Here is a 121,896-nt window from a genome sequence, read left to right as displayed (position 1 = left end):
AGTATCTTTTCTTATCACCTCTGGTGAAAAAGTGAAGGAGCCATTTAGTTTACAGGTGAGGTCAAAAGAGGGCAGGCCAAACCCAGAAGACCTGTGGCTTCTCCGCCATTTGGCATCTCTTATGCTCCAGCCCAGCAGAGAACACACACACTTTGAGCTGGTGAAAATCTTATTCAGATGGTCTGACAGTCATACACCTCACACAAAATTTAGAGGAATGTACATGCATCACAGACAGAAAATAAGGGATATTTCAAAGCATTCTTCATTATCACTTAATATAAATGCTGACAGAAAAGCAGGTAAGACCTTGTAGACACTTCCATCTATCTACAAACCAAAGAGTGAATCACTTTTCCACTCTTTTTTTTGTTCAATCTGCTACTTAAAGGACTCTCAGACATTCTGTGAGAGCGACGTGATGTTGAGTCAGCTTTAAGAGGGAGAAAAGCACAGTGAAGAGGGAAGAAATAGCATTTCATCATATGGCTTTTTCTATATAACTGCTATGTATGTACAGTAGGTCTCCACTCCCTTGTTCTTTCACACAGAGTAACACTGTTGGCTCCATAGGTCTGAGAATTAAATAAAGGAGACCAATACTGATTTTCAAATCTCTGGATTCTCTTGCCTTTTGCCTCCTTCAATGCATTCTGTCCCACTTCAGCAGAGTATCTAGAATGTTTTTCTTTCAAGTCTAAAAAGTATATTGTAGGAGTTGGATATAGAGAACTTTCTTCTACTCCTTTTGTTATCTTTTTGTTTTGTTTCCCCAGAAGGTAGCAAAGCATCCAACCTTTCCTGGAAAAGATAGCAATTCCCCATGTACCACTGAACATCTTCCCCATGACCAGGCTTGTATGTACAAAACTTCGTAATTCCCCTAAACTTCCAAAGAATTCAATTTATGGAATTCTTCTCATACATTCTACTTCATCTCTGCTCCAATTGCGAATATTTTGGTAGTTACAAACAATAAATATCCACAAAATCAACCCAGAGTCAACCACTCCCGTGAAGGATTGAAATTTTGTTTATGGAAAAGAGAAACAGGAAAGGAAGAAAAAAATAAAGGAGAAGAAAAGCAAGGAAAAACACAAGGAGAATGAATGATATTTTGTTTAGCACTGATTCATAAAACAGCAGATGGAATTTCGCTTATCTAGGATCCTAAAAAATTTAAGAAATAGTTCATAATCTGACTCAACAAATCTCATGGTCTCCTTTATTACCTAGACTATCCTTTATTTTATTTTTTGTTAAATATACCTCTGCAGGGCACAATCACATACAATCAATACGATTGGATAATTACATGAGCTCTATCCCAAGCATATATGTATCAATGTTAAAAAGTTATTTAAAAAAACCAAACAAAACAAACAACCCAAAAAATAAAATAAACTCCACCCAAAAAGGTGATAATGACTGCAGAATGTCTCGGGGAGACTTGTAAGGAGCTAACAAGATCAAAGAAAATTAGACTTACAAAAACCACCAAAAAAAATCATATATCGAGAAATCCCACAACTGGAAGTAGATGATTTCAAAGAAGTGGGAGCTGTCATATAGATCCCACAATTCTTCCTCCCTCCTCTCACACATGTCTTGCTTCACCTCTTCCTCCCCATAGCAACAAATACAGGGATGGAGGGTGAAGAGCTTAATACAATACTACCAGCTAGAAAAAATAAGGAACAACAGCCAAGCTACACAACGGTTGCTAAGCTGACTTAAGGAAAGATCCTTTTAGCATGGAATGGAAGCTGCTTACACAGCAAGCAGAGGCTAAAAGGGGAATAGGAATTCCTTAAAATTAAGAAAAACTCTAAAACTGATTAGTTTTGACCATGTTGATCTTCACTTACAAGAGGCTGCAGATGAACGGCACCAGTTGTGAGCTGTGCAGCAGCTGTGATGTGAACGAGACTGCTTCTTCCTCTCAGGTTGCTCCATGCATTTATTAAAGGCTGCTGCCAAATTTCTTTTTAAAAAGCTACGTATAAAGAGGTCAGTGCACACATCCAGTTGTGGGATCCATCTGATATACAATCTAGTTTGGATGCCAAAGACTTGTGAGTACTGTCTGCCACATAACTATTAAGAAAATCTTTTTAACATTATGAAGAAGCAAATAATTTCTTGAGCATCAAATACTCCACAATATTTTCTTTTTTTTTCCGCTTACAGATACATTTACTCCATATACATTCCACATGTAATCCCATCATGTCTAATGCTTAGACTGCACTATGTGTTGCTTCTGTCTCTCCCAATACTGTATTTTTCAAATTGAAGTGGACAATTGTGTTTTCCTAAAACTTGCAGATCTTCAAAACAGTTTTTTCCTGGCATATGAAAACATCCAACCAGTATATCCAAGGAAAGCTGCCCTGCTGGATGAAGTTAGGCACCTAAACCTTCCCAATTGCTGAACACCTTGCAATTAGGACTAAAAATCATACACAAACTCACTGGAATTGCAAAGATTGCCTGGGAAAGATCATTTAATTATTCATGTTACTAATCTACAGGCATCCAATTTTGATTAAAATGACCACACATTTTAAGCATTAAATGACTCTGATGTTCCTGATGCAGACAAATTCACATTGCCATGCACTCTATATTAGGAAATTTCAGAAAAAGCTGCAGCCTCTTTGCTTGCCACACTTCCTATGGCACAATATTACACCTGCCAATAGGAAATAAATTATAAATGTTAAGTTTGTACTCCTCTCTCTGCTAACAAAGGCTCTACCTGCATCACATGAAGTGCTTCGAAGACTGTGACAATACTAAGCAGTTACATTCTTCTTCCTACAGAAGAATAAAGGCCACATGTTAACTGTAGGACACTGTGTTGGGATAACCTCTCCCCAAATCCCTTTCTTATGTTGTAACTGTAATTAACTCTAGTCTCTGTCATCCCCTGACATTCCAACAGAAAATAATGGAGTTGGTAACTGATAACTACAGAAATGAAAATTCCCTATGAATTTTTTGACATTTTAAGTCTATTTGAATTGAGAGCAAATCAATTTGTACTACATAATAATCTGTATGTTGATTTACTACAAGTAACAACCATTCATCTCTTGGCACCATAGCTACACACAAAAGGTGGCTTAGAAGTGCTGCTTCATTTTCCTCAGAAATTCAGTTCACACTTAAGCAAGATGGATGTTTTTCTAGTTCATAACTCCATTACCATGTAGGCAACTCAAGAACTCTTGCTCCATTTTTTCCCCACCCAGGGGAATTAATTTATTGTGATACAAGAAATTAAGTTGCTGACATGCTAACTTTTTTCGCATTGTTTTTAAATCAGCAACATTAGGAGGCAGGATTGGAAGGCTGTGTTTTGGAAAGTGAATGATGACAAAATTTTAGTATGAAGGTAACACCATGCCCCAGCAGCATTGTTCTGTGTTCCTTCTATCTATCCTATGACCAAAACCAGTTCTCCATACATACACAGACAAGCATTAGAACTTGCACATTGCATATGTTTGGGTCTTTTCTCCCATTTTTGAGCAGAGAAGGTGGCTGGCACCCCCACTGTTGAGCCTCCTGAACACTGGCATGGCATTTCTCGTACCATAAAAGCAGGTCTGAAAGAGCCAGTCCAGGAAAGAAACTTTAAGCTGGGGGTCTTTCAGATGACTGTCCTGTAGGTCTGCTTTATTACAGTCCAAAATTATAAATGGCAATGGAAACGAAGGTTTCTGCTACTTGGACTTTTAGAGATTTCTCTTTGAACCTAAAAACTTTAGTAACAAGTCTGTAAGAGTTTGAGTAGCTCAAGAAAGGGAAATGCCAGCAGCTTTCTTGTATTATCAATAAAAGCCTCACTCCTGGCCCTTTCTAATACGAAATTTTCCCCACCTTACTCAGTCAATGCTCTCAAGAGACAATATCATCACAAGTTTGGTTCTTCCACATCTAATTTAATGCAATGCTAGCGTTTCACAATTTTTTTCGGTCCCAGTGGACATAGAAGTCAGTCACATTTGTAACACAGATTTATCTTTTACTGTAACTGAAGAAATTTCAATCAGTATTCAGTTTAGAAACACTTAAAAACAAGGCTTCTTGGATTATAACATTTCTAAGTTCCTTCTCCCTCTCTAAACGAGCCATTCAGTCAGCCAAGAGAACGCATGAGAGACTGAAAACACATCACAACACCTCAGATACATCTCAGTACACTGCAAACTGTATGACTAAATGGAATGATTTTCCACAATTCAATGTACGGGCAAGGCTTGACAATCATTAACTTCTAGAAATTGTTATTAGGATAGTACAGTCACACAATACACTACACAATGTCTGACAATCAAAATGGCTATACCAGGGGAAAAAAAGAAGTATAAAGCACAAGTCTTTGGCTCTCCTTTAAAGAAAAACAGCAGTTTACTATGTTTATACAGATCCCCTGTTTGCCTACCAGTAGGGGCAATATCATATTTGTGCATCACTGAGTAATAACACCATTAGAAAAGGCAACTTCACAGAAGTTATTGGCTAAGCGAATTCATTTGAATGCTCCGTTTTGAGGCAGCAAGCTGTCACTGTTACACAATCAGGGAGGGTGGATGGGCAAGCCACAGGAGAAAAAGACACAAAAAGGGGAGGGACAGCTCAGAAAAATTACACAGAGAACTTGAGAAGAACAGGGATAAAAGTGCTGCTAGCTTGAAAGGTGCTCTGATTTGCAGAAAAGAAGTCCTACTCTGAAATTGGACAGCATGCAAGAAAGGCAGAAGAAAAAGGTTTAAACTTCTCCTATTAAGAAAAGAGAACTAGGTCACAGGACAGACAGATGAAATGTTAACAGAAGAAGGGAAATAACACCACAGAATAAACAGATATCACCTATATACTGACTGAATCACTGACACACTGAAGCTAAACCTACCACTTGAAGCTTCCTATTCTGAAGGTTTGTCCATGCTGTCCATCTGGCTGAAACCCAGATATCAATGAGGGTTCAGAGTTCCCTGGTGCAGCAGAAAATTTAACCTACCCACTGAAGGACACAGCAGTGGCCTGACACCATGGTAATACTGCTTCTTCTTGCACAATAGAAGGAACTAAATTGCTTGATAGCCAAGACCAATTTCACTGAGGTGGCCAGAATTCCTGTATGACTGAGACAATGATAGGCTAAAGGAGTAAGTGTAGCAAGATACAGAGTCACTCCAGATATTTTCATGTTAGTTAGCTGTAAACACCAATACTACCACTACACACAGGGCTATCTGTCCCCCACAGTCTCCCAGTTTTTTCACAAAACTGGAACATTTTAAGTGCAGTTTCCAGAAAAAACTTAAGAGCATGCACTGCATTTTGCTGTTTGATTTGTTTAATCAACTAAACTTCTGCAAAAAAAAGCAGAGAAAGGGTAAGAGGAGGAGGGGGATAAAGCAAAGTAGAAAATCAATACTGTTAGTAGATATTAAACAAACTATTTAACAAGCCAAACTATAATTTTGGGCAAACAGGGCATTCACCTGGACATATTGATCACAACAAAGACACTATGCACAAAGTACAGCATGGAGAGCTCGATGAAGGAGAAAAAAACCCCCAGTAATGTCTTCCTTCTAATCCACAGATTTTGGAAGCATTCATCATATGTAGGCCAGCAATCTAAATAGTGCTTACTGAAAAATTGCAGGAAAATGTGGAGAAAATAATAAGCCCTAACCTGGTAAGGGAACTAGGAAACAAAAGGTAAAGAGGTTTTTGCCCCTCCAGATTTTCTTCCTAGTATTACAAATAAATCTGTAGTGTCCAACCTATCATAACCATCTTTGAAAATTAATTTTATATCCACAAATACTACAGTCAAAAAAAGGCACATTCTCGGCTTGTCCTCCTAGATTAGAATATTGCACTAATTATCTTGACTAAGATGAGCTCCCTGTGTTAATAAAGACACAGCAGGAAGGAGCAAACTAATTAAAATTAAGGAAAAGGCTGACCTGAGGGTCGTGCTCTGCACTGAAGGATGAGAGGGCCCAGGGCCTGCGTCAGGAAAAGACCTTCATCCTCCTCATGCCCAGATCTGAGAAGGGAGGAACAGACCTGATGGGCTTCCAACTGCATCACCCCATTTCTGCTCAGCTCCAAGGGGAGTGGCTGGAATACTTGGCATCAAGTAGGAGATACAGATGGATAGGGGCAAGGGGAGATGAAGCTGTTTCAGTGCAAAGTTGATTCTTTGCAAAAAGTTAAAAGAGGCATTAGAAAAAAAAGCAAGCTTCAAACTACTGTAGGCAACTAAGAGGCCAAAATTCAACTAAGAGTGAAATAAACCCATGTTAAGACACGTGGAAAGTAGGGGAGGGGGGTGTGATGAAAAATGCTTTTATTTTCATTCAGTGCTTCTACCTCCCAAACATTTGATCACAACAGCTGCGCTCATGCGAAAAAATTCTTAAAACATACCCAATATATATACAGATATAACTATGTATATGTGTATATATATATTTATATATAAATTTTTATTTAAATAAAAAAGAAAGCTCGAATCCCAAGCCAATATGTGTATCAAATCCTTGACCAGCCAGGTCTGTAGGGCATAATCAAATTCAATGTGAAATAGTATATAAATGCGGTGCCTTGACTGGGCAAATTAAATAATTGCTACTCAAAAGAGTCTTCTGTTTGGACTCTCCTACTGGTAGGCAATAGTGAGACTGTATCCCCTCCCACCCCTTTTGTTCTATTTAACAATATGATGAATGCAAAGCTTAAGCCCAAGGTTGCTATAACCTCAGCAGGAGTTAAGGTTAAGGAAAAAAAACTAAAATCAAAGAAAATTTATTAACTCTTGCTTTACCCAACCAAAGCAATGCAGCAATTTATTACATAACCAGTGCTTTCCCACTTAGTAGTCTAACCCAGAAAGAAAAAATGAGCACAGGCCAAGAAGGTAGAGAGGGAGCAGCACTTGAAAAATCATTCTCAAGAGGTCTTCATATCCAGGATCTTACCTTAGTGTAGGCCAAAAAAGTAAAAAAATGTGCAGCAAGAACAAAATCTTTAATTAAAAAAAAATAATCAAAAGGCATGGCTTCTCTGGGTTATGCCTACAAAGCATCTACTTACAGAAGTATCAGATCTATCAGGCAAAATTTGCTTCTCAGTACTTCTGGCAAGATCTGTGCTGCACCCTCAATGGTTACTTTGGTGCAATTCTTCCCCCATGAAACAGGAATCCAGAGTGGATTCACTGCAGCCCTGACAAACTGCAGATTTGAGATACTCAGGTGTCAGATTCTAATATACAAAGATCTTAAACAATGTCAGCCTTTAAAAAGGACCACACCTTTGCAAAGACTGTAATTTGTATTTTAAATTCAGCAATTTAATCAAGAAGCTCAGGTTAAGTTCCTGGCCACAATAGGAGGAATTGTGTTAAGCGTGAAGTTTGCTGCACATCTGTTGACACTGCAATTCACAGCTACTCTCCAACCCTCATTCCTTGCTTACCCTTAACTCATACAAGGAAGTGGCTAAATTGTTTTAGTAAGGTAATAAGGAATTATGCACTGGGTATGTAATAACACCAAAATATAAGAAAAAACCTACTTCATTAAGATCATACAATTAATCAAACAGAGTATATATATAATATCTTTTTTTTAAGCCCTGGGATTCAAGGCGTCCAAAGTTATTAAAATAAAGTTCATTCACAGAACAAAAACAAATTTAATTTGAATTGCTTGCAGATACTGCTAATTTTCATTTTTTTAATTAAAAAATGCGTTAATGTGAACTATGTGCAGGATTTGTTTCTAGTAGTTGTGTTTGTGCACATTGACTCTGGACCTGCTGCTCTGCTACTGCTGCTGCTCCTGGGTTTCCCCAACCATCCCTGGAAAAAAAATACAAGATGGAAGCTGCCGACACCCTAGCAGAAGGAACTCCAGGGTGTGCTGGCCTTGCTTCATGGAGCAGATGTGGGTGTCACTCCCACTCGCTGGGAGTCATGGCCATCTCCTCCTCCCTTAGGGTCCTCCGACAGGCTGAGAGATGCCATATTGTTTGACAGGAGGCCAATGCTGTCTTGGGTCAAAGCTGATCCATTCGTAACATCACTGCTGAAGGGAAGTTGAGAAGAAAGGGGAAGTGGGTGAAAAGAAGCAATTACTTAGATTTTTTCCTTTATTTTTAAGCAAGAGGACTTCAGTGTACACATTCCAGAATATTTAACTTACCTAATAATAATTTATCTTTTTTTCCCCTAATTCTAAAAATATAAAAAATTGTTTTGATTTCATTACTTTCACAGCACCATATAGAAAAATTAGTTCCTGCCCTGGAGGTCTCAATCTGATGGTGCAGCACAGAACTTCAGAACACGTTATAAAAAGAAGGTGCAGACTTCATCAGCAATAGTGTATTTATTCAGAAAATGCTTATTCTGAATAAATATTAATATTTCAAACTGCTCACATGAAGTTATGTAAACATCCAAGCTTCTCTGCTTAGTGCTGTCTTGAATACATGTAGATGCTTGTGGCTATTTGAAAATACTTGCTGTACAGACTTCCAGCACTCCCAGCCAACATCTTATTCCAACTGTCTATTAAATGCGAACCAAAATCAATCCCAGCATCTACACAGATAGAAGTCCACCAACAATTGAAAGTGAACTTAGTTTCAAAGTGTGTGCCTTCCTAAACAATATCCACATCATAAACCTTAGCCGGATGGACTATCTTTCACATTTGGGAGATTTTTTTATTTGAAACTAAAACAGCAGATAAGGATCTATTTTCTTTCCAAGGAGGCTGCATAACTCCTGCTTCTCCCTACTAATCATCCAATACTGACTAGACAGATTGCTCTCTGACAGACACTGCAAGTCTTCTGTTGCATTAATTTATATACAGTCTTATCCCAGTCACCTACTCCACAGCTAGAGAGACCCTTAATTCGTGCCTGCACTATAAAGACATGATTTTTATTCTCTTTTCCTAGTAGGCGCTTCCTCGTATCATAGTTGATGTGAGGCAAGGGTAATTATTCAATAGGAGTGCAGCCCTGAAGAAGTCTCCTATTACACAAAGATACGTTCAAGGCCCATGTTACCTGAATGTCAGTGTAAGGTCCTCAGCTGGAACCTTGTTCTGTGGTTCTAATTGTCCATTTTCTGTCTGTTTAGTGGTGCCCAGCTTGTTTTTCATATCCAGTGAAGACTGGCTCTCCTTTAAAGAAAGGACAGATGAAAAATTCTTTTAAGAGTGTGTTGAAAGAATTGGAGACTTCATCCCTTGAAGAACACCTGTAAATTGCAATCATAGTTCAACCCACAAAAGCCATGAGACAAAACCAGACTTTTAGATATGCTCATCCTTTCAGGACACAGTATTTTCCAAAAGGAAGGGATGATCCTTGTAACAACAACCAAAGGCCACAGACTGTAACAGCACACGGACTGCTGAACACTAGCTTGTATGTGCAGATGATGCTTCCTATGTTAAAGCAGTTTATAGAACTCATGGCATGGTGACCTTGGAGACAATTTGGTTTCCATCAAATTCAACACCACACTTATTTCAAATGGTGCCAAATTAACAGCATTTTAAAGTGGCTACATTAAACTTCATGAAGAAGACTCAAGAAACTCCTCAGGAGGTTTTGAAGAATAGAGGTTATGAGGAAGATGGATAACTCCAGCTGTGGGCATCCAGCAGGGAGCCTTTCTGCCAGGGTGAAAGAGCTGCAGCCAGGTACCTAGCTGTCCACTCCATCTCTCTGCCTCCCATACCCCCAGCACTCACCATGCTCAGCTCACGGGTTCGCTTCCCAATTTCCCTTTCCACCTGGTGCAGTTCCAAGCTCAGCTGCTCACTTGAGATCATCCCAGGCCACTTGGGAGGTGGGGGTGGGGGTTGTGGTTGGCCTGCCAGGGTAGTCACCTCTCTCTGCAACAGCAGCCTGTTACTAACAGCCTAAATGCATAAAGCCAAGCACATACACAACTGAGCATACGACACACCAAGCACAGACAGCTCTAAGGCCATAATTCCAGAGTATTGCTCATTTACAAAACCAAGGTCACTTCTCACCACACTTCACAATGTCCCAACTGAAATCACTTCCAACACAAGTTTCAACATATTTCTGTACGCATGGACAAGTATTTTAATTTTTAAACAAGTAGCATTAAATACCTCTTACTGTCATAAATTTGCATGTGTTTTCTTAACATACCACTCCCTTCTCAAAACTATGACTAAGCCCATGAACAAAAACACTACTCTCAACTGAGCTCTATGTTCAACAAAAGAGAACTGCAGATAAGCAAGTCTGCTACTTTATTTACAGCAATAGAATTACAGCAGTAGAATTTATCTAATTCTACAGCAGAGACAATTATTACATCATCTTGAGAGATGTAGTTGTCAATATGTAGGTCTCTACTGACCCACACTAGAACACAGAGGAACAGAGAGGGGCAAGTGACTATGGTCATTTACAAGTTGCAAGTTACTAAAAGCAGTAGCCATGCCAGCCATTGTAAAAATCTGCTAATACTTGCAAATCAGTTCTGCAAGTGTCTGCTCTGCATTTAGATACATCATCTTGTACTCCACACAACCCAACACCTGGCAGGTCTTTAAGTAGAAATGCTCATGCAATGCAAAAGCAACATGATCTAGTTCTTCATGCTCTGGCTGAATTGATTGCTGCAGCCTTGTAATAGGCAAACCAATGAAGACTCCTTGATTTCCAGTATCTACAGGTAGCTTTAAACGCAAGAGATAAAATGAAAGCTGTTCTTACTCAAAATAACTGACTGATTCTGCAAAATTCATATTATGGCAAAATCAAGCCTCAACATTCAGCTCTGTAGGATTCACCCACAACATTGATGAGCAGAAGGCCTCTTACAGGTTTTGCAGCTTTCCAATACTCTTGTATTATGGCAAAGGCAGACATACAAGATGTAAACATTTTCTCCTCTCATTCCCAAACAAGAGCACAAGAACACAAGCTATGTTTCAAGTAACTAACAAATGCATATTACTGCAACTACTGCTGTGATTTAATTGTGAGCTCTTAAACTAATCTGCAATAGCCCTCCTCTGTAATATGTGTTCTTAGCTAAACCATAGCTTCAGCAGAAGTTGCTATACACTACTTATAGCAATTTCTTCTCAGAAAATGTTAACACAAATAGTTGCTGAGGTACCTAGAACAGTTTTCTGGTAAATATTTACTGATTTTTCCTCAGAGGAGAAAAGTAAAGCTTTCTAAAACCATTCATTATGGCTTGACATTTCTCCTGTCTCAAAATCAGAAGATTTCACCTCATTAACTCTTTTACAAGCACACACTCATCTTTCCTTATGCTACAACTATGTTTCTTCTAAGCGAGGAGGCATAAAATATTAAGTCTTCATTTTTCAAACTAAATATATTACATATTCACTTCCTTGACTCTTGTGGTTTGTGCTGCTTAAGAAGAAACAGGTACAAACACAAAGCTGTACACAAAACAGATGAAGCTCATGGCTTTCTGTACAGAAAATGAGACATTTTCAACAGCAGTAAAGCCAAGAAGAACAGGCACCTACAAGGTGCCTCCTGCAAACCACAAGTTTGCCTCTGAGTTGAACAGAGGGGGAGTGAGAAAGAGAATGTCAGCAAACAAGATTGAGCACAGACTGCAGATTAAATATGGTGTTGATGTGCACATGGAATGTGGGGAAGTTTCTCCTGCTAAGTAGAAAGGCTGACACTTGCACCACAGCCCTAATGCCTGGCATTACAGGATTAAGTATTGTTACTGAGCATCACTATAAAGGTCAGCCAATGAAAAGCCTTACCAGCATCATCTCTCTCCATACCACCCCCCGCCCCCGTGCTGCTTGAAATGCTGGTACCAACCTCCAGTCCCCGCATTTGTGTCTGCTGGCTGATCTGATGGTCAACTTGCTGCAGTTCCATGCGTAGCTGCTGCTCTCGTTCAGCTGAGGGCAACTGCTTCCCATGACCAGCCACATCTGACATGGACAGTCTCTCCCTTTGAGATTGGAAAATAAGGAGATTTTTTTAAAAAAAAAATCTTTATTCAACTGGCACAGAAAAAAAATAGAAAAAAGAAAATTTAGAAAAAGGCAAAGAAAAATAGATCCTACCTGTCATTGAAACGACCCTGAGAAGGTATATTTTGATGAGGAGAATATGGAGAGCCTCCCCAGCCACTGTGGGTTTCGTAAGGACTGTAGTCTACCAGGGAATAGAAGAAAACCATGTTGCATTACTACAAAATCACCCCTTCAGTCATTCAGCCAACACAGAACCAGACAGAGAAGAAGAAAGGCCAGCCCTCTAATTATGAGAAGTTCAACATTTCTTCTGATTAAATGAACACAGAAATACTCTCTGTGACTGGTCTTACATGTCTAATACTGTAACAAACAATTAGACTCTTCTTGTACATCTAAAAGTTCGTGATGGCCTTCCAGAGTCTGAGATTGTGAAGGACTTCAGATACTCACGCAGATGAACAAACACAGAACAAAACTTAAAGACATGATTACTGCAGCTATTTTTACTACTGAAGTTCCTAAAAGTCTCAGGAGTTCATTGATAATTCTGACATACCTAGGTAACTACAGTTTAACGATTAAGTTTTCAGGGAAGTCAGAATTCTACCTGTAGTAAAGTCTAAAAAATTACTGCCTGAAAAAGCTAGAAGCAAGTTGGGGGGAATATAATAATCAGATATTTTCTTAAGGTTATTATTCAGTGCACCTCAAGAAAGAGACAATCTTATGAAGCAAGACAGAAAGCCATATTATACATGTGATTAGAAAACAGATGTGTTGGAAATGAACTACTCCTATTTTTTTGCTTTGCCTAACAGTACACGAGACAATGGCTGCATTAAGCTTGCAGGACCAGCTACCCATAAAGTAGGAGAGCAGCAGTACAGTACTTTATCAAGATGGTTTTGCATTATATGTATTTGGGAAAGTGCTAAGCTTCTGGATTCTGCTGCTACAGATTTAAAGTAAGTTTCATATCAGAGGGACTGGCAGAACAAAGTAATTTCTTCCAAACAGCAACAACAGATCACTAACAAATATACAACGTAAGCACAAACATGTCATGGAATCATTGAATATCCCAAGCTGTAAGGGACATGTAAGGACCATGGAGTCTAAATCCTGGCCCTCCACAGACACCCCAACAATCTCACCCTGTGCCTAAGAGTACAGGCACAAACACTTCTAGAGCTCTGGCAGTCCTGGGGCTGTGACCATTCCCTGGTCAGTGCCTCACCACCCTCTAGGGAAGAACCTTTTCCTGATATCCAACCTAACCTTCCCCTCACACAGATCCTATCACTGGTCACTAGAGAGAAATCAGGGCCTGCCCTTCTGCATCCCCTCAGGAAGAAGCTGTAGACAGCTATGGGGTCTGCCCTCAGTCTCCTCTTGTTCAGACCAAGTGATCTCAGCAAGCTGTGGCAACCTTGTTCTGAATTCAGTCTTCTCAGTATAACCTTACCTGAAGTTATTTTAAGTGGCATTAACACACTGTAGCTGTATTTCTAAGACAAGATAGAAGTTTACAGGGTTTGTCTTCAATCTGTACAACACTGTGGCAGTAAAGAAAACAGCAACAGCCAGCAAAATCCAAGAGCACAGATCCTACCTGAAATGATGGATTTGGTGGCAGCTCCCTGAACTGCCAGGGCCTGCATGGGCCCAGAGTTCTGGTACACGGCTTTGGAAGTACGAGAGATGGCCCCAAATCTTGACACGGTTGGTCGGTCTCCAAATGGAATGAGGTCATCGTCCCCTGTCTCGGCTGCTCGTCGCTGCATGTCCAGTCGCTGCTCACGCATGGCTTTACTATCCACATTCTGGACAAGACATGGAAAAGGCAGTCAAAAATTCATTCAGAAAGTAACAGGATCACATTCTTTTCACAACAATTTGGTAAGTGCAGTAAGTTCCTCTTGTATTCTCTATTCCCTTCACTTTTCAACTCGTTTTCCTATTCTCAGTTTCTAACTCCACTGTCTCCTTGATGGTCTACCTTAAGATGACCATTACTACACCACAGTGAAAAAGCTGCAAAATTAATTATGATCAAATCCAGAAGAGAGCAGTAGCAAATGGAAACTGAGACAGAGAAAGTCCAATGGGAAGAAAACAGGGAAAAAACCTCCCCCTTACAGAAACTCAAAGAAGAGACCAGTGAGCATGTCTGAGGACTACATCTTCTTTCTAGAATCCAAAAGAAATTTCTCTGAAGTCCATTGTTAAGAATTGCAGCACCTAACAGCCTACAAATGACTCAGAATAGGAATTTTTCAGTACCGCACTTACTTGGACATGTCTAGTATATTTTTTCAGGCATTTTTCATTTAGCAGCAGTACTGTTTGGAACATCCTGGTTTCTAACTGAGTTTCAGACTCCAACACCTTAATGGGTCAGCAAATGAAGAGAGAAAGTGTTCACTCTCACCTCAAAGAGCTGACTTAAATAGGAAAGCTATCTGTTGGCTACCAGAAAATGTAAAATGATAAGAATTGCCAAAATCAAGTTAAGACTTTGCTAAAGAAGTGAAACTGTACACAGTAAAATACACTGTACCCAGTAAAAAAAGAGCAAGGTAAATGGGGCCACTACACCAAGAAAATTATCTGAAGGCTACAACCTTTGGTACAGTTCAGTATTAAAATAAAACTCTGCAAGCTTTCAGCAGGGATAAGGATTGCTAGGAACAGTGGACATACCTGAGGCAGGAATAAAGGGGTGAAAATGGCAGTAACAACTAAATTGGAAGCTAAATTCAAGAAATGTAATGCTTGGAAATTAAAACCTTATGGAAAATCTACTTTGGAATCCTGGAAAAAAAAATTACTTTTTAATCTTTAGGCCATAGGATGCTCGTACCAATTTTAATATACTTCTATTTACTCAGTGAATCTGCATGTCATCTGCAGAATATTCAGCATTATGCACTCTCAGATGATACTACTCCTTCAGATGATACACAGTCCTTCAAAAAAGGAATTCAGTAAAGGTCTCCTGATAATTTTTTCCTGTGAGGGGACAAAAACTGAAAAGCAGCAGAGATCCCATTTCGCTGATCTGAAAATTAGCTCTGGGGCAGAAGAATACTTCGTTTATCCTTGAAAAAGGAGGTTACTTCTCCAGAACCTTATTACTTCTCTTAACTGAGCTGCAGGTTTTTTGCAGTTTTCTAGAAGCAGGGATGAAAGCCAAGACCTGTTTATCATTCCTGGATGCTGCCACTTGGACAGCAATGAGCTGATTCCAAGTAATCTCAGTAGATCCCCAGGTCAAACATGGCAGTGTGATAATTCCAGGCAACCACACTGTGTAGGACTGAGAGCAAGAGGACAGGTTAAAATGCCAAAGCTGCAGATGAAATGCAGTTTTTTGCTCTGCTTTTTTTCAGGAGAAAGCCTTCTTTTTGGGTCCATTTCCAGCAGTGGCTTCAAGGTTTTAAAAGGAAAGCAATTCAGCAGACAGAAAAAAGACAAATTTAATTCCAATGGGGCAGAGAGAAAAAGGGAAGCCTTTTTGAGGAGAAACTAAACAAAAAAATCCTGATTTAATTAAGTGGTTGCAACTGGTGAGCATCTGTCCACAGAAGAATAAATTCTGATTAGAAATGTTCCCCCCTACCTCTTATTTGCCAAAGAAAGGTCAACATGACTCCGACAATACAAAAATAAAAGTCAATAGATCACTTTTGCACAAGGAGGGTGAAGGAGAATAGATGAATCTCTGTAAAAGTTCCTCAGGCTAAACACTCCTTTCTCTGGAAGAACTTGAACAACTTCCTATGTGCATGGGCTACTAGCCTACTTCTCCTGTTAAGTGATGCCCAAATGTTAGGAAGAAACTGAATAGTGGTGGTATGCAAGACTCTTTATTTTCTTCTCCACCCATGATTCCCATTAGTAACACCCAAGCAGCCCCTTCATTTTGCAACACTGACCTAGTAAAAATGGAGCAACACAAAACAAGATCACAGCCCACCTCTCAAAGTTCATTGAAGGGCTGAATTAGGGCAGCACAGAGCTAGAAATTGCCTTCAAAAATAAACAGCCTAGTACAATGTTTTGACTGTGCTTTTCTCAAAAACTTCATGCAAGTTTTGGGTACTCTTGTGGCTAAAAATCACAGTCCTTCAAGTAAAAACTACTAACACCCTTAACAGCAAATAACACCCACCTTAAAAAGAATTAATTGCCTAAAGTTATGTTATAGCATCTTCCTCTGACAGAAAGAAGTACAGGCAGCAACAGATTGACATGCTTAATTAACATGCTGTCAGGACAGAATAATTTTTGCATTTCAAGTAAGTGCAAAGAATAATCCTTGTAAAATATTCTTGTTATCCATGGCTTCAGAGCAGAGTTGTTATCCCACATCAATATGCAGAATTTTGTAACAGCTACAAAAGAGTAGTACTGTCCATAACTTGGAAAGCAAAGAGCTTCACACACCTGCAAATGCTTTCTGTGATTGCAATGCACTTCTGAGCTTAAATAAAAGCATTGCCATCATGGTGAAAAGCAAATGAAAGTCCTTCCCAACCCACAGAAATATCCACTTTTCTTCTGTTTTCCCCTTATCCCTGCATACCGCCATCTCCACACTTCTTGCTGCCACAACATCTTTGGGTTTTGCATCTTTGGTTCCAATGTAGGAGCCGATGGTGTCACAAGACCAGGGAGAGTACTGGCTGTAGTCATTTCCTTTGTATTTCCCAGCTACCTTCAGGTCTTCATCCAAGTACTGTACAAAAACAAAAATCTGGTTCTGTAAGTGAAGGGAAGAAGCAGTTTCACAGCCATCCTTCTTCACTTCAACAGTAGTGAACTAGAGAAACATCACCAGGATTATTTTTAATCAGATACATCACCCTCTGGAACTGGGCATGAAGTGTGTGAAATTTTGAGCCCCTGGCTATGCTCCCAGTGTTCATTAGGCCAGTTTGAAGGTGATATTTTGACACTGGTTAAAAAAATAAATCTCTATCAAGCTGTTACTTCATTATAAATATGTCAGGAGTAAAGTCTAGTAACTGTGAAGAGGGATTACTTCAATTAGTAACAGCTCAAAATTAATTTTCTTTGTTGCACTGAAAGCAGAGAGCTTAGGACCAGTGGCAAATCAACAGCCAGCTGAAATACTGGAGACTGTACTACAAGGGCTTCCCATTTAGGCACAAAATCTACTTTCTCCAACACTTGCAGTGCTGTACTGTTCCGATTTTCTTGCTGTCTACACCTATCAGCACGTAAACACTAAACATGCCAGTATTTCATGTTTTTGTCAAAATATTCTTACCTCCTCTGGGTGAAAAGGATGAGGCAAGGTTGGTGATGGTGCAAAAGGAGGTGGAGAAATCACCTTCCTCTCCTCCAGCTGGGCCATGATCTCTTTCCTTCGTCGGTGAAGTTCATCCAGACTGGGATGAGGCTGAAATGAAGACAGGAAAATGTTTCAGAGCTCCCGAAGCATTAATGTACAAAATAAATAATTTTCTAAGTGTTGTTTATGTGAACAAAATAAGGTAGCTATATACTGCAAGGAGAGGGAAATACAGAGGATAGACAGAATCATTACAGTAACAAGTAATGATCACAGTTAAAGTCTACCTGTTAACTTTCATATAGGACATACATATTCCTACGCTGGCCAGTGTTAGTTCAAGACACCCCACAAACAGGGAATGTGTTACAACTTCGCAAAGTTCCCACTGGAACACGTTCAGCATGGCAAGTTCCCATTACAGTCATACAGGATAAATTGATAAAACTCTACAGGTCTCTAGTCATATTTATTATTCCCTTTGCAATAGAGTTAAACACAAACACGGCACACTCAAACTGCTAAATCTGTAACTTATGTTAAAAACATCTCCTGTACAACAGGATTCAGATCCTTTAATCTGAATGACCTAAGTCCAACTATTCTACAGAACTCAATTCCAGCTGGTGAGTTATCAAAACAAACTTGTAAACTTACAATAGGAAGACCCTCCAGCAGTTAGCTATCTAACTTGAAAAAATTCAGACAAGAAGATTTTTAAATTCTTTTATCAAGGCACGTGTGTTTAATATTTATTATTTAGATACAGAGTTGATCAGTATCAGAATGCACACATGATCATTTCCACACACTGAACTTGAGTCTCTCTGAGACTCTCCAGTCTAATCTTTGCTGGAGAAGTCAGAGATTTACTGAAGTGAATTACAATGCCTTTCTACTTTGAGCACCAAAGCAGCCTATTTTACATATAAACATCATTACAACTGCAGAGTTGACCAGTAAATAAATTACCTTCTAGTTTTTGATACACTTCATAAAGTTTAGACTTTTGCAAAGACCACCCCCTTAGTACAAAAATATTCAATTCCTCAAGCAGCTTATAGTTTCTCTCTCAAAACAACTACAAAAATGTAGCGTAGAACCCATACCCTGTGGCACGAAGGTCTGATCTGACCAAGATGTGGAGCCACTGCACAATAAGCCTCTGTTTGCTGGTATCTGTCTCTGGACTCAGGTACATAGAGGGGTACAGCTGCTTGTGGGATGTCGATGGGCACTGGGCTGCCCCGCACCACATCCTCCCGCTGGTAGGGCTGCACGGGGGGGTACACGCGGCGGCTGTCGTAGTGTGGTGGGTACATGGGCTGCGCCAGGGTCGGGTACCCCTGTGGCTGTGGGTACTGTGGGCTTACCACACGCTCTGGCAAATATGGCCCGTAGTGCTCCAGGTATGGTATACCTGGTTCGGTTGCTGATGGAGGAGGTCGGACAAAGCGAGACATGGACTGAGTGGGATAGTACACTCCTGAAGCAAGGCAAGGGGGAAAAGATCACAAGATACAGAAAGTGGTTACCACAATTGTCCACAAAAACTGACTGCAGAAAACCCTGAAGAAGCAAAAGTTGATCAAGCGTCATAATGTAATTATCTAATTATCAATACTGTAGCATTGACACAGCACAGTGAAGAGCTGGTGAGACTCAGCCCACCACAGGTGCCCCACAAGTCCTGCCAGCACACTAAATAGAAATAAATCACCAGAACATCTCTGCAAATTGCTACAAATGCTTTCAGCTAGGTAAGACGTAAAAAGTAAACTGAAGATTGGTCTGTACATTTTCACCCATGCAATTAAATTCAATTTATTTCAACATATCAGTGCCACTGGCTGGGTAAAGGAACTTGGATTATTAGGATTTAAAGTTATCAAGAGATTTGTTCTAAATCTTGAACAGGAGAAAGACATTTCAGAACTGTAAATCACCAAAGACTTGTAATATCAAACTGCCCAGTTATCTGAAGATTTTATCATTCTATCTGTGACTTCTGGATAATTTTAAAATAAGCATGAATATGTGCATGACATCAAATTTTGTGGACAACTCAGATGTTCACTGGCACATAATGAACAAATTTAAGTAGTTTGGTTTTTTTCAAAATGCTCTGCAGCTTTCTCAGAAATGGCTCCCCCCCATTTTGCCTTTCCTTTCTATAGCTTTTTCTGCTTTTTAACTTCCTTTGGTCTTTCATTGCTTATTTTTCTTTCGCATTAACTTCACTTCATCTCATTTCTCTCTGCAACCTCACATTGCCTAAGAATCATTCTCTTTTTCACATAGATAGACATATCTTCTCTTTTTAATCCCCTTCAATATTATCTTTCTCCATGTGCTCTCTTTATAGTTAGAGCTTTTCCTCTTAGATCCTTTTTTATGATGTTTTATTTTTTTGTGAACACCCTTCTCTAACTTCATTCATCTCTATCATCAAACGCACTTTATTTCTATTTTCCCTGAGTCAAACTGAATTAAGGTTTACTATACTGGATCCCTCATCAAGCCCAGTTAGGAAGAACTGAAGACAGAAGGACTTGCAATACTTGGACAGAAACAAGTATTATTTTCACTTGCACTGAAGTCCTCAGTCAAAGTATAAAATCCCACCAATTTCCATTTTATTATGATGTCACCCTATTAGTGTCTTTTGTCCATGTCACTTGTAAGAAAACTTCAATTAAAGGGCTTAAAAAACAGAGTGGGAAGAAAGACTAAAATCAGCATGAGGATGAAAGAGCTTGGTGTCAATCTTACCTTGTTGGTAGGGTGCTGGCTCAAACGATGGGGCGGCCCCTCTGGGGTCTTGATAAAATATATCTGCTTGTTGTGCACTGTACAACTGAGACCCTCGTGGTACCATCTGCAACTGCTTGGTGACAGACACCGAGGGCAGATCTGCTGGTGCCCGAGCAGGAACAGGATGAGGGTTCACTGGCAAGGCAGAAATAGAGCTCTTGGGAACAGATTCCAACCTAAAAAAGTGGAAAGACGGTACTGCTCATTAAGGCCTGGTATAGCACACTGTACTCTAACACACTGTTCTTTTGTCTACACTTCACTTTCTGAAGGCTTCCATCACCTTCTCCAATTAAAATATAAACAAACAGGGAATTAATGCAGCTTAGAGTTTAAGCTTCAGCTTTCTACTCTACTATATAATCACTAAAAAAAACAACCAACCAAACACAAGAACAACCACAACTCCCATTCTGTTTATTTTTTAAAGAACTGGTTTACTTTGTTTCTACTCCACATTTACACACACAACAATTTTAACAACAGGTAGGAAGACCCGTACAAGTCAGGAGGGGATCCAGGGGCACTGCTACTCAGATGGTCCATCTTCCCTGGTTTCAGGGCAGTTTCATAACTGGAGTCAGTCCCTCGAGAAATTAGTTGCGTCACTGTGCTGCCTGTTGATACAATTCCATTTGGCAGAGCAGAAGTTTTCCTATTGGGCAAGTCCACTCCCCCTTCCTCTGAGAGGATAGCTCCTGAAGGCAGGCCCACCTCATTCAGCTGGCCCAGGGAAGCACTAAGGGGTCTTCTGGGAACGAGACGCTTGTTCATTTTACGGAATCTTCAGAAAGAGAAGCCACATATCAAAAATTGAAACAAAACGACAACAAAAAAGAACTGTACTTTCAAGATTTTTCAAACATGGATAATACTGAAAGCCTCCTTTTAATTCAACCTCCCCAAGGGTCTTGTGAGAATACCTCTTAGAATAAAACTGCCCTGACAGCTCATCTATTAATAGGAATTTCAATCAAAACAAGGATGGACTTTTAATGATAAATACATCAAGAATTCACAGGTAAACTTCATACAGCAAATTTACAAATCTTACTTTCTTTATGCATATGCATCTCAAGAGAAGAAAACCAAAACTAAGCATCACATAAAGTACTATTATCACATAAAATGCAGTAACACAAGCTTCTGAATAAGAATCACAGACTGTTCAAGCCTGTTTTATTCAGAGAAGAAACTAACAGCAGAAAATTTAAGTGAAAAAATATGAAGTTATACCCTTTTACTCCATTTGTCCAACAATAAGCCAAGTGTTTACTACCATGTGATACATTTTAAAGCACAGTTTAAGATTTATGTTACTGTATCAATATGCAGCTCACACCATCTCTGTTGCTTGATAAAGTGATTGCAGAGATAAAAACTCCATGAATACACAGCAAGTCCAAAAATCTAACTGCTTCCGACTAAAGTCTGAGCAAATACAGGCATTTTAACCAAAGTGCCACAGAAACCAGGAGGCCAGCAGTACTGGAGAACAAATTCCAGTGTTGAAGGTCCTCCCCTAAATACCCTGCCATTAGTTCAGATCCCAGAATGCAAGTGTGAGAGCATATTTGCAGATCTGAGTGCTCTCACTGAACAAGAGGCTATTTCTACAGCAGGGGTGAAGCCAACACTTTCACATCATAAATAACAGCCAGAGTGAGATGGGAACCCCGACTAGGAAAGCACACAGATTACTGCAGAAAAAGTTGGCAGTTATTACTCAATCTTTAGATAAGCTTTGTAGCTTCCCACATGCATTAACAGCAACACAACAGAGGTAAAAAGGGGCTTTATTGTTGGGGTTGTTTTGTTTTTTAGATGTTGCAGTCTCCACATGAGCAGGACACAAATTAATTTTAAAAAGTTCAGTGCTTGTCTATATACACAGGCTCTTTGTCCCTTGTCAAGAAGGGAATGAGCTGCTGTTTAAGCAAGTTTACATTATATCTAAATGCTATCTAAAACATTACCACACATTTCCCTATAAACTTCCTCCAAACTTAAAGCTATATAGAGAGATACAGGAGTCACACAGGACCAGCAATGCATATGATTCACACTATGCATTTTTAAAAGGAGGAGCACTAATCCAGCAGCTACTTAAAGAAATTAAGCAAAGATAAAAGGTACAAGGAACAATAAGAGCTCACAAGTTCCCCAACAACCCACAGAAACTGTGGGAATCCGAAACTGAACAAACATTCTCTTCAGCCCAGGGTAACATTAATACCAAGGCATACAAGTCAGTCTGGCTGCAATGGGCCTCTTCCCCCCTGCAAAGCTGACAAACAGTCCTTGATACGTACAACTGGCTCAGAGGTGTAATGCTGACCCACCACTCAACAGGTTAACAAAACCATCCCAAAGCATCATCCCAAAGCAGCACTAGCTATCTCATTATATCATTAGCATGATGACAAAAGGCAAAACACTCTTTAACTGTTTCTGCAGCACACAAGTATTGAAGTTCTATTCCTTGTTCATATGAATAACTCTTTGTCATTCTAACACCATACACTTTGCTCTTTTCTTTGTGTTTTGTCTATGCACTGCATGCTGGATATACAGCCCATGAACTGACATTAATGCTATGAGTTTCAGATTAAGAAATGAAAAAGAAACACTGCATGCCAACTCCTAGCCTTTGCAGTATTCTTCTCATTAAAAAGCACCTTTTCTTTGAATTATTTTAGACCAAAAAGCAAATAACAAACTAATATACTATATAAAATACACTGTATTTATTTCTCTTAGCTCCTAAATAATCTATTTTACTAAAAAAAAAAATAGTAACAACCTGCAGAACAACAGCATCTTGCTCTTGCATAACTGGTAGCCCTCCTAAATCTGTAATGCATCTAGACTGCAGACTTGATATGACCATCATTTTTTAACACTACAACAATAGATGTAACCAACTGAAGATACCTGCATGAAAATTTCTGACAGACTGCACAAAGAATTGTTGCAGGAAAAAATCTTGGAAAGTTTATTTTTAGGTCTTTGGAGAGCTAGCAAAACATTCCTTATGGAAATTCCTTTGGAAAACTGCCCGCAACCTACCTGAATAAAATGGGAACATGAGAAGCACCCCCAAATAACAGCCATAGCTGTGTGTGCTGTCACACAGCACGTTTAGTCACACTTAAGAAGTAGGGAAAACAGCCCACCTCCAAAAACTTTGGATAATACTTGTGTAGCATCAAACTTTCAGAGCTGCATTACTGATGAACAAAGCAAATATTCTTCTGTATGGAAGAAGAAAGCTCGAAAACCTAAGAGATGACTGTTACAAGTTTATCACATTATTTCTTGCTAGTTTAACAACCAGGGAATACTTCCTTTCCCCTTATTCCTAGATATAACTCTTATAGACAAGATGAAACAAAGACTGGACTACTTTCTACTAGGAGAGGTACGCTTACTTTTCCAGCTCCTCCTGTGAGTGTGCGAAGGTGCAGCTGGCCCCCCGCGGACATCCTCCTCTCTGCTTCATGTCTCGGCACATATATGTCTTGTACTTGCTGTGCTGAGGGGGCTGACAAGGTTAAAGAAACCAGGTGAGACACCTGAACATGAAAGTGCACTTAACCAAGCTGAATGTATGATCTTATCAAAGGCCTGATGTTTGACCACTGATAATTCCTCAAATTTAAGTGTTTCTGGAATATCTGATATGAAATCAACAACTGAAGTACTTGTGTTTGGTTCTTTAACAGCCAACAATTCAAGAGTATGTGTTTTGACAACTAAGTCACTCTCAGATTTCTGCAGCATTTTTATTCAAACTCCTTACTGGAGAGCTTGACTGGAACACAGCTGTACATTTTAGAACACAATTAAGTGGACAAAACTGATACAGGATGAAAAAATTACCAATAATCAGATATACCCTTTCAATAGTTCCCATCAAGGGAAAGGTCTGTAAAAGTCAATGTGCTTTCTGAGAAGGCAAAAGGTGTGTATCTGTAAGAAGTCACCTGCAAACTTTTGGGGTTTTTTTGGTTTATTTTTTTTCTGATTTGTTTTTTGCGGATTTTTTGTGTTTGTTTTTGTTTAGTTTGTTTGGGGGTTTTTGGCCATCTACTACACAGTGAACATAAGCCACACAGCCTTTTACTGGCCACTGCCACCAGGTAGCACAACCTTACCCAGAGCTCAGCAGACATCCCCTTTCCCTACTCAGGAGGCTTCGTGCAAGCAGCACAGCATGTTCCACAGGCTCTTCACAACAAAAACTCTTTTCCCCCTCCTGGATTCCCACTTATGCATTTCTACTGTTTTTCCTTTTCCTGGTGACAGTGCTATTGTCCATCCCAAGTAATGCAAAAAAGGTGAAATGGCAGAAATAATTCACTTTAATTTGGCCTTTTTATTGGCAGAGATAATCTCTTTACCAGCTCAGCTCCCCAAACCAGCTCTCCAAGAGGATGAATGCCAAAGTGATGGATGAATGGGACTGGGACAGGCAGCTCCATATTTCAGCAGCATTTATATCAACTGTGCTACACAACAAAATGACATCAAAGGAATGTATGATAAGGTAACTATGAGATAAGCTAATATACAATTACATTGTCATTGGTGAAACAAAAAAATTTGTTTCAGGAACTTGGATTGCACCTTCATATGAACTATTCTTAAATCTTCAAGCTTGACAGACCATTAAGCACAGGTATAAGGATGATTTCATCAACAGAGAGACAGCTGAAATATGTCACATTAAAACAAATCCAAGAAAATTCCCATAAATCAGAGAAGCAGCCAACATCCCTTCCCCACCCTCTACTCAGTAAGGCTGTTATTCATTTCCCTAAGCCTGTAGCTGGATCAGACTGTTCTCCTTCCATCCTAGTGAGCTGTGAAAATAAATTCAACAGGTCTTGGAGGTAAATATGTGATGTTATGTGTTGTTTAGCATTTTTTCCTTTCATGTTTCTTTTTTGGTAAATATGACTCTGCAGTGACGTTTTCAGCAAGTTCCTTGTCAAACCAAATCTTTCCAAGTGACATTAGTAAACCTCTACTACAGGATACAGCAAATAAAACTTAGGGGTATATATTTCCAAATTATTTAGCTTTTACCTGTTGTTGATCTGTTCCTTTTTTGCTGTGATTCTGGATATAATCAACTAAGCCATGAACTACAGTCCTCACAGCAACTAGCCCATTTTCCAGTTGTTCCCATGTTGGAGGTGGAGCATCTGTTGCATGGACAGCAAATACAAAATATAAAAAGAAAAATCAGAAAGATTTTCCAAAACCAGGTACAAAACCCCGCATCAGTATCACAAAACTTGACTAGCCAAGTTTATAAGAAATGTTTCATCAGTAGAGAAAAAGCATTCAGAACCTTAATTCATTAAGCTCTTATAGACATTTAGCTCTTATAGAATAGAGGTATCTGTAAGCTTAAGACTGAACTGCACGAAATACTGAATGACCCAGTAAGACCATTTTTAGAATGTCAAATTATTTCTTTTACAAGAACCTTCACATCTCACAAGAACTCCAGAGTAAAGGCACTGTACCAACTCCTTTCATTAAGAAAAAACATCAGGTTCAAAATCCTTCTTTGCATTCAGACTCCTGGAGGTAAAATCATTCCATATGAATACAGTCATCACTGGCCTGATTATACAGGCACAGACATGGAACAGCAATAGAAATTAATGCCTCTCATGTGGAAAAACCATCACAAGGCAAATCTATGAATCAGACCACCATCTAAAACACTGTGAATTGTACAGTCTCAATTCTATAGGAGCACCTTTTCTTTTTAGCCAATTTACTTTTCTAAGTTTTTGAATCTGTTCCAGCAGCTGACACTCCCACTCTGTGCCCGCACACTCTGCTGCAAAGCACAGTATCTCAAAGAGCCTTTCAAGATCTTTAGCATATAATTACATTATATTCCACTCAGAGGGACTAAATTCTTCTAGAAGTACTTCAATGTCCTTCCCTGCTGTTCTTCAGGCAAATCAATACTATAGAAAAAACCACAAAGACCAGTCTTAGCTACCAAAATTAAGGGAGGCTGTTAGTGGTGCCACCTTACATACCAGTTTTTTGCAAACAAATTTGCAGTACACAGGTTTGTCTGCAGCTTATTCCAGTATGAAAGATTTGGGAAGAAAGCACTGCATCTCCTTTAGCTGTGAAGTACAACTAGTCCTCATTGGAAAGGAATTTTAACTTCTGTTTGTTTAAACAAATACGAAGTACATTTTTTCGTCTCGTAAAGTTGTAGTTTATATCTTTTTCCTATTCTGATATATAATATTGATTTTACAAATTTTAGGAGGTATAAAATAAAACTTCAGCCACAGGACTTTGTTCTGTCCCTTCCCTTCTCCCTCAGGTGGTCCATCCTTATAGCACTGCTGACTTTTTCAACTATTTCTATCTTTCTCTCCTCCATCAACAGCTTAGGTTTTATTTCCCAGTTAAATTCTTTCCATCTTCTACTTCCCAGACTCTTTCCTAGTTTTGCAGAACTACATGCGAACAATACTAAGAAAAATACTAAATTCTGTAGAATAACAAACCATTCTTGTCTAGACTGACTTTTGCCAAGCTTCTCTCTATTCAATCTATCAAAATTCTACTTTGAAATCCAAAACTCTTAAGTTGATGAGTAAGGAGGATGTTTCCTTACACTTGATCAGCCTTCAATCCTTGAACAGTGTTAAGTTCATCTTGCTAAACTTAATGTAAAAACATCCAGATTTACCTGGACTTGGATCAATATTTGCTAGAAGCTCTAGGTGAGGTCGAAGACGATTCAAGTTAGCTGGATCTCCGGTCCTCTGAAGAGCAATAGTTAATTCCTGAACACTCTGTGCAAATGAGGCTGGGGTCTGCAACTTAAAAAAATTATCATAATTAACTTTCTAAAGGCAAAGTAATCCTCATGGTTTCTGAAGGCTGCTTCACAAGCTCACAAGAACTCCCTTCCAAAACTGGAGATAAACATCTTTCAGAAAAGCCCATTCCAGTGAACCCTTTCTGTTAAGAACGCAAAGTTCTTTGACATTGCATTAAATTACATTTCTAAATAGACAAAATAAAGGTTGGTATTATTTCTAGCAATAAAAGCAATTTCTTTTGTATTGCGCTACCACTCAAGAAAAAAAATGGGCCATATTAGAAACCATTTACTTATGATTTCTGGAGAGTCCAGTATCCCCAATCCCCAAATCAACAGGTTTGCATCCTGCTTTAAATTGAGTACAGCAAGCACAAAATAAACAACAAGGTAGTTCAAGGAAAAGATAGCTAGCAACATTCCATTTCCTAACATCACACAATTCCAGTATTTAAAACTTAATTCTACCTAGATCCTTCGGAAGATGTTTGGCAGGAAACTTCAAAAGTTGGGCAACGGCATAAAGACACAACAGAAGCTGTCTTGAAGCTAAATCCTCTTGCACAGCAGCCAAAGCAGTTGTTTCACAGCTTTCATAACCATTGAACAAGGTTCAGCTCTTAACACTCAATTTAGGCACTTACAAAAGCACCCCCTAATCTGAAAGCCCGTTTATCCTATGTTGCTTCTGAGCACAGAGAGAGATCTGGGCATTTCCAGAGTTTAGGTATTTTATTTATGAAATGTGCTTTCACCTCTCTGTCTTATTTCAGACACAGACAGGTGGACTAACTTCCTGCCTAGAAACATGGACCATTAGCCTCTTGTCACTACATTGGCACTTATCAGCTGTTCTTAGGTCACCCCCCAATTATTCAGCTAAACTTTGTGCGTTTCCATCTGCAGAAAGAAATAAATTAGCAAAAATGTCAGGATGGCAGAGGGAGCAAGATTCATTAGATTACAAATATATATTCTAATTATTTGGGACATAACGGGTTTTGAAATAACAGGACAAATTATCAATGGGCAAGTCCACGTGGGCACAATTTCTAAGTTCAATGTTACAAACATAATCTAGTACAGTTGCAAACAAGATGGACTGGGTTGATTTTAGATGGCTTTACCTTGTCAATGATACTCTGCATGTGGGATTTGTGAGACTGGTCTCCATATAACAGCGAGGACCACTGGTCTGGTGCAATGCGCAAACCTGCTTCCATAGCTATTTGAACTATCTGGGAATCATGTTCCCTTCTCAGAGCCTCATAAGTCCGAAATTCCTCCTTCAGTTGCATCAGGGAGGAATCCTCATCTCGCTTGGTCACCTAGTAAGGAGAAGTGAGCCAAATACAGTTAAGCAGGATAAGCCCAAGATTATGTGAAGTCCGAGGCAAGTGACATCTTCAATCAGCAACTAAGTCCCTTTCCCAAGCTAAAATCAACGATGACACTACTCACTGAATGCCAGCTCCTACTAAAGTAACACACACTTCATAGAGTGGAACCACTATAAAATGGATACAAAACATAGTTTACTTGGACTCTGACTCACATATAAGTTAGTGTCACACTTCCTAAATGACTTTACAGTATCCACACCTTCATCAAGATATTGTTTGCATTGCAGAATTTTGAGGGTACAATTACCAAAACCAAAGCATTTTTCTACTCATTTAGCAAGAGTGAATGACATTCAAATTGAGCATCTAGTAATAGATATTAATTACTGTAAAGTCCATTAAGCTGATTTAAGTCTCCTATTTCTTTGATTCTAACCACACCACAACCAAATTAACAGAATTAGGGATTTTTTAGCTTTAAGCCACTTCTAAGAAGGTAAGTATGCTGCCTTACATGCAGGTTTTCTAACTGTGCCTCTATGAAACTGGACAGATGCAAAACCTAACTTTACAGCTTCAAGTCACTGTTTTAGCCTACACTGCCATCACAGCTCAATGACTAAGAACTCTCTAAAATTAATGTGGGACTTAATGAGCAATACTTTCTCTAACTACGCATATTTTTAGGCACATTTAATTTTACAGGACAATGAAAATTGAAAGTAAAAACCAGTGGTTTTCATAGCATTACAAAACCTTCGGGCAGAACCTTCTTCATACCTTGAAGCATGAGGCTCTGTAAAGGAGCTGGACAACATGCCCAATGCTAGTTTTGGAAGCCTGAGGGAATCGCGGCTCCAGTCTTTGCACCACAAAGAGAACCAAGACCTTTCGTGACAGAGCAGATCCATCTTCCAAAGCCAGCAGAACTAGTTTTAAAGCCTCCTCTTGCATTGCTGACAGTCAGGGGAAATGCAAAAACAGACAAAGGTTGAGAGAAGCCCAAGTAAAATTCCTGCAGTTCCTTGTTCTCCTACAGTTGGGATAACAGCTAAAAACTCCCACCAACAGACACACAAACCCACAGAGAAAAAAGGGAGTTGAGCATGAACGGAGGGCAAAGAGAGAAGGAACCCTTCCAGATTTCCAAACTGTGGCCTGGGAAAACAGGAGTTTTTACCTTTAATATTATTATCATTATTATGATCTATTATTTTCTATTATATTAATATTATTATTACTACTACCACTACAACAACATCTATTTTGGGTATCATCTGATAAGAACATTCCTGTCTGTACATCTCTTGATCTTAATACAAGTTTTCAAAGTGTATTGCCTACATCCCACACTTGTCCCAGAAGAAAAAGCTGACAGGCTAATGAAGAGCAAGGTTCATTTCCATGCACTTAAAAAAAAAGAGTGCGCATACAACCAGACTACAGCACCACTATTTTGCTACGTTACCAACCTCTCTCTTCCTTGAAGTGGTATGAAAGTTAGTATCTCAAAATTAGCCTTCATCTGTTTCAGTCAGGAAAAGCTGCACTATTTTTTCTTTAAGAAATTGGCTTCATATTTCAAGACTCAACAAATGAAGTCTGTATTTTCAATAATGAGACTTCATTTTTTTTTAAGCAATATTGATTTCTTTCTAGTATTTTAAGCAAAGGAATTTAATTTATAAATGCACAACTTCTTAAAAATGTGTACACATATCTGTAACAAATCTATCCCCACAATTGTTTTCTATGTTTATTGTCCTAGAGAAGAAAAAGAAGCTGTGCCAGTTACTTCCAGTAACCTTATTTTTTCTCTTCAAGGAATAGCAAGTGAGAAGCAGCAGGTCATTTATCTTATGACAAGAACAGAAGGACACCTATTCTTGAAAAAGCTTTAAAAATACAAGAAAACCCAAAAGCAGCAGCCCAACAGACACATAATTAGTTCTGAAGACTATTATTAAGAAATTAGGCCATTGTTTAATAAAATCACTTGGGCAACTGGACAGCCATTTATCAACAGCTCAATTCTAAACTGCTTCTAATACAGCAGTGATACTGCGATGCCACCTACCTGGCCCAAGGAACTGGCACCCTCTGGCTCTCACTGCAGCCCAGAGGTTGGAGGAAAGTTGCTGAGGGTTTTGATGCTGAAGAATGAGCTCTGTGACTGTTCTTTCACCTAGTGACCGTGCTGCACGCATGGCTCTGATCCGCCCTTCCTCCTCCACCAGCTGGCAATGGACTAATGTCACAAGTTTCCTCTGCATGGGACGACTCAGCACACTCTGAGTAGTACTGTTAAGACCCACACCTTCAAAACAAAATTAAACAGAATAATAAACTACCTCATATTCCTCTTCTTGTGCCAGTCTTCAGTGACTGTACTGGACAAGTGCAAACCTAGCTCTCCTGGTGTCCATTTTGTCAAAGGGAATACTAGTCAAGACATACCAGAAGTTCATTTCTGCCAGTTTGTTTCACTTGGCAATAAAAGTAATTTTCTGGCAGTCGGCTTCCCCACAAGACTTAATTTTGTGATTGAGTGATCTGGCTTTTTAAGAAGATGGGACCTCTAATGAATCCTTTCCCCATGCTGGTAGTTTGTCCCACACGCTCCCATACAGATTCCCAGTTCATCCCTTATTCATGAACTTTAGGGATCACTTGGACATTTGTTTGTTTTCACAACACATTTAGTTTCTTGCCAACATGTGGTACCTTCGCTGTTTTGGTTTAGAGCATATATGAGTCCCGAACTGATTGGGTGATGTTTAATTATGTGCCAAAACTGAATCACAAACACGCCGAAAGCCACTTAATTCAGGTTAAAGGAACAAGTGACTCACTAGACATACAGCTGCTATGCTGAGTTTGTTCTACAGCCAGAGCTTGTTCACTGGGCCACCAATTCCCAGAGTGACACTGCTGTCACACTGCACTGGTTGCAAAAGATTCAGACAGTTTCTAAAAAAAAAATCATTTTTGATAAACTAATGCCCATGATGCTCAACTCTACTACTTGGGCTGACAGCCTGCCCAAATCTAGCACATGTAATATATATAAAACACATACCCTTCAACACAGTGCAGGTTTTCTAATTTAGAATTACCCAGATTGACCAGCTCTTGTATATGAACTTGTAGGAATAAAGTATTATAATTTTCCTTATCTATCTTATATGCAGTTACTTTCTCATACCAGTTTATTCATCTTCTACAGAAGAGCTGCATCACTAGAGTTATCACAAAGCAGAAGTGAAAAAAAGGGCAAAATTATCTATTTTTACTTACTCTGCAAAGATCAAAGTTTGTCTCAACTCACTATGCCAAACACCTCAGCCTTTTCTCTAAATTATTTTTGAAACCTTTCAATTCTACATCCCCCTCCTCCATGAAAACATAACCTTAATGTTGAAGAAATCTGTTTCAATTTGTTTCTAAAGAAGATTTATAACCATTTTTCAAACATACTAACTAATAATTTGGATAGTTTGTTTTGCATCATATTTGGTTTTTTGGTTTCATTTTCCAAGGAAGCAATGCAGGAACTACCTCTTGCACTGCTGAGTGGTTTGAGGTACAATGCCAGTTCTTCCACACATTTCTTGCCTTCCTCATAATGTTTAGTATCTTCAGCTCCACTGCGTAAAGTAATTGGCTGCTGCTCAGGAACCTGAAGAGAGATGACATGTACATCTACTATGAATATATATATATATATATATATATATATAAAATATGTAAGTGGCAACCATGCTTACAAACACTTACTACTATAGCACATTTCCTGTTTTGTTCTCTTTCTGAGATTTTTCTATATTACTTAGCATTTTTTCAACTTATTTGCTGAACAAATAGCATAAAAAACCAAGCGAAAATGAAAACAAAAAGATAGAATTTATGTTTAACAGACTTCTTTTATTTAGTGGCTGAAATGAACACAGAAATAGAAGCAGAAGGCTTAACATGGTACTTTCTATAACTACAAAACTGAACACATTGAAACATCCCCAAAGCTTACTGGCCAAAAAACCTAGGGAAAAAAAAACAAAAAGAAAAAAAAAAAAAAACCAAAAAAAAACAACAAGAAAAACTACCCTGGTCTGCCAGTAAGTACAAATTTGTATCTACAGCCTCATAGCTCTAAAATCATCCAGGCATAAGAGACTGCAGCTACTTAAGATTAGTGGAAGAAAGACTTAGCAGCAAATACACTAAGACAACTTTGGAACATACTGTGACTAGACCCAGTCACAAAGCAGCACGACCAAGTTATCCTATGCAGTGGACATGAACACACCCTGTATTTATCTGATGACGGAGGCCAATTATATTCTTGGGGTTTTATGTTGTTTTTTTGTCAGGTGACATTTATTTCTTCTTCCAGATATACACCAGAAATCAGGATTTTTCCAAGGGATTTGCACCATCCCTCCCCCAAGTTATAATTTTGTTTCTACTTTCCTCTTGGCAAATTCTTAAAGCTTTCATCAAATTTGAGGGTACAGTATAGCACTGTACTAACACTTCTCAGCATCACTGCTCAGCAGAAAACCCAATATGACAGTATGGAGAACTGGAATTCCTCAGAAGACTAAACAAAAGCACTTTTTGTATATGCTGTCAAAGTGCAAATAGATGTCAGACTTCTATTTCCAAGTCAATCCCCGTCCCAGTGGCAATAACAGCATGCTAATCTCACATAGCTGCTTACAGGGACCAACCCAGGCCTTCAATCTAAAAGCAAAAGCCTTTAATGCTTCAGTTAAATACAGCAACAAACCTGCTCACTTTCACATGTAACCCAGCCATGGCAAGACCAGCATTATGATGGCAGCACCAAATAAAACCAGAAAAAAAATATAAAATATATACAGACACACGTATATGGTTGTCATCACCAATGTAAACAGCTTCTCAATTTTAAAAGAAAGCAATCCTTCAGCCTTATGATTGTATTTCTTAGACAACAGTCTCACCATGCTAAGCTTCTCATTTGACACATAGAGCAAAATAAAAAGTTACTATCTTGCTTTTCCAGCAGGTAACAAAGAAAAGACTCAGAATGCAACATATCAGCTGCAATTAACAAAGTATCATCCCAAAACTAGCACATGATAGAGTCTGTGTCTGATGGAGGCTTTCATTCCTACTAAAGAGAAAAACCTGATTTCAATTACACTTAGACAACAAGGTTAGCATCTGTACTTTTCACTGATGGAAGTTAACTTGTGATGTTCTGTGGGGTTTTGGTTTTAATCTTGGGCCAGCACTTGTTTGGGTATTTTGGGTTTTGGGTTTGAGGAGTTTTTGTGTCTGTAAGCAAGAACATTGTCAGCAAAATGAGATTCTGCAACTCTGTATGTTAGAGTGGTCAGCTGTAAACTGTCACAACAGCCTTATCTTGAGTGGTTTCTTGGGATTTGGGAAACAATTATTAAATCCTGCAGAATCTGCCTGCACCTTAACAGAATATTCCACACCTTCTTTTCAAAGGCACTGCCATTTTAGCAGTCTGCTTCTGCCAGGGAAGTTACACAGTAGAGAACTGACTTACTGAGTAAATAACACATCTCAAGCATATGTATCCAGACACTGCACCATCTCTGCCCTATTTACTGCAGTCACATATTTTGTGCAATTTCCTACTTGCTCCTGCAAACATTCCATCTAGCACTGCTGACAACACAAAATACAATGACAGTGTTGCAACCCCCAGCAGACAAAAGGGGCTCAGAACAGACATAGGAGAGGAAGCCCATGTTCAGCCCTGGATTTTGACCCTGAATTGAAGTGGGTTTAGCACACATTCAAAGCAGTGGTTTGGAATGCCAGACACAGCACAGTTCCACCAGTGAGACACAAGGACTGTCTAGAATCTAAGAGGAAGCTTCCCCTACCCCCATGGAAAAGCTGGCAGAGAAAAAATTTCAAGAGCTCATCAAGCTATTCAAACACTATCTGCATTTTGTTCCCATTCCCTCTCTTTTGAAGGGAAGCTTCAATGTAAAAATCTAAATATTTTGTACAACTGTACTGTTTGCAAAATGAGCCCAAAAGAGATTATTTTTTTATCAGAAGCTGGAGTAAGTGTAGTACTGAAAAGCAGTTTTTCTGTAGTTTTCGGGAGTGTTCAGGAGAAGAAAATTTATTTCTCATGCAGACACACTTCACTCATGCAGAAAAAAATTTATAAGTAATTTATAAGTAATTTTGCTTTTGCTGGTACTATTATATGCACTTCCAAGACTTACTAAAATATTTTAGGGTTAGAATGATTGTAAGAATAGCATATACCAAGAGAAAAATGTGCATTTTGACTTTGGCTCCATCATGGAATTGGTGAGGAATAATTTAACTTGAAAGCATTTTCACTTCCCCTTCCCAAAATATCCTTTTAATAGCATGCATGACCCTATGGTCACTGCTGTTTACAATGCCTCTCAGGAGCCTCAGAATAGATGCCCCAGAAAGTGAGCTCATTATTGTCACCCTCATTCCATATTCCGTTGTCTCAGACATCACACACTTATGATAGTCTCTACTGCAAATGTATTCACTTCATGTAATCAACACCTTCCAAAGGGGATGAGTGCAAGACAGGAAAAATTATCTCAGATGTTTAATTGCTTTAAATCTGTGATGGTTTTGCATGTATGTACTTTGGTAATGACTGCAAGTACCCTGGCAGTGGAATGTTACCCATCAGCATGGCTTGTGGCTGTGGGAAGACACAGGTTATGACAGCATAAGGAAGGGGACCAGAAAAGAATGCTAAAGCATCATCTCATACCAGGCAGTGATTTTGAAGTGGTGATTTAAGTGTAATTTGATGAAGGAAGTCAGCTTGAGTTGTCAGTAATGCTCATTAGACATCTAACTGCACAGAATAAGAACATGTTAAATAGACCAAATCCCTCTTTGTATGGTTTGCAAACTGTTTCTAGCAGTATTTCCCTCCCCTTCCCTGCAAATGAAGGATTTGCTTCCTGCCAAAAGAAACCAAACCCTACCAACTTTAGTTCCTCAAAACTTTACATAAAAGGCAACTTTTTAACAGGTAATTCCTTTTGTGGCACTTCATTCCATCAAAAGTTTAAAAATTATCAAATGTGCCTCTAATAGCTCTGCACTTGAAATCTTCCCCTTTTGAAAGGGCTGTGAGTTAAGATGACCCTGTCTCTCATCATCTACAATTCCAATGTCTAAAATCGTATTTATCATTTCCAGCAGGAGCCTATGCCAAAATTAAAGCACCACAGGCATTTCTGCCATGCTATGTCACCTGTTTGGAATGTGCATGCTGCTGTTTCACGGGTTAAAAAAACATGAGGGAAGAGCTTAAATGACAAATCCATGATCAGGTACCTTCAAAACACTGGCCAGGTGAATGCTTAAAATAGTTGCATATAGTGAGTAATATGTGGATGCTTGAATAACTAAAATTCAAAACGTTATTCCCACAGAAACAAACTTGACGGATTCCTTTACCCAGGAAGTCTAAGAAGCAAGGTAACTTATGAATACCTTGCTGATTTGTGTCCAAGGCCATCGTGTCTCCCTTCCCTTACACCTCCTGCTTAGGTGCTCAGTTGTGTTCAGCTTTCCCAGGAAAAAATTCTCATGTTCCCCTTATGATCCCTTTCCTCTCCTTATCTTATGTAGCAAAACATATGTGGACATGATCTGAACTACCTAACTAGAGGCTGTGGATATCCCATCCCTGCAAGTGTCTAAGGCCAGGCTGGATAGGGCTTGGAGCAACCTGGTCTAGCGGAAGGTGTCCCTGCCCACTGCACAGGGCTGGAATGAGATGGCTTTAAGGTCTCCCCTAACCCAAGCCATTCTGTGATTCTATAACCACAGTCTTCCAGAACAGCCCCTATAACCAGTGTTGATGTGCACCATACTACAGGGGAATAGGCAGAAATCTGAATCTGCAACAGTTAATTTTCACACCAAGAGTGGCTACAACCTGGGCAAGGGGTTTCATCAGAAAGAGGTGGGAGAGTGAAAACTGAGAAAGAGTCTAATTCAAGTAAGAAAACAACTCTTTTCACTGTTAGAGTGACAAAATCTATCCAGAGAGAGAATGTTACTTTCCTGGGTAACTGTGTGACAAATTCAGTATGTTTTCCCCAGAAGTCCAGTCCTGCTTATTTTACTCGTTGTACTCGTGCAAAAGCCAGAGTGACTTGCCCTGGAATCCTGTCACTGCTGTCAGTCACAGCAGAATAGATCTATTTCTTTAAACTGCCTGGTCTCCTCCTCCACCTCCAGCAAAAAAGCACTTAACAAGTATAAATGTGTGAATTCCCCAGGAGTAACACCAAAGGGAAAAGAACAAACTATTCTTCCCCCTCACAGATGAAAGCTTTAGTTGGGCTTCACTATATTTCCTTCAAAAATGAAACTTTTTCTTTTGGAATTTAGCATTTACAAATAAAGTATTACAGGTCTCTGTGGACTCAGGTTAAGGTGTAAAGAGGTTTGCTGGAGATTAAGGGACACTAATGACACATACATGCTCCTGAAACTAAACCCAGAAGCGGAAAAACAAATCGAATCAGTTTCAACTGAAGTTGACACTACTCCTGCTTTGAAAGCTGGATTCCTGCTCACAGACCATTTTTGCTGAAATAGCACAAGATCACACTCCCTTAGAAGGACAGTTCAAAATTACTAATTTGCCTAAAGTACCAATTTTTTAAACATTTGTCCTTAAGCAAGCCTTTTTTTGTAAAAAGATTTTTTAAAAATGGCCTTAGACGGTCTATTGGAAGATAGCAATTGTTTCCCTGTCCTTCACAGGAAAGTAGTTGTATTTATCTTCTAGTAGTCCAGTGGCTGGTAAACACTGCAACAGCTGCCAGGATGGGAAAGGGAAGAAAAAGGAGAGTGAGTTATACTGAACTGATTTCATTCACATGCTCATTTGAAATTAGGAGCTGTCAGGGAAGGTGGTTGAAACTTCTCTTAAGGGGAAAGTTCGTGAGTAACAAATACTCAGCTAGGATCCATGGTTATTGTTACAGGTAACAGAATGCTGGGAGCAGCAAACAACCAGAAATGAGTGGAAAAGAATGGGGGTGGGAATAATGCATCTTTTGGTGGCATTTGCAGCTTTAAGGTCATGCTGAAACAAGGTCCTGTAAACCTTAATCACACAAAATTTTTAGATAAAAAGGGAGCACAAAATTATGTCATTAGTGCAAAGTCAGAACCTAACGTTTAGAGTGCTCTCAAGACTATACGGTAAAACCTTTCTTCATACCTCACACATATGGATAAGATAACTCTGGCTGGCTAACTAGTAAAACCAGAAAAGAATTCTCATTTACCTAAACAGAGCATGGTGGGTTTCCATCCCAGAGAACCTTGCTTTTATGAAAATTTAAATTCTGGCAGAGGTCAAGTTTAAGCTATCTCATAAAGCTTAACAAACACACACAAAACAACCAAAAAATGCAAGGGGAAAAAAAGACATTTATCACAAATGTGGACATTCAGATGCAACTGGAAATATACAAGAAACTGCAGAGAGGGAAAATGATCATGTCATACATGAGAGAAAGAGAATGACAACTTTTTTTAATGACATCACCCACAGATTTCATACTGCTTGGAAGCTTTTCATAGATGACAGCATATCACAGGAATGGGAGTGCACATTCTCACTGCTTCCTCCTGCAGAGCAGGATGAATCACTTAGCATAGCCAGAAACACCATTTGATTTTGAGCTTCTTTAATAACATCTATGCCATACACCACAAAAGAAAAAAAAATTAGCCATATTACTTGATAAACTAAGAAGTGGCAAAAGCACACCTGGACCTGTAAGTCACAATACCTAATAAAAAGCAACATAAGACCACACCTCCTTTCCTCCACACCTTTTACAGCTCTTCCACAATTATTTCCTCTTCCACAAACTACAGATCTCACTGAAGTTTTTGCTGTGTTTAGTTTCACTTAGCCCAGACACTGAAGCAGTACAAAATAAAACAGTAACCTTTGGACATGATTTTCTGAGCCTAAGAGCCTCTTGGTGGCTGATCTGCTCCCAGGGGAAAGTTTCTTGAGAACATTTTCTCTCAAGGACTGGATTTTGGTTCCCAAAACAGTGGTGTACAGATGTCCTAAATGTGTTTCTCTTGTTCCACCAATGGACAAGAGAGGTGTTGTTCCCTTTACCAATCATGTTAAACCTGTATCAGAACACCTTATAAAAGGGGCTGAAAACCCCAAAATAAAGCCTTCTGCCTTCTTTGGATGAAAACCTCTGCCTGCTGTGATTGAATTTTGTGTCCACTAGTGACAGTAACCGCTTTACGGTAATGCATCCCATCTACATTTTCTTCACCCATAAGTTACACGATTGTCCTTCCTCTCCTAAGACCACAATCCTGTCCACAAGCCTTAAAAAGTGTGGGTCACAGGGAGCTACCTGAGACCTAATATTGATAAGCTTTTGCCAGCTTAAGTCTGTGCTGCAACTGAACAGGTGATCCTGCTTTCCCCACATCCCTGCCCTTTCTTGGGGCTGTTGTCAGTACCAGTGCCACTCATCCCCATTTCAATTGACCTCACCAGTACCTATTCCAGCAAAAAACGGGAGTCTCAAGCAGGCTTTCCCCCCTCACCAATATGGATTTAGAGTAACATGTCATCTCAGGAAGTTTTATTTCCATTGCATAGTTTCAAATAATGCTGTATAAAGGCTGCTACCAGAGAGATCTGTCCCATATCCTTTACACTCCCCTCCTGCTTTTGGGACAACCAACCACAGGTCTCACAGGGTGAATACAGTAAAGCACATAACTTACCACAGAAAATTGTCCTCCCACAAAATAAGCTCACTGATCCAGCTCATCCTTTTGTTAGAGCATGGCTAGGTAAAAGTCAAGGAAGAAGGAAGGAAACACAACAAACCCATTCTGGTGACAGCCCACAGAATTAGATGTAACAAAAGTTACAGTCACCAGCAGAAGTCACCAGCAGGAGAAAGATTTAAACTATTGTTCCAGGCACCTTTACTATTTCTTGTAGACATCTATAAAAAGGTAGATGCCTTCTCTTCACATCATTAAGACAATCTTTATTATTCCTGATTTGTCCTAAAAGTAGGAAAATACCAAAACAGATTAAAAAAAAAAAAGCACCAATACCTGAGCACCCACAAGTTGCAGCAAGGCTGAGTTCACAGGAAGGAGTTCAATGTCTGTGTTGATAGTGGTCTGGTCAAAGGGACATGCCTTACGGTGGAGCTTGTTGAGGCACATCTTGCAGACAGTGTGGCCACAACCCAAGCTGATGGGCTTCCGGATAGTTTCGTCAAAAGTCTGTGTGCAAATCGGGCAGGAGAGAAAATCCGTCCATTGTGGAGCTTGTACAGGCATTGCTTCAGGAGTTAATTGACGAGACAAAAATCTAAAGCACAGATTCCACTGGAATCAAAATTTTGCAAAAAAGTCTGTTTGGTTTTAAATATCTTCTGTAAATACAGACAGTCTGCACATAGTGTGAAACATAACCTAGAAGAAAACATAAACACAAAGTTAGCCTTCTGTACAAGAAGAGGCACATGGGCTCCTTTGTGCTAGGGAAGTACCACTCGTGGAGGTGTAGCTGAACTAGGAGTTCAGTTCAGACATTAAATACAGGACTGAGTCACGACTTGCTTTAATTCCAACTAGTTTCTGGCTCTGGAAAAGCCAGTGTAAACCATTTCTGCTGTCATACAGCTTAAAATAACTCAAGGAAGATAATTATCACATTGAAGTTAAAACACTGATTACCTTTCAGTGTTTATGTTCTCTCTTTATAAATGAGCAAATTGACATCAACAAAACGTGAACAAAAAAGACAATTCCACTAATCTACTTTTGTACAATATCTACTGTACAAAATAATTAAATATTTAAATAATTTTGCTTAGACAGGGCTTCATCCAAAGCCTCTATCACAAGCAACCTTTCTTCAGAGTCCAGTGGGCTCTGGATTGACACACAACAACTCCAAAAACGTGCAAGATGCCCAAGCCTCAGGGTCAGCCTCAGGGTCAGTCAGACACTCTGCAATACAGCTCTCACACGTCACTCAGTGATACTATGTGCTGCTACTACAGCACCTTCACACAATCTGATCTGTACTGAGCTGTATGGTACCACACAGATGCATCCAGACACATCTCAGTTACACTGGGAATCTGCATACACTCCTGCTAGAATTCAGCACTGTTAACTTGCCTTCTGCCATCCAAGCACCTCTATCCTTCAAAAGCTGGATGACCACTTCTAGTAGTAGTTATTTATGACTGAATGACTGACAATTGCTCTTTAACTGTTCCTTTTGTAACCACAATTTAGATCATTCACTGCCTTCCTCAAGATTATATTGATAGAGAAAGCAACATCTTTACTCTGTTGAGAAACCACACTGAAACTACAATAGAAGAAAAGCTGGGAGGTCTTTATTACTTGGCACTTTCAAATCAAAATACTAAGAAGATCAAATGTTACTCATTATAAGGGAATGGAAGATAAGATTTAGGACAGGAAAAAAGCAGAACTCTTATGAGGAGAAATGTAGCAGAGTAGAGGGATCACAGAATGAGAAAAAGTCATTAGCAAGAAGAAAATTGGTAACGAAATAATTTCTGACGTCTGGCTTACTTTCACTAGTGGAGTTTGGGAAAAAAAAGTTCAAGTTACTGATTCACAACCAATTTTTCTAAATCAAGCAGCAAAATGACAAAAAAACCTCGCTCCAACCACCCATATGTATTAGTTTCTCTTTCCCACACACCACTGGCTTCAGTTTCAAACCAAGGACTGCACACTTGCTTGCTAGTATCTGTTCTGACCAAAAGTTCTTCCACAAGCAAAATAAAAACTTTTTATCAAATCTTAAGCTTAAAAAACATTTACAATTAAAATCTAAATTCTAAAGGCAAAGAGAGAAACTTTACATCAGGACCTGTGCAATTCAGAGTCAAGGCATTTTAAAACAGAAAAAAATCTAATGCTAAAATAAAGACTCTGAAAAGCCTCTGCCACTTTTTTTTTTTCTGGAAAAAGCATTCTTTTTTTATCAAAATTTAGTGCAGTGTTGTTCACAGTAACATTAAATTTCCGAGGTAAACAAGGAAGTGTTACTAGTTAAGCCTTTAAGCAAGTTTCATCAAACACCTAATCTTAGCTTTAAAGCTAATGAAAAGGAGTTGTACTATGATGATCCCTCTGAGTCACTTCCAGCTCAGGATGCTTTATAATTCTAGGGAAAAAATAATTATTTCTCTCTTCAAAAGACAATATACAATGCCTCACAGCCTCTGGTTCCCAGACAATAAGGAATGAATAAGAAATCAGTATTGCCCAGGCAAGGTGGTACAAGGAAGAGGCATCACATATGGTTAACCCAACCATCACCATTGTACAACAACAAGATGTCAAGGTTGTTCAGGGTTCCCACTTCCAAAATACCTCTTTGAATGGCAAATCAGTAATTTTTTTTCCATCTTGTCAGCATAGAGTCAAATCATTCCCATTACTGATGTTATCACCACAACCCAAACGAAATCTTCTATAATTTTAGGTCACTTCACTGACAGATGATATCCTAAACCTTTAAGCAAATTTATTTCCAAGCTATCTGACCTCTTATATACTGAGTAAACTTTGGTAATAAGGATTCAAGCCAGAATTATCCTTTGTAAACCAAATCTGCAACAAAAATTACCCAGAAACACCACAGATATCCTTCTGCAAAGAGCAGTATACAGCTTAGTAAATCTACTATATGTATGGCTGTGCTATGAAATATCCTTTGGGGATCAAAATTTAAGAGTTGAATCATATTCTTTCTTTTGACCAGTATCTAGAGTATCTAGAAACAATTTCCCAGAATCCTCTGCAATTCAGAAACAAACTGAACAGTCTATTTAAAACAAATTATTAGCCAAGCATTCAGGAAAATAAGTTTTTTATTAACTGAGATTTAAAACCAGAAGCTAACATGAAGCTGTACTATCAAGTCTAGAAAGCAGATGTGAATATGGAGATGCCACTATCCCAAGCTGTGAACTGAAAGAAAGGAGGTGAATGAAACTTTAACATTAGTTAACTAATTAAAAAAAACCCAGTAAACACAGCCATGTTGTTGCTACCTGTACCTCTGACATAATGAAATAGGTCGTATTTATTTAAAAACTCAACAGTTGAAAGAGAAGTTTGGTGAGTCTGGAGATGGAGGGACTAATTATTGGCATCCATAATCCTGTGTCAAGACAGGTCTCAAAAGGCTGGGGAACAAGGAAAGCAAAGCTTATACATAAGCACAGTTCTCAGAGACTCCACAGTATCTGAGGTTGTGTCCTGGTGCCTAAATGCCAAAAGAATGCCACAGACAGCACTGACAATAGAACAGCTGTGAGAAACCTCCAAAAGTCATCTATTTCAGCACAGTCTAGTTGCTGCAACAGGTGGCTAACTGGTGTGATGCAGCTAACTTTTTCCCCACAGAAAAGAACAGCTGTTGAACAATAAACCCCGTGCTTCTAATGAATCTCTACAGCAGATCAGCACAAACCTTGGAATTTCTCTGATCCCACAGAAGACAGGAATGGCATCACAGGGACCGAGGATTCACAAGCCACACGCACACAGACTGGTACCAAACCAAGCGCTGCTGCTGGTCTCATAGCTTTCCACATATATGGTCCCGTTTTCCTAACAGATTGTCAACCTTCGGATGGACTAGGGAGCAGAGGCAAGTGCTGAGATACAATGTAAATCTCTTCCAGGCACAAAGCTCACAGATGTAGAGACATGAAGCTCCTAAAGATACCTATGCCTTGTATCAAGGTTTGTGACTCACTATGACCCTTGAAATAACTGGAAAAAAAGAGTCTCTAACTTCAAAGAGCTACTTTAAATAAGAGACATTACAAAGAGCAATAAAACAGTGGAAATAAGACGGTTTCATTATCACTGTCTGCTATTGGAACCATCACCACTACAGAAAGAGAACCCTTCTTTGAACACATACAGCAGGAAAAGTATATTCACTTTTATAGTACAGTGCCATTTTAAAGAGAAAAAAAATTCTCTTCAGCATTATACCAGAGGAAAGCAAAACAGAATTCAAAAAATGCAAAAAAAGAATGCAAACATTTATAAGAGACATAACTATTTAGATAGCTCCCTTCCCCATAATATTACATTTTTAACCCACCCTCAATCCACTAAGTATTTCACACTAAATAGCTTCTAACACTGTAAAATATACATCCATACACACTTCTTTGTACATGATATCTGTCAAAACCCAAGAAAGTAAAAAAACTAAAAAGACATCCACAGTACATAAACTGGAAGAAAAGGTGCAATTAAGAACGAAGATGCCCCAAGACACAGGCCTGGAATCCTAAACTGAAACCAGAGACAGACTGATCTTGTTATTTCTGAGTCTGAAAATATAAAATACCTGTATGCAAGTCTCATCCTCCTGTTTAGCCCTGCATAAGCTATTTTATCCACATATAGAACCACACGGAAAAATTTCTCCTCTCTTCTGTGCCTCCCAGCCCCTAAAAAATCCTTGAAATTCCATCCTTCAACCCAGACTGGAAATGTCACACTGTAATCAGATCAGTGACCTGTCTCCTCTGGGACCCTGCCAGTGCTTCAGAAAAGGACGCAATTATTCCATAACCCACCGGAAAAACCACTCAATCCTTACTCTGCTGGACTACAATGCAGAGGCTGGCATAGCCTCATGTCCAAGCTGTGTTACATCTCTGGCAACCAGTCTTCCACATGTCCTTTGCAGATTCAACTCTTGAAAAAAGATGTTTGTAAAATGCAGTACAGTCTGTACCAACATCCATTGGTATCAAGTTTCACACATGATGATACACAGGGAAACTCCTCTGCTTTCAATTTGAATTAAGTGAACTCTCCGAGGGAGTCCTTCGGTGCAGGTTCCAAGCACTCCCCAAATTCTTTCACAAACATGTTATTTGGACCCAGCATGCTCTTGCATAGACACATCACATGCTGTTTCGTCCCTACTTGAGTAGGCACACCTCTCTCCCAGCAGCACTCCACACTAAGTCATGTCACAGATTAAGCAGATGACTCAGCACACCTAAGGGGCACCCCTTGGCTCAGCTCCTGCCGATTCAGTAGATACAGCTCTTAAAAGCATTACTCACTCCTGAGTTTTATGTATTCCCACAGCATTTCATTACCCAAACAGTATTATCACTTCTTAACCAAAACTCAGTTAAGCTGAAGCTGCTTCTTTTATGCTGAGTCTTACTCCTAGCTAAACCAAGCAGAGTTTCCTGTCACAGTTACCAGTGAACACAAGTAAAGCCTATTTACTACTAAACTTAACATACAGAAGCTCCTCAGAGCCAAAACAAACTCAGGCTTGCCAACTGAACTGCTCACACAGGTACAACTCTTGAGTAATAATTATTTATTCTAATAAAGAAAACACCATTTCATTAATTCTTTCAAAGACTCTTACTCCTTCATAATAACTTACACTTTTCTGAGAAAAAGTAATCAGGCACACTTCTCTCCCCTGCGAGACTGGTTCTGTGGTACATTAACTACTTCAAAACCTGACACTTTGAGATTAAAAACAAATCAACAACCAAAATTAAATTAACAGACAACAGTAAAGCAATTCCTAACTCAAAAGGATTACCAGATACCCATAGTACAATTCTAGCCAGCAGCCAAACCTCCTCCATTCTTGTCTAGTGCCAAACAGATAAATTTTTACCAGTGCTTCACAGAACCTTTTGTTTTCTACTCCAGTGTGCCCATTGTAATAAACAGTATTTCTGAGGGCACTTAAGTAGCTTTCTTCTTCTCCCTGAGCAAATACTTTAAAAAGTCCTGAATTTCATTTTAGGAAAACCTCACCTGACAACCTATGGGAAGCTCTGACCAGCTAAAAGTAATGTGTTTTTTTACAAGCACCCTGTACTGCCAACTTCACTGTTCACATAAAAGGATAAATCATGCTAGAAATGTTTTCCATATCCAGTTCCACAGAAAAACCTCTAAAAATTTTTAAAGAGTGAGGGAAAGTTCACACCTGATCAGGGAAGACTAAGTAGAAGAAATAAGTTTCTTACCTTTGCCTGGGAAGCTCCATGAACACATACCATAAGCCTAGAAGGGTATATCCAACAGATTTAGGGCTCTTTTCCCCCTCCTGTTTGCTCTCCCAAACTCAGTAAACTCTCTGCTGGCATCAAGTGCCTAACTTCCTCATTCCTCCACCACGCATGCGTGTTGCTGGCACACACCCAACATCACTAAACACTGCCCACAGCACAGAGCCCCAACAAAGAAATCCCCGCTCAACACCAAAACTTGCAAATCTGGATGTATTGCATATTCCCACCCTTCCTTCAAAGCATTACCTGGCTTTAGTAGCTGTATAATAAAGTCCTTAAAAAAAAAAAGCAAAGATAAAATCATGAACATCATCAAAACTATGTCCCAAAGTAACTGAAGCTCAGTTAAATCAGATTCAAGATCTACTTTCTTTTCTCCTCAGTAATTTTTGACTGCAAAAACAAAGGGACAAATGTATGTAATTTCAGACAAAAGTCTCTTACTTGGTAGAGTCAGTGAAGTACCTTAGGAAAACAGGCTTAGTTAAGGACAAGAAGTTATTCCTTCTTTGAAGCTTCCTGCCTAGTAATAACTCAAGGAAAACAAGAAAACCAAACAATCAACATCACAACTCTACCTTCTCAACAGACACTCTGAAAGCAATTTACAATGAGTTAAGCTTCCCAACATCCTGTGAGGCAAGACCTCGTGTCTTTCTACAGAAAACTGTTGAATGAAGTTATTTATATGGCGTTTAATAGGAGAAACATGGAATGAAACCTGATATATCATTTTTGAAATACGAGATATCATTTTCTCAGTCCCTATTTTCACCCAACCACCATTAGGATGATGAACATTAAAAGACAACACATTCAGAAAAAATTTAAGTGTTCTTGCTCATGTCCTCCAAAATAGAAAACCTGCATGTGAATAAAATCATAATTTTTCAGGGAAAATATGCATGACCAGCTTCATAATTTCTGGTTGATATTATACATCCCTTACAGCTTATTTAAAAGAAAAATCAAGTGACCATTCTTAATACCAAATGGTTTTATGATCTATCACCTAGAAAATTTTTTCTACCAATAGATGATAAAGTCTAGGGAGTTAATAGTGGACGACAGCTTCAAAACATATTCCTTTTGCTTCAAATTACGAATTCTTGCATTTGTCAATGAAAACTGTAACAGTAACACAATTATTAAACTAAATAGTACTAAAAAAGTCAAGGTAAAATCAAACAGATTAAGAGAAGAAAGGCAGAATGCACTTCAAAAATCCATAGCAGTTTCCAGGACAGGGACTTAGGCTCAACTGGTCAAACCCTCAAGAGCTCTCAATCCTGCCAGCAAGGAGGCAAGCTAACAACTTGCTTTTCCCAGAGAAGACAAATGTTTAAAAAAAAGCCATGGTAAAGGCAAAGGGGACAAGCTTGTGGAAGTCTTCAGATTCAAGGGTACAGACACATATTACCTCTCAGTGTCAGCTAGACAAGTCACTACTGTTTCTTTCTCATTCCTTCCTAAGATATTCCAGATGGACTGGTTGCATAGTTGTCCCAGCTGAAGTTTTAAACATAGATCTTTATTAATAAACACAGGTAGGCAGAAATGTGGATGGACAGCAATTACACAATCAATACCTCATTTTAACTAAAACAAGGCAACAAATCAGCCAGATAAACAGCTCATCTAAAATAACTCCAAATAGTAAACTTCAAGACGAAAAAGCAATTGAAGTGAGTAGTGTTCGGGATCACTGAGACCAGTATTGTCCTTTCCATGCAAGAATAATCTACAGTTACCTGACAGCTACTACTGCAGTCATCTGCTAGATAAAAATGAAAAGTAAGTTAAGACAGGAAGATCTTGGTGTCACTGCAATGCCTTTATCCCTCCTTGGTCAAGAATCATTGAGAAGACCCAGCAAAACTAATGTCAGTGACACTACAGCTACAATAACATTACAACTGCAATGTCAAACAATGAGACAGAAGGGCAGACTTATAGTCTGGATGGATATAGTGGTCAAAAACTGTTCAAAAAGCCTTCTAACCTATAATACAACCTTTAATAATTATCCCTTATCCCCTGCTCCCCAGCAAACTTGCAAGAATACTGTCTCCATAAAGAAAAAATAATCCAGAAATTTTTCTTTTTTGTAGTGTACTGTGAAAATATTACTAAAAATTTTTACTTGATAAACTCACAAAGCAACAATCAAGCAATAGTCTGAACTTCCTCCCCACCTCCTTCCCCTTATGTCCAAGTGTTGGCATTACACTTGTCACTTTCCTATTTATTTGTTTTCAAACTGACTGGCAGACTTAAAAAATCCAAACCTATGTTAAAAATTCCAGGTACAATAGTAAGAAAATGCCAAAATATACTGCAAGAGCAGTGTTAAGTGAATAGAAATGCTACTGCCCAGCATAGGCAAGAAGAGGCTTCTATTTCATTGTTACTGAAAGTGTAAAATGGAAATGTAAAATCCCATTTTATGAAGAACTCCACAGGTATTCAGAAAACATTCTTGGTGTCCACTTGAAAACTTAAGTCTTAGGACTTCTTTATAGTGTTTTCTTCTCACTCCTCATGTCTCTGACTGGGAGGTGGCTTTTCTTATGGTAGATGTTGTCCTAATTTTAGAAGTAGATGGCAAATAGCTTCATGTTAATAACATATAATAACTGCTGTTTATATAAGAGTATTCTCTAATAAAGCTTCAGTTATTCTATTTACCTTCAAAGCAATTTCTTTTGGAAGACTGCATTTAAACATAAAAAAAAATCTTTTAATAAAAGCAGAAAGTCAAGATCAGTGAAAACTGGTGAATTTTTAACTACCAATGTAGTTGCTTGCCTGCCTGATTAATGTATGAGTTCATTTTAAACATAATAATCACAAGAAGGGTTATTTTTTTCCATGTTGCATACAAAGCCACCTCTAGACTACTGTTATTTCAAAAGGCAATGGAGCACCTATTTTTTGTGGCACATACATTTTATCACAGTGGGAGTTCACAATGAAAAATAACATTTTTTTCACCCTCTGAGCCTTATTATATCTCTATCCATTACACTGTTCTCTCAAAGATTTTCATACAGAATTATTGAACTATATCATCAACCTCAAGAAATCAGCTCGTCTACTTCATGCACCTGTTCAGTCACGCATGTGATATCATTTCTGCATTATGCTGAAATGGTATGGCTCCATCATAATGAATGCTACCAGCTTCAGAAAAAATATATACATTTACAAACAACATGCACAACAAAACGCTTTTGTGCCCACCACAACACTGCAATTTTACCAAAAAGTTGAGGCAGGCAGCCTGAGGAGCCGCCAAGAGAAAATAATCTACATCAAGTCAAGTCTAGCTGCCAAGAGAAATGTTAAACATTAATTAAACATTGGCCCTTGTGGCCAAGAAGGCCAATGCTATTCTGGGATGCATTAGGAAGAGCAGTGCCAGCTCTTCCAGGGCTGATCATTTGCTCAGCCCTAGTGAGACACATTGGGAATGCTGTGTCTAGGTCCTCAGGACAGGAGAGACCTGGAGCTCCTGGAGCAGGTCCAGCAGAGGCTGCAGAGATAAGGAAGGGCATGAAGTAGTTCTCTCACAAGGAAAGGTTGAGGGACCTGTGGCTGTTCGGCCTTGAAAGGAGACCCAGCTGAGAGAGGCGCTCATCTGTCTCTGACCCTGTCTGCAGGGATGGCTCAGAGCAAGGACCAGGCTCTGCTCCCCAGGGCCCATCAATGTGACAAGAGACCATGGGCAGAAAAGGATGCCCAGGAAGTTCCATCTGAACATGATGAACTTCTTTCCTGTGCAATGACCGAGCACTGGAACAGAGATGAGAGAGGGTGTGGAGTCTCTCTCACTGGGGATACTCCAGACGTGCCTGGACACAATCCTGTGCCATGTGCTCTGGGATGACCCTGCTTGAGCAGGGAGGTGGGACCTGATGATCCACTGTAGTCCCTTCCAACCTGATCCACTCTGATGATCTTAAAATACCCAAGTTGTAAACAAAGGAAATCACAGACACTACTGTCTTGATAGGACACTTGTGGCTGGGTTCTTTTTCCCCCTCGGACTGAGACTGATGAGAGAGAGGCAGTTTTCTCTTGTTTGGACTTGGCTGTTTATTCTTCTTTTATCTACATTACATGTATACAAGGTACAAGGAGCTACGCGCACTAAGATAGAAAGGTGCAAAATGGCTAACAAAGAACCTTTCCAAGGTCTTTTATATCTCTATTTACCCAATTAACAAATGTCAAGTAAATTATTTTTCTTAGTGACCCCATGACCCAACACCTGTGTGCTGCACTGTGGCATTCTCTATCCAATCACTTACTACTACTCAAAAACCTCTAGAAGAAGATTAAGAAGGAAGAAGAGACAACACCCTAAATTCTCTATCTTGCCTCCTATTTTCTAAACTAGCTTAAACCTTTAACTTTCTCACCCAGTGATTTAAAAAAGTCTCTAATTTACACACTCACATTTTCAGTTTCTCAACATTGTCTCCATGGTGTTATGTGAAATTCAGTGCTTTCTTGGGTGTCAGTTAGGCATCTCAGATAAAGGTAAATATCTTGCATCTGTCACCCCAACACACTATGTATAAGCATGACACTCTAAATGAGATTTAGCACACCAGCAACAGAATATAATCTCTCCAAATAAACTAATAAGTGTTAACCACCTTAGCCTTGTGAGGCTCCAGACTCATATTTGCATTCTACAACCAAGGAAGACAGATACTGAAACTTTACCTATTTAGCATTCCCAGTGCATTTGCAAGCACAGGCTTAGAGCAGGGCAAGTTTAAACTACTTCACAGAAAGTAGTCTCCATGCCCATGCTTCATCTCTGCTACAGACCTAGGCCTATCCAAACCAAATTCCCTTCCTTCCCATATTCACTTCTAAAAGGCTCCAAAAGATGTTCCAGATCTGTTAAATGGTTAAGAAGTCCTAGAAACAAGGGAAAAAATGTGGGAAGCACAAAAGAAGGAGCTTCAAGGCAGACAATTTTAGCATCAGTAGACTTGTCAAGTTTTTAGGTGTAGTTTCATAAGCAGCTTATTTAGGCACAACTGGGGCAACACAGACTTTTTATACATTTCTTCATTAATAGAAGCCATCTTGAAAGTATTGACTAAATTTTAACTAGCTACCTAAATGCTATTCAGCAATCCTAACAGTTAAGGATGACTACACTAACAGGTTGGAATGATGAGAGTAGGTGAAATGGAATAAGGAATATGAGCAATAATTTTTGGAATTGTTACTTTATACTAAATCCACACCAAAATGATCTAATTTCAAAAACAATGCTAGATTTAAGCAATTTTTAATGGTGCAAGTTATGCAAATATAGTCAAAGCCATCGTTTCAGCTTGTTGCAGTTACAGCAGCGAGGAAAGTACTGTCCAGAGAATGCTCTAGCGGTCCATAACTCACATCACCTTACTGCCCCCAGAACCTAGATGCAAATAAGGAAGCAATTGTAAATGCTAAAATAGTGGATACAAAAATAGCTTACAGAGCCGAAACAAAACCAGATATACTTCTTTGCTGAGTCCTTTAATAGCTTCTCTTGCAATAATAGCAGGAATATTATTCATCTGTGAAACTTATGTTCTTTATCTTATTTTACCTGTTTCCATGACAGAGACTGCAATTGTGTTTTAATAACACAACCTACTCCACACTACAGCTCTGGAGTCATCCAAGGTCAAGAGGCAGCTGTGGCAGAAATGGCACTGAGCCTGGAGAATTTCAGTTCTCTTGTTAACAACTGCATAAATAAAAAATTAACTAGTCAACACACTGTACAAGATTTTCTCCAAACTTCTAACAGATTTGATGCAAAAATCCAAACACTCTTCAATCACTATTCAGCACTGAGCTATTGAGCACAAACCTGCTCAAGATTTTTAGGCAGTGTTAAGTTACCATTCACAGAGGGCTTAAAGTATTTCAGTAGCAGCAGGAGAAGTCACGCAACTGCTGCTGAAAAGCAGGTTAATAGAGGTACGTCTGACTCAGAATGTAATTGAGGCTCACTTGCTTTAAACGATACTGGAAGCTGGTGATTCAATTTGTAGCACTGCTAAAAAAAGCAGTTCCAGAGTACAAAAATAGGCTAGGGCAAGGTACTCCTTTTGAATCACTTTTCATGCAACCTTCAATTACATGAAAAAAATCCCATCCTTATAACATAATATTTTGTAGCCTTGTCAGTCTCACCGTCTAGATTTATAAAATTAGAATTTTTTCTTTACAGCTTGACAACATCATTGAAAGTTGTCTTAGTTTAACACAATCTGGCTTTTAGTTGAGGCAGAGAAAGCCACAGAGGCTGCTTCTGAAAGAGAAGCTCTTCGAAATATCTGCTATGTTCAGCAGAGCCAATCCCTAAGGCTCTGACAATGGACGCACTGGCTGGCCGCAACGCCTCTGCGATGACGTATTTTAAAAGGAAAAAAAATAAGCACAATTTCTCTTTCTTCTGCCTCTCCGAGGTTCTGTTAGGGGGCCGCTGGGCCTCTTCCCGGTGCGGCCGTCGGGGCCATGCCGCCGAGGGGCTATCCTGGTACCACGAGCAGCCACACAGCCGAAACCATGAGGTCAGGGCCAGTGCAGGAGCACCTATGGGACCAGGGGTGGCTGGGGCCAGGACCGGCCAAGGCGGTGCCACACGGCCGCTGCCATTTTGGCATGGCTCGCAATGAACTTTAATTGCTTAGCTGCTTTTAGCCAGCAATGCTGCGAACAGAGGGGCAGAAGCGACGGCAGCGCCCCTCATGAGGAGAGTCACGGAGTGGAGTCAGCGGCCAGCGTGGTGCCAGCGGGGACCACGTGACCAGTGTGGTGCATGGCCAGCAATTCCTGATGCGTTCCCCCGAGAGAATCAACTTTTCAGCGCTGTGGAACTCTAAAAAGATAGACTCTGAGAGCAAACCTACGGACAGCAATTCTCTCCCAAGTCAGAAAAAAGGAAAAGGTGAAGACATGTGAGGAGAACAACATGGCAACACTAAGGTCGGCAAAAAGGAGGAAGGGTGAGGAGGAGGTGCTCCAGGCATCGGAGCTGAGATTTTTCTGCAAGCTGTGGTGAGGACTATTATAAAACAGTTTCCCTGTAATTCATGAATTGCATGAGGAGATGCAGACTTCACCCACAGCCCATGAAAAAAAAAAAAAGGTGCTCACACTGGAGTGTGTGGATGCTAAAGAGCTGTAATACAGTGAGAAACTTGAACAGAGACAGAGAGAATCCTTGCTTCCAGAGACAGAGGACCCTTGCTTTTATTCTAGAACAGGTCATCCTTAAAAACTACACCCCACAAACTAAATAGCCCATGAAAAATAGTTGTGGGAAGACTGCTTTGCTCATCGGAGGGATTTGCATTGCAGCAGGTTGGGCAGGACTGCTACTCACGAAAATTAGAACCACATTTGAAAAGTTCACACAGAACTGTCTCCTGTGGGAAGGACCCCACAGCATAACAGAAGAGATCCCTTTCCCCAAAGGAACTGAAGAAAAGATTTTTAGAAGTGACAAGCTGACTACAAACCCCATGTTTTGTCTTCTGCTGTCAATGAAGGGAAAAGAAGGGCTGGGGGGAAGGTGTTCTAAAGGTTTATTTTAGTTCTCATTACCCTCTTTTAATTCCGTTAATAAATTTTTCTTTATACCTTTTGATTTTTAGGCTATTTTGCCCTTAGAATGTTTTCTCTTAATCCTTATCTCACCCCATGAGCCTTTTAGTTGTTCTTTCCCCATCTTCTGCTCAACTATAGCAGAGGAGAATAAGTTTTTTGGGGTTTTTCTTGTGGATACTTGGCTTCTAGCCAGTGTCAAACCCATGGCAAAACTATCCATAGTTTTAATGAGTGGAAACAAAAGGCTCAAATTTCAGGGTTCCATTAAACACCTACTCTTAAACCAGTAACAAACATTTCAAGCTTAACCAGAAAAATGAAAGCTGTTGCCTTACATTTATTCTTTTAATAGGGCAAACAACATAAGAGACTCATGTATATGTGAAAAAAATCCAACCCCCAACATCTCACTGATCCTCCTATCATTGATAAGTGTTATATTTATTTTTCGCAGGAGCCTGAATTCAACTGGGAAAAAAATATCCTACATCCTCTTATAAAGAGGTTTTGAATTATAACCCCAGTTGTAGAAGTTTAAAGTTACATAACTTGAAAATCATTCAATCAAGAAGGCAAAATGCAATAATCCTGGGAGTAATCAACTAAAAATCCAGTGACAACTTGATGAATTTTGCTGCTTATGACTTGTAAAAACAGTTCCTCCAAACTGGGAATGTTGTCTTTTAAAATGAAGCCCACATACTGCTTACTTTGCATGAGACTTATTCTAAATGGAGCAGTCCACAAAGAAGACTTTTTCTCATTCCCAGTCTTCAAAGATATATTCATCTCTAAAAACATATTACAACTATATTATTGCAGTATGAGCAACCAGAAAGATGTAAAAAAAAAAAAACCAAACAAAACCATGGGATACAATCTCACAAACTATCCCAAACTACTGCCAGAAAAAGTACACAGATCTCCACAACATGCTGAACCAGCTTAACTTTTTAAAAGCAAAGGGGAAACTTGCACTAATGAACTTTATTTACAGAAATTTAGACTTCACTGAAGGAAAACTAAGATACTGTGCTAGATAAGGCTTATCTAGTCCAGTATCTTAAGATAAGACTGAAATACACTGAGAAAGAAAATAACGATATCTACAAAACCAAGCAACTCTGTACTTCAATTGGGTGATTTAATTTCCATTAACAATCTCCTTGAGGTAGCTAGCACAGCTCACCATGAGCTTTTAATAGGCACTCTTCCAGACTGCTATGAGACTACAAGTATTTGAGCCTTTACACACCCTGACTGCAGTGCTACCTTTTCCAGGACCTTGAGAGTACATCTGATCAATGTTTTACAGTTATGACACACATAGACTGCTCAGAAAGCACCTTCCATTTTTCAAATTTCCTACTTTCAAGAGTCTTAAAAATAGAACTCAGCTGCCCCTTGCACCACTGTTGCTGCAGTCCAAGCCATGACAAATAACAAGCCAGCCATGTACAGCCAATATTTGCATGATTTGATAATTTAAATTTCCTCTGACTTGTGTTGCATAAGTCTGTGTAAGTTGTGTTGTGTAAGTCTGGTTAAACAGCAGGTATCCAAATATATGATAAAGTACAAGAAAGGAAAACTAGGCATTGAAGCACTCTTACCACCCATGCAATCCCTTTACACATTCCTGTATTCAGTCACTTGCTGTTTTTGGAATAAAAGCAATGACAGTAAGCTAAAACCTAATGACAAAGAATTCAAAAGAGAAAATTCTAAAAATGGATAAGCCAAAGGCAGCTGTAATAGCACTAGTGAAGCCCTCATAACTGCACCGGGAATTATTCAGCATGCAAAACCTTACAAGAACAAAGTATTTAAATGTATTTATTAGCATATTCGAGTCACTGGATTTCCATAGTCTTACCATCAATTTTTATTCTGCAATGACAATTCACATAGCAGCTTGTCCCATCAACATCACTAACTATTCCCACTTCTCAAAAGCTACACCAAGTTTCTGAAATTACATTAATGAATTATCAGTGTGCTTGAAGGAAAGGATTGCTGTCACTCACCCTTTCTGAAGGCTCCCAATTACTGTCATATGAACTGGTAAATAAGCAAGGGCTTTTTTCCCCCACCCCCCTCTCCTGGGGAAGGATAAATCACATTTTTATTTATCAGGTGAATGCCTCTATTACTCACAGAATGACACTGTAGAATGCTGGGTGTTTTTTTCAATCGAGATTTTAGCTAAAATATACCTGTGACTGTTTTAATACCTGGTGAGTAATCCTGACTCCACACCCCTTTCCTCTCCTGTAATGCCTAATGCTATAGCCACATCATCACATCCTCAAATGCCAATACCAAGGATTTCTGTGGAAGCCTTTCTTCCTGGTATGTCCTGGAATCACCTACATCATGGCCAAGCTTCAGTTTGACACAGCTCAAGTTCTATTCTCAACCAGTCTACTGAATCAAAAAACTCACAGAAAACAGAAAAACTGCTGTGAGCATACAAATCTCCTCAGAAACACACCCAGAGACATCCCCACCCAGCCCTTGAATGCTATTTTGTTAAAAGCATTTGAGAGAAAAATTCCACTGAGAAAGAAGTGGTCAGAAAAGCTTACTACAGGTCTCTGTTTGCTGAAATAATGTAAATTCTCCGATTTACAGAAAATCAGGAGGGAAGTATTGTATTCCCATGAACTACAGTGCAGACTTAGGTTATTCTGCCTTAACTGATGAATTCCCAATACTCCTGGTAAAGGAATGAATGCTAAAGGAAAAAAAAAGCCTGAAAGCTACTTGCCAGTGTTGATACCATTTCAGTAGTCCTATTTTTATTTTTTCCTTTTTGCAAATGCTACAGAAATGAGAAAGAACATCATGCATTAAGGACAGATTAAAATTTTCACCCACCAAGAATATATTCTGAAAAAAATCACACTGCTCAGAGAGAAGATAAGTCTTAAGTCTAGTAATAATTAAAGGGTAAATTTAGTACAAGTATAACTTAAGGAATTTATTTTGATTTGCAACCAACTGGGCTGCGCCTTTTTGCTTCCCAGGTAAGGTGTTTTGAGAGCTTTGTGCACAGCTTTCCACTTTCTTATTTTAATAAAAATAAGAAGTATCTTGCACTCCGGCAGAATCTTTATGCCTACATGCTTACAGACATAATGCTAAGCAGCATTTTAAGCTAAAGGGAAAACTGAAAAGCTCAGTTTCACAATGCATTTTGGCACAAGTCAGAACTAGGTTATTCCATTATACCTCCACTCTCATACTGTTATCAACAGGGAACCTTTTATAAAAAAAAAGAGATGGGATGATTTAGAGGGTTTCCAAACACAGCCAACCCTTACTTCGGGCACCTTTTCGGTGCACTGAAATTATTCATGTCCCTGAAGTTTCTTAACACAAGTACATCCTTAAAAGGGAATAAAATGTTCAAGAGACAAAACCAGATGGAATCAAAGCTAAACATCTTCAAACCAAGAAATGGCTTCGTATAAACTACAAAACAGTGGATAAGCAGCATTAAAAGGTAGCATGGAAGAAGTACCTTAAGCTTGCATGATTTAATACAGTGTGCAAGTACAGGAAACTAACAATCAACACACAGGTTACTCCAGAACACAATCCTCCTGGCTCACACCTCTTCAGTAGAATCCGACAATAGCTGGCAACAAACCAGTTACATTTTAAATAATCTGGTCTACTCCAACCTGCCGAAGTTTAAGCAATTCTCACTTTCCTGAATAACATTTGTTTCCACTGTTACGATTCACTTGCAAAGAAGTTACAGTGTTAAGGCTTCAATCCATAACGCCAGGTTTAAACAAGGAAGACAAAAATTAAAATTTACTATAGATTTTTGCAGCACTAATAAGGCCTCCTTTCTAATTAATTCTACAGGAGGCCTTCTACACAATTATATGTCAGAATGACTCATAAAACAGGAAAGACAATCTGAGTTGTTGCTTTTGGTTTAACTAACCCAGCCCATCTCATCAGGCCAGTTTAGCTTAACTTATTTTAATCTTCCTCCATCTATCCTTTCAAATTTACGACAACAAAGTGGTCACAATGCTCCCTAACTTCTCATCAGTTCCAGAGGAAGCAGCGATGTTTCGATAGTCCTCAGTGAAGTCCAAGAACAAAGAGTACTACAGGTTGCTCCATTTTCCAAACCACCCATCCTGCAACTCTGAACTATAAAGCAATGAAACTAAGAGGCAATAAGACATCTGTTACCTGGCTGAACTGATGAGTGGCTCAGACCAGAACAAAATTAATACCAGAAAATGAAAGATATTAAAGAGAACAGGAGATGTAAAGGTAACCATGCATCCAGGAAAAAAAAAAACAGTCCTACAAAGAAAACAGAGCATTTTAGCAAGCAAAGAGAAACTCCTTAAAGAAAAGTTATTTCAAGTCTGGAAAGGTACATCAGAGAATGGTATTACCTTTGCAATTGCTTTAGTAATTTGTGAGACTTTGCCCTGCTCTCATTTATTTTTGTTCCAAAATTCATATCCCCTCTACAAAGCAAGCAAGACCAAGAATTACTGTCCTTCAGAGCTGCTAAATAAGAGCAAGCCATCTTCCAGTTTCCAAAACTTTCTGGATTTTGTCTGCCCATACAATAATTAACAAGAATGCAGGTGACCAGTGACAATTTCTGTATGATGAAAAACAGCTATTTATCAAGATCTTTCAAATGTGATTAATTAGTTCTGTTTACATTAGGGGAACGGGTGATTTGGTATGAAGCCCCTCAGACACGTCTGGAACCAATTTCCCAGATGCTATGTTAAACAAAAAAATGCTCTAGCAGAGCTCAAGAAATGTATATGCAATATCATACATAGCTGTGAAGATTTTTCATTTGTAGAGGGTGGAGGCTGAGACTTGCTTCACAATTCCTGCTCTTTCTTCCATATACAGATTGTAAAGCAGGACAGCATGTTGCTGTTTCCTGTCCCCTCAAACCACTTAAATCTCTGGCGCAAAACCCAGGCTTGATTTCCATACAATGAAACGGGAATTTTAAATTGTGACACACCACAGAGATGATTCCTTCACTGGACTCATGAGCAGATTTTTCAAGATTTCATTAGCATAATGTTCATGTATATATGGCAGGGGAACTTTTCCTCCTAAGCCTCCCAGAGAACAGCTTACATCCAGAAAGGTGAGATTTAATTATCATTAGGCCTGCAAAACTCCTGGAATCATTAATGGCCATAAAATAATGTTTATGCAACATTCCACAATTCAGGAATGCCACATTAAGGTAATCAAACTCACTTTCTACTGTTGCTTTACAATTTCGTTTCCATTAATTCCAAGGTTTCTCCTTCACTTCTTGCATCTTAGCACAGAATTTAAAAAAAATAAACCCACAGGACAAAACACTTTACTCTTGCTGTACTATAACTGGCTGGGTAATGAAGTCCTTACAGTTCCATTTGTTGGTACAGTTCTAACATCAAATAGTACCTGAAGGACTTCCATTCTAAAGTGGTAAAAAAAGGAATGGAAGTGGAAAGCCAATAAGCTGAAAGTATGTGACTTACAAAAAAAAGTTAGTCAACAGTGAGTTTTATTTCAGTCACTTTTGAAGGGCATTTATATTACAGTCACTGTAGTAGGAAATGGAGAAGTCACTAATTCAAACACAATTGCCATGAAGAGTGAAGAGTGCTAAGTCATTGTGAGTAATGTTTACTGTAAAAACAAAGCACAAAGTTAAATCCTACCAAACACTGGGAGCATTCCACAGAATTTGGTTCATTAACAAGCAGGTAGTTAAGACCATCCTCCGTGGCATGAATTTCAATTAATTTGCTTTGTAATACCTTCCCTGAATCTTACTCCTTTTGCTCTAAAGATAGCATCTTATTTTGAGTTGGGAACCAACACTGACATAATTTATCAAAATTATTTAGTTGCAAGCTCCTGAAAACCTCCAAAGCACAGCAAAGAGATGAGATTCTTGCTACTCCGGTAGATATTTCCTTTTTAAATTGTAAGCAAGTTAAAAGTTGTAGTTGAAAATCCTTCCAAGTTGCTCACCATTTGAACTAAAGTAATTGCTCAAAATTAGCTCAGGAGAAAGTGCCGAGAAGACCTTCAGATCCAGGCTACAAGCATTCCTGCTCCATCAGCTGATCAACCAGCATTTTGTTAACAACAACAGGTTTAAAAACAACCATACCTCAACTTTCAAAGTTTATCCTGACAGGGTCTAATAAATACGGAGGCATCCTGAAAAATAACTACATTTTAAATGTCCAGATTTAAATTTAAGATTAACAGCCTGCTTTGAAAGAGTATTTAATTAAACACTTTAAAAAACACCTATTAAACTGGAATAGTAGAGATGTAACCAACCAGACTTTCCATGTTAAAACAAAAAACAAACTAAAAGGAATAAGGAAACACCTGTGAGATCTCATTTTCCCAGCCTAGCACATTTCAGCCATTTCAGCTACACCAAACACTTTGTTCCTTCAGTTGTCTCATAGCTGAAGTAGTCCTGTCTCAGATCAATATAACATGCACACCACAAACACTAGAAGTTCAGTAATTGAAAACTAATACTTTAAAATGTGGTTTTGCAAGCAATTTGTAGTGAAAGGGGTCTATTCTGCAAGAGGCAAGAACATGTCCTTATGGTGGTTTTAGTGACCATGGCTGGAAGGCATAAATGTCAATAAATCCTCCAGCTTCTGTAATATTGAATTCCAGACCCACCACAGTATTCCCTGACACAAACACTCTCTTCTGTTCTTTGTATCAAATTACATGGCAACTCCGTCCCAATCTGTGTGAAGCAAGTGAAAGATCTGTTCCTCCAGCAATACTTCCAACACTTTTCAGTTCAATTGCAGTATCTTCTATTTCTTATGAGCAGAACGAGAAAAAAAGAATCCTTTCATGTGTCAAAACAATCCTCTTCCCTTGTCTCCACTCTCCTCCTCATATCTCTCTCTCATACAAAGATTTTTGTCCACATTCCTAAAAAAAGTCTTCATTCTAACAAGGTAGCTTACATTGTGGGTCTCTACCTACTTTGTACAATCAAGTGATAAAGAGAGATCTTATTCTTCATATGGTTTAGGCTTCCTGAAATACTACTTTTTTTTTTTTCTCCCTGCGGGAAGAAAAGCCAACCTAGCATGTGGGGCAGAAGTTTTCATGTAAAAGTCTGCATAGGATGTCCAGGCCCTTTTGTATATGCCATGATGCATATTATAAGTCATCTCTATCTGGTGAGAATTTCCCTTAGACCCCCTGCAGCTGCCTTCCTTCTCACTCCATTAGAAAGTCATCTCAATGTGATGCTGGGACACCCATCATACTTGCATGTAACACTTGTCTACACTTTCTAACAGAGTAATGCACAACTGATACTGCCTCTGACATCACACATTTATAGCAAATGATTTTGAATTCTTGCTATTTCTATCACCAAAATCTCTTTCTTCTCCAGCTGATGGAGAACCATCAGTAGCATGGTTACTTGCTACCATGCAGTAACAGGAAAGCTGTTTCCTTAAGAACTCTAAAGAGAAATTATCTTTATATCAGAAAAATCTACTTATAATAAGCCATCAGGACTTTTGCACCTTCTTGCCCATTAAAACAGTTCCACAAATAAAAAATTTCATTAGCAAATCAGTTAGCCCTTGGAAATCTAATACCATTTCAACTTTAACCATACTGGTAATGAAGAAAACAAGACTGATGCAAAAAGTAATTATCAAGAGATGAACTTCTTCAGTAAAACAACTGGTCAGACTCAGTGATGGGAACTGCACATAATTCCAGGCACACTGTGGAATCTCTGCACAGAAAGGAAAGTAATATAATATAAGTAAACATTTGTGGCTTTCCTTCTCAGTCAACAGACTCCCTAGACTTCAGACTACATTATTGTAACAAAGCCTACGTGGAATCTTGAAGGTCATACTGAAATTTCAGTTGGTGCAGTGTGTTTATATAACAATCTTTCACAATAGGAGCATATTATATCTTTATTCCTGTATGATAATGGCTTCATATTTGTTACCTACTACATTCCAAGACATTAATTTCAAAATACTAATTCCCCAATGGTTTATCTCTTACGTACTTTGAGTCAGATTTGTTTTTCTGGCCCACCAGCCAATATTACTTGGGATGCTCCAGCAAACAACTACCTGATTTACTGATTACTAAAACCACAAAACCACACAGACTTTAATCTGCAAAATGATTCACTGAATCCAGGGGGGAGAAGAATTTTAAACAATGAGTAGGCTTTGCAAAAAATTACAAAGTTTTATAAAGGTCATCTGCTTAAAAGATACCTTATAGTGGCTTTTGCATCACTGTTCTGAGATTCTCGGGAAGTCTGGGAACCTACACGCAGATGACTTCTTTCCTTCTAATTTAACTTTACGTGTCATACCATTGGAAAGCTACGAACTCCACAAGTTCTTTCAAATAGATTAAACTTTTTTTCCCAGATACTGAGCATGTAAACTATAATTCTTGGTGCAGAAAAATAATAATAAAAAAAGGTAATTATCCTTCATATCACTACATATTACAGACTGGGAAAGGTCAATTTTCTAAGTAAACACACTTTTACGGCACTGGTTAGTTAAGAGATAGAGACCCTAATTAAATGGGATGTAAGTTTTTGCCATCACTATCAAAGGTAGCCAGCATCAGTGTCAACTAAGATTTCTGAACCACATACAAAGGAATTAAAGCATTATTTTAATATACACACTCATTGAATCTCAACTTCTGTCATGTTTAATTCAACAAGTTGATAATGGCTCTACCCAGATTGCTGGTGAACCATTGGCAACATGACAGAAGTTTCCAAAAGCATTCTTGCTCATTTCTCTTCAGCTGCTTCAGCACGAGCACTTTTCTATAATAATACATGTCTCAAGATGCCCCTAAATTAAACTCTGTGATATTAATGTCTGCAGTTTCCAGATTCAAACAGTCTTCTGTTCACTGGAACGTTAGGTTTTTTAAACTATCAGCACACAACAATCCATCAGAAATTTCTAAAATACTTCACTTTAAACTAAGCTAGTTTGGATACAAAGCTGACAAAAAAACCCTCACAAAAACAATCAACAAAACACCAGAAACCATACAAGTTACTGCACACTTATGTTGATGAAGGTTTCCACTGCTCATAAGTGATTGACAAACTCAAATCTCTGGTTGTCAAAACAGACTGCTCTGATGGTACTTGCCTTTCTAAATTTCCCTCCAAGCAGCCTGTCAGACTGTCTACTTTGACAGACCCTTTTCTAGGACAGGAAGACCAAGCCATAAGCTATCACTGGGAAGGGAAAAGGTGCCTGATAATGTCTGCTTCTAGTTAGGTTAGTGGGAACCATGATCTTATTATCAGCATCGTGCATTAATTCACTGAAGAAAGCCATGGTGCTCCTGGTGAAGCTTAGAAACTGGCAATAATGTACAAAGTGCTCTTGAACAGAGATTATTTATACAGCCATGAAGTCCCATTCATTTACTTCAAACACACCAATACAGACATTTATAGCTGACAAAATTAACTACCTCAACATCCTTATAAGCCCGAAAGAAGTAAGAAAACATAAGTTTAGGAATACATTAACTTCTGCCTCATAGTATTCCTGTGTTATCTCACAATTCTATAGCTAAATAATGTGAATAGAGTATAAATGCTGAATTTAACAGCTGCATTTATCTTCCAGCAGAGTCATTAAATGACAGCACTTGTACACCAGTTACAATGATTAAAGCAGCTCAGCCACAATCCAGGTTACTTTGAACCTTTTAATTATTTTTGCAAATTTTTAATTTTTTCCCCCCACTTCAGCCATTTTCAATATGGCAAAAGCACACAGAAAACCATAGCTTCTGCTAGAGGAACAAATGATTTGTCACTAGTACTTGACTAAAATTTATAAAAATAAAGAGATACATTCTGGACAAAAAGGCATGCGGAGGTAAACAAAACATTCCCAGTTCCTAGGAAAAAAAACCAAAACCTGCATCAGTTCCCTGCTTTAAAACAAGACAGACCTCACAATGGCTTTTGAGGACAAAACCTGACACCAGGACATTCCCAACCATCAAAGCAAATTAAATCCCAGCTATACCAACACCGCACCCCCGGCATGAAACCCTACCCACTCTGTGGGTGTAATCCAACAGCCAAAACAATGCCAGGGTGGAAAAACTAGTGCAAGTCGGGGAGATCCTGTGCGGTTTCACCATCGTCTGTCCCCACGCAGAGGGAGCCGCAGCCACCTCGCTCTTCCCTCAGGCACGACAGACAAAAGAGCCACAACCCAGGGCGGAGAGGTGTCCCGGGGACGGGTAGGGGTCTGTCATTATTTTCCCTCCGTCTCTGTTGTTCAATGCGACACAGGGATGAGTTTTCTCACGCAGAGGCAGGCAGAGCCCCTGGAAAAAACAACAGCAGGCAGAGGGGACACACAAAAGCCGCCTGTCCCTTAGCCGCCGCAGCCTGAGGCGATGCCGCCTCTCCCCACCCCCAAACCGGACCCAGTCCCTCTCCGCCTCCCCCCCATCGGGTACAGTGACCCGCGGCCCCTCCCCGCCTGCCCGAGGCGTTCGGAAATCGAGCTGGGCAGGAGCCTGAGGCCTGGCGAGGCACAAAGTCACAGAATTATTAGAAGGCACCTCTGGATATCATCTCGTCCCACCGCCCGCCCCTCCGCCTCCTTTCTCGGCAAGGCGGGCAGAGCTCTCCCGCCCTATTGTTCCCCGCACCCCGCGGCGGAGGCAGCGCACTCACCACGCGGGCCGGGCTTCCTGCAGCGCCCATCGGGCCCCTCAGCTCCGGCACACCGGGGCTGCCACAGCGCCCTGCTACTGCTCCTCCAGTAATACTCGCGGGGCCCAGGCCAGCGCCACCATCACCCCCCACCACCCCACTGGCACTCCACCAGCGGCCATCTTGTGCGTCGACTGCTCCTCTCACCGCCCACGTCCCTCCCTCTCTCACCGCACCACCCGCCCCTTCCTGCGCCTGCCTTCCCCCGCAGCCAGGACGGGCTGGGACAGGACGGGACGAGGAGAAATAGCCGAGTCACGGCCTGGAGCCCGTGGGGGCAGGGTGGTGGAACTATCGCCCGGCTTGGGGAGTGTACCTCGTGCTCCGTCAGGGACGGTCTCCAATGTCAGATGCCTTCCTCTTTTCAGGTGGGGCTTTACCCCCCCCACCCCACCCCCCCCCTTCTTAGTGGGTTTGGGAGTGCAGGTGAAGGCTTTTCACACATGGAGTGGCTCCCGGGAGCGCTCTGCGTTTTGGGAGCTTCCTAAGGGCCCCCGCCCGCCATTTTCTCTTCGTCAGGAACCTCTGTTGGCGGACCGTGCGGTTGCTTCATGCCATCACACCTTATTGCTTCGAGCCGGTTACTTTTCTTACTTCAGGGAAAAACAACACAAATTAAGTTCCCGCTTACGTGGCCGTGCAGGGCAAAGCATTCGGGGTTTTGCCCACCAGTCCCTAGTGAAGGCGTAGAGGTGGGCTCACTGCTGGGAGAAGGTCCCCCGTAGCTTTGTGTGCTGCAGGACACAGATCATCCTTAGCTTTAACCAACACCGCATGTAAGATGTTTGGGGACCCTCCAAGCTTTTCTGTAGCACAGTCAGAATTAGCTGGGATACTGAAGAAATTTTAAAACGCAATTACAGAATGTCTTGCAGTCACTTGACTTGAAGCATTTACTAAGCACGTACTGACTGTCAATTTTAAATTGTTACAAGAGCTAATTATTTAGCATCAGGATATTTCAAGGTAACATCCACTTAATGCCTGTTTATGAGAACATGAATATGGTGTAAAATACTAAGGAATTTAGCCTTATTTAAATTAAAGACCATAAATGGTATTCAGTGGTCACGTTTTGTTGCCCATATATTTCATCATGTCTATGTCCAGGTAGAGGCTCTGTGGGATCAATCCTGCTGTGATGCCATTGTGCAGGATTCTGTTCAGAGAATCACTGCATTTCTATTTTCCCTTCGTAATACTGTGAAGAGCACCCAATGTATTATTGTCAGTCCAACATCTGAAGTGCAGCATTGCATGACCTGGAAATACAATTTCAATAGGACATTGTCAAGTCAGAAGTTGCCATGCCCAGAGCCAGGGACTCGAGAGAGCAAAAAGAAGCTGGGTTGTGGCATGCAGACAGAAGATGGAAATTCTTACATACCGGGGAAAACTACATAGGGCAAGGTTACTCTTCAGTTCCTATTTCTGACTCTTGTACTGACCATAGACAGATTTTCATTAACTTTTCAAGAAATGTGGTGGTAGTAACTAAAAGTGTTATTTCTATCTGTTTTACTAATGAAGTAATCTCTATTATTTAGGCTTTTCCACCAAAACAATCTTAATGTTTATCAAGGATCAGTGCTTAAATAATTTTAGTAGTATTACTATTAAGAAAAGCTATTCCTGAAAGCAGAGTCTTCTATCCACAGTCACAGGCATTGAGATCTTATGAACACAGAAGACATTTACAAAGAGCACCTTTGACTTAGCAAGAGCTTTACTATGAGCTAGAAAAGAAGTGTAAATTGGAAATGTCCAAGGCCAGATTGGACAGGGCTTGGAGCAACCTGGTCTAGTGGAAGTTGTTCCTGCCTATGGTTTGAAACAAGATGAGCTTTAAGGTACTTCCAACTAGTCTGATATTCTGTACCACAGAAACTTTTCAATCAACAATTGCCATCTTTTGCAGACTCCTCTTTAAATGCTACAGTAGAAATGCAAACCTTGTTGGAGTTGTCAGTGTCCTGATTAGAAGCAGAAGATAGCATTAGGAATAGCCAAAATGGTAGGTGTTCTTTGCAACCTTGGTTTAAAGTCACAGAAGCTAGAAATGGTCAGGGCCTGAAGACATCCTGTTACTTCCTAGTTTCTAGCAAGTGATTATACGGTGTTCTGATGTTCTGTTCAGTCTGGGTTTTAACATTCCAGTCTGGGGACTTCTACCATTTTCTCTTTTGGTTCCTGTATTGTGGAAAGGTTTCATTTTTCATGTAGTTTATGTTTTCCCTCAACATTTAATTCCATTAACAGTATGAACATGCTAACAACAATTTTAAGTATTACAGCATAAGTTACCACAGTACTACGTTGTTGTAGTTTGAAAGATTGAAATTTAAAAAAGTGAGATGTGAAATGACCTGTGGTTCTTATTATGTAACACTTCACAGATGAGCACTTTAATTCTCAAACTCCCACTTTAGTCTTCCATCAGAGTGAGGCTTTTCTGATGTTTATTATGTTTTCTGAAAGTTCAGAAATTTGTAGATGAGCTTGTTCTCTTGTTGGGAACTGATCCCACTAGATAACCTAGATTATTTTTAATGTCTGCTTTCTCCAGTTACACAGCATTTCTTCCTGCATGATACACTGCTTTAGAATTTGAAACACAAAACATTATTTGTCTTTAGGACTACTGTTTTCAAATATAATTTCAGCTTATGATTGTATCTGCTATAATTTATCTCCACTTGTTTACATTGTTCTTTCTTTTATGTTTTTAAAAACCCAGAGGAATTAGTTTTTCTTCTACCACATATAGTCTCAATTTTCAATTCCTTTCTCTCTTTATTTTTCATCCAAAAGGGGATAATGTGTAGGCACAGTTCTAAGACCTGACATTTGTGGCCACACTAGTAATGTTCTTCAAATTATACATTAAAAATTACTCCCTCTTTTAGCCTGTATGACTGACAGAAATACGTAAAATACCAGTGTAACTGTTGAATGGTATCATCTCACTTTTCAATTTTTATATTACTCCTTCCATATAAACCTGCTCTAAAACTGGAACTAGGATAGCTGTCTAATAAGAAATGTGTATTTTCTAAATGTCTTGGCAGTGTTTCAGTTTGCTATTTTAGTTAGAAACATGACCTTTAAAGCTGATAATAATGGAAAAATTCTCATTCTGAAACCTGATATCAGAATGGAAGGCAAGAATTAAATACTTCTCCAGGTGCTGCAAGCATGTCCTTCACACAGTGAAGATTCTTGCACATAAACCAGATAATAAAAAAGAAAATCTTTAGTACTTGAATGTGTTTGACCATTACATTAACAAGACCTGAATTCCTCTCCTTTTATAAAATTCCATTGACAAACAGAAGACTGTATTTATCCAACATAATAATTGAAAAAAAAAATCCGATGCTTATTAGAGCATGCTGAATGTCATCCAAGCCTATGGGATACAGATGCAACTATTCGAGCTAATTTTATACACTTATTTTAAATAGTAATGATAACAAAATACAGCCTTACGCTCTGGACATGCTCAGTATCTCCACCATAACACATGAGGTTTCAATTTCCCATGTACAAAAGAAGCCTAGAGGAGCTAAAGGAATGTGAAGTCCATATGTGCAAAATGATTGTTCCTCCATGAAAGCTGCTGTCCCAGGCATTCACAAATTCACAGTTTGCATAAATAAATAATACTGTATAACCCACCAAATGTCAAATTTGTTTAGAAACTTTTTTCAGTTCTTTGATGCTGTTCATAATAAATTTGTAGCATATCAATGCAGTTATTGTTTGTGTTTTCAGGCTACTTGGAATGCAAAGGTCTATGCAAATATACCCTCTGACTGCAGCTGCTGTGGAAAAAGGAGAAATTATAAGGAAGGTAAGAAACTTTGTTTTGACAATTTCTCATTAGAGGTTTCACTTTCGTAACCATCTCATCATCCTCCTTGTCCCACTGGTATTGTGGGGTTCAGAATGCTGACTCAAGAGTATGTGCCCCAGATTCTCCTCCTTATTGCCTTTTTTACTTACATGCCATTACCTGCATTGCTCCAATCCCAAACCTTCCAGTGTTATTCAGCACATGTCCTCTCTTTCTGGGGTAAAAATTTTGAAGCAACAGAAAGTACAAGAATTTGCAGCATAGCTAGTCTGTAGTTACGCTAGGCAGAGCAAGGTAGAGCCAGTAGCACACCACATTCTTTTTACTCCAGTGCCCTCTGCTGAAGTAACCATCTCCTTGGCTTCTGAGTCCCCTTGGGCAGGGGCAGGAGCCTTTACCAAGTACTGTATGCTGCTACCTCTTTATCTTGCACTTCACTTCCTTGCTGTATTTCTTTTCCTATTCTGTCTCAACAGAAAAGTAGAAGTATGACCCCTTATTTCCTTTCCTTGCTCCAGTGGTACTTAGGTTGAAATTTCCTCTTTTCCTTCATAGCATTGTTGCATCACATTTTACAGCAGCCTCTTAATGAGCTACCTAGGAAGATAACATATATGTTGGGATGATAAACAATTAAGACAATTATATTTTATAAGAATTCCAGTGTGTGTGTGTATAAAGCTGAAAACCACCTAAATTAACAGTTAATTTTTGTTCCTTTCTGGCAAGTTTACTCATGTACTATGAAACTGGGAGAAAATAAGAGACAGGTAAGGCAATAAAGTTAGTACCTTTGCTTAGCTGCATGTAAACCCTTAGCTTTATTCTCATTTTGCAGGGTAAGCTAAATTGTAAAGGTCAGGCAACTCAGCAGAGAGATTAAAAAGCACTTTCTCCAAATCTCAGCAATACAGATCAGAGGTCCTGGTACCAAACACAAGTCCCCCAGAGAAGGATAAAAGGTACACTGGATGCTGAATGCAAGAAAGCAGGCAGGGAGCACAGTGCCTATGTGACACTAGTTCTCACTCTGGCCTGAGAAATTATAAGGGAGAATCCAAACAGTCCTTGGAGAAGGACAACAACCTTTGCAGGTGTTCTTTGGATCCTTGTTTTCTTTCAAGAAACAGTCAAGGGGTGTAGTTTCTAATTGTCCAATAATAGTGATGTGTTGGTTTGGTGACCAATGAGAGTTTTACCTCTTGGATCTTCTTGGACCTGTCTATAAAAGAAGATCTGAAATGTGCTACCCAGAAGAAAGTCTATGTCATACTGCTTCGCCATTCCTAGTATAGTGTGACATCTGGTAGACCCTTGACATGCATTGCAGCCAAGAGCTGGAGGACATTGGAGTCTCCCTCCTCCTTTGAGAGGTAAGGAGCTTTTCCCCATGTGTTCCTGGAGACCTACAGATCTCAGTGACCCTGGGCAGAGGGCCCAGCTGGTGAGTGGGCCTGGAATGGCAGATCTCAACAAAGCTAGAGCTTACATTCCCAGGATGAGCCACTGCGTTTGCATGTTGCACTCATGGGCCGTTGAGATAAAGCTCTTCCCATAAAGGGGAACCAAAGTTCTGCAGAGGAACAAACTCGTCCTCTCTCTGAATAGGACATAAGCAGCACTTAGGACTCACTGTATCAGAAGGCTTTAAAGCGTTACAGCTGTGGCCATCTGGGCATGGTAACATGAGAGTGGATCAGCCAGGGTGGGTCCCTGTTCGATGGATCCCCAGATAGCTTGGTTCCAGCCAGAGCAACTCGGCCCCTTGAACCGCCTGTGAATGCAGATTTGGGAGACCATGCGGGGGATCCGCAACCTCTACTTCCAGCAGGAGCAGGAGCGACAGCAGTGCGCCCTTGCTGTGGCCAGCCTGGCCTCCCCACCTGGCACATACCACACTCCCCGTGCCAGCCCATCCGGACTTCTGAAGACACAGACTAGCTCTGCTGATACAGCTTTGTGCAGAACACCGTGGTCCAAAGCTGAAAGTCAGAAAAAAGATGCTGTAAGAGAGGGTTTTCCCCATGGTCCCACCCCGTGGATTTTGGGGCAAGGAGTTTGCCTTCTGAGTGTTTTATGCCTTTAACTTTTCTTATGTTTAAGGATTGCCTGTATGCTCTCCCCACAGCGCAGCAGGTGGAGGCCTCCCCCTTCCCCCCCGCCCCCGTCCTGGTCGGCTGTTGGAGGGGATGGGGCGGCAGCTGGGTGGGGGGTTGGGAGACAGCGGCTCCGGTTTCCCCCCTCACTGTGCAGTGCGGCAGTCACCACTGTGATGTTAGCACACAGCATGATGGGGGCTGGGTGCAGCTTTCCGCCGCTCCCACGGAGCAGCTCTGATATGTGGATAGAAAAGAACTCTATAACTCACAGAGTAATTATAAGAGTAGGTATGAATTTATTCAGCGCTGAGGTGCATGGGGGGATATCTCCTCCAAAAAGCATGCACACCTTTTAGATTTGGCTTTCTCTTTTTATCCTTTACAAACTAGGGTTGCACAATACGCCTAATACATATTCATTTCCTAACTCCACCTGTCCTCACTTCATATTACAATTAGCTCCACGCCCCTTTGCGGCTGCGCAGTGGTCGGTTTTGGTCAGTTCGGTGGTCGTCTGGAGGGGGGTCTTTGGGATGAGGTCAGCAATTTTCTCTTTAGCTGAACTCTTCACTTTGTCTTTTTGCGCATGCCTCCTTCAGTCTTTTGACCACTTTTTGGACTTCGATACCGTTCTTTCCCGCTTAGGGGTCCAAGGAATCCCTTTATCTTGTGGTGCCTTTGTCTTTGCATCTTGTTTCTGTATTTTAGCTCTTTATCTTATCTTGCAATCTCGCTCCTTTCTTGTTCTTGTCTATTCCCCCTCTCTTCTGGTCAGGCATTTCTTTATGCTTAATTCTTAATTTCTCTGTTTCAGCTCTGCCTAGGGGAATGGCTCCATTCCTCCCCCACCCATCCCCTGGGGATGACGAACGAAAGGGTACTGATATATTGATTACAGAATGTGAATCTACTGATGATATTGTTGATAAGTTACAGTTTTAGGAGTTCATTTGGTTTTTACCCCAGGATTTTTGGGAATCTTGTTTTAAAATTATATCATGTGGGAGATTCTTTTCCAGTTAGGGAGGCACTGGCCACACCTTAGCTCTTTCTGGATAAGAATTACCAACAGGCTCAGTTGTTTCTGCAGCAAAAGTTACATATGAGTTCTTTGACTTGGCAATTTGCCTTGTAAATATTACAGCTGAATCAATCTTTGGAGCGAATCTGTAACCCTCACCATGGAGAGGTGTTCAGGTCTTTTCACTGGAAAGAAACACTTTAGCTGTTTGCAGTTTCTGGGCTGATCAAGTTTATAGGCAACAATTAAAAAAAAAAAAAAAGATTATTTGAACAAAATATGTTTATATTAGAAATTTTAAAAATTAATTATCAAGTGTAAATGTTGATTGACTAATAACAGTAATGACTAATTAATTTATTAACTTGGGAGAAGATATGCCTGTGCTTTATTATCAGCAGGTTCAAGCAGTCACATCAGACACCCATCATCTTTGAGGAGTGAAAAGGGACACATGTTTCAGGATTCAAGAAGACATCTAGTGAAGCTAAAGATCGATGTCTTCAGCTGATGGACTTTTACATGAGTTTCATTTATTTGGACTCTAAGACAAAAATTACTGGTTTTCCAAAAAGATGTAATTGTACCTCATGGAATATGTCACATACTTTTGCTTGTAGTTACCGAGGGCTGTGGATTTAGTTTGTGGTAACTAGGATCATGTAGATCTTTGGGAATCAGATTCATCAAGGAAATTCTGTCATTGATACTGCCATTTTCAATTCAGATTCTCCTCCTACAAGTATCACTGGCAAAACTGAGCAAGCAATGGTCCAATCCTGCACAAACCCCATGCAGCTCACTTTGGTATTTTCACCACACTTCCTGCAAAAGTAAAAAGTGTAAGGCAAATACACTTATTTACACTTATAGATTTCCAACAGCTCGGAAAGGGCTTTGGAGATTCAAGTCTAAATATTTGGATATTTGGCCTGTTCAGTTTTGCAGCCTTTATTGGGATAGACCTTCTGTTCCTTGGGAAAGTAGGTCGTCTTATCATCTATCATATGCATTGTGCTACCAAAAAAAAAAAAAAAAAAAAAAGCACCCAAGCTGTCTGAATTAATTGCTCATTTGAAACAATTTGAAAAATGGGAGAAACAGAAAAAGCTATTGATACTTGGAAGGGTAAGTCTGACTAGCAAGTGCTAGAAGGTCACAAACCAAGTTTAGCCCAGTTAGGTACCCCTGAATTTGGTAATTTAATCTGCTTATATAGCAGACCTAACCAAATGTTTGGATTTCTCACTTTTGAAAGAGGTCAATGATGCAACCTTGTTTCATTATTGAAAAACTTTTCCTGCACATTCGGAGTCACTCCAGTTTACCAGGTTTAACTGACTCCTTGCAAGAATGAACAACAAGACTTGATGGTAGTGCATGAAGGATTCAATAGCATGTGCCAGAAAATCTCCTTGACCATTCTAAGTCAGTGTCCAATCAAGGTCTTTTATGGTAATCGACAAGTTACTGAAGGGACCTCTGATGCTGTGTTTATTCTCTTCCCTGCAAGGACCCAGCAGTGTTGAAGCAGGTTTGGAAGATATTGGGATGTAACGGAAAGATAGTCACCCCCCTCCTCTACAGTGTATGGTAATGACTCCTGCAATTAGCCAATAGCACCTAACTGTGATGAAAGCAGATGGGAGTAACATAGTGACCCTAGGTTATAAAATGTCAAATTCTCTAGCAATAAACGCCATTCCGCCATCTATCACATTGATGCTGTGGGTAATGGACCGAGTGACCTGGGTGTTGGTCACCGTGCTGTTCCTTGAACCAGGGTGTTTGCCTTGCTTAAAAGGCAACATTTGGTGCCGGAAACCCGGGAGAAAGCGGGATTCAAACCCAGAAAGCGAGGATTACCTGGGAAACGGGAGCAGCGGTCAGGACCAGCTGGACTAGTCCTGGCGAGGGAGATGTCCCTGCATCCAGAAGGAAGATGGAAGCCCTGATAAAGGTCAGATTGCAATTAAATTGTAAACCTAATTCTTTTACTCTTGCTATTGCAAGGCTTTTGTATATTGGGGTCATAAATCAGCTAGTAAAGTTTATCCACCCTAAGGTGTAGGACAGATGTACTAAAACCCTTGCCGAAGAGACCTGGAAGGTGGCAAGAAACTGTCTGTTGGCCACCCCGAAATTTGGGGTCAGAGCAGCCACTCAGATTTTACAGCCCCCAGGCGAGAGCGGCTCGGCTGAGCCAAAGGGGACACAAGAGGGTGATGTGTCCCCTCAGTCCCCGAACCCTGATCTGCTCTCAAACGAACAGCAGAAAGCAGGAGATTTTTGGAGAAAGTTAACAGAAGAAGCCAGAGGTGTTGCAGACAAAGTCAGGGGGGAAGCATCCCCCCAGGGGCTTAAAAATGGCGCTGAGCAAAAAGACATACAGCGGGAAAGGAATGTCCTTATTGAAAACAAAGAGCAAACGCTGGCATTGAGAGATGAACACAGTCGGGAGATTGGGAGAGATAAGGAATGTGAAGAAGGATGCGGGGGAGGTGTAAAGAGGGAGAGGGAAAAGAATGTAGATAAGGGGGAAGAGTATTGAGAGACCGCCAGCTATTCACCACTCTTCACAGAAGTAATTGTGAACGCCGTTTATTTCTATCTTTAGCACACCTTTTATAGGGTTTTACAGGGTCTGCGGGCAGAGTAATCTACTATTGGCTAACACACACAGGTTTACATTTTTTCTCCTACACACAAGGATATTGTTTTGCTTTACTCTCTCTTCTGCATGAAGGTTTCAAGGACTTTAGCCTTTAATATCACGACTTATTTCAAAGGCTGGTTTGTGCATACAGGCCTTTACTAATATATAAAATATATCAACAGAAGAGAGGGGGAGCAGAGGGAGGAACAGAGCGTGAAGGGCGGAGTGAAAGGTGGGGTGAAAGGCGGAGTGGAGGGTGGACTGAAGGGTGGGGAGAGCCAGGAGGGAGGGAACAGCCCGCCCACAGGGGTGGTAGGCGGGGCCGGAGCCCAACAAAAAAAGGCACGGGAAACAGGAAGTAGCTAGCCAGTCGAGCTCTGACTCTGCTGGAGATACTAGCGACGAATGGTCAGAGGCTGAGTCCTCAGAAGAGGAAACAATAAAGATAAACAAGAATATCCCCCTCCACATTAAAAAATAACTGAGAGAGGATACCCCTCTCACAGACTGGGGTCAGATAAGAGCAGAATGTGCCACCTGGGTCCCCCCAGATGTGCTAGTATTCCCAGTCCGGGTGTCTGAGGGGGGACACAGAGTTTACTCACCAATAAATCCTAAAGAAGTTAAAATGATTGTTAAAGCAATTTCAGAAAAAGGGCTTAATTCTGCCATGGTCACCTCCCTTATCAATGGTCTTTTTGGGGGTGATGACCTGCTCCCTTTTGATATAAAACACACTTGCAGATTGTTTTTCGATGGGGCAGGGATGATTGTTTTTAAACAAGATTGGGAAGACAACTGTGCCAGATACCTAGCCGAAATAACTGGGGCAGACCATCCGCTACACGGCTCCAGCCTGCCACGGTTAATGGGCAGAGACCCAGCCATGGTTACACCTCAGGCACAAGCCCAGGGTATGCGGGCCCACAAAGTTATGACAACCACTCGTGCGGCCAGAGAAGCTGTTCGCTCGGCCTCTAGAGTTCTTGCTAAGCCATCACCATGGGCTACCATAAAGCAAAACGAAAGTGAGAGCTTTACGCAATTTGTAGACCGCCTTCAGGCAGCTGTTGACTCCTCGGCCCTGCCCCCAGAGGCAAAAGGCCCAGTCATGGCAGACTGCTTGCATCAACAATGCAATTCAACAACCAAGGAAATCCTCCGATCATTACCGGGAGGGGCAAATATCGCACAGATGATTAAGCATGTCGCGAGGGAGGAACAGGTAGCTCCGATTCAAACTGCAGTCTGCACAGCAATCACTAACGCGATGGCGTGTTTCAAATGCAATCAGGCAGGTCACGTTGCTGCAAATTGCAAAGGCGGGGGGGCCCTAGCAGCGTCCACCTCACAGCAGAACCAATTTAAAGGGCCATGCTGGGCTTGTGGGAAAAAGGGGCACCTTGCCAAAGAATGTAGATCCAAGGCTCAGGGAAACGGGAGGGGGAGAGGACAGCAGGGTTGCACACAGTCCTCTCCCACTCGGGATGCGAGGCGGCCCAGTTATGCCAATCCTGCAAGGACAGAGATGCTCCCAAATCCTTTACCCCCCCCGAGAGGCGACCACTTTCATGACCCAGCCAGTTACTCAGCCAGCCTTGCCTTACCTGCCTCAGGGGCAGCAGGGATCACACTTGGGGGACATGACCCCAGGGTGGCCCTGGCAGTAAGGTGTGACAACCCGCCAGTGGTATGGGGGATCTGCACCCTTTATGACACCTCAGGTGATCAAAGTATCCCCTCTGGATCTATCAGTGTTCCTTTTCTAATTGATACTGGGGCAGATGTCACAGTCATTCCAGAGACAAATTGGCCTCCGCTCTGGAAACTAGAGGATACCCCCATGGTAGGCGGGGTTGGAGGGCTGTCACGGGCTCGGAGAAGCGCACAGCTAATAGCCATTACACTCCACACAGAAAAAGGGCCAGAAAAAACTATTGCCCTCTTCCCATATGTCATGACAGGAATCCCAGCCCTGCTAGGGAGGGACGCCCTAGCCTTGCTAAAAGCCAGGGTGACAAATTTACCCTAAGGGCCACTGCCGCGTACCCGCTGCCACCAATCAGGCTTTCTTGGAAATCATCCGACCCGGTGTGGGTCGAGCAGTGGCCCCTGTCCAAGCCTCAATTAGATGCCCTTCTTGAGTTAGTTAACCATGAATTACAACAAGGTCACATAGAGCCATCTACTAGCCTGTGGAATACCCCTGTTTTCGTAATCCCTAAATGATCCAGAGAAGGGTTTCGCCTCCTCCATGATTTACGTGAAGTAAATAAGAAAATTCAACCCATGGGACCTGTTCAAACATTGTTACCTATGAATTCTATGGTGCCAGAGGGCCAACCCTGTGCTGTTCTTGATATCAAAGACTGTTTCTTTTCTATACCCTTACATGAAGAATACAGAGAGCAGTTTGCTTTCTCAGTGTTTCCAAACAGCCAGCACCCCAACCTATGCTTCCAGTGGAAAGTGCTGCCTCAGGGGATGGTCAACTCACCTACAATCTGCCAAATCACAGTCGATCGAGCGCTAGCACCGATCCGTCATAGCAATTCGACTGCGACCGTCATCCAGTACATGGACGACATCCTGATTGCCGCACCCTCGGGAAGTCAGGTAGACCAGTTAGTGTCAACAATCACAGAGACTCTAAAAACAAATGCCTTTGAAATTGCAAGTGCAAAAATAAAAAAGGGGCCATGTGTAACCTTTTTGGGGGTGGGGATCACAGACTCTTACATATCCCCTCCCCAGATAAAGATCTGTCGAGATATCAAAACGCTTCATGACGTGCAGCAGCTGGTGGGATTCCTGCAACAGCTCTGCAACATCGTCTTAATCCTACCCGAGAAGATGGCCCCCCTGTATGATCTCCTGAGAGGGAAAAATCCATGGGAACACAAAGCCCTAACAGCAGAAGCAATGGACTCTCTTGACTTTATCGAACAGCAGGTATCTTTAAGTTCCCTTGCCAGGTAGAAGCCCCAGGTACCACTCGATCTGTATGTGCATTTCACAAAGGGAGGGGGAGTAGGAGCACTAGCTCAAGGTCCCCCAGAAAAAGCTCACCCAAGCTGAGTACCTCAGCAGCCTCATTATGAAAGGTAGAAAACTTGCCCTGAGACATCTTGGCATTGAACCAGCCAGAATATTCCTGCCTTTCTGCAAGCAACTCTCTACACAGTCAACAGTGATGTCAGAATACCTGGCGACAGCCCTGGTTGGATTCGGTGGAGAGATTCAGTATTCTGCAAAGCCCCCTTGGGCTCAGATGCTAGCTGTTGTCAACATAGACCTACCACAAAAGGTCATGGACCGGCCCCAGCCAGGACTGACAGTCTTCACAGACGCATCCTCGACAACCTCCACTGCGGCTGCGGTGTGGCAATCAGAGGACGAGTGGCACTGCGTCAAAGTGATTGATCGTACACTCTCAGTCCAGCAACTGGAAGTAGCAGCTGTGGTACTGGCATGCGGACTGTTCCAAACAGAGCATCTTAGCATTGTAACTGATTCAATGTTTGTAGCCAAGCTTTGCCTGGCTATGTCAGGACCCGGCATATCGACATCTACAGCAGCTCTAATGCTAGAAGAAGTGCTCTCCTCTCAAAAAGGTACCATATCAGTCATCTATGTTAGCAGCCACAACCCGATCAAAGGGTTCTTCCAAGTTGGCAACGACAAAGCAGATGCTGCCGCAAAAGGATTGTGGACTTTACAAGAAGATCGTCAGCTACACGAAACCCTGCACATCGGAGCCAAAGCACTAGCAAAGAGATGTGAAATCTCAGTTGCTGATGCAAAACATGTAGTAGCTTCATGCCCCCACTGCCAAAAGGCACCACTGTGGTCCTGTGGAATCAACCCCAGAGGCCTAAAAGCCTCAGAGATATGGCAAACAGACTTTACATTGTGCCAGCTGTTAAAACCCCGAGCATGGCTTGCAGTAACAGTGGATATGTACAGCAGAATAATTGTAGCCACACAGCACCTGAAAACCAACTCCAAAGCAACTATCCAGCATTGGCTAACAGCCATGGCTTGGCTCGGCATCCCTAAGCAAATCAAAATGGACAATGGTGCAAATTTTATCTCAAAGCCAAGCCAGGAATTCGCCTCCAAATGGGGTATCACTCTGGTGCAAGGCATCCCGTACAACAGCACAGGACAAGCCATCGTTGAGCGAGCAAACCAGACCTTGAAAGCCAAGCTAGAAGTGTTAGCAAAATCAGAAAGCTTTAGCAATTCCATTCCCCAGGCAGACCAGGCATGCTTGCTAGCAACTGCACTGTTAGCACTGAACCAGTTCCCTAGGGGAGATGAAACTAACAGTCCCTCCCAAAAACACTGGGCCACTCGAGCTCTAGAAGAGGGCCCAAAGGTCATAATCAGAAATTAGTTAGGAGAGTGGGAGCAAGGTTGGAGATTAGTACTCACAGGGCGAGGGTACGCTGCAGCTAAAAGAGATGGTAAAGTGGTGTTGAAAGACCCCCGAGCTATTCACCAGTCTTCACAGAAGTAATTGTGAATGCCGTTTATTTCTATCTTTAGCACACCTTTTATAGGGTTCTACAGGGTCTGCAGGCAGAGTAAGCTACTATTGGCTAACACACACAGGTTTACATTTTTTCTCCTACACACAAGGATATTGTTTTGCTTTACTCTCTCTTCTGCATGAAGGTTTCAAGGACTTTAGCCTTTAATATCACGACTTATTTCAAAGGCTGGTTTGTGCATACAGGCCTTTACTAATACATAAAATATATCAACAAAGTGGTGTCCACTTAAGTCAATAAAACCAGACCTTCAAAATGAAACTGACAAGAAGCTGAAGTTTTGTTTGCAGGACTGGATCATTGGGCGCCCGCGTGATGCATATGCTCCAGTGCCGGAAGGAGGCGGTAAACCACCAGACAACCCGAAGACATCCAAAACTCCTGAGCCTGTGAAACCCAAGCGACAACGACTTCTGTGTGTAATCTTGCTTTTAGGACTTGTTAGCAGCGAGCAGGTTAGTGCAGAACATAACCCTCATCAACCATTCAGGTGGATCTTACGCCATGCCTCGAACGAGGTGATTAAAGAGGTAGTCACAGCGGGCACCCCAAGGTTCTTTGTGCTCATTCGAGACATTTTCCCTGGTATAATAACCCATAGCATCCACCCTCGCTTTGAGCTGTACCAGTCATACTGGTGCCCAGCCACCAACCCAGGCAAAGACTACTGCCGTCAACTAGGGTATTGGTTTTGTGGCTATTGGGGGTGCGAAACAATAGTCCTGAGTAACAGGTGGGCACCACCAAAAGCAGACGAGTTTCTGCAAGTAACCTGGGGTCCAGCAGGCTGTTTGCGTCCCAGTTTCAACTCCATAGGGCAAGTGTTTTATGGCTTTTATGATGACCAGTCTAAAGTCTGTTATCAAATGATCATGCAGGTCCTGCAGCCAGCAGATGTGGGTTGGACCACTGGAAGAATGTGGTCAGTATTCTTGCACAAGCCTGGCAAAGATCCCGGTGAAGTAGTACAAATTATCCGACTCCCAGTCATGACACCTGAAGCAATTGGCCCCAACCTTGTGGTACAGGCTGAGAACCCACAATCTAATAGTCTGTACCCGCTGCATAAACGAGAAGCTTCTCCCCAAAGATCTGAAGCCACTGCTTTCGATTCGCTCTATCAAATGTTAGATGCCACCTTTTTACCTCTAAATCAATCCAACCCCAATGCCACAGAATCCTGCTGGCTGTGTTATGACACACAGCCCCCTTACACAGACCCCCTTAACAACTGGCCAATGTGGTCTAATGCTGAGGCCCCAGTCCAGTGTCACAGTGAGTCACCTTCTCGCAGAATCACCATCAGCCACATGACCGGGTGAGGGTTTTGTGTAGGCAAAGCCAGTGCTGTTGACAAAAAAGTCTGTGCGACCACCGTGCAGGTGGACAAGTCTAAGAAATGAGCAATCGCCCCCTTGTCTGGCATGTGGGTTTGCAACCGCAGTGGGCTAAGCCCTTGCATCTATACCCAAAGCTTTAACTCCTCTGCTGACTTTTGTGTATTAGCTGTTATCATCCCCAGGGTCCTATACCACTCTGGAGAAGAAGTGAACCAGTACCTTGAGCGAGCAGGCCACCTTCAGAAAAGAGAGCTGTTGACAAGATTGTCAATAGCAATGCTGCTCGGCTTGGGAGCAACCGGAGCAGCCACGGGTGTCTCCGCCCTGGTAACCCAGAGTCAGAGTCTCTCTCAGCTACAAATGACTGTAGATGAAGATCTACAGAGAATTGAAAAATCCATATCCTTTCTAGAAAAATCAGTCTCCTCACTCTCTGAAGTTTCGCAGAACAGGCGAGGTCTCGACCTTCTGTTCATGCAGCAAGGAGGCCTCTGCATTGCCCTGAAAGAGGAGTGCTGCTTCTACACAGACCACACCGGAGTAGTGAGAGACACCATGGCAGAGCTACGAGACAGGCTGTCTCAATGGAAGGCGGAGAGAGAAGCCCAGCAAAGCTGGTTCCAATCTTGGTTCGACCAATCTCCGTGGCTGACCACCCTGGTGTCTACCCTGATTGGGCCAGTTGTGATGATTTTACTTGTGTTAATCTTCGGACCGTGTATTTTAAATAAGCTTGTGTCCTTTGTTAAGAGCCGACTAGAAAAAGTCAACATTCTGTTTATAGAAAGGCAACAGATGCTCTAAAAATACACTTAGTTACCACATGTGCCTTATGCTTACTAACGAAAAACTAGTTAGTAACTGCATGTGCCTTATGCTTACTAATGAAAAACTGCAGTATCTATTTTATAAGTTTTTAGCCTTTTAGTTAAGTATTGTGTATCCTATATTTTACTCAAGTTTATAATATCTACTTTTAAAACTTCTTATAATATAGATAAGTTAGACAAAGTGTTTAGAGATAGATATATAGAAAATAACGTTAGAACTTTTTAAGACTAATACACCTTATATTCTAGCAAATTAGTTATGCATAGAGAGGGGGGACAGCAGGACATTACAAATGCTGCCTTTCTGCCCTACAACAAAAAAAGAGAATTATGGATGCTGAATGCAAGAAAGCAGGCAGGGAGCACAGTGCCTATGTGACACTAGTTCTCACTCTGGCCTGAGAAATTATAAGGGAGAATCCAAACAGTCCTTGGAGAAGGACAACAACCTTTGCAGGTGTTGTTTGGATCCTTGTTGTCTTTCAAGAAACAGTCAAGGGGTGTAGTTTCTAATTGTCCAATAATAGTGATGTCTTGGTTTGATGACCAATGAGAGTTTTACCTCTCGGACCTTCTCGGACCTGTCAATAAAAGAAGATCTGAAATAATAGAAGTATCTCTCTTGTGCTACCCAGAAGAGAGTCTATGTCGCACAGCTTTGTCATTCCTAATATAGTGCAACATCACACCCCATGAGCTGGGCTGTGGTTCTTCCTGCATGACTGAAGAAAATATGAGATGGGATGGAAAATCTACTGCTGCTCTGGCACAACGGGCACTTGGAATATAGCAAGACTCTAAGAGGAAGTTCCACCAAAAAGAAAACTATGCCAGTAGCCCATAGCCAAACTTCCAGCTATAATGATGATGATGATCCCCTTGAAGGAATCTCTAAGGCATATGCCTAGGGAAGGAAGGACAACCAGGCTTAGAGGGGCCCTGCCTCTAGCCAGATAGAGGCTAGGGAAAACCGTGTCTTTAGGACTGTGTGGATTCATTGTCCTGGCACATCAGAACCAAAAAATATGAGGCCTTGGTCAACACTGGTGCGCAGTGCACATTAATCCCATCAAGACACGTAGGGACAGTATGGATACTAACTCTGAAGCAGGCAGCATAGTGCCTGTGGAATAGCAGGTCACATAACATTCTCACTCTTGTGTGAGAAAGTGGCCTGGGAAATCATAAGGAGGAATTAAAACAATCCTCAGAGATAGAAAACAGCCTTGCAGGTGCTGTTTGTCTGTTCCTTGTTTTCTTGCAAGAGAAGGTCGAGGGGTGGTATACCCCACTGACCAATGATGGTGATGTGTTAGTTTACTAACCAATAAGAGTTTTCTTTTCTGTACTTTCACATATCAGTCTATAAAAAAATCTGAGGCAATAAACTGGGAGAAATTCTCCAGTTTGACTCCACGAGAGAGTCTGTGTCGTTCTTCTCGCCATTCCCAATAGAGCGACAGGGCAGCATCTGTTTCTATTGCTGGCGTGACAGGTGGATCACAGGATTTTACTTTGGTGGAAGCTGATGTGAGCCTGACTGGAAGCCACTGGAAGAAACACCCTGTTGTGACTTGCCCGGAGGCCCCATGCATTTTGGGCATAGACTTCCTCCGAACTGGGTATTTCAAAGACCCAAAGGGACTCAGGTGGGCATTTGGGTTAGCGGCTGTGGAGACAGAGAGCATCAAGCAATTGAACACCTTGCCTGGACTATCAGAGAAATCATCTGCAATAGGACTTCTGAAGGGGGAAGAGCAACGAGTATCAATTGCCATGTCAACAGTGCACCACTGGCAGTATAGTACAACTCGAGATGCTGATTACCATCCAGAAGATGACTCGTGACCTGGAGAGTCAAGGGGTGGTCAGCAAAACCCATTCACCCTTCAACAGCTCCATTTGGGCTGTGTGCAAATCTGAAGGAGAATGGAGATTGACTGTGGACTATCGTGCCTTCAATGAAGTGACTCCACTGCTGAGCACTGCCATGCCAGACATGTTGGAGCTCTAGTACAAGCTGGAGTCCAAGACAACAAAGTGGTACGCCACTATTGATATTGCCAAGGCATTTTTCTTCATTCCTCTGGCAGCAGAATGCAGACCTCAGTTTGCCTTCATGTGTAGGGGCATGCAATACATGTGGAACCAACTGCCCAAGGGGTGGGAGCACAGTCCCACCATCTGCCATGGACTGATTCAGACTGCACTAGAAAAGGGTGAAGCTCCAGAACATCTGCAGTACATTGATAACATCATTGTGTCAGGAAAATTAATTCACAAACACCATAGTTTTATGTCCAAAGAGGAGACAGAGGAGTCCTTTTACTTTATTTGAATAACGGCAGAGGCCATGGGGCATTCCTCTGGGGTCTCTCAAATTTTTGGAGGGCGCAGCCTCCCTTCTATCCTAATTCCTGGTCGCTTATCCCTTCTCTCTTTCCCCATAGGCTGAGGTACTTGAGAGGTACAGGCTTCCCGGAATGCCTGATACCTGGGATACTCCCCCCCTCAATGCATAATCCCTTCTTAATTCTTAACTCTTGTGGAATTCATGGTGCTTCCTCAGTGCCTTTTTCATTCTTCAATGGACCTCTATCCCATTGTTTCTGTTATCTATCAGTGATAGTTTCACCTTTTCAGCAGACCCACAGCTTATTTGTAAAGACAAACCCGTCATCTCTCTCCTGTGTGGGGGAACACGGCAGTAGAGGTGTTTGAGAAAAGAGAGAAAATCATCCAGATTCTGCTGGAAGCCGGTTTCGCCATCAAAAAGAGCAAAGTTAAGGGACCTGCTCGAGAGATCCAGTTCCTGGGAATAAAGTGGCAAGATGAACGGTGTCAGATTCCCACCAATGTTATCAACAAGATCACAGCAATGTCTCCACCAACCAACAAGAAGGAAATACAAGCTTTCTTAGGTGCCATAGGCTTCTGGAGAATATTCCTGTGTAGAGCCAGATCGTGAACCCTCTCTACCTGCTTGCCTGCAAGAAGAATGAATTCCACCGGGGCCATGAACAGCAGCAAGCCTTCACCCAGATCAAGCAGGAAATCGCTAATGCAGTAGCCCTTAGCCCAATTAGGACAGGACCAGATGTGAAGAATGTGCTCTACCCTGCCACCATGAGCCATGGTCTGTCCTGGAGCCTTTGGCAGAAAGTGCCCGGTGAGACTCAAGGCCGACCACTGGGATTCTGGAGCCAAAGTTACAGAGGGTCCGAAGCCAACTACACTCCAACAGAGAAGTAGATCTTGGCAGCCTATGAAGGTGTTCAGGCTGCCTCAGAGGTGTTTGGCATGGAAACACAACTGCTGCTGGCACCCCGACTACCGGTGCTGAGGTGGGTGTTCAAAGCAAAGGTTCATTCTATCCACCATGCCACCAATGCCACATGGAGCAAGTGGATTGCCCTCATCACACAACGCGCCCATATTGGAAACTCAAATCGCCCTGGGATTTTGGAAATAATTACAAATCAGCCCGAAGGTAAAAACTTTGATATTACTGATGAAGAGGAGCAAGAACAAGAGACATGGGCTGAAGAACTACCAGCAGAAGAAACGCGTTATGCTCTTTTCACTGATGGTTCCTGTCACATTGTAAGGATGAACCGGAAGTGGAAAGCAGCTGTATGGAGCCAAACACGACAGATTGCAGAAGCTATTGAAGGAGAAGGTGGATCAAGCCAACTTGCTGAACTCAAAGCCATTCAATAGGCCGTGGATATTGCTGACGAAAGAAGTGGCCAAAGCTCTACCTCTACACAGATTCATATATGGTAGCCAATGCTCTGTGGGGATGGCTGGGGAAATGGAAAAAGACTAATTTGCAGCACTGAGGAAAACCAATCTGGGCTGCTGAAGAGTGGAAAGACATTGCCACTGAGATAGAGAAGCTACCTGTGAAAATCCATCATGTAGATGCCTATGTCCCCAGGAGCAAAGCTAATGAGGAGCACCAAAACAATAAACAGGTAGATCAGGTTGCAAAGATAGAGGTGTCAAAGATAGATTTTAGATTGGCAATACCAGAGCAAGTTGTTCCTAGCTCAATGGGCTCATGATGCTGCAGGTCATCAGGGTAGAGATGCCACCTATAAGCAGGCATGAGACCAAGGGGTGGATCTAACCATGGGCAGCATTTCTCAGATTATCCATGGCTGTAAGATGTGTGCTGCAATCAAGCAGGCCAAGCGAGTGAAACCCCTATGGTATGGTGGGCGATGGACCAAATATAAATATGAGGAGGCCTGGCAAACTGACTACATTACACTGCCTCAAACCTGCCAAGGCAAGCGCTATGTCCTCACAATGGTAGAAGCCACCACTGGATGGTTGGAAACCTATCCTGTGTCTCACACCACTGCCTGGAACACAACCTGGGCCTTGAAAAGCAGGTCCTTTGGAGGCATGGTATCCCTGAGAGGTTTGAGTTAGACAATGGGACTCATTTCAAGAATAACCTTACAAACACTTGGGCTAGGGAACATGACATTGGGTGGGGTGTACCATATCCCCTACCATGCACCAGCAGCTGGGAAAGTGGAGAAGTAAAATGGACTGTTAAAAACCACCATGAAAGCATGGGGTGGGGATCTATGGGTGGGAACAGCATCTAGGAAAGGCCACCTGGTTAGTTAACACCCGAGGTTCCAACAACTGAGCAGGCTCTGCCCATCTACTGTATGAGTCCCTGCATACAGTAGATGGATACAAAGTCCCAGTGGTACATGTCAGAGGTTTGTTAGGGAAGACAGCTTGGATCAATTCTGCTTTGAACACAGACAAATCAATTTGTGGGGTTGTCTTTGTTCAGGGACCAGGTTGCACATGGTGGATAATGCAGAAAGATGGAACAAAACAATGTATATCTCAGGGAAATCTAATTGCTGGGTGAGACCTATGAGTAAGTATCACTGCTGAATGTCACTACCCTTTTCTAATATATATTAGTTTTGGTAATAAGTTGAGATATGGGGATAAGGGGTGGAATTTCATGAGGTGACTTTGTGATGCTTGTTCCCCAATTGCCTTGTTTATGTTACATTTTATGTTCTGCATCTTTAAGACTGGCTCCGAAAGTGAAGGTGGGGAAGAAGTAGTGTGCAGTTTGTGTTGAGAAAGAGCCCTCACTTCCGCACATCTTGCCCCTGGACTGTGTTGTCTGCAGCACGGACAGACAGCAAGACAGAGCTCTCCTTTGCTGTTAGTTTTTTAGCTAGCTGAGGCAGGGAAGTTCCCCGGACTGTTTTTTTTTCCCTTTTTGCTTGGATCTGTTCAGACCTACTCTGGATGAAAACCCAGAAGAACACCAGATGCTCATGCCTGTGGCCCATCAAGGCCTGGGCCTCAGCACTTTCCAGCGCCAGAGGGACTGATAAGAACCTGAGCAAGTCGACCTACACCCCACAACAAGGACTTTCCTGGATGTGCCGTCTCTGAACAGCAAGAGGTTTCATTGTTTAATATTATTCAATTTCTGTTAAATAAACAGGGTTTTCCACTTTTCTCTAAGGAAATCTTTTCCCGAACCAGTTGGGGGAGGGGCTGCTTGAATTTGCTTCCTAGACAGACCCCATTCGGACGTTTTCTCCCAAATTTGCCCTAAACCAGGACACTTGGCGAGGAGTGGCAAGATGAGGAATGGTCTGGCCTCCTGTTGCAAACTCTAGACCTTGTGCATCTTCCACTCTCATGCAAGTTTCAATAATTACATTAAGACCAAAGTGCCATCTTTTTTTTCTTATCTAATTTCCCAGGTAAAGTGCTCTTACCACATATAAAAGGTAGGACTGTCTTACATCTCTGTAATCACATCACATTTCTGCAGTAAATGTGCTCTGATTTCATGGAATTGTCCTTGTTTTGTATTATCCATAAAGACTCCAAGTTTGGTTTGAGAACATCTGATACAAGACTTTCCCAGTGCATCTTCCAAGAATAGGACTGTCAATTTCCACAGGAAAATCAAGGGCCAACCTTAGCTAATCCTAACACATGAATGATTGCATAAAGCATGTTTAGGTGTTTTTATATTAGTGCGGATCTCAAAGAACTGCTACTTTTTCAGATCTCAGTTCTCAGAGATTTTATTTAAAAAGTATGTTGTTCAGGAAGTTGCAAAGGAACATGTTTTATACTTCTCAGTGGTTTTTCAAAAGACATCTGTAAACAAAAATCAATTTTATAATACACAAATACATATGTACTATACCTTTTTATATATATGTAGCTGCAACATATGCTGGATAAACAGTTCAAAAAATATTATTTTCAGTGAAAATCCTTAAAAAATTTTAGGTAGGCTGAGATTATTTTTTGGAGATCATAGCTGTATGGTAATTTCTGTTAGTCTTTTACCAGATTTTACATATCATGTCTTTGTCAGGCACACATGCAAACCCCCATCTTTTTAATAAGAATTTCCTCCTCCAATTTTAAATTTTTTTTCAGCACAGTATTCTCAGTTTCCTCTCATTACTCTACTGGTAAAAAGCTGTTACACATCTTTCCAGCAGTTCAATTTCAGCAGGAAGCACTGAAATTTCTGTATTGTAAATGTACAGTACAGTTTGATCATACTATGTATGTTCTGGTTTTGGTAAATTTTCATCAGAATTACATCATTAATCCTAACATTTAAGAATTTTGGTTTAATTTGACTTTTCAATTATTATTTTTTTGAACTTGCCTAAGAAGACGACAGATTTTATAAAAAGAAGTTGCTATCTTTTTATTGTTTATAAAATATTTTTTCAAGTATTCTTGAAGGCTTTTATAATCTGACATGCCATAATAATGTTCCCTACTCTTCTTTGATTCTAGTAGGTGAAAGAAGCAGCATTTACAGAAGAAGAAAAAGGAAAATCACTGAAAGAAATCAGTAAGTTGAATGAAAGTTAGTAATACTGAAATTGGCTTTTATTACCAGACAGAAAGTGATAGTATTTGTGGTTTGGTGAGTTAGCTATTTTTTATGTTATTTTTTTACATAAGCTACTGATACAATTGCTAAAGAAAAAACAGTGAAAGGATCAGAACATCCTGTGAACACAGAGCTTACATTGTGTATATATTTTTGAGATATTTTTAGGAAGTGTCATCAATTTCTCAGAGATTAATAGTGTTAATTAATATGCTCATGGAGGCACATGGAGCGCACAAGTCAGCCTGTTAACAAATGCCAGCTATTTTGAGAAGCTTCTGTTAAGGAAATTTCTTGTCGTCATACATAAGGCTACAGTATCTCCAGTCTGTTTGTCCACAGTGCTTTTGGTCTTCTAGTGGCTTTGCTAGGCAGACATGTGTTACCTGCATGAAAAATATGAGCTATAATATGAGCTGGTGCTGGGATTTGCCGAGGCGGTGGAGGTGGCGGGGTGCTGCAACGACCTGGAAGAAGTGGTCTGCGGTTCGACTGCTCAGGGTCACAGGCATGTCCTCTGCCCGGTGAGTGATTTCAGCTCAGCGGAGGTCTGCAGGCAGTGCGGAAGAAGGAACTAGAGCGCTGTGTGGCATTCCGCAGAGAACTAGCCTTTATTAAAGCAGAGCCCTCAGTGAAGGGAGCCAGTGACAGCCACTCTCCTGAACAGGGGAAAAACTGGGGTATTTACCGGGGAGGAGAGGGGCAGGGGGAAACTGGGATACATGTATCAGGGTGGAATGGCAGGGGAAAACACCAATGGAGTGTAACAGTTTAACATAACTAACTCAAAGATTTCTGGGAGTGACACTTTTCTCTCTCTGAGAGAAAAGTGCCTTGCCTCCAAGGGAGAGCCAGGATCTCTGAATCAGCCAGTTTCCCGGCCCCCACAACTCCTCCTTCTTTATTTATTAAAAAGGTATCTCCCAGGGATTTGGCTAATAACTTCTTAAAACATGAAAACATACATAGGAAAATAATAATAATTAGGAAAACCCAAAAAATGTTTTTGAGGAGGGAGGCAACCCATCCTTTGAGTCCCCAGCTCCCAAAAAGGTCCTTAAACCACTGGGGCTCCTTTTCAGTCCTGAGTTCCTGGACCACACGTTGGAGTCTCTGGATGCGGACGCGGATGCCTTCACTGTGGCTGGAGAGGTTAAAGCAGCACAGTCCATCAAACTCCTCACAGCCGTGTCCATGGGCCAGGAGCAGAAAGTTTATGGCAGCTCGGTTTTGTAGCGTGGCGTGCCTAAAAGTCTCTTCATCTGTCAAGAGGTCGCTCAAGACAGAGGAGGTCAGGTTGGCCTGCTTACCAAGCCAACACTCCAGGTGAGAAAGCTCACCAAAGGCTTTAGCAGCAGCTACCCACGGCAAAAACGCTGACATCACCACCCTCTTTGTGTATGACCAATCTTCAATTTGGCTATAACAATTTTTGTCTGAGTGAGGTCTCTCTTTTGGCGGGCCAATTCATTCTTTTTCAGCTAATCATGCACTAGAGTTGAGTTTGGAGTGAGGATGGTAAGCTGTCCAAGCGTGCAAGGACCTCCCTGGAGTTGGTAAGGGATTCCTGCCCACACTCTATCCCCACAGATTAAGAACACTCCCCGGGGCAGCACTCTAGGATGAGAGGAGGCGGATTGTGTACTGCTGGTATAATTGCACCATTTGAACTGATTGTAAATTTTACTGTTGGGAGTCACATTTTTCGTTGATTTAATTGCCCTGTGGTATTCCGAGGCAGGCCATGCATTGTCTACTCGGCCATAATCAAAATTGATGCAATAGGTAGCCTTGGAGGACCCCAAAAGCTCCAATTCCTGGGGTTCCTCTGGTGCATGGGGCAAAATCTTTGTCCACTCGTCCCAAATGTCTACCGGGTTGGGTTTTTTCCCTGTGAAAGGGTATTCGTGGGGCTTCAACGGAATCCCTACCAGGCAGGATGACAGAGGGTTGGTGGCGCTGCCCGTGGACAAGCACATGTGGTCTTGTTTGAGACTCTTTGTGGGGGTGATCCACACATTCTCCTGGGGCTGTGCTACTAGCCAGGCATCCACAGCTGATGTTTTCAGGAGCATCCAGATGGTCAGGAATGTCAGGAACTCAAGGATGGTTTTGCTCTCCATTTTCTATAACAAAACATAAAAAGATTAGCTCTGACTTTGGTTGGGGGGGGGACTATTTTCTTTTTCCCCTTCCTCTCCTGTCTCCCCGTCTTTCTAAAAGAAATACCTATAAGCGGGGAATAGGTTTTGGGGATTGACGCTGCGCTCTACGGCTCTCCGAAACTCTGGGCTAGCTCGATCCACTCTGCCGCTGGCAGCGTCAAGAGTGGGGAACGGCACGGGTGCAATGGACTCCGTGCCGAACCTCCAGAGCCCCCTACTCTCGGGCCCTGTAGATCTCAGGCATCTTGAGTTGTCAGTAAAAGGACAGAGGAGACTCAGCTTCTCTTTGGCTTCCCAGGAACTGGTTTATTAACAGGTACAGGGAACAATGACTGGGGTAAGGACTGGTACAGCAGAATGAGAGAAAAGGCTGAGCCCCGAGCACCTCTGTGCATCAGGTTTTAAGGCAGGGTGGGTACAACTCAAAGACCAATCAGGAAGCTCCTCAGGAGGAGTCAAGGGAGGGGTACACAAAGTTGAGGACCAATGGGGATATTACATGGGTGGAGCAGCAGCTACAAAACCAATCACACGCTGAACAGGGGGTGAAAGACATAGAAGGTACTGGAAAGGGAGGTAGGGCTTAAAATGATGGGCAGTAGCAAGGGGCAGGATAGAGGTGACTGATAGGGGAGGTTCAGGAATAATAGGAGGGGTTTACAAAATTGACAACAGGGCAAAACCATTGCATAACAGGAGGGGAACAACCAGAACATACTAACTAATTACTCAGCAAAATCAAACAAACAGGATGCAACAGGGGATGAGGTAGTTGGTTGCTGGTGGGGCTATTTTGTGCATAGGGGACACATGACCAGACACCAGCAGCAGCATTGAGGTGCATTTTGGTGTAAACTGGCAATTTGGGTTAGGTAATGAGGATAAGAAGGGGAAGGGAGAGATGGAAAAGGGAGGGGGAGGGAGTTAAGGGAACTTGTGCAATGTCACAGTGTCGGGCTTGACGTTGGCTCTTGTCTTCTTGTGGTCCTGGTAGCAGGACGGTTTGGCTTCTGTCTGGTTGGTGGTCTGGTGGCAGGTCAGTTCGGTGGACTCTGACAGTGTCTCCGTTTCCAGGCTGCAGTGGTCTGTTGTTTTTCTGGACCTGTGTGGGTCTCAGGAGACTTTGAAATTTCTGAGTCTGGTCCAGGAGTTATAGGGCCTAAATGAGGTTTTACATTTTTCCCTGGGAGCCACTTAGGTCCTGATGGTGTGGACACACAAGCATACCCTCTCCCCCAGGTAATCAATGGGAAAGGTCCTGATGTCTGTTGTGATTCAGGATCCTTGAGCAGCACCGGTGGCTTCTTGGTGAGTTTGGCATGGGTCGAATTGGAGAAGTGCTGTATTACAGGGGGTTCAGGCTCTGTAGGAGAACAATTTAGAAAATTCATGACATACAGAGTTTTACAGAGCCTCTCAATGGGAGGAATGATCTCTGTTCCTCCCCACTGCTGATCAAGGACTCTTTTCAGGTTTTGGTGTGTCCTCTCCACAATTGATTGCCCTGTAGGAGAATGAGGTATGCCTGTGGTGTGCTTCACTCCCCACTGGTTGAAAAAGTCTCTTAATTTGTGAGAGGTGTAAGCGGGTCCATTGTCTGTTTTAATTTGTTCTGGGATTCCCAGGGTAGCAAACACAAGGAGAAAATGTCAGATGGTATGCTTAGCATTTTCTCCTGTGTGGGCTGAGGCAAACACTGCACCAGAGAAGGTGTCCACTGAGACGTGTACATATTTAACTCTCCCAAAGGATGGGACGTGAGTGACGTAAGTTTGCCATATCTGGCAGCTGTTAAGTCCTCGGGGGTTAACCCCGGAGTTAATGGTAGGTGTCTGGAATGATTGGCAATTGGGACAGGTAGCAACTATTCCCCTAGCCTGGTCCCTGGGTAGTTTGAACATTCTAATCAGTGCAGGCACGTTTTGGTGGAAGAACTGGTGGGACAATTTCGCTTGTGCGAAAATGTCCAGGACAATGGCTGCTCCAGCAGGCATGGCTAAGGTGTCTGCCCTCCTCTTCCCTTCGGCAATGGCACCTGGGAGGTCAGTGTGCGCCCTCATATGCATGACGTAGTAAGGTTGCTTTCTGTGGGAGATAAGGTATATTAATTCAGAAAGCAATTTATACAATTTGGGGTTGGAGACTTTCTTTAGAAATGCATGTTCAGTCTATTCTGGCTATGTAAGTCGAATCCATGACCAGATTAAATGGTTCTGAGAATCTCTCAAAAGCTCAGACAACAGCTGTTAATTCAGCAATCTGTGGTGATCCCTCAACCATTTGGACATCAGACTCCCACTTCTGTGTCCTGGGGTCCTTTCAAGTCATGACTGACTTGTGGGATTTCCCCAAGCCGTCTGTAAAAACTGTCAGAGCCTTGAGCGGTGTTTTGCTCTGTAATAATTTGGGAACCAAATTAAATGTGGTTTTGAAAAGTCTGTGGCCAGGTGGATGTATAGAAATTTGGCCTGAATAGCTATTGAGAGTGAACTGAAGGCTCTCAATGGTTTGGAGCAAAGGCTCCAAACTTCCAGTTGTCAATGGGAGAAAGATGCATGTGAACTCACAGGCTGCAAGAGTGTGGAGATGGACTCTAGCTCTTTTAATGAGTTCAGCCATGATTTCCTGCAGAGTGGTAATGGTCTTAGTAGGTTGGTTATGTGTAAAGATCCACTCGATGATAAGGAGTGGATCCTTCAACGCCATGTCCCATTGAAAAATGAGCGCATGTAAGTGCGGGGCCTTACCCAGGATAACCAGTTGGAAGGGCAGGCCGAGCTCATAGCGGTGGGTTTGACGTGAAGACAGGGCCTCCTGGACCTTGGTGATGGATTCCCAGGCCTCCAGTGTGAGGGAGCGTGGTGAATCAAGGTCCTCGCTGCCGCGGAGCAGGTTGAAGAGGGGCGCAAGGACTTCCGTCGTTATCCCAAGCAGAGGACATAAAGACATACTCAGTTGATGGACCTGCAGAGCTGATGTAAGTCCCACAGGGTCTTGGGGTCTTCTCTGATGGTCAGCTGCTGGGGCACAATGGTCTGCTCACAAATCCGGAGTCCCAGGTAGGTCCAAGGGCAGGTGTGCTGGATCTTGTCTTTGCAGATTTCAAACCCCACGTCCTCAATTGTCTGGGTGGTTTGTCCTAAAGTCTGGTGCAGATAGTCATCGTCAGCAGCACAAACCAGGATGTCATCCATGTAATGGAGGATGATGGCATCTGGGAACAGGGCCCTCACAGGTGACAGGATGTGGGCTACTTACCATTGGCAGATGGTGGGCGAGTTTTTCATCCTTTGCGGGAGGACTAGCCAATGGTACCTCCTTAAAGGCGCCTGTCTATTTGGGGAGGGAACTGAGAATGCAAACCTGGGGGAGTCTCAAGGATGGAGGGGTATGTGGAAAAAACAGTCCTTGATGTCAATGATGGCCAGCTTCCAGTCCCGAGGGAGCATAGAAGGGGAGGGCATACCAGGCTGAAGGGGTCCCATGTCCTTGATGACATCATTGATCTTCCTAAGGTCGTGGAGGAGTCCCCACCTGTCCTTGCCTGGTTTGCGTAGGACAAAGACAGGCGAGTTCCAAGGGCTATTGGACTCCGTGATGTGGCCCTTGGCAAGCTGCTCCTCCATGAGGGCTTCCAGTGTGCGCAATTTTGTCTCAGATAGGGGCCACTGATCAACCCACACTGATTGTGTTGTTTCCAGGTGAGTTGAGGGATGGTAGGCTTGGCGCACTCCTCAGTGACCCCACTAAAAATCCCTGCTGGGAATCCGCAGACAAGCCCCCCATTGGGACAAGAGATCCCTTCCCCAGAGGGTGATTGGTGCCCTCACCACAAATGGCCTGATGATCGCCATTTTCCCCTCGGGTCCTTTGATGACAACATTCCGCTTGCTCCTCATGGAAGCTGTCATCCCTCCAATTCCTGAAATCATGCCTGCCACAGGTTGTAACTCCCAACTGTCTGGCCACTCGGAGCGGGCGATGATGGTGACATCTGCCCCTGTGTCTAACATGCCTGGGCAATGAATTCTTCCCCCGTAACAAAACAGGCGGCCGTCTATGATGGGTTTGCTGGAGCCCACAACCTGAGTCCACATAACGCTGGGGTTGAGGGGAGCCTTTTCCGGGCAGTCACAGGGAAGTAAAAAGGCTTGTGTCACTGGAGTTTGCTCCTTTAAATAATAAGGAGGGTCTATGCAGGTCAGGGAGATGGAAATTTCATCTCCAGGGTATATAGTTTGAACCTCAGGAAGGGTATGAATTTGTCCTGGACAGTTGGTTGGATCCCCAAGTATTAAAATGTTGGAGGGACCGCCTGGTGGTCCACATTTCCCTGTGGAGATTTTGTAAATACAGTCAACCTTCATATGTAAAGCGAGTCTAGTTACCAATTGGCGCTGGGTTCCCATCTGAAGCGCTCCACCTTCTGGGTTTGAGATCGGGGTCCCCGTGGAGGCAGGATGGTGGATTTGGCAGGAAGGGTGGAGCGGTGCGGCATTTGATTTGATGCTGGAGTGCAGGGCCATTCCACCCTCTGCTTGAAGTTTCCCGAATGCCAATTCTGTCTAGGTAACCGTTGGTGGGCAGGTGGTTGTATAAAATGTCTCTCCAGACAGTCCTTGAAGAAATGTCCAGGCTCGCCGCAGTTAAAACAGCGATTTGTGTTGGGGTCTGCAGCATAAGCTCCAGATATCCTCTCTGCCACTCCCTTAGCCACTGCAAGTGCCACTGTATTCTCACTTGAGGCGGAGAAGTGCTTGGTGCAGGCTTCAACCATTTGATCTATGGTTGGTTCAGGGTCAAGTGGAAGGGCCTGTAAGACTGCTCTGCACTCTGAATTAGCATTGGCCGTTGCTATTTTTACTAATAATTCCTTTTGCGCCTGAGGGCTCTCTATTTGCTTTTCAATGGCCACTTTTAACTTATCAATATACTTAAAAAAGGACTCACTTGCCCCTTGTTTAATATTGGTGAAGCACTGTGTCGGCACTCTGTCATCAGGGGTGGTAAAAAGAGATATCTTGGCAGCATTGGCAATATCCTGTAAGGCTGCTTCAGGCAGATCCCAGGACTGGTCTTGGGGCTTTTGGAAATCACCTTCTCCTGCTAATTGCTCCAAGGTTAAATTTGCTCGGTTGGCATCTTTAGCGTAGACATCTGCCAATTGTTTTAAATGTTTTTTCCACTGCCTCTCCCACAGCATACATTCCGCTGGGGAGAGAAGGCAGTTCATGATATTTTTGATGTCATGCGGGACCATGACGTGGGCCATGAAGGTGGCTTCCAACAAGTGTTTGAAAAAATGTGAGCCCCGGCCATGTTCTTCAGCAGCCTTACAAAGTTCCTGCACTCCCTATAGTGAAGGGACTCCCATGCAGCAACTTGTGCCCCTGCCCTGTTTCTCCTCTGTATTACCGGAAAGGCAAGTATTTTCCAGGACTGAGCTGAGTTCCCCGTCCGTGTGGCTTCCCTCTGCACCTCAGCCCAGTAGTCTTCATATTCAGAATCTGAATAGGAAGATTCACTGCTCTCATCCCCTTGTGGAGATGGGGTGTGCTTGATGATAGCGCAGGGCCGACTCGGGTGCCTAGGGTTGGCCTTTTTGTGATCGGGTGAGGAAGCCAAGATAGCCCCCCTCCGGCTGGAGCCGTCCTGACCTCCAGCCATGGTCCCGGGGTGTTGGGACCCTGGAGCGGGCATGTCGTTGGGGGCAGGGCTCTGGTGTGAAGGGGTGGGACTGGGGTCCGCGACGGGGAGGGGTTTCCCAATGGATGGGGCAGGGCCCGACGCGGTTACACCTATCAACGCCGTGGGAGGGGACGAGGAACAGGATGCACCTGGAAAAGAAGGGATTGGAGCGGGAAAGCGGCCATTTTGAGCTTTGAGGGTGGGAAAACTGGAGTGTGAGTGGGACAAAATGGCGGGGCTGGCCATGTTGCCAACGCCATCTATGCTAACGTTAGGAATGGGTTGGGAATACAACCGGGTATGAGGGCATAGGGGAGAGGTTAGAGGAAAAGACCCAAAGTGGCATGGCCAGTGCTGCCCTGGTAAGGGTAGAGAGAGGGTGGGGGGATGTCAGGGAGATGGCAGCAACCCTGTGTCTGGTGGCTACATCCACCTGCCAACTGCCCCTCAGATAGGGAAGAGGGTTTAGGGACACTTGGAGAGGTTGACGGGGATGGGGGTTTTAACTGGGGACCCGAAACTCCTTCAACCTTTTTCCCCTCTTTTTCCAATGAAAGGATAATATTTTGAAACACAGGAAAAAATTTGGCAACAGAAAAATCTCCCCCCGCTTGAACAGTATATAACTTTCTCCCCACATTATCCCAAAAATTTCCCGATTTAACAGACTTAGAATCAACTTTAAAATTTTTAAAAACCCAATGAATAAACCTCTTTAACTCCCCTTTAGAAAACTTAATATTTCCCGCTTTTAGGGTGCCCACAACTTGGACGTAAAAGTCCCTCTCAGGAGGGGTCAGTCTCGATCTCAAGAATTGATTTCCCATCCTAATTCACTCCCCACCCAGCAGTAAAATAGCAACGAAAATAAGAAAAGCCCAAAAACCCTTCACAGGATCAACTTACAATTTCTCTTCAGTAGATGCCCATGGGCAAAAAGAAAGCTGGTGGGCTGGTGGTCACCTGGCGGCTGGTCCTCAAGGGCTCCTCTTCCTTGCCCCGAATGGTAGGCGAGGGTCCCGGTCGCAGCCTCTTAGATTGCCTCTTGCTAAAATGCAAGAAGGTATCCTCGAAGTGTGGCAACTCAGGTGGCAGGGGTGCCGCGACTACCTGGAAGAAGTGGTCCACATTTGGACTGCCCAGGGGCACAGGCACATCCTCTGCCCGGTGAGTGATTTCAGCTCAGCGGCGGTCTGCAGGCAGCGCGGAAGAAGGAACTAGAGCGCTCTGTGGCATTCCGCAGAGAACTAGCCTTTATTTTAATACATAAAGGCAGGGCCCTCAGTGAAGGGAGCCAGTGACAGCCACTCTCCCGAACAGGGAAAAAAACTGGGGTATTTATAGGGACGGAGAGGGGCAGGGGGAAACTGGGATACATGTATCGGGGTAGAATGGCAGGGGAAAACACCAATGGAGTGTAACAGTTTAACATAACTAACTCAAAGATTTCTGGCATCCAAGGGAGAGCCAGGCTCTCTGAATCAGCCAGTTTCCCGGCCCCCACAGGGATTAATGTGCACACTGTACATCAGTTGGCTTCTGTAAGATCCAGGTTTGTGGGGAAGGACCTGAAGGAAGGCTGTCATCCTGAATCACAGTCAGCACTTTAGGAGGAGACAGTGCCAAAGAATTGGTTTGCACCAGGAATTCATTTGCCTATAAATAAATAATATAAATACATAAATACATATAAATAAATATCTACAAATAATTCTACATGTCTGGCATGTACTACCATTAACATTAATGAATCTCAGCAATGACCTCAACAAACAACAAAACTGTGTACCTATGAAATACTATTCAGCAGACTAGTACAATTCCCTGAACTCCAGCCTGTTTATTAGCAGGAACTAAATACATAACCTGGTATTTTTTACACATTCAAAGATTGTGCAGGTGCGGCCCAGGCACAATTTATAGAACCAGTACCTCTGTAAGAGGCTCTGCACATGTACAGTCTAGGCAATTACTCTGGGTAAAAGTACAGGAAAAGGATAACTTACTTCCTTGGTGAAAGGGACAATTTCTGGTATCACTATCCTTTTTCAGCAGTGAAAGTGAAAAGAAAACCAAGCTGGATCTACTACTCCCACCTGAAATCTCTGTTAGGTCCCTGTAATTCTATACAATTATTCAACACTGAGCTGCAGCACATCATAATAAATTACTGTTTCTCAGGTTTTTAGAAGTTCTCTGCCACAGGAGTCCACTATTACCAGACAAGAACTGCTTGGTTGCCCTTCATTTTTTTGGTTTTACTCTGAAGCCTGAGAGAAACCTGCGCTCTAATAACTTTGAATCCCATACCCTTCACTGCTCAGCTGCCTTTTTAAGTGTCAGATATTACCAGCAGCCAAGTGGTGGATATTTTTCTCAGAAAACAATTTCTCACACAACTTCAATTTTTTTATTCTTCAGAACTTGAAGATGCTTTGAGGGTTGGGCTTCTATCACACCTACCCTGTTAACTAAAGTGTATATACACAGGCAATAGGGAAGGCTTTGTCTCCCCATATAAACACAGACCTCCTTGCTTACTCCTTACACCTTTATAGGGTTTCCCAAATGAAGCCTGCCAGTTGCAGGTTACCACAGAAGGGCCTGAAGTTACAGACACTTTGCTGATGTCAAGATTCAGAAGCACTGTTTGAAGGAAGTTTTTAGGCACATCTTTCATTTTTTATGGAGGTCAGCACATTTGCATTTATGGCCACTTGTCACACATTTTTGCACTTACCTAATTTTCTTTCTTGTAGCTAAACCAAGATAAGTATCTTGTAAGTTAGCAGAAAGAAATGTAAGCATTGGAGCTACGAAAGTAACAGGAAAAAATACTGTTGATGCTATTTTCTTTTAAAGATTTTACTTTTTTTTTCTTTTTTGCAAGAGCACTATAATCTCCTGAGAAACTCAAGGGTAAGTGCAGTTATAGCCTGATACAAATATGGCTACAGCAGGTGAGTAAGCAGCTCTGGTGATGAATTGTGCACTGTAACACATGCAGCAGTTATGAAAAATTTATATAGGGAAAATTCCCACACTCTATGGTTTCTCAGTTTTGATACAGATTTAGGCTTCATCATTGCTTTTTCACCATGCCATATGTGAGAAAGATTAAAAATCACAGTGATAATACCTCTGTAAAACATACACTGTCAAGCGAATTAGTATGCACAGTATGCACAGTGAAGTGGTAATTTATGTGGCACAGAAGATCTACAGAATATCAATATAATCCTTATCAGCTTTTGCATGAAAAAGACCAAAATTTTCCAGACATATTTCATATAAAAATGTTACCCTGAGATACATAAAAGTATGAAAACTAACCTTTCTTTCAATTATGTCATTAAATCTTAGCTCAATACTAATGAAATTATCAAATCCATGTTTCTTAGGAGACAGCTTCCTTGGTACCAGTTCAATTTCACTCCCCACCCCAAACCAGGAGAAGGGATACCCCTGTCATCCTACTGACTATTTACCAAGCTGAGCTCACCATTTTAACAATGCCATTTGAAGCCTGTTACTCAATTCAGATGTTGTAGGGCAGGGACAAGAAGGCAACAAACAGCCCAGACACTGTTTCCTGGCACACAGAAAGAGTAAGCACAATGCCTTTGCATTCCTGTGATCCTTTATGTAGTCACACACAGTTAGAATTGGCTGAAATGCAATTTAAAAATTAATATTTATTTTGAGAAGTTTAGAAGTGAAAGGAAACCCTGCTCCCATCAGGAACCTAACAGCCAGGAAAGCATTCTGCTGAGCCTGGTGAGAAACAAGAACATTGCTTCTCCTCACACAGGCACTGTACATGTTGACAGGCAGCAAAAGGATTCTACATGTGCATGGTGTTATGCAGATGTCTTCAGCTCTGTCTTAAAAACTACATCTTAAAAACGAGATTCACTTAATAAATTATAAAAAGAATTTAATATAAATAAAAGACAATTAGGAGACATAAGAAATAAAGCAAAGGGTTAAAACGGCCGGGTGCCTTGGCGCGCTGCCAAGAGCACACCTGGTATCTCATGGATACCCCTTTTATCCCATCCTTGCTGTGAGGGGTTAATGCATATTCAAGCATGTCCCCTCCCTGGTTCCGCCTTCTTGGATCATGCTCTTGCACAGTCTCAGTTTCTGCTGGTCAGCATAATTTTTTTGCTGGTCATCATTATTCTTGCTGGTCAGCATTCTTTTGGAGTCTGGTTTCCTTTTTTCTGCAGATGGTCAGTTGTTGATAAGGTTCTGGGCCCCTCATCCTTCTTCTGAGGGCAGCTGAGCTTATCTTTCCCCCCTGCCCACGTCCTGGTACCGGGTTTTTTTTGATAACAGTTTGCTCTCCATTTCCTGCTGCTGATAACAGCCTGTTTTCCACAGCTTGATCCTCCCATTGTCTTGCCTTGTCCGGATGAAACGTATCTTTATTATTCAGAATTCCTATCTAAGCCTATAACTTACTAAGAGAGAAAATAATATAGTGAAAGCATATAATATATATTTATCAGAATAATTGTGAAAAGCTAATATTTACAACATGAATTCACAACACTGTCTCTTCTTGGGACAGGATCAGAAACTTGTTAACCCTTAAAGTAGAACAGGGAGTCAAAGTTGCTTCAAAATTTCTTCCGTTGTTTCTTTTAATTCAGAAAGAGCTGGTTAACAGGGAAGTGAAGGGACAGCCACAGCAGTTTCCCTTGGTTTCCCCTAACCCTTCTTCCAAACCCTCTGGTCCTGAGCTGAAGGAGATACATGGGGCAGCCCGAAAAACGCAGGAAACCTGGCTTGGCTGTAGCTGTCCTGGCTCTATGTCTCTTTCAGCCCCCTGTCTCTGGTAGTTGTGCGCAGACTAGCAGAGATCTCTCCCTGCACCCTTTTACCCCAGTTGTTACTCCTCAGTTAAAGTGTTCTGTTAGTTCTAAAAGTGGTGACCCCCCTATCCCCATGTGGCTGGGGTCCAAGATGGCACTGGCCATGTGTCAGCTGGCCACATGGTGGGACCCCCATCTTACCCTCCTTCTCCTTCCCATAATACCTTCCGCCCACCTTACCCTGCCCACAACCCCTTCCTTCCCTCGGACATCCCTCCCCCCTCCACCATGTTCCCGTGCTGCACGATGTCACCCTGTGACCCCGCCCCCAGGTGTTGCAGTCCTGGTTCCCATGGTGACCCTGCCCCCTTTCCGATCCATGGTTCCCATGCCCCCTCCCTCTGTTCTCACAGAGAGGGTGGGGGTGGGAGGGGTGGCTCTGTCCCCTGCTCCCACGGGATAGGAGGTTGGTCCCCACCCTGTTCCCACGGCATGGGGGGCCAGGGGTTTTTCGGCCCTGCCCCCTGGTGGGGGAGGTGAACCCCCACCCAACTCCTGCTGGGGTGGGGGGGGAATGGATCCCCACCCAGCTCCCGCTGGGGTGGGGCTGGGCCCCTCCCCAGACCTGGTGGTGGGGCGGGACCCCCACGGCCCCTGCGGGGGTGGGGGTGGGTGGAGGAACCCAAGGAATAAAGACCCTGGGGATGATGAAGATATGCTATCAGCTGTTCCTGTAAGAGATATTGGTAAAAGAAGGATTAATAGACATTATCAACCTTTCTCTTACCAAAATAGAAAAGAAATTTGCAAAGTCCAAAGAGAATTTGGTAGAAATAGTGAAGTCCTTAAAGGAATGGTGAGAACTACTTTAACACCTTATGAGTTAGTTCCAGCTGATCTTAGGGACCTCTTCCAGTGTCTCCTAACCCCCTCAGAGTTTGATCTTTGGGAAAACTCATGGAAAAAGTCCTTAAAAAAGACCTTAAGCTCCTGGTTGAGCTCAAGCAAAGCACCCAGGATGCAAAAGATTCAGAGGATAATGAAATCATTTTGTAACATCTATGTGGTGAGGGGGTGTGGGCTAAACCTGAAGACCAGGCTAGGGTACTAACAAAATCCATTTTAGATAAAATCTGTGGTGTGGCAGAAAAGGTTTTTAACCAGTTGCCAACAGTTGAAACCCAAGGCAGCTATCTTAATATTAAAGTTTCCATCAGAAAGTTTTTTGCAGTTTGTTGACTGGCTTCAAGTACAAATACAAAGGCAAGTGGAAGGACCAGTGGCTCAGGCAGAACTGATTAAAGAGATGCCTCAAAGGAATACCAACAAGGCCTGCTGCAGGGTGATCCTGGGACTGCCCATTGATCCTCCACCCACTATAGCGGAGATGATAGAGGCATGTGCCAAGAAGGCAGATCTGTATGGTGCACAAGACAGGAGGTCAGGACTGACAAACCCAAGGACTGTAGCAGCAGCAACACTAGGAATGAAAAAGATGTCATCAGGGCAGCTCCAGCATATCATCTGCTTCCAGTGCAAGAGGCCAGGACACTTTGCCAGAGACTGTCCTCAAAGCCAGCACCAAAAGAAATACCAAAAGGAAGCAGTAGCCAACCAACAAAAGAACTGGAACGATAGCACAGCCCCACACAGCTCAATAATATAAATGGAGCCCGTTCTAGAATGAGAAAAACCTCTCTTTTAATTGATAAGGGGAAGGAAGGGAAGCAGGCTGCGGGACTGCAAAAAAATAGTTGTGGGAAACACATGCCTAACCACATCTGGCAGCCTCACAAGCAATCCAGACTTGTAACTGCCAAAGCTTTTCTTTTCAGATCTATTCATTGGACAGTCATTGGAGTGGACCTGCAGGACAATTCACAAGACATGGCAGGACTGGATAGTATTTTGTTACTGGGGACACAGCACTCACACCCATGGAGATTGAGGTGGCTCCCATGACAATTAAGGGAGACCTAACACACCTTGTTCTCCTGGCACGTTGTCCTCAGTCACCCTTTTATTTGGCCAAGAGGCAAATCATTGCTCAAGTCATCCCGATTCCAGCAGAGGTTCCAGTAGATGACAAAACACCTGGTGTCTACTGGGCAGAAGTGGTTGGCGACAACAAACCCATCACGGGATGCATCCTGACCCATGGATCACATCACCTCCATGTGGAAGGGTTGGTTGACACGGGGGCAGATGTGACTATCATATCTGAAAAGGTGTGGCTTTCACACTGGGACTTGCAACCCGTGGCTGGCAAAATCCAAGGTGTAGGAGGGGTAAAATTGGCAAAGATTTCTAAGAGGGGCCAGACGGGAAATTGGCCAGTGTCTGTCCGTTTGTCACTGACTACAAGTGCCCCCTGTGAGGGAGAGACACCATGTACCAGTGGGGAGTCAAACTAATTATCCCTGAGGCTCCCCAGGATTTTTAGAAGCGGCCGCTGTGGAGCACCCTACCCAAAAATTAACATGGCTGGATGATAATCCAGTCTGGGTAAATCAGTGGCCACTCAGTAAAGAAAAGACACTCAAAGAACTTGTGGAGGAACAATTAGCCAAAGGCCACATAGAAGAAACAACTAGCCCTTGGAATTCCCCAGTCTTTGTAATAAAGAAGCCAAGGAAGGATAAGTGGCGCCTCCTTCAGGATCTGAGGGAGATAAACAAAGTAATTGAGGACACGGGGTCACTCCAACCTGGGATGCCCTCCCCGACAATGCTCACACAAAATTGGCAATTGGCGGTCCTAGGCATCAAAGACTTTTTCTTCCAAATTCCCCTACACCCAGCAGATGCACCGTGGTTTGCTTTCTCAGTTCCTACAGTCAACCGAGAGGCCCCAGTGAAATGGTACCACTGGAAGGTTCTACCTCAGGGAATGAAATGCAGTCCTTCCATCTGCCAGTGGTATGTAACTTCATTGTTGTCCCCAGTACGCACTTAAAAAAGAGAAGCCATCATCTTACACTACATGGATGATGTGCTTGTGTGCTGCCCCAATGACACTATACTCCAACACACACTTGACCTAACGGTTAAAGTTTTAACCTCTGCTGGATTCCAACTGCAAGAGGACAAAGTTCAAAGGATGCCATCTTGGAAGTACCTGGGCTTGGAGATCACTGCACGGACTGTTGTTCCACAGAAATTGGAAATTGTTAGTAACCCCAAAACTCTAGCAGATCTGCATTCCCTGTGTGGGTCTTTGAACTGGGTCAGACCCTGGCTAGGTCTCACTAACGAGGACTTAGATCCTCTGCCCAATTTATTGAAAGGGGAGAGAGAGCTGCTTTCTCCCAGGGAACAGGCAAGAGGCAAAAACTGCAATTAAAAAAGCAGAAAGGGCTTTAACAGAGAGACAGGCTCACTGATATAAGCCTGAGCTGTCTTTAAAATTCATTGTCCTGGGGAAATTACCACACTTACATGGGTTGATATTCCAATGGGCCAAAGGGGCAGAGAGATGCACTCTTAATTATAGAGTGAGTCTTCCTCTCCCATCAACGATCCAAAACCATCACCAAGCCACAAGAGCTGATGGCTCAGCTGATCCAAAAGGCCAGGATGAGGCTATGGGAGCTGGCTGGTTGTGACTTGCTGGGGGTTAGGTGTCCTTTTTTGTTGTTCTGGCTTGCCCGTGGAATTTTTACCCATTAGTTGCAGGGACAACCTAACTGTGGGTACTTAGTGGGTGCTTGACAAAAGACAAAGAGTGGCCAGGCTCGGGGGAGAAGTGATCAAGGAAAAAGGAGGGTGGGGACAGTTTGGCGGGCTTTCTTCAGCTTTGGAGAAAGACATTTTGGGCATGGAGCTGTTGCGGTGGAGAGAAGGGAATTTCGCCATCACCCAGACGGAGATGCTGCTTCTTCTCCTTCTTCCCTTTTTGTTGGTGGCCTCGCACCCCCTGTCTTGCCGGGACGTGTGGCAGTGCCAGCCACCACCACGGAGCTGCTGATACACTTCAGCCACCGGCCCAGGATCTCTGCTCATCCCTGCTGTTCCAGCCGACTGTTCCTCAGAGGCCTGCAGGTGTTGGAGTCTGAGATACAGAGTGTGTGCCCTTGTTTCTAATACTTAGTTCTAGGATTCAAAGAAACACTGAATTTCATATAATATGAAATTCATGAGCATGTTTTCATGGTGATACATGAAAGCAAATGTTAAAGTTAGATAGAAAAAGCTAAAAGTGTAAGTGTGTAGATTAGAAAGTTTTTTAAATCACTGGGTGAAAAAGTAGTTTAGAGAACAGGAGACAAGATGGAGGATTTAGGGTGTTGTCTCTTGTCTTTCTTCTTTCTTCTTCATGTTCTTCTTGTGAGAAATGAACTTGTAAAAATTCGTAGAAATCTAAATAAATGTATATAACAATAATGATATAAAATATAAAGTACAGTATGACACACAAGCCCTTCCCAGATCTAGCCACGAATTCCCACTCAAAGGATAACGATCCTAGCCGGCGCCCATCAACAAAAGAATAGACAGGACGCGGCCCATCAAGCTGACAGGAAAAAAAAAAACTCCTCAAACTGACAAGGACAGGCTCGGTGACCATCAACGGGGAAGAATAGACAGGACACGAAACATCAAGCCAAAACGGAGAGGCACCGACGAGATATTCATCACCGGACCTGAACACCTCGCCTTGCGGGCTACCGTTGGGGGAAGCCATCAGGTAAACAAAAGGAAAAATCCAGCCGAAATATCCATCGGCTCCAACCCGGATCCAGCCATCCCATCCGGATGGCCTGAACCACAAGAGCCACTCAGAATTTCTTTACATATGAGGAGACTCGGTCCGGACGTCCATTCGACTCTATTCTCCAATGCCAGGAAATCAATTCATACGACAATCAAGGACTGTTGATGAATGGTGCCTGCCTGGAATTTGGCCTCAAGGCTAAAAATCCCTATAAAAACCCCGGATAGTTTACCCTCCTTCGTGGATTTGGGAACACCTATACCTTTGGGTATAGACCCCTGTCCACCCAGCGCTGCGCTGTTTGTTTTATTGTGGTTTTCCCTCATTTTTTATTTTTTTATAAAAATTGTTTTATAATAAATTGTTTTTATTTAACCCAAATCTGCCTTTGCATTTATAACATTCTCCTAGGGGTTTTTGGGTAGTAGTAAGTGATTGGATAGAAAATACCGTAGTGCAGCACACAGGTGTTGGGTCATTGGGTCACTAAGAAAAATAATATATGTGTCTATTGTTAATTGGGTAAAAATAGGTATAAAGATAAAAGAACTGCGTATTTCAGGGCCATTTTGTGCATCAGACACAAAGTGTGCCACAAGGCCTTGTTTGTACCATCAGAAGAAAGAAATGTACCAGATTGCAACGATTAACCTTGTGTAGCCATCCTGGAGAGACCTGTTAAGTTTTGTGATGACCTTTTAATAAACACAAGAAACAAGATTCTAATGAGCTCGGGAGTTTTCTTCTAATAATAAGAACTGAGATAAGCAGGGCTCCCCACGAGGGAGGATCCCAAAAGAATTCAGTCCAAAGGAGGCTGAGAAATCCAAGAATAAAAAGAAAAATACAGAAGAGATGAGCAGAAACAGAGAAACAGAAAAAGGATTTTTTTAGAGAAAAGTTACAAATGGTGCCCCGTGTTTTTGCTACAAAAACTCACAGAAGTTTCAATCAACACCTGCAGGATCATAGCAACCAGTTCCTGAAAGAAATATGTTTGGAGAAAAACATCTGCTATTACATTCCGAAGTTCCAAGGGCCCTGGACTCGGAACATTGGATTCTGCTGGTCAGTAATCTGAAGATAGCCAGGTCTGGTAAGCTATATACAGTCTAGAAAATGGGATTGAGTATTTCTAAAGAGAGATTGTTTAAACCCAGGATATGGGGGAAAAGATAAATATGAGGTTTAAAGAGTTAGGAGCCCCGGGAATGTGGGGGGATGAACTGCCCTTTCTGAAAGCGCGAGAAACCCAGACATTCCCCAGCGGCGTGGTACTCCTGTCCCCGTCCCTTCAGAGAACGTGGGGGGAGGAGGGAGGAATGCGAGGGAAAACTCAACACCAGGAAGCTTGCGTTACTTCAGAAAGCAGAGTGAGCAGTTTGTTATATTGTTGGAGGTTAAAAATGTGATAAATGAACTTATGAATAAAAATTCGTAGAGGTCTAAATAAATATATTTGTAGCTATAATAATATAAAATATAAAATACAGTGTGGCCAACAAGTCCTTCCCCAGATCTAGTCGCGAATTCCCATTCGAGAGATAACAATCCTAGCCGGCGCCCATCAACCGAAAAGAATGAGCAGGACACGGGCCATCAGGCTGACAAAGGAATGAGCTCTCATCGCTGGACCTGAACACCCCGCCTTGCAGGCCACTGTTGGGGAAGCAATCAGGCTGACAAAGGGAAAAGTCCTGCCGAGATATCCATCAGCTCCAACCCGGATTTAACCACCCCATCCAGATGGCCCGAACCAAAATGAAATCAAGGAACACTCAGAACTTCTTTACATATGAGGAGACTCTGCCCAGACGTCTATTTGACTCTATTCTCCAACGCCAGGAAATCAATTCATCCAACAATCAAGGACCCTTGGTGAATGGTGCCTGCCTGGAATTTGGCCTCAGGACACAAAAACCCTATAAAAACCCAGGCCAGAGAACCCTCGAGCGTGGATTTGGGAACACCTATACCTTTGGGTATAGACCCCTGTCCACCCAGCGCTGCGCTGTTTATTTTATTGTGGTTTTTCCTCGTTGTTTATTTTTATTATAAAAATTGTTTTATAATAAACTGTTCTTTTATTTAACCTAAATTTGCCTTTGCATTTATAACAAAAACTTGCATAGAGAGACATGATGGTTTATATAGAGTCTTTTTGGAATTAGTGCAGTCAGAAGAAATCGGGGGGAAGGGGGGGGCCTGGGAAAAAAAAAAAAGGTTGGAAAAGTTCCACGCTGTTTCTGAAACCACGCCTTTAGAACAGCCCCCTACCCTACATGCTCCATGCACGTCAGAGGAGCCAGAGCGAGGGAGGGAGATTACCCCACCCTCTGCCAAATTTAATAACACAGAGATGATGTTAGAAAAGGCTGGTGAAGGTGTGTCTGCCCAAGAGGGGTCACGGGGGTATTCGCTCAGCAGTCGACCCCGAAAATACCCGCCCATCAGGCGGAGTCAGAGGCTGCCCAAGAGGAGAGGCTTCAAGGAGCGGCGGGAGACGGCGCGATGGCCGCGCCGCAGGGTGACCCCGAGTAGAGGGGGGAGACATTAGAAAAATATTAGGACGCTGCCATAGACAGACAGCGAAAGAAAAGGGGCTGGCCAAAGCTACAAAGGCACACCCCTCAGGAAGACCAGTGTCGCGATCCATGATAGGGAAGACCTGGCCCTCAGGGATGGGAGACTGGCGCGGCCCCTGTCGAGCCGTGCATGCGTGTTTCAGCACTGAAGCCGAGCTGGCAAAGTTCGGGAAGTCGGCCCGACTAACTCAGTCTTTAGAACCTGAGACTTTCAATCTCAGGGTCGTGGGTCCGTTTTCTGACACAAGCGGCACTCGCCCAAAAAGGGATTTATCTCTTGAAAAGGAGTTTCTCCCTAAATATAAGTTTTTAGAGTTTTTTCTCAGATTCAAAACCAGCCCGGCGTGGACGGGTTTGGCAAAGCACACACACGGCAGCACACAGCAGCCAGAAACGCTGTCGCCATGGCAACCACAGGTGAAACAACTAAGGCAACTTCGGTGAAACAGCGGAAAGCAACAAAACAAAAGAGAAACAACAGAAAGCTGGACATCTCGGAGAGGGATAAAAAAGAGAGAGTTTTAATTGGACAATTCAAAATTAGAAGCTTTGTAAATTGTATTGTTGGTAAATCAGTGAATTGTTATAGTCATGATTGAGTTTTGGAAAGAAGTCTCTATTGAATGAAGTGCCTTCAAAAATAGATCAAAAATTTTATAAATATTTTTATGTGAAATATATATAGATGTTGTCTAATAATATCTGCTGGTTTTGTTTTTACAAAATGGCATGGAAAATGATGATACTTATGCATCTCAAGAAATTTAAAAGATTTTTGTTCTGTTTCAGTATTCTCAGTACATGAAGGTTTTGAAAATGTTATCTTCTCTATACATCTACTAATAATGTAATATTGTATGATATGGAGTGATCAAGCATTATTACTGTAGTTACAGTCAATTTCTGCAGGATGCACTTCTTTAAAATTGAATTGAAAGATCATATGATTAACCCTACAGAAAAAGGATTGAATGACAGGTTTCTTTCATTTTTAACCTTTCATTTAAATAAGTGTATTGTAGATTTAGTTCAATACAGCTTCAGTAATCTCAAAGTTATGTTAACCATATATTACCCATTTGCTTGGGGTTTTTTTACAATTTTAATAAGAAAATTTTAATATGAGTCTTTTTGTTATTAAAAAAAACATGTATAACAGCATATCTACCAATTTGGATTTTGGATTTTAGTTAAAAAGTTAGACTTAATGTTTCTGAAAAGTACTACAAAAGCTGAATGACGAATTGCCAAATCTGTGTTGTTGTATTTTTTCTTCTAGTAAAACTGCATTCTAAAAATCCTAACAAATTTAAGCATATACCAAGCAAATTCTTGTTACGAATGGGTATTTTTAATAACATCTGTAGTTATTGTGAGTTATTCTCAAAACCAGATAACACAGAATGGTGATAAATTTGTTGCATCCCTATAATCTCTATAGTGAATCAATGTTCCTGTTATATTGTGTTCAAGAAGTATATACCAAATTTTTAGTTGCTTTTTTTTATAATAATAGAGTAAGATTGAGTTGTGTTGTCATCTGATATAGATTGTGTTAATAGAATTAATCAAAGTTAAATTTCACTATGTTTGAGTGTTTTTAAGTTAAAACTTTTATATTTTTTTGATGTTAAGTTTTGTTACTTCCTTTTATAATAATTAATTTTTAACAGGTTTAAATATTGTTTAAATTTAAATTGCTTTATGTTTTATTGAAGATGTTTGTTTAAACTGCAAAGTATAGTTATTTTCCTGGAGAGATGAAGATAACTACAACTGAAACAACTGAAACAGTTGTGATAGAACCCTGGTGAACACCTGGGAAGGGATAGAGTTGAATGCAGTCTGTGACACCCTTGATTTCATTGGGAGTTCTATTGTTTGTTGCAATCTCTGCAGGTTTTTTTTTTTGTTATAGCTTTCTCATTTTTCAGTGTTTCCAGAATTTTAAGAACATGTACCATTGCTGAGGATCAGCTGCCATGGGAGAGGCTTCAGATTAAACCAACTACTGCATGGTTTAATTAGTCTGGTACCTAAGGCTTCTGATCATTTGCATTGTACAAATGCATTTTAAAAGTTTGCTGTGTTTTAAGCATCTTATAGCTGCTACTATTGAGAACCTTGTTTTAGAAATGAGTTAAGAGGCATCTTTCCAGTTTAAAGCCTAGGCCCTGGCCAAGCCTTGACTTTACCTGGATAGAGAATTTACCAATAAACCCAGAAGTTTTCTGCATCAAAACAATATTCAGGTCAATTTGACTTGGCAATTAGTGAATTAATATAGCAGCTGGATTTTACAGTGGGCTTGGAAAATTGTTATCCGGACATGATTCTCCAATCTTCCATTGATTTATCAGCTGTGGCAGACTCTGGGATGACAGTATATATTTAGCATATTCAGTAATTCATATTACAGATTATTTAGATAAGTTTAATATCGCATAATATTAATTATGCATCTTCTTAATAAGTTTTTGATTTCTGTAAAAGTGTTATTTCCTATATGTATATACATGTGCAAGTGTTTTAATTTGATGTTTTTTCATTGTCATAACAAAAAAAAAAATACCTTACTTAATTACAAAAAAAAGGGGGGAACCAAGGCTATGCCTCAGAAGTATAAAAACCTTATATATCTAAAATTTTTGGAAAAAGCGTAAAGATCTTATATCTATTGCAAATAATTCCTGAACAGTCCTTTTTGAACAAGTCTGTTATGAAGCCAATTCCATCAATTATCAGGTATTGTTCTAACAGTACTCAAGCAAAGTTGAGGGAGAATTCTTTGGTTTTAGTCAAAGATTCAGAAGCAGGACAGATTAAAAATTCATTTCAATTTATAATTTGGAGGAAAGTCTATGTTTGTGTATTCACAAGTTCAAACAGAAGTAACTCCCTAGCGAAGAACATGGAAACTCATCGTCTGCAGAGACAAACAGACAGCTCAAAGAGCAGAAGAGCGAGCACGCAGATGTGAACTGTATCAAGACCAAAGTTGACAGCTGAACAGCTTGGATCCCACATGCAAGAGAAATGGACTTTGGGTTTCAAGTAAAAGAGTGGGAAAATTAATAGTGTAAAGCCTCATTCATTAAAACATGAGTGAAGAAAAAATAACCCTTCTTGAAAAGTAATCCAAGAAAAGATTTGGGTTGATTTATTTTTAGTTTTTTTTTAAAAAAGAGAGGGGCAGATGTTGGAGTCTGAGATACAGAGTGTGTGCCCTTGTTTCTAATACTTAGTTCTAGGATTCAAAGAAACACTGAATTTCATATAATATGAAATTCATGAGCATGTTTTCATGGTGATACATTCATTTGAAAGCATGAGTCCCCCGGTGGTTCGGCATTTTAACAGCAGTGATCAATTTAAGTTGTCACAGCGTCCACTGGTCGTAATCTGGGACCCAGGAACCTGGCAAACCAAGGGCCTCTATGAACTTGTTTCCTGGGGGCATGGCTATGCACGTGTGTCCATGGGCGGGCCCACGTTGGACACCCCAAAAGTGAGTAAAGCCTTTTGTTCCCAATAACCCAGCCCCAGCAGGAGATGGAAGACAAGTGGCAGTTTCTCCCAAAAGAAGACACCGCTAGAAAGTGCAACTAGAAACCTTCCTGGCCTCTGGTTACTCTCTGACCTGCACCCACTGACTGTAATTATGCTTTAAAAATGTTTGTTTCTTTTTCTTTTAGAGAAAACGTACCTCCCCCTCAACCCCATGATGAGCCCTACCCCAGCTATGATGCAGTTCATGCTGAGCAGTCTGACAGCTGCCTGGATCGTCCTTCAGCCACGCCAGAACATCTGGGTGACCCTGGCACAGACACTCCAGCAAGGCATTATCTGCCTGTCCTCTGCAGCAGCAAAGGACCCTATGTCCACCTGCCTGGTAGGGATTCCATTGCAGACTGGAGATTTTCACAGGGAAGCAATGTAGCTCGGTCTCAGAACTTCTAAAAACCCAGGAAAATACTGGGACAGGTGGGTCCACACCAGCGGAGCCCAAGCCAGAAGTTACTCCACTGAATGTGGATGTAGAAATGACAGCATCTCTGGAAGGAGACCGCGTCAGCCCCAGCCAAGCAGAGCCCCAAACGTCAGCAGAAATAAGATCCTTGGAGTGCAAGCCAAAAATCTATAATTCGCTGCCATCTACTGTTCACTGAGGAAAGCCGCAAGACGTCCCTCTCCCCCCAGACGATGACATGTCGGTGCATTCAGAAGACGGGCAACCACCGGCAGGAGAAGAACCAATTGTAACGACGCATCGAAAAAAGATCTATTAGAGTGGCAACAGCAAATAGAACAACTTGTGCAACAGCTGCAAGTTCGTGTTGAGCAGTCATTAAGTACAAGTGGAGCTCAGCATCATCAAGAGAAAGCAGCTCCACAGCAAATGCTGAGACAGCAAGCAGAATCTGTTCAGCAACTACAGGATATGATACATCCTGAACCATCTGCTCCACCTTTGGAGACACTGTTAACACCACAATCTTATTCAGGCTCTAACCCTACTACCCTAGAAGAAGAGAACAAGAAACAAAAATCAGGGCAAAGATGGACTGGCATCATTTGAGATGCAATCCTTGAAGGGGAATGGCAAGCAGCAGGATCAATAGCTTGCCCCATTTTATATGACCAGCAAAATACATTATATGAAGAGCACAACTGGAAAATCTTGCAGCAAGCCAAAAAGACAGTTACTGAACATGGCATTAAGTCTGAAGCTGCAAGTACTGCATTGGATTGGTTATTCACCTCTGATGTTAATAGTTCCACAGACAGACAGAACTTAGCACATCTGCTTTTACCTCCATCACAGTTTATGGTTTGGGAGAAGGAATGGAGAAGGTTAGCTATTTTGGAAGCCCATCGGCCTCGAGATCAAAATGATATATTGTATGGACTTGATCCTGACATGATCACCGGTTCAGGAATCTACAGTCACATGCCTGTACAATTAAATTATCCCCTTACAACGCATCACTTGTCAGCGCAGCTTGCTCATCAAGCTTTTAATGCTGTGCCTGATTCCAAACCTCATTCTTCCTTCACAGCAGTATGGCAAGGACTCGCAGAACCATATCCTCATTTTATTGATTGTCTGTCAGCGGCCCTGAAAGCTCAAAATGACATGACTGAGGAAGCAAAGCAGAACATGTTTAGATTGTTAGCTTTTGAGAATGCCAGTGCAAAAATAAAGCCTATCCTTGCCACGGTCCCAAAACAAGCAGATATGGGAGCTATGATGGATATTGCTCTGAGAGTTAATCAGTCACAACAAGGACAACTTGTAGCCAATGCAGTTGCAGAAGCCATAAAACCAACTACAAACTTACTTGGTGCTGCGGTCAGTAGATTGGGAAATGGACACAAACCTAACACAATCATTCCACATATTTGTTATTGATGTGGCAACAGAGGCCACTTGTGAAAGTCCTGCCAAGCTACTGTATGGTGTGATCGATGCCAGATAGATAATCATGCTATTACTGCATGTTGTTTTGCAAAAAACATGAACAAGAGCGCGAAGAGTCATCACACATGTCATGGACACAAGTAACCAGCTTAACTCTATACAGCAACTCAACCCACCATCAACCAGGGGAGCCTGGGAATTAATCTGGCAGCATCAGTAGACATCACTCTCATCGACAGTACCATCCACAAGATCCCAACTGGGGTCACAGGACCCATTTATTCTATCACCAGCACACTTGGTGCTTTGCTAATTGGAAGATCATCTACTGGAGTTGCAGGACTCATTGTTCTCCCAGGAGTTATTGATGCTGATTACACCAGTGAAATTCAAATTTGTGCCTACACATTAGCCCCTCCTCTCACGATTAAAAAGGGGACAAGGATCGCTCAATTGGTGTTGTTTCAAAACGTAGTAACTGAAAAAAATATTTTTATAAGCGCCCCTAAACGTGAAGCCAGAGGATTCGGATCTACTGGAGATACAGTGGTGAATCTTGTTTAACAAATGAACCATCGACCAGTAATTGAAATCACCCTACGCCAAAGAATGAAACAACAAAAAGTCAAAATGATGCTAGATACAGGAGCTGATGTCACCATCATTAGCCGAGTCTGGTGGCCAAAAGATTGGCCTCTCCACTGAGTCTTATACTCAGTGCAAGGTGTAGGAGAACACTCTACACCACTGAGAAGCATTCCTCCAACTCAGTTTTGATTTCCTGAGGGACAGTCTACCACCTTATGTCCATATGTCATGCCTTTGCCTGGGAGCCTTGGAGGGCTCATTGGTCTAGATGTTCTAAGGCAGCTCGGAGCAACATTAACATTTCCTGTCCAATCACCTTTTCAGTAGTCGCCACTGCTGACAGGCCGCCGACCCCAAGGATTCAATGGAAATCTAATGAGCCATTGTGGGTCAAGGAGTGGCCTCTCAAGAGCAGCTGGCAATTCCACATGAGCTTGTCAGTGAGCAGCTGCAAGCAAAACACATACAACCATCGCTCAGCCCATGGAATACTCCAATCTTTGTCATCCCAAAGAAATCTGGAAAGTGGTGATTACTGCATGATCTGCATAAAGTAAATGACCAAATGTGGACAATGGGAGCATTACAACCAGGGATGCCCTCTCCCACAATGCTACCACAAGAATGGCATCTTTTAGTTATAGATTTGAAAGACTGTTTCTTCACGATACCCCTGCAAAAGGAAGACACAGTGCAGTTTGCCTTCACCTTACCAGCAATTAATAAAGTCCATCTCAAAGATTTGAGTGGGTGGTCCTTCCACAGGGGATGAAAAACTCCCCAACAATGTGCCAACTGTTTGTGCATTGGGCACTGACACCTATGCATGCAAAATTTTCTCAGACAATTATTTATCACTACATGGACTATATTTTGTTCTGTCAACCTGATCCGTTCCAAGATGATGACCTTGCATATATTGCTGCTCAACTTGCTGCAAAAGGCTTGGTAGTTGCCCCAGAGAAGATTCAAAAACAAGCCCCATGGAAATATCTAGGGTGGATTTTAACATCTTCATCTGTCTCCCCTCAGAAATTGAAATTAACTGATGAGATCAACACCCTCAATGATGCACAGAAACTCATTGGAGACCTGCAATGGGTATGATCCATTGCTGGCATTAAGAATGATGAGATGGCACCTTTAATGAGCCTTTTGAAAGGCATGGATTTACAAACTCCTGTTACCCTTTCTGTAAACCAAAAGAAACATCTTACACTCCTAGGGAAGAAACTACTTTCAATGCTTGCAGACAGAAGATTGCCAGATGTGCCTTTGGAACTTTTGATCTGTAATCACTCCATTGCCCCGTGTGCTATCATATTTCAGTGGCCTGCTTGGCAAAAAGAAAAAGGGGGAGAAAACCCGTTTGAAAGCTGTCAGGATGCCAAGCAGCCTGTTAAGGAGGTACAGTCTGTTAGATTATTAGCAAAATGTGAAGAACCTTTGACAATCCTTGAGTGGATTTTTACACCACATAGACCACCTATGAGTACTTGGCAGAGAAGAGAAGCAATTGCTTACCTCATCAAAAAGGCGAGAACACAAATAATGGAGATTAGTGGTGCCAAACCTGAGCATATTAGCTGCCAGATAAAAATAGAAAACCTTGAGTGGATGCTGAGACATTCAGAACTGATACAATTAGCGCTACTCAGTTATCCAAGAACTGTTCATAACAAGCAACCTAAAGATCCATGTTTACAGATCATCTTAAAGCAACAGTGGTTGCAACAGCCCAAAATAGTGCAACAACCAGTGGAAGGCCTTACAGTATATACTGATGCGGGAAATCAACAGAAAAAAGCAGCCTGCACCTGGCAAGAAGGTTCGAGTTGGAAAAGCAATACCATAGATGGAGATGCACATGACTCACTGCAGATGACAACTTACAGCTGTCTCATGGGCATTGTCTCATTGACAAGACAGAAAGATGAACATTGTATCAGACTCATTATATGTGATAGGTGTGGTCCAACATATCAAAGATGTTCTCATCAAGCCACTGAATAATAAGCGACTGTGTCAACTATTCTTGCAAATTAAGAGAGCTATTGAAGATATAGAAGAATCTTGTTGCATCATTCACATCTGCAGTGATCAGAGTTAGGTCTCAGAAAAGGCAATGCAAGAGCTGATACTCTTGTCAGTCCTGCTGTTGCAGCACCAAGAGACTCTTTTGCAGCTGCAAGAGAGAGTCATGCTCTCTTTCACCAAGCCGCAAAAGCCTTAAAGAGACAATTTGATATCAGCTCAATAGAAGCACAAGGCATTGTAAAATCCTGTCCACAATGTAGCCAATATGGAACCAGCCTAGGCTTAGGTGTTAGCCCTAGAGGTCTTTAAGCCTGTGAGATCAGGCAAATGGATGTAACACACGTGCCTGAATTTGGTCGCCTCAAATGTGTACATGTTACAGTAGATACCTTTTCAAAAATGATTTGGGCCACTGCACAAGTGGGAGAGCGAAGCATACATGTAATCTGACATTTAGTAGTTTGCTTTGCTGTGATGGTAGTGCCAAAAGAGCTGAAAACAGACAATGGGCCTGCATATGTAGGAACACGGGTATCTTGGTTCTTGCAAAAATGGGGAGTTAAACACGTAACTGGGATTCCCCATGTGTCAACTGCACAGGCCACTGTAGAAAGAGCCCATAGAACCTTGAGAGAGTATTTAAGTAAACAAAAAACACCAGAACAATCAGACCCTGTCATTCAATTGCAACAAGTGCTATTTACTCTAAATTTCCTCACTTTAGTTGGAGATTTAGAGCAACCCCCTGTGGTAATGCATAATAGTCAGATAAAAATGCAAGCTACCCCAGAAATTAAATTATATTATAAGAATCCAAAAACAGGTATCTGGGAAGGACCAAACCCATTGCTGTTTAACGGGTGAGGATACAGTTGTGTTTCCACAGATGCTGGACTGCTATGGGTGCCTAGCCAATGGACAAAACCAGCCACGAAGGATGTGAAGAACAATCCGAACATTGATGCCCTCAGTCAGTCACTGATTGACTGCCAACTGACATCATAGGAGCAGCGGATGTTCCAAGACTGAATCGTGATAAATCATAGTCTGTGAGAAGGTCTAAAAGAGTATAAAGACTCCATCTGACTGCATTTAAAAGCAAAATTTTAACTGTATTTTCTACCTTTTAAGCAAATTGCTTTCACGCTTATATTGCATGAATACCAGAGCACATGCGTTAAAAGTAGTTAGAGAATAGTTTAAGATAGAAGGTTTTTGCTTGTGTGATAACTGTTATTTGCAAATTATTGATAATTTTAGAGAAGGTATTAGTATAAGGTGTAATTATCCCCCTCTTCAAGAGTTAAGGTGAGCATATTTGAAAGTTCATTTAACTTTAAACCTTAAAGGAATTCATTCAACAAATTACGAAAACCTCATTATCTGTGATTCTGAAAGTATGGTGTTGTGTGGAACAAACTACTCATAGTAATTGTGTTGTATGTAGTCCCGACCAACTGTCGCCTAACTAACATCCAAAAGTGACAGAACATATGGGTCACTCTGCCACACTTAACAGGCTAAAAATCAATGTGTTTAAGCCTAGCCACACCTGGAGATCATTTTCGCACCTGTCTCATAGGAATCCCTGAATGGGATCCTCAAGCATTTAAAGGTTTAGTTAGCAATGAAACTCGACTGAAGCAATTGGCAATGTTACAAGAGTGTAATCGCACTGCTGGCTTCACGTCAAGACAACTTGAAGCCTGTTGGCAAGCCAAAATTATTGAAGTTTTCAAAGTTACCATATGTTGGGGAGGATGAAATGGGGAAACCTTATGAATATGATTGTTTAGCAAAAGATTTTGAAAATATGAAGCCTAGAATCGAAGTAGAAATGAAAGCTCGCTTTGAGTCATAAGATGTTGAGTACTAGTTACTATATAACCAAAAAATAGCCTTGCCAGCTAAAGGAGAATTGTTGGGGTGGATGAAACGGAGAAACCTTATGAATGTGATTGTTTGGCAGAAGATTCTGAAAATATGAAGTTTAGAATCGAAGTAGAAATGAAAGCCTGCTTTCAGTCATGATGCTGAGTACTAGTTACTATATAACCAAAGAACAATAGCCTAGCCAGCTATAGGAGAATCTCTGTTGATGAAACAAGGTCCTTCTGCAGACAGAGAATCCAAAGGTCAAGAAGCAAGGGAAGAATTTGTAAAGCTTTTAGAGTTTAAAATGCAACACTATGTTAATATGGGGATTCTCATAGGCTGTATGTAAATTCTTTAGTGTGTGTATCTCATAGTGATTGGTTACTGGGAATTAGAATATTCACTATAGAAAAAGATACATTGTATTGTAACAAGAACTTCGCTCTCAGCTCTTAGCCTTCCCCTGTCTCAGCTCTTCCCTGTTCCTACTCCTCTCTTAGCCCTTCCCTGCTCCTACCCCTCTCTTAGTCCCTCCCTGCTCTCCCCCTCTCTTACTCTTACCTCTTGTTTTTCCCTCTTTCCCCATCTTACTCCTCTCTTGTCTTGTCCTCTTTCCTAAGCCTCCCTAGTTTTTCCCCGCTCTCCCTCTGTTGCTCTTGTTTCTTCCCTCCCCCTTTAACCTCTTCTCTCCTGCTCTCCCCACACTCTCTCCCCTCCCCCTGACCACGTGGACGCCGAGGCTGGTGGCGGACACGGGTCTCTCCCTCTCTTTACCCTTATAATAAATTGCTTATACCTGAACAGCTTGACCCAGGAGAAGTCTCTCACCACGAGCATTTTGTACAGCAATAGAGAATCCCTGTTGATGAAAAAATGTCCTTCTGCTGATAGAGAATCCAAAGGTCAAGCAGCAAGAGAAGAATTTGTAAAGCTTTTAGAGTTTGAAATGTAACACTGTATGGTAATGTAGTAGTTCTTATAGGCTATATGCAAATTCTTTAGTGGGTGTGTCTTGTAGTGATTGGTTACTGGAAATTAGACTATTCACTATAGAAAAGGATATAATGTATTGCAACAAGAACTTCGCTCTTGTTCTTCCCACTCTCTTAATACTCTTGTCTTCTCTCTTACTCTTAATACTCTTGTTCTCCTAGCTTTCTTTAACCTCTCCTCTCTTGTTCTCCCCTCTCTCTTACTCTTGCTCTTACCTCTTACTCTTCCACGTTTCTCTTGCTCCCAACTTCTCCCCTTCCCCCCTCGCTCTCCCTTTAAACTCTCTCCCCTGGCTCTTAAACTATCTCTCTCCCCGCTCCACTCTCTCTCTCCCTGACCACATGCATGCCGCAGCTGGCAGCGGATACAGGTCTCTTCTTCCCTTTACCCATATAATAAATTCCTTATACCTGAACAGCTTGACCCTGGAGAAGTCTCTCACCGCAAGTGTTTTGTACATCTATAACCACAGGGCCCCCAGAAGAATTGGACTTGTTAGGCTCCACCAATACCTCAGGTGGATGGATAATGTTTGAGCCCCTGACGAATAGCCACTCCAACAAAGTGATGCAATACTGGGCTACGTTAACCCTATCGTTGATCTTATCACTTAACACTAAAAGTAAAGCCCTTTATTCACGATGCAATCTCACAGGACAGTTACCAAAGCGATTACCTAATACAATATTCTTAATCTGTGGAGATAGAGCAGAATGGGATTCCTGCTAGCCCACACGGAGGACCCTGTTACCTTGGAAAACTTACTTTGTTCCATCCAAATTTACACCAATTGCTGAATATAGCTGGTAAAGTAAAAACCACCAAATGGTCAAAGTGAAGCCTGAATGAATTACAATGTGATGATGTTAAAGATCCAGACTTTTGGGGTTGTGGTATAGTATGGCTGGCCTCCTTTTTTACCCCAGGAGCAGCTGCTGCTAAAGGCTTATCAACTCTAAAAAAGGCTAGCTTGTTGGACCAGGAAAGAACTGAATTTGACATCAACCATGTTAAATGAACTTTCAGCTGACATAAGTAATGTACATCATGCCGTATTGCAAAATCAAGCTGCAATTGATTTCTTGCTCTTGGCACAAGGACATGGTTGTGAGGAGTATGAAGGTATGTGCTGTTTGAACCTTACTGACCATGCAGTTTCAATCCACAAACAACTAAAACAGCTACAGAATGGGTTACACGCCCTGAAAGAAGATAGTAACCCCATTGGAGGTTGGTTAGCCAACTGGGGCCTTACTGGATGGTTGAAGTCTCTTGTGCTAGAAGGGGGACAAATTTTGCTTATGGTATTAATAGGAATAGTTGTTTTAAGCTGTATGTTATCCTCTATACGTAGAAGTGTAGAATGAATCAAGTCCAAAGCCTGGCTTGTGCAAAAAGAGAAAGGGGGGAATTGTAGGGAATATTTTAGCAGAACTAGGGCATGATATTTTAGTAAAAGCCTATCTGCATAACCCAACTTTCAATCCAGGCGACAATATTAAAGGCAGTGTCTTTGAAACTCTCCTGGAACAGCGAGAATAAAGAAAAACCAATGTCATTGTGTTTTGGGAAAAGAATGTAAAACAATATGTATTAACCAATAGTAGCTTGTTAAGCCCTGTGAACCCTGTAGGACCCTATAAAAGTGTGCTAAAGATATAAATAAATTACATTCTCTATACTTCTGTGTAGGCTCAGTGAATAGTCTGAGCAGTTTGCCAATAAGCCGCATACTTGGATAACCAGTGATGTAGGTGAGGGTTGTCCTGGAACATCTGTCATTCATCAGTTGCAAACATGCTTCCTTCTGTACACTCTGTCCCATGATCTATGGTTGGGGTCTTGATCCTAAGCAAATCATACATTCCTCTCTAATGGATCCAACCTCCTGCCCTATAGGCAGCACTCTGAGTTAAAGACCACAGTTTTCTCTGGTCACCCACCATTAGAAATACTTCTAGCCCCCAGAAGCCTTGGGCCTCTGCCTCAGACAAATGATTCAATCATCCCCTGCCACAGGCACTATCCAAACATATCCAGTTTCCAAATCCCGTGTAAGTCTGCCATACTTTTCCTGGAACTTTACTATCTTGGCTGCTGTGTAATGCACTGTTTTAGTAACAGTTTCTAGACCCTACCACTGAAGGTTTCATCTTTAATTAGGGATTGTAATGTGATCTCCTCCTCATCAGATGTACTGCTGCTTATAGGGTTGTTAGACAGTGGGTTTTAGTCAAAGCAATTTTCTGTCCTGTCCACAATTTAACTTTCTTTGAGGGTTCAGTAACAAAAATATTCCCCACCAAGCTCATCACTAGTATGTCTGGGGAAAAAGAGGTCTGAGGCGACCCCAGAAGTGGGGGTATCCCAAACCACGTGGCTGGGAGCTGAGCTGGGATTTTAGGGGGGGGATATTTGGGGTCCCTGACGTTTGCAGGGCTCAGAGGGTATCCCAGGGATGGCCGGGATGGCCAGGTTTGAGTGGATTTGTGGTCCCAGGGTAGGTTTTGGGTTCTGAGGTTCAGGAGGCATCTTCAAGTGTGATAGATTGGCATTTAAGAAAACAAAGAGAAACACCTAAGGAAGTTAAAACTGCTGGTGGCTGATGGGAGTTTTTCTCCTGGCCAACAGCTGGCCATTTCTAAGAATTGACAGCAATTTTAACCATTGAAAAGTGAGATCAACCTGTGAACACCACCTTAAGACCTAAGCCTGGGAATTTCTTTGTCTCTTGGTTTCCTGGCTGTGAAAGGTAACTGAGCTTTAGCTAGCTTCCCGTCCCCTGCCCAGGCCATGCGGCCCAGGTAGGGGTTGGGCTGGGCCTGCTGTGGCTCCCGGCCGGGAGATGGGGCCTGCGGGCTTGCCCCGGGCTCTGGCCTGGCCAGGCCAGTCCCTGGCTCGGCTGCAGTTTTTGCTGTGATTGAATTCACCAGAGACTGCCGAGTAAAGAAAGAAAAAGCTCTTGACCTGCGGCAGGCTGAGACAGTGACCACACTCTCCAGAGCAGACATGAAAAATCTTCCATCGCAGACAGCTCCAGCTCTTGCTCCAGCAGAGGTCACAGAACCATCTACAAAGCCTAGGAAAGATTTTAACTTTTTACCCAGATGAGACTTGCAGATTAATCCTTTTTTTCAGAGAAAGAAAAAGAGAGTAATCAACATGAAAAGAGATTTTATAAACTATTAGAGACAGTAAAGAAAATAATTAAACTTCAGAAGAGGTAGAGAATAAGGAGATGCTTTATAAGCTGAAATATTTTTCTGTTAAAGCTATGGAGATGGACAATAGTGTTCTGAAAAACTTTTAATTCATGACAGAGTATATAGGGAGGAATAGAGTGTTCAAAGTGTGGATTTTGAGCAAAAAGTAGAGTAATTGTGATCCAGTGAGGTGCTGGAACAGAGGGGGGAGAAGTAATAGTTGAAGATTTGGGGCTGTTGTAGAGGCAAAGAGAAAACTTCTGTTTTCCAGAGAAGCTCACAGAGACAAATGAAGAAAACTTTTGCCTTTGAATAACTCATCCTTAAAAATGACATCCCTAGACTCATTGACCCATACACACCTCAGAGTGATATGAAATGGGAAGAGTGAACTGATGACAAGATTTCCGGGCAGCT

The 121,896-nt window shown here is 41.8% G+C and overlaps 3 protein-coding genes and 1 pseudogene across 15 annotated transcripts; 1 reads left to right on the top strand and 3 right to left on the bottom strand.

The window, feature by feature from the left end:
• Window positions 1-1,017: 1,017 nt before the first annotated feature.
• On the bottom strand, window positions 1,018-64,251 carry RC3H1 (ring finger and CCCH-type domains 1). Of its 13 annotated transcripts, none has more exons than XM_014261970.2 (21): window positions 64,066-64,251; window positions 63,434-63,710; window positions 39,610-39,975; window positions 31,993-32,113; window positions 30,512-30,751; window positions 29,215-29,390; window positions 28,219-28,419; window positions 26,957-27,089; window positions 25,309-25,427; window positions 23,649-23,761; window positions 20,720-21,001; window positions 20,176-20,393; window positions 18,513-18,889; window positions 17,380-17,511; window positions 16,672-16,842; window positions 13,696-13,906; window positions 12,171-12,261; window positions 11,920-12,055; window positions 9,807-9,977; window positions 9,115-9,230; window positions 1,018-8,120 (listed from the first exon to the last, which is right to left on the bottom strand). In XM_014261970.2, the coding sequence occupies exons 3-21, from the start codon at window positions 39,838-39,840 to the stop codon at window positions 7,967-7,969; spliced, it is 3,393 nt and encodes a 1,130-aa protein (XP_014117445.1). In that variant the 5' UTR covers window positions 39,841-39,975; window positions 63,434-63,710; window positions 64,066-64,251; the 3' UTR covers window positions 1,018-7,966. The 13 variants fall into 13 exon arrangements, with proteins under 13 accessions (XP_014117445.1, XP_087916472.1, XP_014117444.1 ...); XM_088060346.1 differs by having other exon boundaries at window positions 63,434-63,654; XM_014261969.2 differs by lacking the exon at window positions 63,434-63,710.
• On the top strand, window positions 63,783-81,878 carry LOC106628784 (uncharacterized). Its single transcript, XM_014261977.2, has 6 exons — window positions 63,783-63,841; window positions 64,005-64,472; window positions 67,879-67,957; window positions 72,885-73,040; window positions 78,583-78,747; window positions 79,171-81,878. Exons 1-6 carry the CDS (start codon window positions 63,783-63,785, stop codon window positions 79,612-79,614), a joined length of 1,371 nt encoding a protein of 456 aa, XP_014117452.2. The 3' UTR covers window positions 79,615-81,878.
• Window positions 81,879-88,170: 6,292 nt separating this feature from the next.
• On the bottom strand, window positions 88,171-89,513 carry LOC148183658 (uncharacterized; annotated as a pseudogene).
• Window positions 89,514-93,301: 3,788 nt separating this feature from the next.
• Window positions 93,302-93,652, bottom strand: LOC106628782 (endogenous retrovirus group K member 6 Pro protein-like). Its single transcript, XM_014261967.2, has one exon. It carries the CDS (start codon window positions 93,650-93,652, stop codon window positions 93,302-93,304), a length of 351 nt encoding a protein of 116 aa, XP_014117442.2.
• Between the last annotated feature and the right edge of the window lie 28,244 nt (window positions 93,653-121,896).

Source organism: Pseudopodoces humilis, chromosome 10 (assembly GCF_049639895.1).
Source record: "Pseudopodoces humilis isolate 2021_Gansu_Grassland_sample_001 chromosome 10, ASM4963989v1, whole genome shotgun sequence".
In the NCBI taxonomy this organism is placed as follows: domain Eukaryota; kingdom Metazoa; phylum Chordata; class Aves; order Passeriformes; family Paridae; genus Pseudopodoces; species Pseudopodoces humilis.
This window is presented reverse-complemented; position numbering and strand designations above follow the sequence as displayed.

Coding starts and splice junctions, on each gene's coding strand:
- LOC106628784 (XM_014261977.2), top strand. CDS start 63,783: ATGCCGCCTCTCCCCACCCCCAAACCGGACCCAGTCCCTCTCCGCCTC. Junction 63,842..64,004: donor CTCCGCCTCCCCCCCATCGG/GTACAGTGACCC, acceptor TTTCTCGGCAAG/GCGGGCAGAGCTCTCCCGCC. Junction 67,958..72,884: donor AAGGAGAAATTATAAGGAAG/GTAAGAAACTTT, acceptor CTTGCTTAAAAG/GCAACATTTGGTGCCGGAAA.
- LOC106628782 (XM_014261967.2), bottom strand. CDS start 93,652: ATGTGGACTCAGGTTGTGGGCTCCAGCAAACCCATCATAGACGGCCGC.
- RC3H1 (XM_014261970.2), bottom strand. CDS start 39,840: ATGCCTGTACAAGCTCCACAATGGACGGATTTTCTCTCCTGCCCGATT. Junction 20,394..20,719: donor CCTGGATCCCCTCCTGACTT/GTACGGGTCTTC, acceptor CCACTTTTTTAG/GTTGGAATCTGTTCCCAAGA. Junction 9,978..11,919: donor CACAAATGCGGGGACTGGAG/GTTGGTACCAGC, acceptor TTATGCATTTAG/GCTGTTAGTAACAGGCTGCT.